This window comes from Eptesicus fuscus, chromosome 4, assembly GCF_027574615.1.
Source record: "Eptesicus fuscus isolate TK198812 chromosome 4, DD_ASM_mEF_20220401, whole genome shotgun sequence".
In the NCBI taxonomy this organism is placed as follows: Eukaryota; Metazoa; Chordata; class Mammalia; order Chiroptera; family Vespertilionidae; genus Eptesicus; species Eptesicus fuscus.
The window spans coordinates 108,529,361-108,633,968 of record NC_072476.1 but is presented as its reverse complement, the minus strand read 5'-3'; the positions used below and the strand labels follow the sequence as shown (position 1 = coordinate 108,633,968).

General features: G+C 46.1%; 4 protein-coding genes across 7 annotated transcripts; 2 read left to right on the top strand and 2 right to left on the bottom strand.

Moving 5' to 3' along the window:
- Positions 1 to 731: 731 nt before the first annotated feature.
- Positions 732 to 26,937, bottom strand: RAD1 (RAD1 checkpoint DNA exonuclease). Of its 3 annotated transcripts, XM_054715330.1 has the most exons (7): positions 26,715 to 26,937; positions 26,047 to 26,310; positions 24,740 to 24,848; positions 22,391 to 22,649; positions 21,601 to 21,699; positions 21,104 to 21,287; positions 732 to 796 (listed from the first exon to the last, which is right to left on the bottom strand). In XM_054715330.1, the coding sequence occupies exons 1-6, from the start codon at positions 26,859 to 26,861 to the stop codon at positions 21,104 to 21,106; spliced, it is 1,062 nt and encodes a 353-aa protein (XP_054571305.1). In that variant the 5' UTR covers positions 26,862 to 26,937; the 3' UTR covers positions 732 to 796. The 3 variants fall into 3 exon arrangements, with proteins under 3 accessions (XP_054571305.1, XP_008153040.2, XP_054571306.1); XM_008154818.3 differs by lacking the exon at positions 732 to 796 and having other exon boundaries at positions 20,838 to 21,287; XM_054715331.1 differs by lacking the exon at positions 732 to 796 and having other exon boundaries at positions 20,838 to 21,287; positions 26,095 to 26,310.
- Positions 26,938 to 26,964: 27 nt separating this feature from the next.
- On the top strand, positions 26,965 to 36,434 carry BRIX1 (biogenesis of ribosomes BRX1). The gene is made up of 10 exons (XM_008154820.3): positions 26,965 to 27,170; positions 29,655 to 29,766; positions 32,063 to 32,106; positions 33,610 to 33,680; positions 33,964 to 34,013; positions 34,115 to 34,188; positions 34,347 to 34,397; positions 34,532 to 34,633; positions 35,591 to 35,719; positions 35,990 to 36,434. The coding sequence occupies exons 1-10, from the start codon at positions 27,012 to 27,014 to the stop codon at positions 36,257 to 36,259; spliced, it is 1,062 nt and encodes a 353-aa protein (XP_008153042.2). The 5' UTR covers positions 26,965 to 27,011; the 3' UTR covers positions 36,260 to 36,434.
- Positions 36,435 to 39,442: 3,008 nt separating this feature from the next.
- On the top strand, positions 39,443 to 60,294 carry DNAJC21 (DnaJ heat shock protein family (Hsp40) member C21). The gene is made up of 12 exons (XM_008154821.3): positions 39,443 to 39,724; positions 46,382 to 46,475; positions 48,456 to 48,579; positions 48,881 to 49,003; positions 49,870 to 50,174; positions 50,989 to 51,140; positions 53,024 to 53,111; positions 55,497 to 55,655; positions 56,066 to 56,108; positions 56,836 to 57,008; positions 59,227 to 59,302; positions 59,808 to 60,294. Exons 1-12 carry the CDS (start codon positions 39,628 to 39,630, stop codon positions 59,973 to 59,975), a joined length of 1,602 nt encoding a protein of 533 aa, XP_008153043.2. The 5' UTR covers positions 39,443 to 39,627; the 3' UTR covers positions 59,976 to 60,294.
- A 12,369-nt stretch (positions 60,295 to 72,663) lies between these two features.
- AGXT2 (alanine--glyoxylate aminotransferase 2) lies at positions 72,664 to 102,472 on the bottom strand. Of its 2 annotated transcripts, XM_008154822.3 has the most exons (14): positions 102,385 to 102,472; positions 98,693 to 98,781; positions 97,241 to 97,422; positions 95,567 to 95,690; positions 94,162 to 94,256; positions 91,878 to 91,971; positions 90,975 to 91,068; positions 87,079 to 87,179; positions 86,105 to 86,197; positions 82,402 to 82,534; positions 80,915 to 81,006; positions 78,878 to 79,027; positions 76,702 to 76,800; positions 72,664 to 72,901 (listed from the first exon to the last, which is right to left on the bottom strand). In XM_008154822.3, the coding sequence occupies exons 1-14, from the start codon at positions 102,470 to 102,472 to the stop codon at positions 72,794 to 72,796; spliced, it is 1,542 nt and encodes a 513-aa protein (XP_008153044.2). In that variant the 3' UTR covers positions 72,664 to 72,793. The 2 variants fall into 2 exon arrangements, with proteins under 2 accessions (XP_008153044.2, XP_054570301.1); XM_054714326.1 differs by lacking the exons at positions 80,915 to 81,006; positions 82,402 to 82,534.
- Positions 102,473 to 104,608: the final 2,136 nt, after the last annotated feature.

Sequence of the window (104,608 nt, the reverse complement as noted above, 5' to 3'; positions counted from 1 at the left end):
CATCTATACACGTGTTTTAGCTCCTTAACTAGGGCCTCCTGTTAGATAGTGGGGTGGGCTGAGGACTGGGAGAATTAGCCAATGCACTGGCCACACCTTACTTAGTCCCTGAGAGCTGATTGCTGTGCCTGGATCCATCTTGCTCTCAGACCTGTAATAGCAATGTCAGACTTGAGCGGGAGACCATAGTTTTGATGACTCCGGGCTGTGAAGGGACTGGCTTTAAGGATGTGTAAAAAGGGGATGGTGGAGGTAACGTGGAGTAGCAATTAGGGGAACTGTATTAAATTAAGAGGTTTAATTTGTGCCGAAACCGGTTTGGCTCGGTGGATGGAGCATTGGCCTGCGGACTGAAGGGTCCCAGGTTCAATTCCGGTCAGGGGCATGTACCTTGGTTGCGGGCACATCCCCAGTAGGGGGTGTGCAGGAGGCAGCTGATCGATGTTTCTCTCTCATCGATGTTTCTAGCTCTCTCTCCCTCTCCCTTCCTCTCTGTAAAAATCAATTTAAAAAAAATAATAAATAAATAATTTGACAAATGTCTTTAATTTCTGCTTCCCAGGTTCTCCATACAGGAGTGTGAATGGTCTATCTGGGTTTGGTATGGGTTACCTATGTATTTGGGCAGTTTCAGCTTCATGTTGATAGCATCCCACACAGGGGACACAGGACTGACTTCTAAGCCTTTCTTCCAGAGCCGGCTTCACACGTGAGTCTCGGTCGGAAGAAGGTGTGAGCTGGCCCTGCTGGAATCCCCGCCGTCAGCAATGGTTCTAATTGGGACCTCTGCCTCCACCTGCAGGAACCACAGAACACTGATGTCACACGCTCTCACTCACCTGAGACACTGGGACCTCCCACTGGAGGCAAACCTGGTCACCTGGTTTTCCAGGATGCCTCTGGATGGGTTACAACAGGGCTCTGGACGGCTGGTAATATCATTTTTCAAACCTGGTATAAAAGATTACACTTGACATTTATTCCCCCGCCCCTTTTTTAACCATTAACATTCATGACTTATCTAATCAGTGGAAAAGGAAGTTAAAAAAATTTTAAACTATGCAGTGGTTGAACTTTTAAAAGCTATTATGAATACAAAGATGATTCCTTTGGGGGACTTAATTATAATTAATGAAAACCTTTGTTATTGCTCTTAAGTTCTCAGAATTCGATTTCTTCTGCATCACTTAATTGATTTTTCTGTTAATTTTAAGATATGGTTATCTCTTTTATTGTATAAAATTAACTCTTTTGACTTCTTAAAAAAAATTCTCACCCTACTTGAATGGGCCCCAAATGGGGATCGAACCCTCAACCTGGGATGTGCCCTGACTGGGAATCGAACCTGTGACCAGGACGACGCTCCAACCAACTGAGCCACATTGCCAGGGCTCTTTTGACTTTTATGTTTACCATTTCAATTACCATATTAATTATGTTTCGGATTGAAGTCAGAGATCTACGTTGTGTGTGGGCGCATGTGTTTGTGTGAGAGAGAAATGCGGGGGGAGAGAGGGAAGATTTTCAGCCCACTCAGCTCTTTCTCAACACCTGTGTTTCTAACACAGTTGAGGAGGCCATCTGCCCTTGACCCAGTGTGAGTTCCCTTCCCTCTCCTTGGTGGGACAACATTCTCTTTACTTAGTTGGCCACTACATGAGGAAGCTTTTAAGAAACAGGAAAGAGAACATGTGAAGTCTAGCTTCAAAATGTCAGTTCCCTTCACCTTATGTCATTATATCTGTTTTCTTGCCTGGTTTCGATCAGCATTTTATCACAGGAAGGATCTTCGAGATCGTCCAGTTCAACCACCCTCAAGTCATGGAGCTAATCAAACAATAATAGCCAGTGTTAAGAGAGCAGTTACTATAGCAGGTACCATGCTAAGTGGTTTATGAGAATTATCTGATTAATCCCATCACCTCATCAGGCAGGTATTCATACTGACCTCATTTTTAGAGAAGGCAATTAAGCCATAACTTGCGTAGGGTCATAAGCTTAGTAAACAGTGGATCTGTGAGCCGAAACCGGTTTGGCTCAGTGGATAGAGCATCGGCCTTCGGACTCAAGGGTCCCAGGTTCGATTCCGGTCAAGGGCATGTACCTTGGTTGGGGGCACATCCCCAGTGGGGGGTGTGCAGGAGGCAGCTGATCGGTGTTTCTAACTCTCTATCCCTCTCTCTCTTCCTCTCTGTAAAAAATCAATAAAATATAAATAAAAAAATAAATAAATAAAATAAAAGTATGTCCATGATTAGAGAAGCTCCGCCTTAATTGTTGATTGAAGGTGCTCCTACTTCTTTTTTTAATCCTCACCTGAGGATTTCTATTGATCTTTAGAGAGGGGGAGGCAGGAGATAGAGAGAGAGAGAGACAGAGAGAGAAAAATGTCAATGTGAGAGAGACACGTTGATTGGTTGCGTTCCGCATGTGCCCTGACCCAGGCCAAGGGATCAAACTTGCAACCCAGGTACGTGCCCTTGACTGGGAATCGGGAATCAAACCTGTGACCTTTCGGTGCTCAGGCTGATGCTCTCACGACTGAGCACCCCGGCCAGGACATCCCTTCATTTTTTTGAAAGCCTAAAATGGGCTGAAACAACTAACGCCTTGAAAAATTGCAAACCTTCAAGAGGGATGAAGTGCTTGCTGAGCGCCACTTAGTTTTGTTGTCATTAATCCTGCAACTGCTTTACGATGGGCAGAATTTATGAGCCGGCTCCCTGTGTAGGCGGGATGTGTGCGTCTGTGTGTGTTCATGCCCAGCTGCACATGTGTGTGTTTTACAGCCATCAGTCCTGCTCGCCCCATTTCCCAAGACTTTTCCAGCATTGGGGTCGAAGGGTCAAGCCAGAAGGCTGATTTCTCTCAATAAACAGTCTTCCAGCAAGTATTTAGCGAGAGACTTAAGTACAGGAAGTGCTGTGGAGAGCACTGGGAGACAGTATGAGGTCCAGAAGGCACCGTCTCTGCCGTCAGAACTTACAAGCTCCTGTGGAAGGTGCGCCGCACACACACAACGCCGACGGAGGCACCCACTCCTTTCACTCCTTTGTGCCAGGCGCCATCTCATCTCTTTCCGCTCAGAGCCCAGTTCACTGTTCTCCTTCCTGCAGACCCTTCATTAAATTAGTCCTTGCAACAACCATACAACGTAGAAGGTATTGTCATTACCATCTTATAGGCCAGAGATCGGCAAACTCATTAGTCCACAGAGCCAAATATCAACAGGACAGCGATTGAAATTTCTTTGGAGAGCCAAATTTTTTTAAACTTAAACTTCTTCTAACGCCACTTCTTCAAAATAGACTCGCCCAGGCCGTGGTATTTTGTGGAAGAGCCACACTCAAGGGGCCAAAGAGCCGCATGTGGCTCGCGAGCTGCAGTTTGCCGACCACTGTACTATAGGTGAATAAGGCACAGGTGGGTAGAGGGACTTGTCCAGGGCACACGGGTAGCAGTAAGTGGCTAAGCCAGGATCCGTCCCTGGGAAGTCTGGCTCTCCGCCCTGTTCTTTGTCACCCTGCCATGCTGGACATGATGGCCAAAGGCGACAGCAGGAATCTGCGAAGGCTGGGTGGCTTGGGCAGGTCCTGTCTGGCCTGAGTCAGAGCAAGAGGCATCGGTGGTGGAATCACATCCCAAACTAAAGCCAGATGCCTGCTTGGTGGACAGCCTCTTGGTGGACCTCTTTTCCAGCTCATCAACACTCCCTGCAGCCTAACCTCAGGCTGCAGAGGGGGTGTCGCTGCCCCCTGGTTTTCACCTCGGGAACTGCTGCACTGTTGGTGCCGGAGGAGGGGGTGTCCTTGGCCTGGGAGGGCAAGGAAAATTGCTTGGTCTTGGAGCAGACCGTGGAGCTGGGAGGCGACTAGGGAACCAGATCTCCAGTGTGTGAGCATCTTGCCTGCAGAGAGAAGAAAGTCTCATACATGTACATAGAGGCACTGGTATTGTTACATAAAAGAGCGTTTTCTTGAAATTAATACACAGCAAATTCATTTGACCTTTCTCATGTAGGAAGTGCCATGAAAATATTACTACGAGGTGAGGTTTTTGTAAGCGTGAAAAAGTGCTCTTGGCAAAGGTTGGAGAACATTTGTCTGCAGCAGGGGTCTCCAAACTCTTGAGAATTAGCTTCCTGGTCACTAGAAGAATCTGAGCAAACACGCTCTGTATAAGTATTCACTGTGTACAATGGCGCTGATACACTATGAATGTAAAATTCATAAAAGTCAAAAGCAAGGCTCAGCGAAGGAGGTGGCAGTGAAGTGTGACGTTCCCCTACACCTGTGGCACCTGGGACACCTGGAGCCGTAAATGCACCTCACACTGGAGACCAGGGGGGATGCTGGGAGCTGAAAGGACTCATTTCCCCCTTTGGGGCTGACTTTGAAGTTTAATGAGCTATTTTATATCAAGATCCTCATCCAGTTTGCTTAAGCCGCATTGGTCACCAGCCCCGCTTCATCTGAAGGACCCAAACGTGGGGCGTGGTCTGGTGGAGACAGGAACTACAGGACTCACCAGCTGCGAGCGCAGAGGAGGAGTGTTCCCCCTGGGCTCTCAGCGGGCACCGGGCACTGGGGGGCTAGAGGGGCCGGTGCGCAGAGCCGCAGAGCAGCCTTCGCCTGTTTCCGTTCAGAGCCCAGGCTCACTGTTCTCCTTCCCGCAGACCCAGGGAGGCAGCTCAGCTTGGTTCCCTCCCAAGGGCCCAGCTGGCTGTGGGAACAGAGGGGAGTAATGGTGCTCGTTAGCGCTTGTACTTACAGAGGGCCTTCTCAGCCAGCTCGGACACCGCGCTCTGGCCTAGCCCGGCTCCTTCCCGGACCGCCTCTGCGTTTGGTAAAGGGACAGCTTCTGTGAGTATTGTTGTCATTTCACAGCTGGAGGATGGGGAAGCTTTGTGGGTTGAAAAGGTCACGTGGCATCAGCGGCAGAATTGGGGGTGGGATACTCAGCTCCCACTCCTGTCTGTCAGAGATTTTCAAACAGAGGCCTCCGACCGTTGCTGGGGTGGTTGCAAAGAAGCACTTGGGGAGATTCCTGGAGCCCGTGCCTCTAGAGCAGGGGTGGGGAGCCTTTTTTCTGCCAAGGGCCATCTGGATATTTATAACATCACTAGAGGCCCGGTGCACAAATTCGTGCACAGGTGGGGTCCCTCTGGGTAGCCTGCAGGGATCGGGCCGAAACCCGCAGTCCAACGCCACCTGCAGCTCCTACCTGCCGCTCCCGCTCATCCCGGCCCCACTGTGCCTGCCACGGGCTCACACCCAAACAGTCCCAGGAGAGACTCGTGCTGCCACAGCAGCACTCACCAGCCATGAGCCCTGCGTCTGGCGCCCTCCCAAGGGGAGTGACATGTGGGATCAGCTGAAACTGGCTTTCCAATATCCCCTGAGGGGTTCTGGATTGTGAGAGGGCACAGGCCGGGCTGAGGGACCCCACCAGTGCACGATTGGGCCAGGGAGGGACCACGTGAGGGCTCCAGGGTGTGTACAGCCCATCTCGCTCAGTCCCGATATGCCAGACCCTAGCAGCAAGCTAACCTACTGGTTGGAGCATCTGCCCCCCTGGTGGTCAGTGCACGTCATAGCAAGCGGTTGAGCAGCCTTAGCATATCATTAGCATATTATGCTTTGATTGGTTGTTTGGTTGTTCTGCCATTCCATTTATTTGCATATTACCCTTTCATTATACAGTATAGGATTTGCAGGCCATACAAAATTATCAACTTAAAAAAATAGCATGCAATATTTGGACAAACATTTAATTAACTCACCCCTAATACCTTGGCAAGGCCAGACCCCATGATTTCTCGGGCCACTCAAAGCCTGTGATTTCTCAGGCCACTCGAAGCTCATGTTCACGGTTCACCCTGAGCCTCTGTGAGCCCCAGTCCCTCTCCTCTCTACACATCCCCCTGTCAATTTTTTTGGCCTGATGCTCAACTTGCAGAATCTGATATGTGGCCTTCCTCTGTGGTGCCCTTAGCCGGGGGCTGTTGAACATGTGGGAAATAGAAGGATGTTTGGGAATTAAGGGGATTTTCTTTCCTGCTATTTGCCTCGCGCCAAAAACCTGCTTTGCTTGGACTTTCTACATTACCCCGAAAGTCCCTTTCAGCAGAATTAGCTCCTCTCTGACCCTCATAGGATCCGACTTGGGAAGCGTGAGTAACTGCTGCCCTGCAGGAGACGCCTCCAGCGAAGATCTAGTGTAATGTCCAGTGTCCGTTCACTCTTCCCAGGCTCACCACCCTCCCCAGCCTGGCTTCACCCAACCTCCACCGGAAGCCCGAGGCCCTGGTCCTCTTCCAAGGAACTTGCCCTTCTTGACGATGAGCATAAATGGGAACCAGAGAACAGAGTGAAGTGCCATTTTCCAGTGCTGCTGTGTTTTCCCACGGGGCCCTTCTGTTTGCTTATCAACTGCTGACCCTGGGCATGGGGGCGTCTGTGGGCCTGGCATTTTCCTGGACTGTTTCACTGGCGGGGGGGCCTATTTCACCCTGCAGAAGGCAGAGAGAAGCAGGAAGCAGCTGGGAGAATTATATAAGGGAGGCCTTTGTGGATTGCACAGCTCAGGGAAAGACTAACAATTGCTTTGGGCGGTTAAGAGCGGGGCTTAGAGAAGCTTAGGCTTTTCTGAATGAGGCCTGGAATTGCATGGTTGTTCTGGGCTCTGTGTTTGGTGGGAAAATATTCAGAGAAAACCAACAAAAAAAGCAGACTAAAATGATAATAAAAGAGGTTTGTATTTACCAACTGCTTATACCCGGGCCTGAGCTTTATGTGCAAGACCCCATTTAACCCTCAGAACCACCGCTGAGGTCGTTGGTACGGCTGTTACTGCATTAGAGAGAAGGCAAGGAAACTGAAGCTGGGGTTGAACACACTGGGTGGGTGGGCTTCAGTGTTGGGTCCATGATCTGACCTCACGGACTCTTAGTCCTTCCGCACACTGTCTCTCACCTTTATTCTGAAAGGATGTGGTTGTTTTGTTTTTAATGAATTGCCACCTACTTTTGTCATTATGTGTGACACCTTAAAAGTTGAGGAGGGAGGCCCTGGCCCACGTGGCTCAGTTGGTTGGAGCATCGTCCCATACACCGAAAGGTCTCAGGTTTGATTCCTGGACAGGGCACATATAATCTCTCTCTCTCTCTCTCTCTCTCTCTCTCTCTCTCTCTCTCTCTTTCTCTCCCTCTCTCTTTCTCCCTTTCTCTCTCCCTCCCTCCCTCTCTAAAAATCAATAAACACCTCCTCAGGTGAGGATTAAAAAAAGAGATGAGGCAGGAACACTTAAGAAGACAATGTTTTGGCGGCCCCTGAAAGCTAGGCCCGGCATGTGCATTTTTAAGGAAGTTCTGTTCCTTATGGAAACAAAGTTCCTGGGAGTTGTTCACGCCAGAACAAGACTTAACTGTTTTGCATTTGAGTTAGGGTTAGGGATCCTCTGAGAATCAGAATATTTGGATGTGACAGTGGGCCCATCAGATTATCAGAAGAAAAAAAGAATAATGAAAGGTTTAGTGTTCCCTAGATTTTTCAAATATCTTCACATCCTAAAAAGTGATCTGTCTCCAAAACTAAGCACTTGGCATCTGCAGGGCAGATGACTGATGGTCAGTAAATGAAACACACGAGTCACGCCTGCCTTCTCTAAACAGCCGTGAGTCTGGAAATCAAATGGGAAGTGGCTGGGAGGTGATTAAATGTCCAGAGTTAAATCAAACCACCGACCTAAGTCCACGGCCATAAATGAGAGCCTAGTGAATGTCTACTACTGCCATACAGGGCACTGCCTACGCTTTCCGTGCCTAATGTGAAAGATAGCCTTGTTTCCTTTTTCAGAATAAATTCTAGTGTACATGTCATTCATTCATTCATTCATTCATTCATTCCACAGCATTTATTGAGTACCAGGTTTGTGCATACGCTGTTCTTAAGTGTTTGAATGTTAACCAAGTATAACTGCATCCTGGGCACTGTTGTAAGTGCTTTCCATAATTTGCTCTATAAAGTCCTCACCAGGAGCCTAGGAGGAGGTATGTTTAGTGTTTTCATTGTAACGGAACTAAAGGAGAGAAGAGCCAGGATTGGGTCATCTGAATCCGTAGCTCACCTTCTGTACCATAGCGTCGTGTTTAATAGTGACCAGCTATCTGGTGAGGGCGAATCTCATGTCCCATTTTGAAGGTGGGAAAATAGGCAGCATTGTGCAGGCCAGACAACTTGGCTGATGTCTCCCTACATGCTCTTGATGAGAGGCGTTATCATTCTCTACCTTCTGCTCTTATGGTCAAGGGGATGAGTGGTCTGATCGGTCAAAAAATTTTTTGTAAAGAATTACCAGATAACATGCTGGTATTCTTTTGATTGTTAAGTCTAATCTTCAGAAAAGGATAAACCTTTCCACTTAAAATAAATGTAACGATTGCAGAATGCCTTACGTAAGATAATTTTATACACATAAATGTTTAATTCAACTTGGGAATATAAAGATGGGGGCAAGGGGAGAAGGGGAAGCAATATTGATTGTGTATCTACTGCATGTTAGGCGATTTTACAAATGATTTTAATCTAATCTGCACAACAACCTTCACAGCAATGTAGGCCTCTTACCCTGGTTTGGAAGGAAATGCAGCCTCCTGGAGTTTGACCATAAAGCTAATCACCGTGGAAACCAGCTTTGAACTCCCCATGTTCTCACTGTGCCGTGCTATCTCTAGAAAGATAGGCCTTAATGAAATACTAGCTTATTCTCCTTTAAGATATTATATTCCCCATCTTGGGGGTGGGGGGAACACTTGAAAACTGGGCAGATATGAAAGAGAAAATAAAAATAAATTGTAATATCACCACCCATAAATAAATTATGTGCACATTACATACATATATATGTGTGTATGTGTAGAAAATGTTCACACCAGTTATGTAAATATGCATGCCAGTATCATATTTTAAGTACAGTTTTATGACTTTTTTAAACTTAGCGTATTTTGAATGTACCCCCTTATTGGTCCTAAAAGAATACATGGTGTTCAATGTCTGAAGTTCTTTCCTGGATGATGTACCATGATTTATTCAACCTCCCCTTTGGGGAGGATAGTTACAATGTTTTCTCTATCCGCTCTCATTTTAAACGAAGGAGGAATAAACTAAATCAAACAAAACAAAGCAAAAACTTTCTTAGGCCTGAAAGAGAGGGAGCCAGAGGTAATAAAATTTTATTTTGATTTTAGGAAATTTATGTTTATGGGTAAATTATCCCATCTTGTGGATTGCTGGAAGCCATTTTTCCCATTTGCTTTGTATAAAATTAGACTTAGCCGGACATATTAATGGGTTTGATGAATGGGAGGCAGTGGAATCCAGTGGGTAGAATGCAGGTTAATTGGAGTTTGTTTACAGCAAGGCCGGGTTTCGAGCCAACCACGGAGACGACTGGCCTATGAAGGCCAAATTGTTTAGTTCTTAGAATCAGCTTTGTGTCTGCAAAGCAAGTGGCCTCTCTCTGACTTTCCCTCTTCATTCCTTTTCTTTTTTAAAAAAAAAATGTTTTTATTGCATTTAGAAAGGGAGGGAGAGAGAAACATCAATGAATCAATGACTGGCTGCCTCCTGCACGCCCCCTTCTGGGGATTGAGCCCACAACCCAGGCATGTGCCCTGACCAGGAATCAAACCAGCAACCTCTCGGTGCGTGGCATGGGACAAAGCTCAACCAGCTGAGCCACGGGCCAGGGCGCTTCGTTCCTTTTCTAGGAGAGCCTCTTGGCTGCCCACAGGAGGAACCTAGCTCTGGCCTACTTCAAAAGAGCAACTAGCAAGGTTATTGCTGCAAAGGGTGACAGGACATCGCATCTGCTCACTCCGTCCACGGAAATGGCTCGATGGAGCAGCTGGGGAGGAGCCGCGACAGGCCACGCAGTACTCACCGCGGGTTGGGGGCTGGCTGCAGCCCCAGCCAGCTGGCTTGTTTGGCCCTGGCCTGGTTCCCAGGGCCGGGAGGCTTAGGCTTCTCCGAAGAACAAGGGGTGGGCTGGTGTCCACTGTAACCCGGACTTCCCTCCAGATTCACACAGGAGCCCCTCCTCAGCCCTCAGCGACCCGGGCAGAGGACGGGGCGCAGGGTGGGTGACCTGATGGGAGGCAGCGCTTCCCCTCCCAGCTCCCCCCTGTCCCTCCCCCCCCCCCCTTCCGTCGGTGCTGGGAGAGGGAGCCCACTGCATGGGCGCAGGGAAAAAGCCATGTGGCAATGAACTTAGATCTGCAGCAAGTATAAAGGGCTTTACAATGAAGAATCATGATATTTTGAAAAATAATACAGTTGGAGGAATCATACTACTTGATTTTAAGATTTACCAAAAAGCAATAATAATAGAATTTGGTATTGGTAAAGGGCTAGACAGAGATTGGAGTCATTGCAATACAATAGAGTCTAGAAATAACCCTGTATAAATATGGCCAGTTAATTAATATATATATATAATTGATTTCAGTGAGGAAGGGACAGGGAGAGAGAGAGAAACATCAATGATAAGAGAGAATCATTGATCGGCTGCCTCCTGCACACCCCACCCTGGGGATGGAGCCAGCAACCCGGGCATGTTCCTTGACCAGAATCGAACCCGGGGCCCTTCAGTCCACAGGCCAATGCTCTATCCACTGAGCCAAACCGGCTAGGGCCGGTTAATTTTTTGACAAAAGTGCAAAAGCAGCTTAATGTGAAAAAAAATGAGATTGGAACATTGGTGTCTACCAGGTGTACCGGTTAATAGTGCGTATTTTTTTCAACAGATGGAGTTACACATATGTTGATATATATGCGATTTAATATGTATGCTATTTTGTTGTATTGACAGCAAGCTTCAAAACTTCATATGCCAAATTTGCTGAAGGTGTTAACATCACAGATATTTTTACTCTTAAAAATGTCGAATTTTGTGCCAAAAAAAAAGAGCACTTGCAGCAAGTTTAAATTCATTACTTTATTTTGAAGAAAAGTGCTGCTGAATACTTCGGGAAGCTTATGGTGAACATGCTCCATCTCAAGATACTTGTGAACGCTGGTTTAAACGCTTTAAAAGTGATGATTTCGACGTGAAAGACAAAGAACGTCCAGGTCAACTGAAAAAGTTTGAAGACCAACAATTACAAGCATTATTGGATGAAGATGCGTGTCAAACTCAAAAACAACTTGCAGAAAGATTAAACGTTGCTCAGCAAACAATTTCCAATCGTTTACAAGCAATGGGAAAAATTTTAAAGGAAGGAAAATGGGTGTCACATCAACTGAATGAAAGACAAATGGAAAACCGAAAAGTCATCAGTAAAATGTTGCTCCAACGGCACGAAATAAAGTCTTTTTTTGCATCAAATTGTGACTGGCAATGAAAAGTGGACTTATTTTGAGAATCCCAAATGCGCAAAATCATGGGTTGATCCAGGTCAACCATCAACATCAACTGCAAGGCCAAATCGATTTGGAAAGAAGACCATGCTCTGCGTTTGGTGGGATCAGGAAGGTGTGGTGTATTATGAGCTTCTCAAACCAGGTGAAACTGTTAATACTGATCGCTACCGACAACAAATAATCAATTTGAACCACGCTTTGATGGTGAAACGACCAGAATGTGCCAGAAGACATGGTAAAGTAATTTTGCTTCATGATGACGCACCATCATATACTTCAAAACCAGTTAAAGACACGTTAAACGATCTTGCCTGGAAAGTGGTAACCCAGCCGCCATATTCACCAGACCTTGCTCCTTCAGATTACCACTTGTTCCCATCGATGGCACATGCACTTTCTGAGCAGCACTTCAAAACATACGAAGAAGTGGAAAATTGGGTCTCTGAATGGTTTGCCTCAAAACAAGAAAAGTTCTATTGGGATGGTATCCACAAATTACCTGAAAGATGGGGGAAATGTGCAGCTAGCGATGGGCATTACTTTGAATAAAGCACTTCTGATGTTTCTCTTGAAATTATCCTGTTTTCTTTGATTACAAAATCCGCGTTATTAACCGGTACACCTGGTAGTTAGGACCAAGATGTGTGAGGTTAGTTAGGACCCAAGTGGGTGAGGTTAGTTGGACCCAGGTGGGTGAGGTTACTTTGGACTCAGTTGGGTGAGGTTAGTTGGGACACAGGTGGGTGAGGTTAGTTGGGACACAGAGGGTTTAGTTCAAACCCATGTGGGTGAGGTTAGTTAGGACTTATGTGTGTGAGCTTAGTTAGGACACAGATGGGTGAGGTTAATTAGGGTCTTTGTGGGTGAGGTTAGTTGGGACCCAGGTGGGTGAGGTTAGTTGGGACCCACTTGGTGAGGTTAGTTCGGACCCAGGTGGGTGAGGTTAGTCAGACCCAGGTGGGTGAGGTTAGTTAGGACCCAGCTGGGTGAGGTTAGTTGGGACCTAGATGAGTGAGGTTAGTTAGTCGCAGGGGGTGTGACTTTAGTTCAGACCCAGGTGGGTGAGGTTAGTTAGGACTTATGTGTGTGAGCTTAGTTAGGACACAGATGGGTGAGGTTAATTAGGACCTTTGTGGGTGAGGTTAGTTGGGACCCAAGTGGGTGAGGTTAGATAGGACTTAGGTGGGTGAGGTTATGCTTTTTAAAAATTAAAAAATATATATTTCTTTTAGAAATAGAGATTTAAATTTTGTCAAATAAAACCTTACATTTTCTTTAGAACCAACGTAGAGAGCTACCTAAGGTTTGGTTTTATGTGAAGGGGCGTAGCCCATGCTTGCATTGAAGGTACAAGCATACTTTTGGAGCCCGGCTGGGTAGCTTCGTTGGTTAGAGCGTTGTCCAGATACACCAAGGTTGCGGGTTCGATCCCCAGTGAGGGCACATACAAGAATCAACTAATGAATGCATAAATAAGTGGAACAACAAATCGATATTTCTCTCTCTCTCTCTTTCTCCTTCCCTCCCTCTCTTCCTCACTCTCTATAAAACCAATAAATAACAACATTTAGGAAAAGGGGACTTTTGTAGTTTGGTAAAGAATTTGGGCCTCACTTCAGTGCATAACGAAGTCTTTATGACCAACGACTATCTCACCAGCAAACTGCTTTATCTGATCATACAAACGTGCCTTCCGCACACCCGTCTGCGCGCTTTTCTTTATGGCTCCTGGTGGGGAGGAGCTCTAGTTCTGGAGACAGACAAACCTGGGCCCAAACCCCAGCCCCAGCCCTTTGTAGCCGCCTGTAATCCTGGCTTCCTCATCCGTAGAATGGGGCTGGGAACATACTACCTCTTAGTGCTGTGAGAGCGACATAATGCATGTAGCCAGCACAGCGCCTGGCCCTGTAGTAGTCGTGTAACTCATAGCAGATAACAGCTATTTGTATTTTTCCTGAGACCCAGGCTTTGGTTTTTATTACCTTCGAGTGACACCACTGGTGTGTGAAGCGAAAGGAGACAGAGGCTAGGAAATGAAAAGCTACCACCACGCTGATGTGAAACATATCAAAAGCGAGCTTCTAGAAACATACATGGCGTCATAGGCGAGACCGTCTGGCACAGTTACTTGAATCCAAAGAAGAGAATACATTCGCTGTGGAAATGAGTGTCCGCCCAGGGACTGAAGGTCTTAGGCAAGGGGATCCTGCCATCTTGTGGTGGGAGAGGCCCGGCGCTCCTCTCCAGTTGCTGTCCCCGCCGGGGGCCACTCTGACCTTCCCCCGCCTCTGATTTGCTGAGAGCCCTGGGCAATTGATCTCACTTGTGCCCATTCTCCAAAATTGGAATCACCTGATCTTCTGGTTTGCCGAGAAGGAAGTTAAAGTGGCAGGTAATGTTCTGTATCGTAGTGGAGAATGAATCAGAGTCTTAGTGGGTTTTACATATGAAAAAACCTCAAGTTGTTCATGAAAATTGGTCTCTCACATTTCTGTGGAACACACCGTTTCCCCACATAGGGCCTCTGGAAACCGCACTGTGCCGGCCTGAGCTCCACATAGGAGGCGACTGGGGAACACTTAATGGAAACCGTATTTCTGGACCAGATTGCTTCAGCTCCAGTCCAACCCTCCGGTGTTGGGAGCCCAGAGCCCAGAAATCCTTCTGGCTGGAGACGGGGAAGGCGGATCCTCTTTTCAGCACTTAGAAGGCCCCCGGGCTGTAAATCTCTGTGCTCGGAAGAAACCACCTGAAAATCAGGAACTACATAAAAGGCCCTACATTAAATGTTTGTTTTGCAGCTGTGATTCCAAGTAATCGGGGCAGCTCGGATACCCTTGGCTTGCTATCTAAATCAAGGAAAGAGCTCCCTGCTCTCTAGGGAGAAAACGAAAGACTCTAGTACCAGTTCCGGAGGCCTTTTAGAAGAGCCGGTGTTTCAGAGGTGTGGTCTCCTGGTGAAAGCCGCCTCAGGCTGAATTCAGCCCTCCGGCTCTGTAAGGCAGCGATTAGGTGCTGGAAGGAGGAGGAGGAGGCCAGAACCAAATAGTGCACTAACGTCTTCCGCTCTCCTCCAGGTCTCCTCCCAGCAGTAAAGAGGAAACCTCCGTACAAGGCAGCCGCCAGTAAAGCCAGCCTCTCCGGTCACGCAAGTTCTGGGCCACAATGTGCATTTATCAACCTGCGAGCAGTGGCCGATCAAAGGCAGAACTAAGGACTCAGGGGGAGAAGAGGCCGATGCAGCAGCAGCGCTACAGGTAACATAACCAAGAGCTGCTGGGAACCGGGAACCGGGTCGGTAATTTGGGGGAAAGCGATCTTTTCTTAGACACACGCTGTCTTTGGGTTAGTTTCTTTTCACTGGGACTCCATTTCCTTTCATTCCCCTTTTTCTAACTCTAATTCCATTCCTTTCCGTTCTCTCTCTCTTAGACATTCTACAATAACTAAGTAGTTTATTGGTGAATATTTGAATATACTATTTGGAAGTATTTTTAACCAGAACCTGTTTGAGGTCAGCAAAACAGCTTTGTTTAATCTTAAACACCTGCCCTGATCTGATTTACTAAAGTCGTCCGATGTTAGTCATCCGGGGCTTTTCGAGTCTTAGACAGGAAGAAGCCAGGGATGGGAGAGATCGGCTTGTTCAACGTCAGCCTGGTGATTACAAAGCCGACTTCCTGGATCACACAGATGATTCCTCTTCCCATCCCACTGCACTGAGCCCACAAAACTGGGTTAAACAGGCTGTTTTAGGAAAGAAATGTTCATGGAGATTGTTTAAAAAACACACTCTTAGCCCCTGAACAAGTAAGTGTCTATCTAGAAGAAAAAAAATTGGCAATCTCGAATTATGGCCTTTACATTTTTTGTGTGTGTTCAGGGACAAAGGAGAAACCAGATTCTTTTGAGGTGGCACTATAAAGACTTTTATTTTTCCCGTTTCAGCCTTTCTCTCGGCCACCTGAGCTGACTTAATAGAGCTGAAAGTCCCTGTGTCTTTGGGGATCCAAGTGTCAATTTCTTTCACTCAGCGTTTATCAAACCACATTTTGGTACTTCATTTAAGAAATTCATTTCAGGCCCTAATTGGTTTGGCTCAGTGGGTAGAGCGTCGGCCTGCAGACTGAAAGGTCCCAGGTTCAATTCCGGTCAAGGGCATGTACTTTGGTTTCGGGCACATCCCCAGTAGGGGGTGTGCAGGAGGTAGCTGATCGATGTCTCTCTCTCATCGATGTTTCTAACTCTCTATCCTCTCTCTCTTCCTCTCTGTAAAAAAATCAATAAAATAATTTTTAAAAAAAGGAAAGAAAAAGATTCATTCCAGTCATTTGTTCAGTCTGTGAAACCTAATAGTCAGCACCCAAGGCATAGCACTGGGCAGTGTCCTGCTGTGGCGGAAGCACAGTATGCTAATTAACCCAATGGCTCTCCCTTAGCTACTTCCCAGAATGCTCTAGGCCTGGCACCCAGGACCAAGGTCTCGGTTGCAGGCTGGCTGAAGGGCGCTTATTCCATTGGCCTTCTGGCAGAGCCCAGTACGTCACGCTAATTTTAGTCCTGCCTGGAGATGGGGCTGCTCTTCTTACCCAGAACAGTCTGAGTTGTTTCCATTTCCACAGATCCAGCTGAAAATGAAGTTTCAACAATAACTGTGATTCAAAACAAAGTACCAGAGAAAGCGGCCATTCAGATTCCATTTTGGGTGACACTAAATTTAAAAAAAAATTTTACTATTTGTCAGATCCCAGAGTCTTAAGATCTCCCAACTGACAAGCCTATATCAGTAAAATAGCATAAAATATAACATTTAAAATATGATTTTATGGTGTAACCCTGTTGTTGCATTTGAACTTTGGTTTTACTATTTCTTGCTTTTCTTTACTGTCAGCTAGTTGCCAACTCTTCATTTTCTGAGATTTTGATGTTAAAATGCTTTGTGAAATGGTGGTGATAATGAATGGTACAGTTTTAATGTCCTCAGACCTTGACAAGGTGGCACCTATGTTGGTCCCAAAAGTTTTAAAATTCACTATTTTGTGAAGTCCCCCACTTTTTAAAAAAATATATATTTTTTTATTGATTTCAGAGAGGAAGGGAGAGGAAGAGAGAGATAGAAACATCAATGATGAGAGGGAATCATTGATTGGCTGCCTCCTGCATGCCCCCTTCTGGGGACTGAGCCGGCAACCCAGGCATGTGCCCTTGACCGGAATCGAACCTGGGACCCTTCAGTCCGCAGGCCAATGCTCTATCCACTGAGCCAAACCGGCTAAGGCATTAAGTCCCCACTTTTAAGAAACCACATTAGAATGCTCAGTACACTACAGCCTAATGTAAAGTTGCATTCTCACTGGGAAAACTAGATGGGAACCAAGTTACTTTCCATCCACTCAGTGGGAACGAGCAATCTGGATAATCCAGTCCACTCTCGGATGTTTCTAACTGGCTGAGTCAATGTCGTCACACACAACTCTTACATTCTTCTCCATCAGCTAATGGCACTGACATTTTTAAGGGCATGAGCGTTAGCTATTTTCCTACAATCTTGGTGCCAAGTTAGAAACAAAACAAAACAAAACCAAACCAAAACCCAAGCCCAGATCAGACTGTCCCACACACTGGTTTTAATAGACACTATTAGCAACCTGTCCTGTGTTTGGTGAAGCCTTCTGCTTCAGTTCACTCACCACAGTCCAGGAAAGGCCCACTTACAGTGAACTTGGTAATATTCCAGGGAGGGGACTCCTACCCAGTCAACAAGAAGCAACCAGAAATCCTTGGACAACATGGTAAGAAGCAAGACCTTTTAGGGGCAAGTGTCAGGCCGAGGCCCGAGAGTACAGGCAGGCTGCATGCCTCGTTTATTTGGCCCGTGTTAGCCTTTGAGTTTGTCAGGCTTGGGCTACAGGCTTCATTCACCACATCCGTATCTCCTTTTCCTGCAAGGATGGGGAACTACTCTGAATTAATTTACTAAGTTCACATACCCTGAATACTTGTAGTTTTACCAATGAGAGTCACTACTAATATCTACTAGATTGATCAACAAACTACTAATTTCAAAAGGAAAGCCTACTTCAGACGTTTGCTCTATCCAAACCTCTGGCGGTGACATACATGGCACCAGGAGCCTCTGGAGCAGCTGCCTGTGGCATTTCTGGTCAGAGCACAGCCGTCCAGTCCTGGAGCGGGAAGTCCACGGCAGAGCTGCCAACTGCTGCGGGGGCGCATGTAGCCGACATGGTATAAACACCGTCCCATACATAACTGGGAAAAGGAGAAGACTATGCCATTTCCCAATTTCTCAGGACCCCAAAGGTTTTGTTTCTGGGGAGGAGGCAGGCACAGGCAGTGTGGAGGTGGGACAGGGAAGGGACGTGCTGGGCAGTCACTGTGACTAACTCCTATTAGGACTACTTGATGACACCACAGAAATCCCAGGGCTTCTTATAAAATGATTGTGTTATAGACTTATTTTTATTATAAAAAGAATTTAACAAATGATTTTTATTATTTTGAATCATTTTACCTACCAGAGGCCCAGTGCATGAATTTGTGCACGGGTTGGGGATCCGGCCGGCCCGCTGGCCGGGGGGAGGAGCCGTGGGCGGCTAGCCTGTCGGCCCCGCTCCTTGGTCGAACTCCCGGTCGAGGGGACAATTTGCATATTAACCTTTTATTATATAGGATCTGGGTGGAAGTACATTATCAAATAGGGAATAAACATATTAAAAATGGAAAAACAGTACTGAGCCATTCATGATAAGCACAATTTTACTGAAATGGAAATGAAATAGACTTCAAAAAGGCAAAACTAAAGGTCTTCAAAGTACGATAATGTTCTTCTCTATCCGATGCGGATTTGCAGTCACAGAGCGTCCTGCTCGACTCAGGCAGTGCTCCCCTGGTGCTTTCATAGGGACCAGAACCAGGCTAACCTAACCAATTCCTAGGTCACACAGAACACACCTAAGTAGGAAATTCTTTATCACATCAGTAGTACCTCAATGTTAGCGATTTAAAAAAGAATCAAATTCATTAGCTTCCGAATTCTAAATAGCTAAAGATAGATGCAGCTAAAATAAGTCTTAAATGTGCAAAAATGCCAATCTCTTATTAAACCAGTTTATATTTTAAACTAGAGGCCTGGTGCTTGAAATTCATGCACGGGGGTGGGGTGGGGTGTGGTGTGTCCCTCAGCCCAGCCTGCACCCTCTCCAATCTGGGACCCCCTGAGGGATGTCCGACTGCCTATTTAGGCCGATCCTGGTGGGGATCGGGCCTAAATGGGCAGTCGGACATCCCTCTCACAATCCAGGACTGCTGGCTCTCAACTGCTCACCTGCCTGCCTGATTGCCCCTAACTGCTTCTGCCTGCCAGCCTGATCACCCCTAACCACTCCCCTGCCAGCCTAATCAACACCTAACTGCTCCCCTGCCGGCCCGATTGCCCCTAACTGCCCTCCCCTGCCAGCCTAGTCGCCCCTAACTCCCCTCCCCTGCTGGCCCGGTCGCCCCTAACTCCCCTCCCCTGCAGGCCTGGTCCCCCCTAACTGCCCTCCCCTGCAGGCCTGGTTCCACCACAACTGCCCTCCCCTGCCAGCCATCTTGTGTGTTGGAGTGATGGTCAATTTGCATATTACCTCTTTATTATATAGGATTCTTCATAGGTTCAACTTTAAAAAAACACACACATTAGATCAAAATAAATTCAGAGCTAAATAATGGGAATTAAATAGTGACTACCGTATTTTCCGGTGTATAAGACGACTGGGCGTATAGATTTTCCTGGGTTAAAAAGTCGTCTTATACGCCGGAAAATACGGTAATAAGATGCTAAACAATAATCTGAAAGTGGAGGTTCTTTCATCTTATATTTACTGAATGCCTGTTATATGCTGGGCACCTTTCTAGACATACCAGTGAACAAAAATAAAAAATAACTGTGGTTTTCAATTTAAAGGGAAGCTGTAGTCCTTGACATGTTGGCTGATGGAATAGTTTCATAATTATGTTTGTTTGTTTATTGATTTCAGAGAGGAAGGGAGAGAGAGAGGGAGAGAGAGGGAGAGAGAGAGAGAGAGAAACACCAATGATGAGTGTCATTGATTAGCTGCCTCCTGCACACCTGCAACCCAGGCATGTGAATTATGTTTTAATTTGTTGTTCTTGTTGCTTATCTAAACAAAAAATATTTGGCCATTTAGATTTATTCACTTCCTTCTTGAACACATACTGTACTTTACAAAACTCCAACTTCTTTTGTGCCTACCAGCCAGGCATCCTGAGGTTGCCTGGGAGACGTGTTAGCTGGCGGGTACTCACCCTGGGCTCAACACACAGGCTGGGAATGTGTTGGGGAGCAGTGCTTGCAGCTGTCCAGGGGGGCCTTTCTCTGAAGTGCTTGGCTCCAATTCTCTCCAAGCCAATCTCCCGGATGCCGTGTGGCCCATTTTACAGACGGCATTCCAAATATACCCTCCAGTTGTGGTGAATATTTAGCGGTTCTCAACCATCAACAGTAGGGGCCATTTTTACTTGGGGGGAGGGTGGTCACAATGATAGCCTTAGTAGGTCAGGACGAGGGAGGCTAGATGAATCCTGCAATGGGATGAGTTTTTCCCAATGAAGAACCATCCCACCCAAAAGGCCAATCAATGGTGCCTTCCCACCTACAGACAGGAAGCTGTTGTCGCCCGGTACAGAAACTTCATTTTAGATATGTGATTTTTCCTACTAGAAAACAGGTCCGATAATTTTAGTATTATTCTTTATTAAATATCTACGTCCACAAAATTATTTCATTGTGAATTACCCAAGAAATACAAAATCACTCCATGGCTTTCTCCACCTTGGTTTACTTGAGAAACTCTTAAAGGGAAATACAAGGAATTAATAAGCACTTACTGCAGGACTCACTACACTGGACAGTTTGGAGAACAAGAAAATCTATAACTCTGAAGACTTTTATATCTCTTTCATTTCTTCAAAATGAATACTTTAAAAATAAATCATATATTCAGACTTGTTTGGTGATGCCTAAGTTTCAGAACGTTTGTGAAGAAATCACATAGAAAAACATCCACTTCAATGATGCCTTTTTTTTTTTTTAAAGTGTCCTTTCACATAGTGGCTCTCAAACTTAGGCATACATCGGAATTTCCGGAGTTAGGGGCTGCTTTGCTGGCCCACTCGCAGAGCTTTTGACAAGTTTCTAGGTGATGCTGATGGTGCTGGTCTGGGCACAGCCCTTTAAGAACCACTGCTTTAAGATATATTCTCCAGAATTCCAACTAATAAGCAATACCCATATGCCTTTGCTTTTCTAATAGTAAAAGATTTCTAATAAATAAAAGAACATTTCACACATGGCTCCATCAAACCTTAAATTTTCAGCCTTTTGAAATGTCCTACTTAAATAGAATATATAATTTATTCATCATGGCTCATAAAAATTCCTGAGTTCAAAAAAACAGGACCACAGGATAGTCCAGTACTGGGTCATCTGTGACTACACGAAAACATCTACTTACACAGTGACTTAGGGCACAGGGATCTTGCTCCAGTCTCCTCCATGCCTCTTCCGTTTGGGAAATCTTATGATTCCATACGAAATCATAAGAATGAGAACAAGACCTATCATGAATATAGACATAAAATGTCACAGTGCATTGTCATACTTAAGATTCTGAATCAGGAACTTCTTCATCAGGGCAGCAGTAATACTCCACAAAACATATCTGTCCATCTTCATTCCTAATCATATACTGTAACGAGAGGAATCCTCGGTTATCTGTCCGAATAGACACCTTGCACGACAGGACCAATGCCTTTGTAGAGGGCTTCAGTAAAGAAATCTTGTATCTGTAGAAGAGAAAATAAATAGCTGTTATTTGGACACACGTCTAACAGTGCTCAGAACTCCAAGAACAAAAGTTAGCCAGCAACTACCACGTAACAAATCCAATAAAATCCAATACTTAGTCAATTTGCTAATATTTTCTCTTTGTTAAAAGAATTTCATCCACTATAACCCCAAATCCCCAAGTAAACCCAGAACCTACTGTTTGTTTTTTAAAAATGCTACTTTTTTCAACAGATTAAAAGTTTTAAGATTTTTAAAAAATTATTTAATAGAAACTTGGTATTTAACTGCATCTTCATCACCAGAACTGACCTGTTAACTTGGGTTTCATTACAATTAAAGGACTCCATCAAATCAGAATCTTTGGGATAGTCAAGGTGGGAGCTTCCTGCATTCCCAAAGGTAGATAACCTGCAGGAGAAAATGAGGAAGCCACTGATTCACTGGTCCAGCAGTAAGCACATCAGGATCCAAATAAAGAAGACGCTTTCTTAAGAGGCCATTCAGTTCCCCGCCATGGAATCATTTCCCACAGCGGCGACGAAAGACAACCAGGAGCCTTCCGGCACCCATGCCGAGAGGTCATACAGGTGGGGACCCTCTCAAATACTCTGCTTACATGCCTGGGATTTTAATTCTTATCACTGTTTAAGTAGGGCTCCACTGATTTCCATTTTGGGTAATATTTTAACAGACCTTGAGCCAAATATTTAACTGCCTAATGCCATGAGAGGGGCTTTCAGTTCTTCGAAAGTAGATATTTAAAACCCTTTACTCATTAATATTCTGACATTACTTCTACAACAGTTTAAGTAGTACAACAACGAAAAGACCACTAGTTTTTGAATTAGGAGACTGAGCTACTCATCTAGAAACCAACATTGCTTAACTATGCAGCTATGAAGATTAACTAGGGAGTTAATTTTCCTGATCTTAAGTATTCTGATCAATAAAAGTGTGAGAGAAGAGTAAAAGCTCGCTAAAGTTCTGAAAATTCTAGGACCCTGGATAACACTCTATGTAAGTCCTGCATCCTTAGCAAATGTGTCAATAGGAAGATGGAGTAAAGGACATTCGCTGTAAGTGCACTGCCTTTTAGTACCTGAAATACGGCTTGTCAGGAGACATGGTGATCTGCAGGACCTCACTCGTCATATCCAATTCGGAAAACGCTTCACGAAGCCCCTCTGACTGCAGAATAATTTTATTAATCACATTGGTGCTGCAGAAATCAAAATCCAGCGTTTCCTCAGGCTCCTGGGTATTGATCTTACAGACTGTCACCACTCCTCCTTCTTCCAGAAACAGCATCAAGGGGCAACCGTAACCTTGGTAACACATTCGGAGTGCAGTTAAAGTCCCTGCAATGGAAATGTAGCACACTTTGGACTCAGCTGTATACCTGTGGGTTCAGGTTTTCGTCAAATGTCACATAAAGCTCCTCCAGAACGCCTTATCCTGCCCCATTTCTAGCAGAAATGTATGTCTCTCTATAAGGGTCACATCTGCCCTGATGTACATACTGTCATCAGGGAATTCCAAATCTAACTGCAAGAAAACTGGGAACAAAAGGTAATGTAACTCTGAAATCCTTTTCCAGCTGGGCAAAACACCTCCGAAACACCTTACTGATTATATGTACACACAATTTCAGGACGGAGATACATGGTCTGATACCGCAAGTCATACTGTTGCAGAATAGACCATGCTGTTTCTTGAAGGCCCAATTTGTACACCAGTGGATTGCTTTGACATTATCTGTACTATAACGCCAGTGTATTCACTATAAGCAAGCATGTCAAACTCTCAGCTTGCGGGCCACGAGTTTGACATGCTTGACTTTAAGGATCCTTCCAATCTTTTCTTTCGGGAGACATTCTTTACATTTTCCCAAATTTTAAGATCAAACTGGGAGAAAAAGAGAGGATGGTTAATAGTGGTTAGGGTTTTCACACTGCAAACCGTTAGACAGAAGAGGAGTATGACAGGACATTCTAGCTCCTCTCCCTTCCTGAAAGATGGGAGGGCCACACTGAGGAAGGGGGGAAGGCAGATGCTTTTAGGAAAAACCAGCTGCATTAAAAATGTAATTAATGCCCTAGCCAGTTTGGGCCTTGGCCTGTGGACGAAAGAGTCCTGGGTTCAATTCCGGTCAAGGGCACATACCTAGGTTGCAGGCTCCTCTGCTGTCCCGGCCCTGGTCAGGGCTCATGTAGGGGGCAACCAATCGATGTGTTTCTCTCACATCGATATTTCTCTCTGTCTTTCCCTCTCTCTTCCACTCTCTCTAAAATTCAATGGAAAAATATCCTCGGGTGAGGATTAAAAAAAGAAAATGTATAACTAATAACAATGGAAGTGTCAGTATAAAATTAAAGTATATTTTCTAGAGAATCATAACTGAATTTTCCCTAGCTAATCTCAATTCCTTTCTTATGAAATAAAATCATTCTTCTGGGGATTCCTTGTAGTTTTACTAGTATATCCATAGCAATGAAATACCCTATTTATAAAAAATCACTAAACAAATAAAACATAAACATTTTAAAGGAAAGAATTTAGGAAAATAGACAATTTATAAACAGGAGTTAATGGGAGAAAAGGGAAAAATTTTTGCAGGCAGTAAACTGAGAGTCAGGAGAATTGATTTCTATTTTTCTCTACCACTAACTGTAATTCTGGAGAAGTTAGGGAAAAGAAGCAAATAAAACATATTTCACAAATGTTAAAGACAATTAAGAGAAGTTCAAGTCTTCTTTTGGTTAGTTCAAATTTAATATATGTGCTGCTGAAGCGAGCACCAGTTCAAATTTCAACTTTGTAAGTTGAAAAAAGATGAATGTAAATACTTTTGCAAATATGAAAAGAACCATAAGCACACTTTCTATTAATACTATAAAAAGTGAGGATCCATGATTGTGGCCATTGAAAAATGAATTGGCAATTCATTTTCTAAAGAAATGTTGATAGTACTTGAGCAGCGTCCAGCACGGCCAGGTTTGGTAAGCCTGAGGAGGGGCAGTGAAGAATTAAAGACAGACAAAGAGAATACAGCTGGGGCTCGGTGGATCTCTTGAGACTGGATGAGGACAGAGAGACCCAGCCTGCAAGTCCAAGCGATATTTCATAGTCAGAGCACACAAAGCAAAACACGGGAAGTGGTCAACATGTTTACAATGTTCTTGTGAGTTTCACCTTGTTTTGGCAGCACCTGCTGCACCTCCCACAGCCCATTAGCTACCTAGGAAGGAGCAAGGGAAGACTGTAAGGTCAAGCTTAATTATGCTAGGAGAGCTCTGCCCTCCAAGCTGGGACTTGTTTGTGGCCCTGCCACAGGTCAGTCCGAGGCTTGACCCTATAGCCGCTCACTACAAGTACTTATATTCTAATAACATTTCCTGTCTTTTTCTGGCCATAGAAAGTTAATTATAATAATAATTAAATGGTTCACCTGGCATAGGACTTGATCCAAAAATAGATAAGCAGTCTAAAAGGACAGTTAAATTAATTCGGAAAGTAACAGGCTCTTCCTGAACTTTAAATTCCTGAAATATTCCAGCCTATGAAAAAAAGTAAACATGAAAAAATAAGTATACTTAAGAATGAAACTTCACACATAAGGTTCTAGATTTCACTTTTATGTTTAAAAAAACCCCCCACAATATTATGCTAACCCCATGAAAATAATTTCTGATTATCAATCAACACATCTTAAGCTTTTTCCACTATCATCCATTAGAAAAACACTAGTCAAGCCCTCGCTGGTTTGGCTCAGTGGATAGAGCATTGGTCTGTGGACTGAAGGGTCCCAGGTTCGTTCCCCTCAAGGGCACATACCTGGGTTTCAGGCTGAATCCCCAGCAGGGGGCGTGCAGGAGGCAGCCGATCAATGATTCTCTCTCATCATTGATGTTTCTATCTCTCTCTCCATCTCCCTTCTTTTCTGAAATCAATAAAAATATATTTTTAAAAAAGAGAATAGCACTAGTCAATAGTTAACGGTATAATGGGGCTTTAGTTCCATGCAAAACTTCATGTAGGGCTCTTCATCTAGTTTCTTGGATCTAAACTATCCCCCACGTGATTCTCCAGTCTCCTTTTTGGAGCCATCAATACAGCTAAGGTCACCTGGAAAATTGCCAAACAATTTGATAATGCATGAGTGATAGCTTTCAAGAACCATGTCTCATTTATCCCTGAAGTCATACTATGCACTTAGGTGTTCAAAAACATGCTAAATTAAATCTGAAATTTGAACCATACAGCTGTAACTTTGTAAGAACAAATACATTACATTATAACCAATAAAGGGAAAACTATTTTTTAATAAGGGAGGTAGCGGTAAAGAGCACATACTCTGAAAACAAATGTTCTGGGTTCTCATCCCAACTCAGCCACTTGCAGGCTATGGGACTGTTGGCCAATCACTTAAACTGTGCCTCAGTTTCCACATACGTAAAATGGGAATAACAGCCTACCTCATAGGACTATTGTGAGGATTAGATGAGTTTAAATACATAAAACACTCACAAGGGTGCTTGGACTCTTAAGTCTTGGGACATTTTTAGTTTTAACCATTCTCTCTCTAAAACACGGGGAAAGAATTTGTTACGGAGAGAAAAAAAAAACACACACAAAAAACGAAAAACAAACGACCTGTTGTTTTCCAACTTAAATGACGTCCACTAAAGCCGTGGAACTCATTAAACTGGGTGCGGAATACCAATGTCACTGGCTTCGAGTGGCCTGCTGACCTACCTGGATAAAGGCATTTGCTTGCACACACTTTGCATTTTCCACCGTCACCTTGATTCCATTTTTAGTAGCGAAACAGGTGGCGTGATCCCGGAAGTGGATGGCCTTCAGGACGGTGGAGAGATTCCTCACGTTGTCGAGGCTGGCCACCAGGCTGTAGCCACTCTCGTCGGGGACCCGCTGGTTGACGAGGGGCATCGTCCGCCGAAGTGGGCGCCCGGCACGCTCAGGCGCCGCACCTGCTCCCGCGGGCCACGCAACGCACACCTGGGGAGAGCCCACAAAGACCGTCAGCGCCGGCGGGGCTCCCCGCTTGGCCGAGCAGGGGCTGCACCCCACCTCTGCCGCCCAACGGCCTCTGTGCCTTTGGGGACACGGCGGGCGGCTCCCTGGTCTTTGGTAAGAGGGCAGGAATACATGAAAAGTTGCGGATCAGGTAACAGTGCTGACGGCCAGCTTCGCCACGTCCGACGGGGGCCAAGGATCCCCACCGAGTTGGCCTGAGCAGTCGGGTGCCCGGCGACTCGGGGGGGCGGGCCCCGATTTCTCCGAAGACCCACTTGGAGTCCCAGACAACTCGACTGCCCAGCCCGCCGCGGGGGGTTAGAGGGGGAAGGGGGCATCTGTTTACTGGTCCCGGGATCCCCGGGGCCCAGGCGCGGAAACCGTACCTTCGCGGTGGGGTCCGGACGCCTGGGAGCCTCTCCCAGCCAGGTCCCCGGGTAGGCGGGGTGCAGCTCCCGGGGAAACGGGGAGGAAGCGGACCGGCTCCCGCCACGGCTTTCAGATCGCCGGGCCACCTCGGCCACCGTCACCATAGAGCTGGGCGAGGCCTAGAGCGGCGACCGGAAGGAGGCGCCAAAGGCCGGCGGAGGACCCAGAGCCGAGCGCGCGGGACCATAGAGACGGGAAGCGGGAGCGAGCGGCAGGGCCGGAAGGAAGACCCAGAGCGGAGGCGGCGCGGCAAGATGGCGGCCACCAAGAGGAAGCGGCGTGGAGGCCTGGCGGCCCCGGCGAAGAGGCCGAGAAAGAACGAAAAAGATGCCAGGCCTCCAGCTAAGCAGCGCGACAAGGCAGAGGAGGCGGAGGAAGAAGACAGAAATCGCATCCCAGGCCCCGTTTGCAAGGTAGAGGGCTCCTCCCGGGTTTCCCCCGCGGCGGCGCCCTGCACCTTCCCCGGGGTGACCTACCTAACCGCGGCCGTGCGGACTTCCGAGGGGCTCTGTGTCCAGCTCTCTCGGCCGGACTGGCCGCCGCGTTCACGTCTCACCCTCGGGCACGAGGCTGCTCCGCGGGAGGCGTCCGGCCGAGCGACTGTGCGGGCTCCGGAGCTCTTCCCGGGCTCGCGGGAAATGGACTCCGGGAGCACTCGGTTCCAGTTCTGTTTTCTCGTCCCCCCGCCCACCCCATAAAGTTATTTCTAGGTGTTGGCTACATCCCGAGCAGTCATTAGTCTTCCCATGTTCTGCCATAGCCAACTGCTGGGGTCCTCAAGCAAGTACTGTCCTTGGGACTGGGACTTCGATTTTTATTTTTTTAAATCCTCACCCGAGGATGTTTCTGTTGGTTTGTAGGGAGAGAGAGAAACATCGATGTGAGGGAAACACCCGTTGCCTCCCGTACGGGATCCCCATCAGGAATGGAACCGCCACCCCTTTGGGGTCGGGATGATGCTCCCCTGAGCGGAGCCACCGGGCCAGCGCTGACTCGTTTGGTTTCTAACTCCCGAGGGGCAACGAACGGGCGCGCGAGGAGAGGGTGTTTTACTTGCATTCAGCAGCCAACGTGCCAGGCACGGCACGGAGTCAGGATTTCCCTGCCTTGGGATTGCAAAACCCGAACGCGACCTCTTCCTTTTTCCTGAAATGTGGGAGTTTAGAAGGAAACCCAAGGAAGAATTCATTGACGTTGATGGTTTTTATTCAAAAGGAAGTGAACCGCTAGATCGAATACTGTGCAGACAGGAAGTGCTTTTGATTGATCAATTCCTGTGCCCCCAGCTTAGCGTATACTCCAGTACCTATAAATGATGGCCCTGTATGGTGTAGGGGCAAGCACTAGGAAGGGGATTAGCTCTGAGGAATGGAAGATGAGTTTAAATTCTAGCCTTGTTATTAGTGAAATTGCGGACTTTTTCTCATCTGCATATTCAGAGGAAGGAAATGTGATCACTTTTTGTGAAGAATGTAGTCTATTTTCAGTAAATGTTAGTGCTCTCATTCTTCCTTAAGGACCAAGAAAGAATATGATAGTAGCAGTGATCTCATACGAAATCTGATGCCAGCGAGTCTTGATATGAAAAATGCTATTGAAGGACAGAAGATAGAGATTACTTTTCCCCGAGGATAATAGGGTAAGGGATCTTAAAGGAATTATTTAGCCTTTGAGCTGGATCTCAAAGTAAGGGCAGAATTTTGATATTCAGAAATGAGAGGGAACTGTACAAGGGAGAGAGAAGAAACTGATCAGAGGTGTTGAAGTGTGGGAAATGCTGAGAATTAAGAAAACTAAACCAGGTGCTCTTTCTCCCAGGAGCACACATCTCCTGAACTGTAAGGGGCCCAGGGGACTTGAACCAGGGGCGCAGTGGGCAGCAACAGCTCATCCCGGGCTAACCCTGAACCTGTCTCAAGGCCCCTTTTCTCTGACTCTTGCTGTGAGCTCATAGCCCCACCTGGGCTCATATTTTCCCCATAATGTTTCTCCAGAGCCAAAGCGTTTCCACCTCTTCTCTCTCCCGTTGCTTCGTCTATCTTCCCTCTTTTCCTCCACAGCTTTAATCAACATACTCTCAAAAAATAAAAATAAAACAAGGCAGAACCTGATTGGCTAAAGTGTAGGTTTGATTTGGTTCGATATGAGGTGAAAATATAAATGTGTTTTAGAATCCATTGGTAAAGCTATGTCATTTTGGACTTTGTCTAGAAAAACCTAGGAGGTAGGATGTGGTTGGAACTGAGCTTGAAGGTTAAGCTGGTGCTAGTCAGCCATGTCTGTTGGAGGGGCTCCTGGCCAGGAAGGCTAGCCATTTAGGAGATTTGCAGTAGGAATAGGATTATGAGGATCTGAAGGAGTGCAGTGGGTGTAGGAAAGGATTAAGAGCTGTTGCAAATGAAATTGACAGCATTTAGTAGTGCTTGTGATATGAAAGAATAAGGGCAAGGAAGATTCAAAGCCTGGGGGACTGAAATGGTGGTGTCAGCATCAGAAAAAGAAAGAACATGGGAATTGACCAGATCTGCGATTTAGTATTCTAGAATTGAATTTGAGATTAGTAGGACTGGACAGAGTTCTTTACCGTTTTGAAGAGTTGACAGTTCATGCTATGGGAATGACTATGAGAACTCTCCTGGAGAGACGGAAGTAAAAGAGGCTAAGGAGGAATCTTTAGTCAGGAGGAAGAATTGGAGACACTGAAGAAAACCAAAAGGGAAGGCAGCCAAGGAGAGGATTTCTGGGTGGCAGATGAGGTCTGAATGCTGCTGAGAGATTGACTTAAAGTTTTGGTCAGGATTGTTTGGCTTGTACTTGGAAGCGTTATCTTTAAACAAACAAACAAGGTAGGTTCACTCTGAGATTTAAAAATCTTTTAACGTTTTATTTTTCTTTAGGGCAAGTGGAAGAATAAGGAACGGATTCTCATCTTTTCTTCCAGAGGAATAAATTTCAGAACAAGACATTTAATGCAAGACTTAAGAATGTTGATGCCTCATTCTAAAGCAGGTGCCTTTATGTCGTACTTATAATTTTATGTTTATAAACCGTGCAGCCTATCTAATAATAGACAAATATGCAAATTGACCATACCTCTGACACGCCCACAAGCCATGCCCACCATCCAATCAGAGCGAGTATGCAAATTAACCCAAACCAAGATGGCTACAGCCACAGAGAGCAAGGTTTCCTAGGTAACAGAGGAAGCCAAGCTTTCTGCCAGCCGTTGCAGGACTAAGCCTCCACTCAAGCTACAAAGTTTCAATTATAGAAGGTAAACAAATTCAAACAAATGGCGGCAGAATGCAGCTTGAGAGAGCAGGCCAGGGTTGCCGCCGGCAACAGGGGAAGCAAAGCTTTCCGCACACCCTGGCTGGGCCCACCCGCTTAAGGCAACAAAGTTTCAATTATAACACCAACACAAATGGCTGCGGGCCTCAGAGGGAACCCCAGGCTTGGCTCCGCTCCAGGCTACAAAGTTTCAATTGTAGAAGGAAAATAAATTCCAGATACCAGGGCCTCAGCTTGAGTTGCCAGGGGGCGTGGCCTGCCTGCAAACCACCACAGGCCCCTCGCTCAGGCCGCCCCACGCCCCAAAGAATCCGCGCCTGATCCTGGATGCCCTTCAGGGCAAACCAGCTGGCCCCCACCCCTGTACCAGGCCTCTATCCTATCTAATAAAAGAGTACTATGCAGATTGATCATCACTGCAACACACAATATAGCTGCCCCCATGTGGTCAAAGATCCTGCCCCCATGTGGACACAAGATGGCCACCACAAGATGGCCAGCAGGAGAGGGCAGTTGGGAGGCACCCGGCCTGCAAGGGAGGGCAGTTGAGAAGGACCAGGCCTGCAAGGGAGGGCAGTTGGAGGTGATCAACCCTGCAGGAGAGGGCAGTTAGGGATAACCAGGCTGGCAGAGGAGGGAAGTTGGGGGCAAACAGACTGGCAGGGATCGGGCCTAAACGGGCAGTCAGACATCCCTCTCACAATCCAGGACTGCTGGCTCCCAACTGCTTGCCTGCCTGCCTTCCTGATTGCCCCTAACCGCTTCTGCCTGCCAGCCTGATCACCCTCTAACCACTCTGCTGCCAGCCTGTTTGCCCCCAACTTTCCTCCTCTGCCGGCCTGGTCCCAGATTGGAGAGGGTACAGGCTGGGCTGAGGGACAACCCCCCTCCGTGCACGAATTTCGTGCACCGGGCCTCTAGTTGTTATAGATTCTCTTGACTTTCTTAAACAAATATCCTGATTCCTGGAACATTCTTGACGGTCCAGAAGAAATGCCTCCATAGTAATGTTCTCAGCCATCCTGGTTTGTCCTTTAAGTGACTCAGGACTGCTTTCTGCATTAAATTACAAACAACTGTCCTCATCTAAAGATTAATGGTCCTGGAGCAGGATTTCAGGCACCTTTAGGTGTCACTCAACCCCCTTCTTAGTGCCCAGCTAATCTTCTTAGCACTGAGGTATCTTACAGGCAGCAGAAGAACATGTAGTTTTAAGTTTGAAACTGTTGCCAGTGCCATCATTGAGCTGTTTCTGTGTCTGTGTTGATTCTAGATAATAACTTAGGTCTTTCTTTAAGTCACTGTTTCTTGAACTCGGGTCTGCTGCTACATCTTCAGATCTCTGAAACTAATAAGAGAAATTTTTAATTTCTATCAGTTTTCTTTTTTCCTGTGATAATAAGAAATAATTTGTTTTATTAGTTTCCTTTAGCAACTGTGATTCATATTTAAAAGAAATTTTCATTACTTCAAGTTTTAGTTTGAATGTTTCGTAAACTGAAGTCCTAGAACATGGTATTCAGTTGTGAGAATTTTTTTTACTTTTGAAAGGGATTCACAGAATACATAAAGTCAGAAAACACTGCTTAGATCATTGTTTATAATTCTCGAGGACTACTTTTAATTACTTTTTTTTAAAGAGAGAAATGAGGAGAGAGAGAGAGAGAGAGAGAGAGAGAGAGAGAGAGAGAGAGAGAGAGAGAGAAACATCAATTGGTTGCCTCCTGCATGGGCCCTGAGCCTGAGTCACACACATTACCTTCTGGTGCACAGGATGACATTCCAACCAATCCAGCCACCTGGCCAGGGCTCATTACTCATTTTCACGTTTAAAAAGAATCAAGATTTTCAAGAGGTCGTGTTTTCAGATCTAATCATTTTGAATATTGATAAGATTGCATTAAAGTGAAGATTACAAAAACACTTTAGAAATGATTTTCTAGAAAGCATGTGTGATTTGATTGAAGGTGCTTAGAAATCTTGTATTTACTTGCTTTTTCTTTTTTTCTTACAGATACTAAAATGGATCGTAAAGATAAGTTATTTGTGATTAATGAGGTAATTTTAGAAAGCAATTAAAGTATTCTGGGAATACTATATTTAGGAAGTCAATTATTCAATGTCTTTTACATTGCTTTATAAAAGATACTCAGATTTTATTAAATCTTCAGTAATCTACCTTCTACATTGTTGTAGTACTCACTGTCTATGTCTTATAGTTTAGTGCTTCTGTATGATTTCTTAATCGTTCTATTTATCTTGTTTCAACACCATGTTGATATTTCCTGAGGACAAGGACTCTAGCTCATTCTTTTTCCTCATGTGTAGTGTAGTGAGAAGTGCATACTTGGGAACACATACAGAATTATCATTCAACATGTATAAGATAAAATAAAAGTATTTTTAAAACCCCACATTGTAGAAAGTGTTAAGTAAAGTGAAGTATGTCGTACTTTCTCTTAAGATACTACAAAGTAGTAATGAGGTTAAATTTTCAAAGTTGTTGAAGAGACTAACCTTACATTTTAAAGCAGATTTTTAAAAACTTAGCATTTTTAAAAGATAATTTTCTTTAGCAGGTAGGCTTTTAAGCCATTCAGCACACATTTTTGAACCTGTGCTAGATCATGACATTAGGTGCTGTGCAAGCTGTTCTACAGAGCAGCCCCTTGTCACCGTGGAGCTTGCCTGGGGCGGGGGATGAGGGGGCGGCAGGCCAGCACAGCATTACAATAGTAGTGAGCACTGGAGAAGAAAGCAGGGCCTGGCTTTCCCGCAGCTGAGGTTGGACTGGAAAATGGTCAACGTAGTGTTTCCGTGTTCATTCCAAGCCAGAAAGAAAAGCATTGGACCTATGAACTTTTTCAGTTTAGAGTTTATGAATACTACACCAGGTAGTTTGTGAATCACTACAATACTACAGGACTTTATTCATGTATTGCTTTTGTATAATTCTCAAGTGTGACTTTGTAAACCTTCAAGATGTTGAAGTTTAATTCAACTTAAAAGAGGCTTTATTCACTTCTGTTTTCACCAATCCCTGAGTGATTTTACAGAACCGAACCACAAAAATGATAGTATAAATGAAGAAGAAAAAAACCTAAGTTTCTTCATCTTAAAATTAAAAAAATGAGTTAGAAATCAGGATAACCAGTATAAAGGATGTGTTTGGTTCTATCAGGACTGTATTTTCCTGAGTAGTGAGGCTCATTATAGTGTGCAGTATCCCTAGGGCATCTGTTTTCAGTCTTTGTAGCTTGTACATGAACTGGTCAGAAGAAGAGGTTCCCAGCAGTCAGAAGTGAGGCCAGTTTACTTAAAATGCTGGGCCAAGAAGAGATGTTTACACCAGAGGCAGGCAGAGAATCTAGTTTACCTTGGGCAGAATACCTAAGAGGAATTGGAAAGGGTTCTTTTTGTGAATAAATACAATTACTAGATTTAGACCTTTGTAGCTCATTAATTTGCTTAAGTTTTTTGCAGAATATTGGTATTAACTGCATAGAATTGCTTTAGATCTCATTTTATCTACTTCATTTCTTTATACTTTGCTCCATTTAGGTTTGTGAAATGAAAAACTGCAATAAGTGTATCTATTTTGAAGCTAAGAAGAAACAAGATCTCTATATGTGGTAAGAGAATGTATTAAGTAAGATTGGTGTGGAACTTGTTCTTTTAAATGATTTATTCTTTGTACCTCTTATAGACTCCTTTCAGTCTTTTTTTTTTTTTTTTGTAAAAGGACTGGGCCAGGGGATGAAGTGAACTCATTTGATTTCACAGAAGTTGTGAAACCTTAAAAAAAAAAAAAAAAAAAGAATGTTATGAGCACATTATAGTATCTTTTTAACTATAAATACAAAGTAAATATTTGCTACATTCTAAATTCTAATTAAAAGGTTTCATATTTTTCAGGCTTTCAAATTCACCTCATGGACCATCTGCTAAATTCCTAGTTCAAAATAGTAAGTTGACTCAGTTTAAAATTTTATGAGAACATTGAAAACCTTTTGGAATAATTGTGCCAAAATTATAACTATTTTTCTTGTTAATATAATTTTTCTAGTTCATACCCTCGCTGAACTAAAGATGACTGGAAACTGTTTGAAAGGTTCTCGGCCCCTTTTGTCCTTTGACCCTGTAAGTTTTGCAGTTAGTGTAAGAAGTGTAACTTTTCACTCTGCATGGTGGTTTCTCGAGGATATAGTTTGTTGTATTAGTCATTTTAGTGAACATCAAACAGTTTTAAACAAAGCACTTTGCTGTTGACAATTAATATGCTCACTTTATTTTTATAGGCTTTTGATGAATTACCACATTATGCTTTGTTAAAAGAACTCTTAATTCAGGTAAATAGAAAGTACTTTTGGTAATATTTTATAAATCGGTATCTTCCTTTGGACTTTTTCTTAACTCAGCGATCTAAAACTGAAACGGGTTGGATCGTAGAATAAGGAACTAACATACTCTTTTTCCCCACTAGATCTTTAGTACACCCCGCTACCATCCCAAAAGCCAACCATTTGTGGACCACGTGTTTACTTTCACTGTTTTGGACAATAGGATATGGTTTCGGAACTTTCAGGTTAGCTTTAATTAATTTTTATATTTTGAAATAAATTAGGACAAACAATACCACTACATATTGACCATATATTTCGTTTTTTTTAAAAAGGAGATAGTTTGAAGATCCACGAAGCAATTGAGTTCTAAATTTGTGCTAGGTACTGTAAAGGACACAGTAAAATGTAAGCAAAGTTAGAATCTCCCTGGTGTGGGTTAAGACTTAGAAAAACAGTCTCTATAGAAGGCATTTAATGAGAACTGTTAGGTGAGTCACACAGTGACTCATTCAGGAGAGGTGATTCTGAAAGTCTTGAGGCAGGAATTTGGCAGGATAATAATAAATCTGCGGAGAGGTGGAGCGGCGGAAAAACATCCAGGGGTTCAGGCAGCACGTGAAGCAGACCGGGCTCTTCATGGGTTGTTACATCGGGAGCTCAGCATACTCCCTTCTTAACCTCTGAGGGCAGACATATCTGAACAATATACAGTGTTAATATTTGTCGTTCAGAAGTGGCCTCAATCAGTAGCCATTCAAAAATAAATTTGACCCTGTACTATACTTTTATATACCTTTAACTTCATTTGATTAGGTTTACAAAAACAATTTAGAGATTGATTTACATTTTTAAGGGGTCCCCTGTAGTATGCTTCAATACATTTTGTTACAGTAGCCGCAGTTTTAAAAACATTGAACCAGAGGTTTTCAAGGATCCATGCATTGTGAGAAGCAGGTTATGAACCAAATTGAAGTTACTCAGTTTTAAAAGAATACTTAAAAGCCTTTGTATTTTCTCCTGATAACTACTTGTAACTAGCATATTTCAGGAAATGCTGATGATTTGGCACTTGCCAGGTTTAACCTCTACCTTATTTTTATTTTCAGTTTTTTAGGCACATTTGTAGTGAGGTTATAGCCAATATACCTTTTAGGAATAGTATACCCAAACCAAAATGAAATGTTTTCTTTTTATTAAAGATCATAGAAGAAGATGCTGCTCTTGTAGAAATAGGACCTCGCTTCGTCTTAAATCTCATCAAGATTTTCCAGGGAAGTTTTGGAGGACCAACTTTATATGAAAATCCTCACTACCAGTCACCAAACATGGTAAGCTGTTTTTGTTTAGTGGTCTTCCATGTTCCAAAACTCTGGCCAAAAGAATTTTTGTCAGGTAATTACTGTTCTGTTAACTGTGAAACTGACTTTGGGTTTTGGTGCATACAGTCTTGCAAATTACTTTTTTTTTTTTTTAATTGCCCCCAGGATTTAAGGGAAATAGGTTCCTAAGTTTATGTTCTTGCCACCATATGTAAAATGTTTATTCATATTTCGAAAACATCTAATGTGTGTGTTTTGTTTTGTTTTTTTGGTTTCTAGCATCGGCGTGTCATAAGATCCATCACAGCTGCAAAATATAAGGAGAAACAGCAAGTTAAAGAGGCACAAAAACTGAGAAAGAAAGAACCAAAGACTATTCTTCCACATGATCCCACAGCAGATGTTTTTGTTATACCAGCTGAGGAAAAACCTATAGAAATACAGTGGATAAAACCAGAGCCAAAAGTTGATTTGAAAGCAAGAAAGAAAAGGGTTTACAAAAGACAAAGAAAAATGAAACAGAAGGTGAACAGTGGAAATGCAAAATGAATCACTGGATAACTAATTTTTCAGTTATTTTATATTTATTTTGTATTCAATGTGTAAATACTTTTATTATTCAGGACTATCTTACATCTAATTAGTGTGGCATTTAAAAGAAAAAATTAAAATCTTGTGGCTTCAGTAGTATCTGTTTTTCTAAATAAAATATCCCTAGAACTCAGTTTCTGTTCAAAGCTTATTTGGTATTATTAAAAATTTAGAGCACTTAAGGGTTAGGCCTGCCCTCTTGGATTAAAACTTTTTTTTTTTTTTTTTTCGGTTTAGCAAAGCTGGGATTTAAACAAATTTATTGGGTCGTTACTAATAAAACAAAGCATTAGGCGCTTTGAAAGTAGTTTCCCATGGTGAAGTAGGGGTTGACTGGGAGGAAAGAAAGCATCTTACGAGGTTTGAGTCCCTGAGTCACCAATTAATGAGGCCTTGGACAAGCCAACCTGTGATCTTGTTTTCTCATCTCAAAAAGGTACAACAAAAATGCTTAGGTTTTGAGAATCAAATGGATTAATACTTGCATTGAAAGCATTTTGTAAATTAGATTTTAGAAGCAGTGGGTATAAATTACTTAGAGATAGTAAAAGGAAGAAATACAAGACAGTTGTTAGAAGGTACTAGAATATTTGAATTTCTCCCCTTATGAATTATTTGCAGCAAAAAGGATATATATGTATCCTCAGCAGTAGTATAGATACTACATAACTAATAAAATTGGGTCATGCATGTGGTGGTCTGTCATCCATTTTTATTTCACGTTTTCCCACATCTATGCTTTACAATATGGTTAGTAATTGTACAGTATTCCACTCTATCATGTCAGTTTTTTATTATTGTTATTAAGTATTTCAGTTACATATTCTTGTAGAGGTGCTTGCAGTAAACATTTCTATATACAAATTATTTTGTACAACATTTGTGGTTTCCTGTAAGTAGTAGGTTTCAGGTCAGAACACTAAAACGTTCTGATTGCTCCCCTAAATATTATACCTCACCAGAAGTTAGAGCATTCATTTCCTTGTACCTTTGCAATGGTGAAATAATCTTTGTCTATTGGATAGTTAAAAAATAATTTTTTTTTTTTTTTGGTTAGGTATTGGTTTTCTTTTATGACATCTTGTTTTGGGGTGTTGGTTATTACCATTATTTTTTTCCTAATTTGTAATAGCTCTTATATATTAAGTTCATTCTAGACGTCTTTCCTGGTTCATCACTTGTAGTTTAATTTTGATTTTTTAAATATATGGGCAGGATGATAAATTTTTCCTCCTCATTTCATTTTCTCTTAATTTTCTACTAAGAAACGCCTTCCTGAGTATTTAATTAGGCTACTTGATCTGAGAATAGTCTAAATGATGAGGCTACTTGAAGTCTTCTAAATTATGCAGGTAATTCAGGTCAGGTTATCTTGATAAATCTGGCCTTGTATAAAAATAACTTCAGGATTTTTTTTAAAACACCCACATCTCAAAAAGTTAATTACAGGTTATGAACATAATAAGATGTGAGTTTGAGTACTTAATACTTTTTGATGTGTGTGTGGCAGAGTTTCTATGGGCTTTCCAATTTAATAACTTCATCAGTTTCCATATCTTCCTTTCCCAAAATTCTCTTTCACAGTCATTTATATGAATACCTCATTTGGTTGAGAATTCCTCATTGCCCAAGTCCATGTTCATTTAGAAGCCAACCCATTTAATAAAGATGTTCCTTTTGACTGAAATTTATATCTAGTGTAATAGTTGAATTTTCTATGCAATGTTATAAGCAAAATTAGATCCCTTTTAGGAAAAAGGCAAGTGACTCAGGTTGTAAGCAAAATAAATGTAGCTGAAGGAAGAAAAAAGTCCTTTGTTTCTCCCTCCCCACCCGCCCCCAACACAATTCCATTCTCAGATGGGGGAATGTTCCAATTTTTCCCTGCATTCAAACGTCTCAACTCCTATGCACTAGCAATTTAAAAACCAAGGTCATATATATAGTACCTTCTTTCTTTGGAAAGCAGGCAAGTGCACAAGTCTAGAGGTTTGATTGGATAGTAGTGTGTGGATAAACTTGAAGTTTAGAGTTGGTTTTGATTGTGCAGGGAGCAGGATATATCTTCCTAAACTTTCAACACCCCGACTTTACAATAAGTGTTGGGGAGCCCACCCTTCTCTAACCATACGTGATTTACAAATAGAGCCTACTCCTAGTAGCTGATGTATGTGAACGTTCCATATTACAGTGAAATATGTTGCTGTGTTGGTGCATTTGAATGAGAATTAGGTTACTCTTTTGACACCTTATCAAATTGGAACAGTTGTACAGATCTTCCATCCTGTAATACAGTGTATCTGTTAGATCAGGAAGACCTAGTTAAATACTATGCTTTAACTGCGATTCTTAAACCAATCTTGGAAATGTAGGATCAGAGGCCAGAAAGTTAGGATTAAGGAGTGATTGATGGATGGGGGGTCGGTACAATTTCACCCATATTGGTGGTGAAACATTTAGTATGTTACTTTAAGTGTTGATGCTTCTCAAATTGTTTTAGTTCAAGTCATCTTAGTGGATGTTATTCCTGTGCATATTGGTCAAAATGGAAAATAATCTCATTAAATGGCAGCTGAAGAGAATTGAAGAGTTAAAAAACTGGTGTTTTTCTGTTGTTCGGTCCAACCGAATTCTGGCATTGGTTAGCTGTGAAGGCTTGAGCAAACTACTGGACTACTTCCGGCATGAGTCGCCTCATTGTAAAAACGGGGCTCAGTGAAGACATTAACCTGAGAACCACAACCGGATGTTTTCCTTCACCCATTTCACCCCAGGACGGCCGCCCAGTTAGCGCCGCTCCTGCTGACCGCCCTCTGTGCCCCTCACAATGACACCCACGTGGCCCCGCCTCCCTCCGGCCGTGGCCCCGCCCCCTCCTCGCCTCGGTCCCGCCTCCCCACCGCCTCCTCACCTAGGCCCCGCCTCCTCCTCGCCTCGGCCCCGCCTCCCCGCCGCTTCCTCACCTAGGCCCCGCCTCCTCCTCGCCTCGGCCCCGCCTCTCCTCACCTAGGCCCCACCTCCTCCCCCGAGGCCCCGCCTCCTTCCCGCCCAGCGTTTTCCGGCGCAGAGCCCGCCCTCCTCCCATGCGGAGCCGCGGCCGCCGGCGCCGCCCCCTCCGCGCCTCCGCGTGCCGCAGCCCGCGCCGCCCGACCCCGCCGCGCGCCTCCGCCGCCCCGCGCCGCCGCCGCGCTCGCTGGCTGGCCCGGTGCTGGCGTCCGGCTCCCGCCGCGAGAGAGGACAGTCAGGGCTGCCGCCACCCCTTCGGCCCGGGCCCGGGTCCCTGCCCCGCCCCGGGCCCCGGCCCCGGCCCCCCGCCCGCGCGGGCGATGAAGTGTCACTACGAGGCGCTGGGGGTGCGGCGCGACGCCAGCGAGGAGGAGCTCCGGAAGGCCTATCGGAAGCTGGCCCTGAAATGGCACCCGGGTAACTACTCCGCCACCGCCGCGTCCCGCCCTCCGCGCCCTGGAACTCCCCTCGCCCGGGAAGCCGTGCCCGAGACCCCGGTGCCCGGCACGGTGCCCGGCCCGGTGGCCCCGGCGCGGTCCTCCCCACCGCTCGGTGGACGCCGCCCTCCAGCCCAGGCTTCACTCCAGCCCCCGGCACCCCGTCCCTTGCCAGGCGCCACCCCACCAGTGCCCACAGCCCCCGCGTGGCCGCCTGATGGGGACAGACCACCTTCTGGGACTTCACCGGCTCCGCCCAGCGCCTCGCCGACCCCAGGGAGGCGGGAGGAGGGGTCGGGAGGTCCTCACCCGGTCCCGACCCTGCCGAGTCCCCTGCGGCCCAGGCTCCTCCCGGCCCTGAACTTGATCCCGGAGGCCCTGCTCCTTCCGTGTAACTCACGGCTCCTGCCCTATTGAAATCACGGCCGAGGCCCGGGGGTCGCTCTCCCCTCGTGAAGTTTGTATGTTGACTCGGAAGTGTGCTTCATTGGAATGTTTGTCACGGTTGTAGTCCAGGCCTGGGTGACTTTTGTGTAGTCCTGTGTGGTCTCCCAGACTGGGGAACGAAGGCAGGAGTTGAATCTCAGCATTGCCAGGTTGATCAGGGGCTTGCTTATTAGCACTGATCGATAAGCACGTTTCTGGTCTCCAGGATATGCAAGTCACCGCAGATTCTGAAACGCTAAGGCAGCGGCCTCAGTCTTGCTGGGAAAAGATGCCTTACACGCAGAAAAGAGTTAAGTTCGGGGGCAAACAGCATAGCAGGACGGATAGAATCGGTAATGGGACTAGTAGGGTAACTAACTGGTAACGCCCCAGGAACTCAGGAGGAGAGGGAGTTGGCCCTGGGTCCTGAGGGGCTGTGAGGCTTCCCCTGGGCAGAGGAGCCTGGGTCCCGGAGGGTGGGATTGGGAATGGTGGGGAGAGCACGTGGTGGACGAGAGTGGCCCAGTGGACAGCTTGACTGGAGTCTGAAGATAGGGGGTGGCTTAGCCCGTTTGGCTCAGTGGATAGAGGCAGGCGTGGCCCCCGCCGGCTGGCACATGCCGTCTGCGGGGTAACACTGAGAGGAGACGGGCGATGCCAGTCCGGTGAGATAAGGCCAGTATGAAGGCAAATACAGGTGCCGGTGAGCACGGGTACCCGACCTGGACTGGGTCTGTGAATTTGTGGGGTAGATGGGCCTCCCTAGAATGGACATCTTCGAGGAGACCTAAAGCGGGCGTGCAGAGAAGACAGGTGGAGGGGGCAAAGGAAAGCAAGCATGGCAGAGTCCAGGGAGGCCAGGGAGGGAGGGCCCGGGCTCGAAGGTGCGGTGGACGGGCCGGGGTTGGATTTTAGCCTAGGAGCATTGGGAAGCCAGGGAATGTTGGAAGCAGGGGCGAGGAGATAGGTTTGTGTCCTTCAAGGATCTCTCTGGCTGCAGTGGGGAGAGGAGGCTGGAGCAGGCAAGCCTGGAGGTCAAGGGGCATTGAAGTCCTCAGGATGGCCACCAGGACCTGGGGATGGAAACTGAGCCAAGCGCCAGGATTCTCCGTGCAGAAGCGCAGTGGTTGGGAGGAGCGTAGACGGGAGGGGAAGAAGCGGGGTGGCCAGTGGATCGCGAAGGAATACTGGTTTGTCTTCCGGTGAGTGAAGGAGCCGTGGCCAGGAGGACGCCAGCTCTCGCCCAGACCTGCCCTGTGAAGGCTGTGGCTGAAGGAGTCTGAGAGGGAAGCAGGCAGCCTTCTCAGGGAGCCTGGCTTAAGAGTCACGATCCATGGAATTTTCCAGAAGGCACTGTATGAAGGCTTGGAAGGGAGTGGAAAAGAGCATAGTGGGTGAAGAGAAAAGCACAAAGAATAATGTGAGAATGCCTTTTAAACTTGGATGGCTGGGTTTGCAATACCTGTGGCTTTTGTACTTGATGAGTAATACATCACGTGGGCTTTCCATTTTTTTTTTTTTTTTTTTTAAATATATTTTATTGATTTTTTACAGAGAGGAAGAGAAAGGGATAGAGAGTTAGAAACATCGATGAGAGAGAAACATCGATCAGCTGCCTCTTGCACACCCCCTACTGGGGATGTGCCCGCATCCAAGGTACATGCCCTTGACCGGAATCGAACCTGGGACCTTTCAGTCCGAAGGCCGATGCTCTATCCACTGAGCCAAACCGGTTTTGGCTCCATTTTTTAAATTAGGGCTTTTAAACTTCTTGCTCTCGTGCTTTTGGATCTCAGCTCAACCTTCTAGTCAGCCAGGTCAGGTATATTTAATGGAAATAAAAAGCCATATGACAGATTGAAAAAAATTATTTAAGAAAGACGCTTCAGTAAGAGATTAGATCTTATTTTCAGGTGGCACGTTAATGGGTTTTATGCATTCAAACGCTTTAGCTTTCTTGAAACTTTGGGGGAGGAGAGAAGGGAGTGGTAAGAAGCAGGACAGCCAAGTACAGTGCTGATTAAAAGGTGAAGGAGAGCCACCCACCTGCCACTCCCAAGCAGTCACCTGTTTTGTTTGCTGCCTCTTTCTGCCATTCAGCTTCCATCTCAACTCTGCTTTTTACTTATCTGACAAGATTTTTTTTTTTTAATTTAATGAATCTTTATTGTTCAGATTACAATTGTTTCTCCTTTTTCCCCACATATCTCCCCACCACCCAGTTCCTACCCCCCTTCTTCCCTTACCTCCCCCCCCGCTGTCCTTATTCATAGGTGTATGATTTTTGTCCAGTCTCTTCCCATACTCCCCACACAGACACCCCTTTCCCCCTGAGAATTATCAATCCACTCCCATTCTATGCCTCTGATTCTATTAAGTTCACCAGTTTATTCTGTTCCTCAGATTTTTAATTCACTTGACTTTTAGATTCACTTGTTGATATATATGTATTTGTTGTTCATAATTTTTATCTTTCTTCTTCTTTTTCCTCTTTTTAAAGAATACCTTTCAGCATTTCATATAATGCTGGTTTGGTGGTGATGAACTCCTTTAGCTTTTTCTTATCTGTGAAGCTCTTTATCTGCCCTTCAATTCTGAATGATAACTTTGCTGGGTAGAGTAGTCTTGGTTGTAGGTTCCTGCTATTCATCACTTTGAATATTTCTTGCCACTCCCGTCTGGCCTGCATGGTTTCTGTTGAGAAATTAGCTGATAATCGTATGGGAGCTCCCTTGTAGGTAACTAACTGTTTTTCTCTTGCTGCTCGTAAGATTCTCTCTGTCTTTTGCTCTTGGCATTTTAATTATGATGTGTCTTGGTGTGGTCCTCTTTGGATCCCTTTTGTTTGGGGTTCTGTGCGCTTCCTGGACTCGTAAGTCTATTTCTTTCATCAGGTGGGGAAAGTTTTCGTTCATTATTTCTTCAAATAGGTTTTCAGCATCTTGCTCTCTCTCTTCTTCTGGTACCCCCATAATTCTGATGTTGGTTCGCTTGAAGTTGTCCCAGAGACTTCTTACACTATCTTCAACTTTCTGAATTCTCTTCACTTCATGCTTCTCTGGAGGAGTGTCCTTGGCCTCTTTGTATTCCAAATCTTTGAGTTGATTCTTGCAATCCTCTAGTCTGCTTTTTGGTCTCTGTATAATATTTTTTATCTCAGTCAGTGTATGTTTAATTTCTAGTTGGTCCTTTTTCATATCCTCAAGGGTCTCATTGAATTTATCGGTCTTTTCCATGAAATTCTTGAAAAACCTTATAACCGTGGTTTTGAACTCTATGTCCAGTCGCTTATTCTCCTCCATTTCTTTGGTTTGTGATCTGTTTCCTTGCCTTCTCATATTCTCTGCTTCCCTGGGTTGGTAGGGTAGTTTTGTGTACTAGGTGTCCTATTGGTTCAACGGGTCAGCCTCCCAGTTACTTGAGGTGGACACTCTTGGTGTACCCTTGTGTACTGTGTGTTCCCCAGCAGGAGCTACAGCAAGGGCTAGTTTTCTCCTCCTTTGCTTGGGCGGTTTTGGAGCAGTCTGACTGGAGCTGCAGTTAATTTAGTTAAGCTGCCACAGAACAGGCCATTTATATGCAAAAGCCGCTGTGTGGAGCCTGGGCGGGTTTGTAGGATGTGCGGGGCGGGGCCTCAGGGCAGGGCGGGGTCTCAGGGCGTCACTAGGCTGGGGCGTGGCCAACGGCAATGGCTGCCGTCAGCCGTCTCTGCCTTTCCACGTTTCCAAGTCCCTGCGCCCCGCGCTCCAGCGCAGTAAACAATGATTGCTGGGCGCACCACTGCAAAAAAGTCACTCTCACTTTCCGACCCGATGGCCGAGAGTCCAGCTTCTCCCCGTAGGCGTCTGGGTCCCCGAGTGTCCCCAGAAACTGGATTTCAGAGTGATCGGGAGCTTGTCTCCCTGCGGGTTGAAGAAAAGCCGCGCACCCAGCCGCCCGCCGGCCCGATTCGCGTGCCTCCGTACCTCAGCTTTTCAGCGATTGTGCTTCTTTCTCTTCTTAGTTGTAAATCTTCCACTCAGCCAGCTTTCCCGTGGTTCTGGGTGGTAGACGTTTTTGTCTTTTAGTTGTGTTTTTGAAATTGTTGTGTGAGGCAGCAGATTAGTTGTTTAACTATGCCGCCATCTTGGTTCCGGACCAAGCTAATCTGACAAGATTTTTATTAGTGATTTGATGAAGACGTGGAAATCGTGACTGTTTTTAGCTGGACTCTCACCTTCAAGGCATATCAGGATTGTGTTTAACTGCAGGGGACAGGAAGCTGACTACAGTGGCTTTAATCTCACATATCAAGCAATCCAGAGGTGGCCCATCTTGGTAGCTCCAGCTGCTTGATGAAACGTTCAAAGACCTGCTCCATCCTCCTGACCATATAGCTTGCGTCCTTGCACCAGGTGTAAGCATTGTAGCCTCAAAGAGATGTTTATTGCTTCAGATGGGCTTGCACTGTGGACATGGATTCAGACTTGCATTGTATTCTCACAAACAAGTAGACTACAGGGATGGGGATTTTTGTCCTCCTTTCAGTTCTAAGGGACCGTGATCTATATATATAAAAGCCTAAGCGACCGTTAGGACCTGACGACTGGCCGGTAGCTATGACGTGTACTGACCACCAGAGGGCAGACGCTCAATGCAGGAGCTGCCCCCTGGTGGTCAGTGCGCTCCCACAGCCAACCTCCCATGGCTGGCCAACCTCCCGAGGTCCCTCCCCCTGGCTGGTTGGCCCCTCGGGGCCCCAATCGGAACTGGGCGATATGGCCCCGATTGGCCCCGATCACCAGCCAGGCTGAGGGACCCCACCTGTGCATGAGTTCGTGCACCGGGCCTCTAGTTTTAAAATAATATTGAAAGCTTTTTGTGTTAAAGCATCTTAGCAAAGAGACCCATGGCCAATTGCTGCCTTGAGAAAGTGTTGTCACTGTTAGTTGTTGAGCAGACGACCAACCACCTGAAGGACCTGAAGGACCTGAAGGACGTGGGATCCGTGCGATGGGACCCCAGAGGAGGAGGCAGGATGCCTTGCTCTAAGGCTGCCAGACCATTATAGGGAATACACATTTGTCATATTTTCCTCTAGCCTCTTAGACGGCAACTATGGAGCTGTAGCTTAAAGAACTGGTGTGCACTACAGTGGATTCAAATATTTTACTTTCTGAGTGTATTATTTATGTATTGCTGGGTAACAAACCACCAGAAACTTAGGGCTGAAAACAACAAACGCTGCAAACATTCATCATGTGGACTCACACAGCTTCTGAGGATCAGAGTCTGGGAACAGCTTAGCTGGGTGGTTTTGGCTCAGGGTTTCGTAAGAGGCTGTGTCTTCCCTGTCTGGGGACACCTGTTTGCAAGCTCACTCACGTGGTGTTGGCAGGCCTCAGTCGCTTGCTGGCCATGGCCAGAGGCCTCCGTTCTCACCATGTGGCTTCTCCATCGGCCACCTGGGTGTCTTCATGCCATGGCAGCTGGCTGCTCCCGGAGTGAGCCCAGAGGGAGTGAGAGCCCACAGCTGAAACTGCTGTCTTTCATCAAAACAGCTCAGAGTCACCATACCGTGCCATCCACCATGTCACTGCTCACGCCTGCTGCCTGCTGTTGGTCAGACACACCACCCCTGGGGACCGCACAGGGCGTGATGCCAGGAGGTCGGGCGTCTTGGGGGTCGTCTTGGAAGGTGGCTGCCATCTTGAGGCTAAGATGCTTTCTGAATTCCATGGTTAAGGAAACACAGCTAAGAGAAGAATAATTAGTATAGCTAAATAAAACTTTATTTTGGTATATGTTAATAAGGAAGAAAACCTTACAGGTTGTGAACAGAAAGTATAACCTAGCACTAAATAACAGTTCTTCCTAACCAACTTTATACACACACACACACACACACACACACACACATACATATATATATTTCGTTCCTCCTAAAAAGAAGGTGCTCACTGCTCAGGGTTTTCCATTTGTGGACCCCAGCGTGGGTGCTCAGGGTGAGTGCTGGGGAGGCGCCCAGGCTTAGGGAAGCAGGCACTTTCTACTCGGGTAGACACTTGGATTCTGATGATTAACCGTTGTCCAGTATTTCTTTGCTTTTCCCTAGTTTTCCATTGTTTTGCACACTCCTCATGTGGTTTCTGGCGTTGGTGATGGGTGAGGTCCCTTTTAGATGTTGTCCTCCTTTTTTGATGACTGAATTCCTGTGACTTTGTTTTCACAGATAAAAACCTGGATAATGCCGCAGAAGCAGCTGAGCAGTTTAAGTTAATCCAAGCAGCATATGACGTGCTGAGTGACCCTCAGGAGAGAGCGTGGTGAGCAGCACTCTGTCCCCCTTGTCCTGTGCACTTGGCTGGGAAGATGTCAGTAGAGGGTTTTTAAAAAGAATTTAAATCATTAATGGTTTTTGGTGTGTTCTGAGACTTCCGTCACCCACTCATATAAAATGCAATATTTGAGTAGGAGGGAACTTCCTACTCCAACTGTGGTTTTATAGCTCATGATGCAGAAAGCTTGGCAATTAGATAGTTTTAACTTTGATACTTAGGAAGTGACTTCACATTACACGGGGTCTCTGGTGTATGACAATTAATTTTCTGATGTCAGACAAGGAAGCATGCTGACTTGTCTTTAAAAAACAGATACAGCCCTAACCGGTTTGGCTCAGTGGATAGAGCGTCGGCCTGCGGACTGAAGGGTCCCAGGTTCGATTCCGGTCAAGGGCATGTGCCTTGGTTGCGGGCACATCCCCGGTAGGGGGTGTGCAGGAGGCAGCTGATCGATGTTTCTCTCTCATCGATGTTTCTAACTCTCTATCCCTCTCCCTTCCTCTCTGTAAAAAATCAATAAAATATATATTTTTAAAAAAATCTTTAAAAAGCAGATACATCCCTGGCCAGGGTGGTCAGTAGGAAGCATCATCCTGATACACCAAGGTTGTGGGTTCGATCCCCGGTCAGGGCACATGCAGAAATAAACCAGTGAGTGCATCAATATGTGGGACAACAACTCTCTCTCTCTCTCTTTCTCTCTCTCTCTCTCTCTCTCTCTCAAATCATTTAAGATAAATAAAATCAGAGTGTTTTGTTTTTTTAACACACACATACAGTGTTTTAATACAAGAATTGTAATATTTCCCCTACAACTACACTCTATGAAGAATCGAGTTAAGCTTCTGCATCTATGACAGACACTTTTATTAACGAGGACCTGGTCATTGCATATCATTTCCGAACAGTTTCTGTGTTGGGCCTTTTTGCTGCAGCGGGATGGGTGTTGAGCCCTGTTACACCTGCAGGACCTGCTGCTCATGCACAGCGCGGGTGGTGCGCATGCTGTGTGCCTGTCCTCGGTGTCAGTGTGCCCACGGCTGGCCTCCAGAGAGAAAGGCTGTAAAGGAGGTTCTTACAAAATTACCTTTTGTATGGAAATCACAGAGAGAGGCCTACATTTTTCTCCTCCCCTGCCTGTTCCCTCTGGTGCTGTGTGCAGGCGGGACTGCACTCTGAGTCCTTCCGGTGCTTGGACCTGGCTTTGAAGTCTAGCTTTGCTGCTTACAGGCTTTATGATTGTGGACAACACGCTGTTTAATGTCACTGAGCCTCAGCTTCCTGTTGTAGCAAACTTGACAGAGTCCTCCTGTGGGTCATTGCATTGTTTACAGAGACATAGCAGAGTGACTTTGGTTCATGCTGCTCAATTCTCAGATCCCACACGTGGAAGTAGTCTGTGGACGAGATTATGTCCACCCGCCCTGCCCAGTAATGTTCTTTCCTGGGACCGTGCAGCCACCTGCGGGGAGTGGCGTGGAAATTCCCTGACACGTGAAAGTCCCTTGTTCCCATGGGCTAGTGCTGTATATGCCGATGGTGGGCTAGTCAGAGTTTTTTGTTTTGTTTTTTTAATATATTTTTTATTGATTTTTTTACAGAGAGGACGGGATAGAGAGTTAGAAACATCAATGAGAGAGAAACATTAATCAGCTGCCTCCTGCACACTCCCCACTGGTGATGTGCCCGCAACCAAGGTACAGGCCCTTGACCGGAATAGAACCTGGGACCCTTCAGTCTGCAGGCCGATGCTCTGTCCACTGAGCCAAACCGGTTAGGGCCTAATCAGAGTTTTAATCAGCAGTTTTACGATAGATTGTCTTCTCATGTTGAAATTTTTTGGTTGTGGGTTGGACACATTAAAATGGACTGCAATAGTGTTCTGGCTGTTTCCGAGCAAGAAGTCCTTTTGAATTGTTAGGTATTTCGCCTTCCCTGACACTGCTCATTTCTTCGTCTGCTCAGGTATGATAATCACAGAGAGGCTCTGCTCAAAGGTGGGCTTGATGGGGAATATCAAGATGACAGCTTAGACTTGCTTCACTTTTTCACCGTTACCTGTTACTCTGGCTATGGAGATGATGAAAAGGTAAGGCGTGGACTCCCTTATCATTTCCTACCAAGCACTTAAGTAAGACCCTCAAATACAGAGAATTCTGTAATAGAAAGTGAAACTGTTCATTCTGAAAACGCAAAAAAACCACCATTGCCTTCTTATTTAAAGTATCCGCATATTAAAAACCTCCAATTGGAAGGTAAATGTACTTACATGGACAGAGTTTGGGGTTGTAATTCTTCAACAGGAAAGTTTTTCATGTTGCATTTTAAAATCTCATTCTGTGATTAGACTATAAAGAGTTAGGGATTGGCGTTTCTGTTGCCTGTCTCAGGGCTTTTACGCGGTGTATCGGAACGTGTTTGAAATGATTGCGAAGGAAGAGCTGGAATCCATGCTGGAAGAGGATGCTGAGGACTTCCCGACCTTTGGAGACTCCCAGAGCGACTATGACACGGTGAGGATCGTGCACGGCTGTTGTACACTTAGCGTGGATCAGTGTGTCTCGCTATCCTGGTTCTTTATTTTTAAAAATGGATTATAGTTCTCGCTCCTCTCCTGTGACTTTCTTCCTTTCTCTTCCCGCTAGCCTTCCCTTTTTTTACTTTTCCCTCCTAATTGACTGTGGGCTCATTGCTGGGGTGATACCCAGCATCTAGAAGGGTTCAGGAATCTGGAGAAAGGCTGCAAGTAAATTAATAAAGGCTAGACATGAAATATAAATTTGGAAGGCATTTTGGGGAGCCAGAGGAGAGCTTAGCTTCAGTAACCAAGTTCTCTCTTTCTCCGGACCCAGGGCTCTTTTTATTCCCTCATTTTGCCCTATAACAAAGTAGATATACATATCAAAGGCAAGGTTTAGTATACAGTAGGCATGGTCAGGTTGGGGAAATGCCCTGGCTGTTCAGCTGTTTGGCCATCAGGAGGCAATAACATGTAGATTAAAATGCCCTCAGCAGTAATACATGCAGATCTTCAGGGTTGGGGAAATCTTTCAGCCATTCCAGTAGGCAGCAGTATGTATTTGGGGAAATCTTTCAGCCCTGCTGGAGCTTCAGGGCTCACCAACCTTTTGATGAACTTCTTGCATTTATTAAGACAGGCTGGAATTAGCCTCCAGCACCCCATCCCGTCCATTTCCTCATTAAATTCACACTGACTAGTGATTCATTTTGTTAAAGCCTTAAGAGGATTGTCTTCTTCGATTAATAGTAATGTTTTAAATACGAGGGACCAAAGATGTTTTGCATCCTAACATTGCTGCCTTACTAAAACAAGTGTAGTCAATAGAAACGAGCATTTTGCCTGTTTTCTTATCGCCAGGTAGTCCACCCTTTCTACGCTTACTGGCAGAGTTTCTGCACCCAGAAGAACTTCGCTTGGAAAGAGGAATATGACACCCGACAGGCTTCCAACCGCTGGGAGAAGCGCGCCATGGAGAAAGAAAACAAAAAGACTCGCGATAAGGCAAGGAAGGAGAAGAACGAGCTTGTCCGGCAGCTGGTGGCTTTCATCCGGAAAAGGGACAAAAGGGTGCAGGCGCATCGCCGGCTGGTGGAGGAGCAGAACGCCCAGAAGGCCCGGAAAGCGGAGGAGATGCGGCGGCAGCAGAAGCTGAGGCAGGCCAGGTCCGTGGCGGGGACTGGGTCCGGGGAACAGCAGAGATACCTGCCAGGTGCCTCCACGTCGGGTTGAGTCATCTTGGCTTCACCTGTTAAAAATCCTGACGTACAGAGGTTTTTCATCCGTGGAAAAGTTTTTGGATTGGATGTGTCCTTCCGAGGCCCTTGACACCTGAGGTCCTTTAGGACGCTCGGGAAAGTTAATAGTGCCTGAGGCCCCGCGCTCAGGGCTCTTCTCCCCGCAGTTCTGGAAGCAAGAGCTGGTTGGTGTCCTCGTTCCTTTGCGGGTGCGAGCAGACAGGCCCCGGTCACGGCCGTGAATCGCACAGGCGGGGATTGGACCCGGGGGTCAGCCCAGGCCCTTGCTTTTAACCGCCACCAGGACAGCTCTCGGTCAGTGTGCTCGCAGCTGTCTAGGTCACGCTAGTGCCTTTAGTGTGTCGTTGTCTTTGAGTTACCGTAAAAGCATTGTGTCCAGAGCATTCCAGCATTCTTTAAAACACGACTTCTTAAAAGTTCTTCCTGCCCCACCCCTCATCTTTTGAAAATTAGCACTTTACTTAACACGTACAACTTAACATCACTTCAAACCATTTAGTAAGTTGCTAAGAGTTACATGTTTCAAAACCCATTCTCTAGTCAAGCAATGAAAATCAGCCAGGGCAGCTAACAGAGTGACAGTGACTTTGCCCTCTAACTCAGCGCAGGTGTGAAGTCGGTGAGCGCTGGCAGCGTAGGGGGGGGGGGGGTGCTCTCTGGGGGGGACTCGGAGCCTGAGGAGTGGGGAGCGCAGTGCGGAGACGGTGCTGTTTGTGTCTAGACTGGCCGAGCAGTACAAGGAGCAGAGCTGGATGACGATGGCCGACCTGGAGAAGGAGCTCCGGGAGATGGAGGCGCGGTACGAGAAGGAGTTTGGAGACGGCTCAGAGGAAGACGAAGGGGAGGAGCAAGAGCTCAGAGACGGACAGGATGGTAACTGCACTCAGTAGGACTCGGGGAGATGGCTTTTCTGCACAGGGCGCGCTCAGGTGCTCACGGGCCAGGGGAGGGTAAGACAGCGGATGGGAGCGTGGAGGGAGGAGAACCTGGGACCACCCGTGCCCGCGGCCGTTGCCCGAGTTCCCACGTCTGTTTGGTTTAAGTGAAGCTGGGACTCTGGGTTTTTATGTGACATCTCCCAGTTTCTCAGTGGGACAGATCGTTAACGTGAGAAACAATCCTGTATGGACCAAGGAAAGGCCGTCTATTGAAGCAGGCTAATTCTGGTAATTGGATTAACAAACTCTTTTCTGACCACGTTTTAAACAGTGTGTGCTTCTGGCCGTATACATCTATAATAATAAAAGCGTAATATGCTAATTAGACCGGACATCCTTCTGGACGACCTTCCGGATAAAGCTGGGGCTGTGAGGGAAGCCCGGGTTCCCGGTGCCAGGGGGAAGCCCAGGTGCCAGAGGGAAGCTGGTGCCGGCAGCGGGGGAAGGAAGGCCTACTCTTGCACGAATTTCGTGCATCAGGCCTCTAGTATGTTGATAAATAAGTGGACATACTGACAGGTGTGCCGTGACCGCTGACTGGTTATTTTAAAAAATGCAGTTAAGTAGTAGGTCACGTCTTCATAGCAGCTCTTTGCAGAAAAGCGGATGTTGTGTGGGAGCCTGTGTGGTGCGTATAGATCCTTCCTCTCGTTTCTGACTTCGTAGAAGGCGCTCGGTGCACTGAAATACCTACCGATGTGCTTTTCAGACTAATAAACCAAGTGATAAAATGACAGACTTTCAATTATTTAAAATGACTAGGAATGGAATGTTTTATTAATGAATAAGACGTAAATGTGAAAATGTTTGGAAAATTATAAAGCACTCTACAAATGTGAAGTGGTGTAATTATGTAGCGTTAAGTAATTTATAACATGCTTTCACATACATGATTTTGCTGCTTGATCCTCCCACAATAGCCCTTAAATGTAGGTTTTGCTCATAGAATTGACTTCATTTTCCTGATGAAGAAACTAAGACTCTGAGAAGCTACGGCATATGCCTGGGAGCATATGATCATTTTAAATCCAGATTTTGGCTTCATATCCAGCATTTTTTTATTAACTATTTGATTAATCAAAGTTTATTTCATGTATATGATATATTGAAAGTGTACACATAATTAGACAGTAATACCGTATACTGAACTTTGGATGTATTCTGATCATTTATGATTTTAATGAGACTGTCCTTCAAAACCATATTAACATCACTTTTAATATTATTTCCTATAAAGATAGAACAATAGTTTTGTGCAAAGACTTCATTGCACTTTTTAATTGCTTAGATTTTTGGACTGTATTGATAGTAATTATTCCAGTGTAATAAATCTTCAAGCTTATAAAAAATAGTCTGTAAAGACAATGTTAAACTTTACATGTAATATGCTATTTTATGACTTGTCTAATAATGACAGAATGTTGTAAGCTAAGTTTATTTAAGCATTTAAGAATAGATTACAGTTATATAAATGTGTTTGTACCAAATCTTGCTCAAGAGGTAAATTAAAAACACCTCATTGAAAAAATTGCTTTGTGGTAGAACTATGGACATTTGATTTTCTGAACCTTTGCTCACTCCCAGGGATGTGAGAATTTTTTGTCTTTTGAGTAGACTTATAAAAAGAAATAGAAAGTTAAAGGGATTTTTTCATCTCTTATAATTTAGTGTTGCTTTTAAAGGGTCAGCTCGAATCCTGCAACATCATTGTTTGTCTTGGTAAGGAAGTAAACATTTTGTTAGCATGTTCTAGTGGGACAGGCTTTTGTTAGCGTGTTCTAGTGGGACAGGCTTCTCACTGCGGCCTCCTTCCTGCAGGGAAGGACAGCGACGAGGCCGATGGCGTGGAGCTTTATGAGGGACTGTACTGCCCAGCGTGTGACAAATCTTTTAAGACGGAAAAGGCGTAAGTTTAAGGTCTTTGAACCCACCCTTTCTTTTGAGGCAAGTGTAACGCTTTGCAAGTCCTGAAAGGAAAGAAAATGCTGCTGGTAGTAGCTCCCTAGTCCACACGGCCGTCCTGGGAGAAGATGGTTTGTGCCAGCGGGTCAGCCTGTGGACTGATCTGTCATGCCAGCATTCCTGTGGGCAGCTGCTTGTAAGCATGTACGCGGTCTTCAGAAAGAAATGTTGCTCTTTTTGGCAAAGAAGGTGTAGTCATATGGGCAAAGAGGCTACACCAGAGCTCGCCATCTCTCTCTCTTGGTAGCAGACTCCCTTCCAGCCATCGCTCCCATCCAGGCCATCGCGGCCACCGGGAGCTTCACCGGGTCCTGCTGGGGGACATTGCTGAGGGCTGGGGCGGGGGGGGGGGGGGGGGGGGGGGAGAAGGCTTTATTATTTGTTTTTTTTGGTTCCTTGATCTCTTTTTTATTATTATTTATTATTATGTCTAAAGTTTTACATATGTCTCCTTTTCCCCCAATTGACCCCCCTCCTCCCAGCCATTCTCACCCCGGGCAAGCCCCCACCGCCCCAGTGTCTGTGTCCATTGGTTATGCTAATGTGCATGCAGACAAGTCCTTTGGTTGCTCTCTAACCACCCCCCCCCCCACCATTTGTCTCTAGATCGATCTATTCTTGTTCATCAAATGATGTTGATCATTATAGCCCACATATGCATGAGATCATGTGATATTTATCTTTCTCCGCCTGGCTTATTTCGCTTAGCATAATATAGGTACTACACCTGAGGGAAAAAGAGCGAGGGGGCGGGGAAAGGCACAGGCCTGCTCCCAGGAGGGAGGGCACGGAGGCCTTGATCTTACAGGAGCGATGGGGACAGAAGTATTAAAATGGGCACTGGTGTAAAGAGAGTAAAGGATGCGGGGGAAATGTAGAATCGGCAAGGGAAAAAGCAGCAAACTACGTGCAGAAAAGGAAAAGCGGACCGAAGGATGAAAATGGGGATGTGGGAGTCAGAAGGGTCTTTCCGGATGAGCCTGCGGGAAGTCATGGAGCAGAGAGGAGTGGGCGAGGTAGAGACGTTAGAAGCAAGCAGGAACCGGCAGCAGGGAAGGCGGTCTTAAAAAGCCTTGTTTCTTTGGAAGGAACAGCAAACTTACAGACCAGTTGCCAGGACAAGGGCCCTCCGCTCACCCGTTGCTCAGGCTTCCCCATCGGCGTGTGCTTGCTCGCTGCGCACAGTTCTGAGTACGTGCCGTGTGCAGTGCTCCTGAGCCCGTCTCTCACAGTCAGTGCAGTGACCAGCTGGGGGAAGTGGAGGCCACTGACGGCTCTTTGCCATTTCCTGCCGTGTTCCACCTTTGTCCGGTGGCCCTCAGTGTCCTGTGTGGCATCGTGCTCACTTCGACCTGGGATCTGGTCGAGGGCATGTACTGCGTTCCATAGGTCACATCATCGTCGCCGTGTGGCTTTCTGCTGTAAGCCAGAGCCTCACTCCCCCGTGGACCTGCCTGCTGTGAGTCTGCGTTCAGGGGTTTTTCCGGGTTTTAAGATTCCAGTTTCCCCAGCAGCCGTCAGTGAGCGTCCCTCCAACCTGCTCCCGTGTCCTTGCCGTGCCCCAGTCATTTTGGAGCACTTCCTTCTGGCACGAAATGTTGCAATTTCTCCGAGGAACCTTGATCTGCAGGAGATATTAGTGGGAAGGAGAGCAGCAACCGAAACAAGCAGACGAAAATTTGAACAGAGGACAGGACGTTGACAGAGACACAAGTTTCCCGCTTTCTGGTGTATCTGCTCTCACGGCCTAAGTGCTGTCAGCTCTCTGTTGGGTAGTGTTACTTAGTGGTCCTGGGCACAGGGTTTTACAGGGGTACATGTGTCTGAACTCACTTTTAGGGGTGGGAGTGAGGAGTGGGGCGCCTCTAGAGAAGGTGAAAGGCAGCTGCTGAAAAAAGCAGGAGGAGGTCACCTCTTCTACGTCAAGGCCTCACACCACCATCTCTCCAATCCAGGTGCCTCCTTTTAAAGTTACAGTCGGTTTTGTAATTTCCCAGTCATCGCTCCAGGCCCGTAGCAAATAGTGATTAAGAGGAAATAGAGGAGAAGGCTTGAATTTTAAGAATTAGAAAATAAAAATAATAGAGAATTTGAGGGAAAAAAGGGAGAACATACGAAGGGACAGAAGGAGGGGGATTCTGGGTGCGGGAAAGAGGACGGGGCTGGTTCCCAGGGCCCGGAGGTCTAGGAAGACAGTGCTCTCTCTCCATGGTCACTGGGCTCTGCCTGGCTGATCAGAAAGGAGTACGTTAACCGGGTCGCACCCCAGCCACACGGGGCACATCTGGCATAGGCCTGTCGCAGTTACTCAGTCGCGTTGTCCTTGCAGCATGCGGAATCACGAAAGATCCAAGCGGCATCGGGAGATGGTGGCCTTGCTGAAACAGCAGCTGGAGAAGGAGGAAGAAAGCTTTTCAGGGTCTCAGACGGATGAAAATCTGTGGAATGCCAATTCTGAGGAAGAAGCGGAGGACGCGCCCAAACAAAAGTACTTGCAGGGATTTCATAGGCACACTGTCACCCTGCGCTTCCTGTGGGCTCTGCACCCCAGACGTCACTGTTCTGCTCGTATTTGCTGCATGTCTTCTGGGGAAGGGAACTTTATAGTATTGAGTGGGTAAAGACCGGATGTCAATATAATTTTACACACTATATCATGACTACATTTAAAAGCAGCCTTATACCTACGTCATTGATAGGCTAATTACTGTCAGTTGAGCCACTTACAGTATTCTAAAATAATGTGAACATTTTCTTTTCCTTTTAATGCTTTATGATATTTATAATTTTAATTTTTTTACTTCTCTCTGTATCACTAGTATTTCATTGTTTTTCTTTTTATTTTGTAAGTCTTTATAGAATCAAGTATTTGACATTTTGATTTATATTTGCTCTTAGGCTTTCTAAGAAACAGAAGAAAAAGAAACAGAAACCAGCACAGGTATGTTAAAAAGTCTCGTTAACATTAAATAGCAAATAGAGAGCTGGCATGCTCTTGTTCAGTATCATCTGTATTAAGGAGAGGGACTTTTGCTCTAATTTCATGTCAGTTGTAAAACGATTAAAAGGAGTTGAAGATGTTTTCTTTTTTAAGCTGCCGTTATGTGTATGCAGCTAATTGTTTAGTGACTGTTGTCAGGGTGTGTTAAACTTTTGCATGTGGAATTCTCCTAATACTTATTAGCTGAGTGACCATATTTAAAAAATATCTGGACATGTGACACCTGGGATTTCTCATGTTGTTCTGTTGACAACATAATGAAAATCTTACAGAGGAAACATTTGGTTAGAAACTTGCAATGGTTGTGGTTATTGAAAGAATGTTGACTTACTCAGAAATTTAAGTAATTTAAATACTGGAGTCCAAATTCAAAAATTGCAGTTCTCTCTTGGGATCTGTGGGGGATTGGTTCCAGGACTCCCCAGATACCAAAATCCATGGATGCTCAAGCCCCTTAAATAGAATGGCATAAAGAGAACGGTGAAATATCAGAGAGGGAGAGATTCATGTTTTAAGATTATCTGCCTCTTTTTATTGCCTGAAGATATACTCTAACTAGGGGGCATGGGACATTATCATTATTTATTATAACTATTTGGCCGCATAACATAAGAAGCCAGTATTATTATAGTATTTATCTTATAATGCACATGTGTTTATAACCTAGAATTACGACGATAATTTCAATGAAAATGGAACAGGAGAAGGAGTAAAAGTTGACCCAGGAGATACCAACTTAAATCAAGACAGTGCCAAAGAATTAGAAGTTGGTCCCCAGGAGAGTGTCAGTGTCACAGAGGCTGGTCAGCTGTGTGAGGACCCGAAAAGTGAAGCCAGCAGGTAGGCCGAAGTGCATGTGGTTGTCTACATCCTTAGCACTGGCGGAGAGGGTATCTTTTCATACGTCAAATAGAAGCTTCTTCCCCATGACGGTGGGCTGGAGTGGATGTATCGGTCAGTGTGTATATATCCAGACACTGGATACAGAGGAAGGGCGTTGGAGAGAATGCCAGAGGACGCACTCACAGACATTTCCGCCATGGCCGAAAGCAGGAAGCGGCCACTTTGATCCAGTTTTGTTCCCTTATCCCGCTGAGGTTCGTATTTATCCCTGGGTCAGTCATCCCCGACCTACAAGCTACTGACGAGGCTGTGCCCCACTCAGCTGGCGCATCTCCCCCGGAATCCGCGGCTGTGACAGCTGCTCTCTGTTCAGGACTTGGTACACCTGACTTCACTGCTGAGGAGTGTCAGGGTCAGGGTGTGAATACACACTCACTCACACACACACACACACAGAGTCTCCCACTCTTACACACACACACACACACACACACACTCACACACTCTTAGTCCCTTACACACACAGTCTCACACTCACACACACTCACATACTCTCACACTCTCTCACACAAACATACATACACATTCTCATACACACACTCTCACATACCCACACACTCTCTCACACACACACTCTCACACAGTCTTACAGTCTCACACACACACACACACATCTCACACACACACACTCACACACTCTTAGTCCCTTACACACACAGTCTCACACTCACACACTCACATACTCTCACACTTTCTCACACAAACATACACACACACTCATACACACACCCACACACACACACACACACACACTCTCACACAGTCTTACAGTCTCACACACACACACACAGTCACACATACGCAGAGTCCTTACACACAGTCACATACACACACTCCTGGGTGTCCATTGCCTTTCTGGGGGCTCCTCTGATGCTGGTAACCTAGTGAGAAGTTCATTAAAAAACCTGCATGCAAATAAAGTACTTTTTAAAGAAATAAAACTCTGTGATTTGAGCTTCAGGGATCAGCTGCCGTCTTTCATAACATGATAAATTGTTCTCTAGGAATGTTGTCCGAAGTGCTCCTGGATATATTTGTGGCATATCTATGATGATACTTAGTAAATTACTAACTTTTAATCTGTAGCCTTTGTGCCATTATGTCCTTTCTTGATGCTTTCCAAGCTGGCCGAGTCCTGCAGAATGTTGTGTCACACCCTAACCAGCATCTTCCACTTGTGCAGTATCCTCAGCGCCATTGCGGGCTTGGTTCCTGGCCACCACAGTAAAGCCCGTTGTAGCCTTTTTGCTGGTGGAGGGTCTTAACTTCAGTTTGTAAAAACACAGCACCTGTGAAGCGCAGTAAACGGGTGTGTGCCTGTATAGGCCTTTTAACCTAGTACAGACTCCTCATTTCTGCTTGAAGAAGGCAGGGCAGCATTGTCATAGCTCATCCCTTGTAACCCAGGCTGTCTCTTCGGTGTAGTTGCTCTCGGATTTTACCCTGAGAATGTGGTTAGCACACATGAGGGGGCTCTGAGTGACTGGGGAAAGCTACCATTCATCTGGAAGACGGGGAAGAGGACAGCCGCGGGGTTAAGTGGACCAGGAGTGGACGGGCGGGCGGCCTGGCTGGCAGCTTCTGGGTGAAAGAGTCCAGCGGGAACCCACCAGCCGGCAGAAAGGACATGGTCTTTTAGTGAAAGGGAATTCTCTCCCTTGAACAAATGTAATTTTACGAAAAGTGCATGACAGTGCCTCTGTTTTTCTCGTTTCACTTCATTGAGACACTTGGGATGTTTGTCCCAGACGGGATCGGGTCCGAGAAGGAGTGCCTGTGGGAACCGCACTTAGTTCCGACCATCTGTGAGGAGTACGGGCGGGCTGTGATGGTGGTTTGCTTCAACAAATGGAGTATTAAGTGCTTTGCTTTTTAACGAAAACACAGTATGAAAATTTAGAGAATTTGACAGGTCTCGTTTTAGCTTATATTTCAACCATTTTAGGTAAATTTCTTAATTTTTGTGACAAATCTGATCTAAAATGTGATCTCTAAAGATGCTCTTTAAAGCTGTTTATTTGAACTGTGAAAATTAATTTACATGATCATTAAAATGAATGAATTAGCCATTAAAGTGCATGTCGTTCATTTGAATCTTCTTGGGAGCAAAATGACAATTATTGGATTATGCTGAATTCTTTCATTTATTTGCCAGTGTTCCTAAACCCAGAGGAAAGAAAGCCAAAGATACGAAGAAATCTGTCAGAGCGCCTGCTGAGCCGCAGACCCTGGTAGGCCACAGTCTGTCTGTGTCTAAGCCTGTACGGAGTTGAAGCACCGTAGTCCACATTCTTAGTTCCGTTTCCCAAGGTGTGAGTGTGTTCGGTGAGCCTTCTGCACCTGCTCGTGGGTGTGGATCTGTCAGCACTTCTCCTGGACAAAAGTAGAATTTATACATGTGCCCCTCTCATCGCTTCCTTTAAAGTGGTAAGCAGCGGATGGGCAATACCAGCTGGTGTGACCAGGTCCTGTTCTGTTTCCGCTACTCTGGACTCTAACGCCTTGGTCTAGTCCGAGGGGGCACGCTATTGCATGTCTCAGGACCCGTGAGGTTGAGGATGGTGTTGGTTAATGGGCCTTAACTTTCAGGAACAGCTGCCCCTGTTGAGCCTGTCTTGGTAGCTGTCCGTTTTGTTAAAAGATCTTTATTTTGCGATGGTTTGATATTTAATCTGGACATGGAAACATACTGCTCTCAGATAACACTTGCTTTTATTTTTGGTTTTTCCCTCTCAGAGTGACGTTCTGATCAGCTGTACCACCTGCCACAGCGAGTTTCCATCCCGGAATAAACTGTTTGACCATCTAAAGGCCACGGGGCACGCAAGAGCGCCCTCGTCGTCGTCTTCTTTAAATGGCGTAACAAGTAGTCGAAGCAAGAAAGACAAACGCAAAAACAGATAGGCATTCTGCCAACGCCTTTTCTTTTTGATTGTCTCTAGATTTTGAAACCAAAAACTGAACTGAAATCACCTAAAGAGTTAAAGTTTCAGTGATCTGCAATTTATTGCATTGTGAAGATTATTTTTTATCTTGTAAAAACATTTTTCTGTTTAATATATATATTTTTAAACATTTCATTAGTGATTGAATTCTACTTTGCCATCTGAATGGACTTGAATATTTCAAAACAGGTAAATATTGTAAAGTGCGTATTCTTGGTTTCTGCTGGCTCGTGGACAGAAATGTACAGGGAGAATTAAATTATTTTAACACATACAAATGCACCGCTGTTTTATTTTGTGAATTTCTCATTAAGTGTTTTTATGTGATTTAATGCTTTTGTCAGTGATTCCAGATTGTTTTAAAATTGCCATAGATTTATTTTTCCACCTGATACCATGACTCTGGTTCTAATTTTGAAATTATTTCTAAAGAACCTATTGTTGATTACTATGTATTTTCCCCCTCAAGGACAATGAAAGATAGAGACTATGTGAACATATATGGTTGTGTTTCAAGAATAATGTCTCTCTAAGGTATGACCATGTTGATTCGATTTGAGATTTTACTGGTAATTATCAACATGCAGGCTGGCTTCTCGCTTTGATTTGAATTGCGGAGGTGGAAGCTAGTTAATTCATACGGCGCTTTCTCCTCAGGCGCAGTGACAGCTGGAAAGTGTGTTGGGTCAGCGTAGCAGATGGTGCAGAATTTATACTGATACATTAACAAGGGATATTCTGCCTTGAGCTTTTTCATCACTATTTTCAGAAATGTTTTATTTTGTTTTTTTACTTCATTCGATGGAGAAAAACGTTTTTAATGAAAGATTTTTGAAGAAAGTTGATATTTATGCCTTCTATTCTATAGCTAAGATGGATATTAAATTTAAAGAGATAGTGGAGAGTCATAACAAGTGAGTGTGGTCAAACATGTCGAGTGATGAGTCGGTTTTAGGATGGATTAAACAGGCAGCTCTTTTCATTGGTCTTGAAAGAATCTTCCAACTCCTCACCAGCTTGAAAGAATGTTCCCCGGTCAGTGGAGAGCGAGCCCCTGATGCCGAGGTTTTCTGAAAGCCTCGGGGCTGGGGGGGGGGGGGGGGCGGTGCTGATGTGGCGCATCTGTGCTGGACTTGGATCCCTGCTTCATTCCTTAACCTTTCATTTTTGTCTCTTTCACTTAGAGGGAGAGATATTTCTTTACCTTCCTCCCCTTCTGTGTCTGTCTAACGTCTATCACTACTTCCTCCTAGTTGTTTTTCCCCCTCTTTCTTGCTCCCTTCATGGGAAACACTGGTCATTTTTCTATCTTTGGTCTCTTTCTCCCAGGCTCCATCTGAACACTCCACCTTCCTCTAACTTGAACTCGATGAATTGCCTGTAGTTACAAAATAGGAATATTAATGCACAGGTAGGCATGTTAGTCACATGTTATTATGCAGTAAGAAGTAGGACATCATCTTGAAAGGCATTGAATGTCCCGCAAATGCTGCCCTCTAGACCTCCCTTGCTTGCCCTCTGCCGGCCATGCAGGCATTTAATTGTTTCCGCCCCATGTAGTTGTCACTTTTATTCTGATTGACAAAAGTCAGCCATAATTTCTAAGGGATCTTCATCAGTTGTGATTGGACGTTAGATCTCATTGCTGATCCTGGGTGCATGACACCGCAAAATCAGTTCACTTCCCAGCTCTTCATTCTCCTCGTTTCTGACACAGTTCTCACCGTAACTGTTGTCCCCATTGACCATGCAGGATTATTCTGAAGGTCACATCACACACAGAAGTGCTTTTTAAATACAAAAGCTTTCCACAAAATGGTGATTTGAAATGAGTTAAATCTTTTTCAGTTAAAATATTTGTAGACAGAAGTGAACATGTTGAATTAAATGTGCATTACGTTTTATAGGAATTTCCTTCCTAATACTCTTTTGAAAAGGAAAAACAAACATATTATGTCAAGGGTAAAATATTATTTTTGGTGAATCATAGACATTTGATTTCATTTGAGGCAAAACAGAATATTCTAAAATACATAAGCGCATGTTTTATATTGAGCTCATTAAAGGGGAAATCCCATTTTCTCTCCATAATCCATTAAGGGTGCCACAACTGGGGTTCTCTAAAGCCCAGTGAGACACTCTATTTCAACATAGAAGCAATATCATTAGAAAAGTACAACACCACAGGAAAAACAGACTCAATCAAAATGAAGAGTCCTGTAGAGCAATAGGCTCCGTAAGTAAAAGGACGGGCCGGGACGGGGAGAAATGTTTGCAGTACATGTAGCTGACGAAGGATTAGGGTCCAGGATACATGAAAACACAGGCACCTCCTACAAACCAGCCACCGAATGACGGCACGCGTTCATGCAGCACTTCACAGACCTGGTCTCAAGACCCATCTATGCTCTTAGGTTTGAGCACCCCAAAGGGTTCCTGTGTGGTAGGTTATTGGTATCCTATTGGTATTTACTCATTAAAACTAAAGCACTCAATTTAAAGGATGTATTTAAAAATGCATGTTAAATAACAATTATGGAAAACGGCTTCATGTTACATGTTTGAAAACCTCGGTAATGTCTAGCTTAACAGGAGACAGCCGGATCCGCCTGTCTGCTTCTGCAGCCAGTCACTCTGTTCAAGAAGATGAAGGAAATGGAACGTCACACGATGGGAAGTTGGAAAAGGAAGGACTTTGTGGAACCCCTTCCCCACTGGGCCCTCAGGGTCCTCAGACAACAGTTAGAACGACTGCATTTGAAAAACGGATAAAATATACGAACAGAAAAAGCTTGATTGGCCAAACAACTTGGAATGGTGAGCATCGTCACTAATAATGAGGGAAACGTGATTGACTCGTCGCTTCCTGCTTTCAGATTGACAAAAGGCAGAAGGTCTGAGAAGATGGAGTGTTGGTGGGGGTGGAGGGAGGAGAGCACATTCGTTTCTCTGGGAGTAAAACTGGCGCCATTGGATGGTTTTTGAAAGCTGACCCAGCAACCCTGGGCCATGCCTGTGGTCACCTCTCTCTGCGCACAGCATGGGCTCCCGGGGCCCTGTGAGAGTGCGGCTCTGTGGTTGCCAGGTCCTCAGGAGACTCGGGCTCCTTCAGGCTCGAGAAGCAGGGCTGGCGAGGACCGTGTCCACGTGTGCAAGGAGCCTGACGTGGATGTTCACAGCTGAACTGTCTGCATCCAGGAAAAGATGGAAACTCCCGAAATGTCTGAGCAAGAAAGTGGATAAATCGTGGCCTATTTGTCAAATGCCAAGCAGTCAAGCAGTTAAAATGGGTGAACGTGGGCTGTAGTGTCCGTGGCTAGCCCTTGGAGAAATACTGAGTGAGCTGCCAGAAGATGAAATATATGCCATGTGTGCAATTAAAAATAGTTATTTATAAAGAGAAAATATGCAGACATCAATGGAAAACATGTCATTCAGAAAAGTAATTCAGAAAGGAAGGGAGAGGAAGAGAGTGGGGGTGTCAACAAAAGGGACCTCGTCTGAGTCAATTTTATTTTTTCTTAAAGATTTGAAAGAAAATTTTAGCAGGTGTTAATTCTGGGTGGTGGGTAATGAGGTTGACTGCCATGGTTTTCATGAAATACTTCAAATATCCAGAAAAGTACAAATCAGTGTTCTAATTCTTGCTAACCAAATACACCCACGTGAAAGGGGAGATAGGAGGTTTAAGATCTCCATTTTGTTCCTGGCATGTTCCATAACACATAAAGGCTATCACTTGTCTTCCTCAATATCCACTCTCCCCTTCTTCAAATTCTGATTTTCAGTTGGGCACAGAGCCACCTAGAATATTACCGTCCCGGCCGATGGACCCTGTCTTGAAGGTCAGTGACCCTAATTATGCTCCAGGCGCAGTGCATTTGTACGGATAATCACTTTACTGTGAAAAACCAGTCAGGGCTCCAGCATCATTCATGTCCTTCCGGTCACCGCGTGCCTTAGGAAAATAGAAGAGGCTCCAATTATCCTTTGCCCTACAAGTCGTTTGAATGTCACTTAGAGTTCCTAACAATTTCAAACACTGGAAAGGTCATAGTCTCTTAGCATTTCGATAAAATGGTATATAGTTTATATATCTTTTGGGGCACTTTTCTTCTTTTCAAATTGAGTAAGAACTCAGACTTTTGTGGCCCAAAGGTAACAGCAGTCTCAGCATATTATGAAGCAGAATTTCCAATCCTTTCTTCCAGCAGAGGAGTCAGTCTCTAAGGACACAGGGAGCTCCCTGTTCCTGGGACTGCAGTCCATCAGGAGGGCCGCAGAGGATGCTGGACCAGGGGAGATGCCCTGAGGGCAGGCGGGCCTGGGCTGGGCTGGGCTGGGCTGGGCTGGGCTGGGCTGCCCGCAGTTCTGGAGGAGCCAAAGGCTTGATGACAGGCCTCCTGGTAGGCCCATGCCAGCGTCCACCTGTCACAGCGACCCGGATGCAGTTTGCAGCTCCATTTATTTTACTGGCAGCCTTGTTTTTAGGGCGCCTGTGTGTGCACTGATTTAATTGTTCTTAATTCCCACAGTGATGCTTTTGTTCTAATCTGCCAGATTGACAATTTGAGAAATACTTTTTAAAAAAATTATTGTTGAAAGTAATACAGATGTCCCCTTGTCCTCCCCTATTGACATCCCCCCACCCTGCTCCCGCCCCTCTGTTCATGGACTATGCACATATGCATGTACATTCTTTGGTCGATCTCTTCCCTCCCCTCTTGAGTGTCTCCAAGTCATGCTCTTGTATTGCCGGCAAGATTGCCAGGGACAGTTTGTCCTGTTTCTACTTTGGAGTTTAATCTTCATGGTTGAGAAAGGAGCTATAGTTTTTCAACACCTGATTTCATTTTAGTTAGAAATTAGAAAACATTCAGAAAAATATAAAGAAGACCAGGCCCCGGAGTGTCATCCTGATGGGCCATGGTCGTGGATTTGATCTCTGGTCAGGGCACGTACAAGAAGCAACCAATGGATGCAACAACACATCGATGTCTCCCTCTCTCCCTCCCCCTCCCCCACCCCTCCCCCCTTCCATTCTCTAAGATCAAATTTAAAAAAAGGCAAACCTCGCCTGGAATCACACACAGACCCACACCGTAATGTGTACTTCCAGGACTATTTCTAGGCAGAGATACTTTTAAAACACAACCTGTCCTCTGGATACTGTTTTATAACTTGCTTTTCCACTGTGGTTAGAATGCAAGCAGACACGCTTTGTGGGCAGGCAACATAGCAGTGCGGATTAGCACTTTAAATGGGGAATCCGTTTGATTCAACCCTTCCCCTCCTAGGAACTTATCCTAAGGGGGAAATAAAATGCAAGCAGCGTAAAGGCCAGTACAAGGATAGCCATTAAAATGCCATGGTGGCCCCGGCCGGTCTGACTCGGCTGGTTGGCCATCATCCCATGCACCAGTGCTGCCGGTTCAATTCCTGGTCCGGGCACATGCCCCGGTTGCAGACTCAATCCCCAATAGGGGACATGCAGGAGGCAGCCCATCGATGTTTCACCCTCACATCGATGTAACACCCCCCCCTCTCAAAAAATCAATAAAAATATATTTAAAATGGGTAATTCCAGAAATGTGTTCTGGGGCTATAGTCGCACATACACAAAAAGGTTTTAATTGCAGCCCCCCCCCCCTTTTTTTTTTGGTAAAAACAAAATATTCGAAATAACCTAACTATCCATTCAGAACTAATAAACTACAAAATGAGCTGTAAGATACAATGTTAAGTAAAACAAAACAAAAGAAAAAAACAGCCCAGTGGTAGAGTGTTGACCTATGAACCAGGAGGCCAGGGTTCGATTCCCGTTCAGAGCACATGCCTGGGTTGTGAACTTGATCCCCAGTGAGGGCTGTGCAGGAGGCAGCTAATTGATGATTCTTTCTCATTCCGATGTTTCTATCTCTCCCTCTCCCTCTCTGAAATCAATAAAAATATATTAAAAATAATTAAACAAACAAACCAATGCATTTGTGATCTATAATGGTTGAAGGAAGGTGAGCCAGGTAAATAGGGCTGTTTTGTTGTTAAGTTGTAGGGGTTCTTTATATATTCTGGATATTGGACCCTTATCAGGAAGGCTGGAGACTTCACTGTCTACCTTTTTATAGTTTTGGGATTTCATACCAGCTGTACGTATTGTTCTACTTTGACCCCATGATCCATCTTCAAGTGGAAACTTCCGCTTACCAGATCCAGGTCTCATTTTACTTAAAATTTAGTTATCTCAAGTTTAATTCCTTGTCATCCTATCAGGATTAGCACAGCCACACCTTGGCAGAGAATCTTGCAGTAATGCCCTCCCCCAACATTCTTCCCCGCCTTTGCAGCGCTGGAAGGATTGAATGAAAACGCTTCTTGCTTCCTTGTACCAAAGCCCACCACCTCCTGCCACAGCCCGTCTGGAAGAGCTGGGGGAGTGAGGGAGGAGCTGGTTTGGGGTGGAAAGATTCTATTCAAAGGAATATGCGAAGAGGTGGGCAGGTAGAAGCAGGCAGTGCTCCAGGGAAGGGAAGGAGACCCCGCTAAAGAAGAGGGCTGAGGGTGGTATTGCTTTAGGAAAGGAAGCAGGGGGTTCGCTGGAGCTGGTTCCCAGCGTCCAGGAGTTGATTCTAGGGATGTTACCGAGAATAAAGGGCCCTCCTGCCCAGGTTGGTGGAACTGGCGCAGCACCCCCCGAAGAGTGAGGACCAGGCCCCGGCACCCGGTCCTGGTGGGTGGTGGTGCCGCATGGAACTAGCTGGAGACCAACTCAGCTGGGACACTGGTATCTATTTATCTATTTATTATTCTTTTTAAAATTCTTTATTGTTTAAAGTATTACATATGTCTCCTTTTTCCCCCATTGACCTCTTCCCGGCTGCCCCCACCCCCCCACTGCCTGTGTCCATTGGTTATGCTCATATGCAGGCATACAAGTCCTTCGGTTGATCTCTTACCCCCTCACCCCCGCCTTCCCTCAGAGTGGGACACTGGTTTTAATGCCGCCTCTGCTAGAGTTCACACACTATATTGACCTTCCTCACCCCCAGTACCATCACATCCTAAAGCTATTTTATTTCCGGCACAATTTCTACTCTTCCCTTCTACCCCTTGCTTTTTCAAGTTTGCTTCATGTAGCAAGCAATGATGCCTGTGAGCAGGGCTTCTAGCTAGAGCAGAGGGTTTAATAACAGGGATGGGCTCACTCGCACATGGATGAGGATCTTGACCGTCGGTCTGGGCAGCGGGACAAGGTAGGGAACAGGGCAATGAGCAGGACAAAGGAGTCTCAAAGTGTGCCGAGAGCCAGCAACAGAACTGCCCATCAGCCCTGACAGCCAGGGCTGGGGCAGTGAGAGCAGACAGAAAGCTGTGACCAGCAGGTGATGGGGCAGCTCACAGGGAGGGCAGGGAGGCAAGCAAGAACCAGACGTTTGGTTAGGACTGGCTGGGGTGGGTGAGGAATTACTGGCACGAGGTACTTGCAGCAGGAAGGCAGTTTGTTCACATATTACTCCCCGCGCCCAGGAGGGCATATGCCCGCCTGGAAGGAGGAAGAGCATGCAGTGGGTGCCCAGGGGAAGATGTCGCAGGCGGTGCTGCCAGCCGAGTCTGCAGGCCAGGAGGAGGTTGCCCTGGAGATGTGTTTGGGAATCCTCAGCGTCTAGACGCTGTAGCCTTCCTAGATAATGGATGGAACCACCCAGGTAAAGTATACAGAGAGGGAAACAAAAGATTCAAGGTAAAAATCTCTGTGGGACTCCAGCATCGGGAAGCAAACTACATAAAAACCAACCCATGAGATGGCTGAATCTCTATTTCTAAATACATATCTTTTTATATTACATGTTTCTGGTTACATACTGTGTTTCTAAATATATAGTCTCTGTTGTAAATATGTGTTTCTGAATAGACACACATGTACTCACATAGAAAAGGCATATCAGATGGGTCATGGTTTATTTCAGATGCGCTCATTGCGGCCTTCAGCTCTTGGTGACGTTGTGCAGCTCCGGGTAGAACGCACACAGCACCCTGAGGAGTTAGCTCTTGCCTTTCTGAGAGGAGCCCAGCGTTAGGCCCTCAGCATGTGAGGATGGAGAAGACAGGGTCGCCCTGCCAGTAGTGCAGGGTCTGGTTAGGGAGATGAGGTGTAGGCAGGAGAAGAAACATTAGCCCAAGATGGTGCGAACCAAGAGCCACCTAAGGACGTCCCATGTCAAAGGCAGAGGGACGCTAAGGAAAGAGTTCAGATGAACTGCGCAGCTGCCCGTGTGTTTTCTCAGGGACATCCTCACCAGGTTTCCGTGGGGTTATATTGTCTCTTTTTGGGCCCCAGGCAGCTTCAGCTCAGAGAGGTCGATGTGCCCAAAACACATCAACTGGAGAGCGCGTGCGGCTCCCTCCATCCGTGCTGTGGTCCCTTCTAACGACAAGTCCATGTTTTCATTAGCGCTCTCTGCGGTGACCCTCCAACCAGTCTGATCAAACCGTGTTCCTGACGTCGCTTCAGGGCTGTTCTCCAGCGCGGATGACTGGCACGCCTTCCGTCCCACCAGGCGCTCTGCCACCTGCCCCGCAGGCCCAGCTGGCCTGCTTAGCTAAACCCAAAGGGACGGGCAGAATGAAGCTTGTTTCTGCCTCCACTCCTAACCTGGGTGGAGCTTTGTGCTGGAGAGGTACTTCCCGGTGTGGTGTTCTCCCATGCCCGTCTTCAATGAGGCGAAGCTGTGCCGCTCTTACTGTTCGCACCCCGGTGGGAAGTGAGGCTCCAGCTGTAATGAACCCGAAGCCATCTGCTTGCAGGGCCAGCAGCCATGAAACCCGCTTCTGAACTATGATGATGATGATCCCTGCGGGGGCGATGGTGTTTAATCGTCTTTTATTGTTCTTTGCAGGAAAGGCGAGATTTAAGTAGGACTTAAAGGTGGAAGAAGAATGAAGTCCTCCCACACTTTTTGAGGTTATCTTGACTTCCTGGAGAGTTAAAAACTACACTGATGTAGTGTTTGTCAAGGTGGAGTTTTTATTTAAAAATATATTTTTATTGATTTCAGAGAGGAAGGGAGAAGGAGAGAGAGAGAGATAGAAATATCAATGATGAGAGAGAATCATCTATCGGCTGCCTCCTGCACGCCCCCTACTGGGGATCCAGCTTGAAACCTGGTCATGTGCCCTGACTGGGAATCAAACGTGACCTCCTGGTTCATAGGTCAATGCTCAACCACTGCCACACTGTCCAGGCAAGATGGAGTTTTATAACCAAATAAGAAAATAACATAGTTTATTACTGTATTAACAATTATAAGTGTTATTTTAAATCTTTTTATAATAGTAATTGCTAATGGTATCACCAAGCTAGATGTGATTAAAAAAATTAGCTCCTCCTGAGTGGATTGCCAGTCCAAGGGTTTTAAATAGTTGCCAATATTTTAATGTTGTATTCTAACCACATGATTAACTGTCAATATGTTCCTTGGGTGGAAAAAAGTTTACTTGAGCTGAGTGTTCCTTATCTTTACTTTAGACAAGAAAGGAAATAAAACGAAGCTTGGCAAGAATGTGGGCTCCTTGCCTTATGCAAGCTGGCTTACCTCCCACCTCCTGTGGGGAGCGCAGAAAGAGGAAGGGAGAGAAATGGCGATGCTAAACTCCTGCCCACGGTTCCACATGGAAAGCCATAGGAAACCATCATGTTTATTAACCAGTGAGTGGAGGAGATAAATACATGGTCTGAGGCCGCCATTTTTGTCCTTCCTGCTCCATGCCTCTGGTGGCTTACGCATCTTAAATCCCCAACTGCTGGTCAAGAACGAGGAGCACTTTGGCTTGATCAACAGGCACAGGACAGAGCCATGCAACCTTCATGGTCAAGGAATGAGACCCAGGGCTGGGCTGCCTTTCGGAATCCCACTGCTGAGTTTCACTCTACAATGCCCCCCGGAGGTGAGAGACTACCAGCGTACACTGTTCGGTACACACAGATCCCATAGGACCGGGGAAGCCGCAAGGAATACGTTCTATGAATTCATTTGGACAGGGAAATTCTTCAGCCCCTTCCTCCAAGGGTGGGTGTCCTGGTAGTGGCAGGGACCTTGGCCTCAGCATGAAAACGTAATTTAAGTTTGTGTTTTATTGCTTCCTCTTCATATTTTCCTAAATTTCTAAATGCTTATCATAAATTTATTTTTAATATATTTTTTCTTTATCTTAAAAAAAAAAAGGCGGGGGGGGGAGAACGTTCCAGGTACGGTGGCTTATGAGAACAAAGAACCGTTGTGCATGATGTGGAAAGAATGGTGGGAGTAAAGCTGGAAGAATGGCGTGGGAGCAATTGTGAAGGCTCCTGGATACCATAATAGTTGGAGTTTGGACTTTGTTCCACAGGCAATAGGGAGCCCCCAGAGGCCTCAAGAGATAAGAGATGTGAGCATATCTAACCTTGTAGTAAGTGACTTTGCTATCAGTGTAGAGGCTGACTGGGAAGGAGTCCAGGATACCAGTTAGGAGGCAGTTTAGATACTTAGGAGAGATGACGATGGTCCAAATTAAGGCAGTGTTGGTATAAATGAGTCATATTGGAAAAAGTATGTTGTAGAAAGTATTCATGAGACTTAGTCATATGAAAAAGATAATGTGGAGAAAAAGAATGACCCAGGGTGAGCCTGAGACACAATGGGTACCATTAATCAAGAAGGGATTCGTTTGGGGTTGGGCTCAGAAAAAGGTTGAGACTGAAGATGATTAGTTGGAAGGCAATCACCATCCACAGGATGGGTGAAATTCCCGAGGTGAAGGAGGTCCTACAGGGAGAGACTGTAGCATGGAAGAGGAGAGGGCCCAGGACGGAGCCTTGTAGAGGAGGAGTTGCCAGGAGAGAGACTGAGAAGGAGCCGTCTGAGATAGAAGGACCACACTGCAGAAGCCAAGGGAATCATATTCAAGAAGGAGCAGAAGTTTAGAAAAAAATGTTGCAAGGAAACTAAGTTTTGGCCAAAACAAAGTCCCTGGTGGTCTTTCGAGAAGGCAGTTTCCAAGGAATGAGAGGCAGGAATGAGGTTCTAGTGGCTGAGGCATGGACGGGAGGCAAGGAAGTATAAATGAAGCCCAAAACTGCTCGGGGGAGATTTTGTAGTGAAGGAAAGAAGAGATATGTAGGCGGAAGTGAAGAAATTTCTATTTGCATAGTTCATTAGTTTGCAAAAACACTTTTACATCCATGACCTCAGTCAACTCCCAAGACAACTCAGCAGGTAGGAAGGGCAAGTACTGATATGCCTGGGAACAAAGTGAGGTTAAGAAGAGATTCAAGGCTTGCCCAGGGTCATTTATAGCAAATCAGTGGAAGAACTGAATTTAGAATTCGGGTCATTTGGCTCTTAATTCAATGATCTTTCCACTGAACTTGCTTTATTTGGATATTGGACACTGGGGGACTTGTTAAAGGGGTTTTGATCTTATCCAGGGGACAGTGGGGAGCAACTGGAAGGTTCTGTGCAAAGTAATAGTATGTGTAAGTCAATGCTCGAGGGAGGCAATCTCACAGTGAGTGCAGGATGTGTTGATGGAACAGACACCTTTGAGGGTAGACCATTAGGACACGCTGCAAACCAGGCACAGCTTAAATAAATATCGCATTGCACACTGAAAAGTTATTTCCTGTTCAGTTCTGTGGATCCTCTTCTGTTTGTGTTAAGGAGAGGAGAGGATCACACTTTGCCAGTATCCTTTCATACCCCTCAAATACTTTCTAATCTCCCTTTTGAACAAAGAGAGAGTTAGTCACGGGCTGAGAACAACTGTACTCAATGGGCTCTGGCCAGAATGAATTACATTGCTGTGTGTTCACTCTGGTTTTATGATTATTCTCCAGTTACAACAAGCACTACTGATTTTTCATTTATTGTAGTTATATAAGGTTGCTTTCAGAAACACCTAAGTGAAAAAAGTCAAAGAAAAATATTAAGTCAATTCTAAGCCAGATGGTAAACACATATGGGAACAAACTTGATGAATGTGCATTCTAATGACTAGAGTTTGGGAAATTCTTATATTGGAGACCATTGTAATAGGATTGATGAGGGTTTAGCCCAGGGTGGGATGCTGGCAGTGAAAATGGAGAAGAAGTCTCTGGTAGACATTTTAAAGAAGTTAAAAAATTGGGGTATTTTCTGCATCATTTCTCAGGATGCTTATGGCTGCAATAAGAGGAAACTTAAATAAAAAAGACTTGTGCAATAGCGTGAATTTATCATCTCATATAACAAGAAGCCTCAAGGTAAGGTTGGTCCAGATTGGGTAAGTTAGTGGCTCAGTGACATCACTAAGGACTCAGCTTCCCAACACCTGCCAGCCTCAGCACATAAGCTTTGGCCTCGTGGCCCCAAAGTGGCTGACGTGGTTTGAGGAGTCCCATCACAATAAGTGATGTGGAGATGAAGAGTGAAGGACGAAGAAACCTTCCCCTGAAGGCACCTGCACCAAGCATCGCCTTTCAGGATTCATTGTCCCCAAATAGGCCACGTATCAGGCACCAACCAATCATTGCAAAGGGGACTCCAATGAGCACAGCTAACCTAGAGAAGAAGGATTTATTCTCCGAGCGAGGGAGAGAGATCCTTTGCTGAAGGATTTCTCAGCATAACAGGGGCTCTGTTAACCAATATGGCTGGTAGGCAGTCAACTTTTACAACTTATGCCGGTGCTTCTGAAATTCCTCGAATTAGCTCTTGAACATCAGCGGGAAGGTCTTGAGGCTTGTGGGTTTTTATGCTTTAGATTTCATTTAGCTCTTCTTTCCATGTGCTGGCTCACCGCAGCGCGAAATACGTCCACTGCAAAATCGACCTCTGGCTTCGTGATGCAGAGCGAGGGCGCGATGCGGAACGTCTGCGGAGACGGGAAAACAGGGTCGTCAGAGAATCAAATGTGACTGTGAGCAGATGCACTAGACTACGAATCTAAGCCTCTGCTGTTGTGGCATTTCCCACGTTTCCTTGGTGGGGTGGTCTCCTTTCCAACGCTGTGCCCAGGCCATTCACCCCCAGTCTGGTAAAAGTTCTGGTACCATCTGGCTGCGCTCCTTTTCCTTCTTGTCATCTGCTCACCTCCTCGCCCTTCCGCCTCCTTCGCTGAGATCTTAGGTTCCTATCTACACCCCATTTCTGCCACCACTGAGGGTGACCTCCATGTCCATGTGTGTACAACCCAACAAACTAGCTCCTTACTTTCTTGATTACCCCAACTCCCAGAACCATCATCTCTGCTTCTCCGAATCCATTCACACCCAAGCCAGTGCCAGGAGCCTCCTCTTCACTAGGAATAATTCGATTTCTGATTCCCACTGTGTCTGCCCTTAAAATGAAAGCTTCTGTCTCTTCGTCCCACCATGCTCTTCAGGTCTATCGCCCCACTCAGGTCTCTTCTTTTTCTGACCAGCTTGGAGCGCATGGTTGACCGTGTGAACTGCTCTCTCACCTGCCCCCTCACTGTGCTTGCGTTTCCTTCCACCTTCTGCAGCTGCACCCACGCCCACCCACGAAGTCCCAGCCCTGATCAAAGCTATAACTGAACTGCTTTGCGCCAACATAGGTAGCTAATGAGTGTTAAAGAACATCACGCTGCTTGGCAGCCAGAGAGCATTTGCAGGCAGGCCCTCCAAGCTCTGCTGGTCCCCTACATATTTCTTGTTCTTTGTCAGATTCCCCTTTTCATTCTACACCTTTTTCATTCTTCTCAATTTCCTCGCTCAACTCCTACACCTCTGGCTCTGTTTCACAGACGATCTTGCCTCGTGTTTCTCAGAACCTGTCAGGCAAGATCTTTCCAGAGAGTTGTTCGCTCCCACATCCGTTCTTATACCCTAACCTGCACATCACCCCAACCTGAACATTCAGAGAATGAGGTGTCTGCTCTTCAGCTCCGCATTTTCCACCTGTGCCGTTGGCCCTGCGGACTCCCGCCACCGTCACTCCAGGAAACATCCGTGTTCTCTTGCATCTTCAACTTCTTTTCAACTTTCCCCCAGGCCATAAACAAGCAGGTTTACGGCTCTCAGAACCCACATCAAAACCACACTGAGTAAAAATCTGTTGGTCCCCTGGTCCCTCTAGCTGTCAGACAAACCTTATTCTCTCCTTTGATGCAAATTTACCAAAAAGACGGGTTGATGCCTGTTGGCCACCATTTTCCTCTCCCCTCTGTTCACATCTCAACCCACTGCCAGGTGGTGGTGCCCCGTCACCTCCCACCAGCACCCTGACTCGAGCTGCCAGGGCTGCTAAGCGCGGAACTCGAAGCCACGCTAGTGCCCTCGCCTTCCTGGCCTTCTCTGCTGCGGTGGCACGTGGGTCCCTCCTCCTGAACGTGTCCACTTCCTGCTGCTCCACACTCTCCAGCTTTGCTCTCACCTCTCCGCCCTTTGTCTGGTCACCACTCAGGCGCGCTGTCCTCCACCCGCCCTTTCCATGTTGGTGGACAGCTTTCGAGCCTCGTCTCCCTGCATTTTTGACGCAGACACACTTCCCAGGAGATGTCCCCATCTCACCACTCACACAGATGAGTCCCAAACTGTGATATTTACTTTCCTCTGAGCTACAGACTTATCTACGGACCCGGATGTCCATAAATCCCTCGAATGGAGCACGGTCGAAGCTGAAGTCATCTTTATCCTGAACCAACTTAGACATGAGGGCTCCATCCTTGACTCTCATTCCCCACATGCAGTCCCGTGCATGTCACGTCCAGAGTTGTTCTCTGGGGTCTCCCTCATCACATCCACTACTGCTCAAGCCCAAGCAGCGTCGTCAACCCCCACCTGGACTCCCTGCCTCCCGGCCAGTCCCCTCAGCTTCACCCTCCTCCGAGGACAGATTCGGAAACCAGACGGCCTGAGTTTGGATCCTGGTTCTGCCACTGACTGGCTGTGCGACTTGGGCAGTTTAACTAACTTCTCTGTGTCTCTCTTTCTTCACCTGTAAAATATGGATGGTAATAGTACTTATTTCATAGGCTTGTTGAGAGCATTGAACGAGTCATGCAAAGCATTTAGAACAGAGCCTGACAAATAGGCCTTCTTATCAGTGACTGCCTCCTGCCCTAGGCTCCTGCCACACCGCGTGCGTGTGCGTGTGCATGTGCGTGTGTGCGTGTGCATGTGTGTGCGTGTGTGTGCATGTGCGTGTGCGTGCCGCTCTTTGCACGTTGCCACGGTTCCACCTGCCCTTCGAGTGTTTATCTCATTGTTTAAGGATGAACGTAGCCAGAAAGGCTGGCCTCAGGGGTCCCTTCTCTTTCCTCCTTTTTCTGGCTGCTGCTGAGCTGCTATTCTATTGTGCTGTTCTGTTCATGTCTTTCCCTCCTGCCAGCGCCATAAAGGGAGGGGCCAGATCTCATTTATCATCGCAGCGTTAGTGCACGGCACAGAGACAGCTGCTGTGCACGTGTTTGCCAGGTGACTAAGGAATAACGGAGCAAGTAGGCCATGAATTGGGTTATGTCTTCATGAGTTGCACATCTTAGGATTTTCCATCGTTACCCTGTCTGATTTGTGCAGAAAAGTATTTGTGACCGGGATCAGAAACAACCCGCCGAGCATGTCCTAGCAGAAGTGCTCGCTCTGGCTCTCTGGGGCCCGGGTTGGACTGGGCTGGGACAGCTCTAAGCCTATTCGTTTGCAGGCTGAGAAGCCGCGGGGAAGGAAAGCTGCAGGTGCAGGTGGGGCGGGACGAGAGCACGGGGGTCTGAGCAGGAGTGCCACCTTCCTCGCTGGGCCTTCGGGAGAGGCGGTAAGAAATGGCTGTGGGACAGATGAGTGTACACAGAGATCTCCCATTTCCTCAGAGAAGTGTTCACTGAAGTAGAGTGAGAGGCAGGAATGGAGCAGGGAGGCTGGGAAGAATGACTGACGTCTAAAATGAGAAAGATGGCAAAGGACAAGAACAAATTAGGGGAGGGACAGAGGTTGCCCTAGACCTTCGATCTCTGCCCCCAGCCAGTCCTGTGAGCGTCCTGCTGTGTGAGGGACTAGGGGCGGATTGCTGTACTCAGCAGCAGCCCGCACGCACGGCCGGGGCCACACCAGTCCTCCCCGGGGAGCTGTGCCCGGCTTTCCCAGGGAGCACGCGGAGCTTGGTGTCTGCTCCTCTCAGCCTGAGGGTGAAGGGCACTGGGAGAGGCTGACTTTGAGTTCTGCCTGAGGGACCAGGCCCGGTGGTCCCCCATCCCTCCTGCGGGGTCACCTGGCCTGCCAGCACTCTTAGGTTGCTCCTGGCCCCAGGGGCCACTATGTCTTAGGAGGTTTAGGGTTTACAAAGTCAGAGCCCAGGGCTCAGTGAAAAACAACCAGGATCGCTCTTACAGGTTCCCGGGAACTCACACCTGAGGCACGTCGTTTACTGCATGACGGTTATGACTTTCCTATGACCCACGCTGTAAATCCTCTGGTTTGCTGGTTCATGTTGCTTATGCCTCATTAGACTATCTATTCCTCACAGAATGGTGACAACCAAAACCATTGGGCACCGCGCCCCCTAGTGGCCCTCAGGCGCCACTGCCACTTCATTTTGAAAATTCCTGAGCGCGGTGCCTGGAGAGGGGCTGGTCCCCAGCACAGGCCTTTGGAAAAGTGACCCAGCAGCCTGGGCCGTCGGGGAGGTGCCCACCTACAGCGCCAGGTGCCGTTCTCTCACCTGGGAGAAGAGGCCGCCCCTGCCGATGATCAGGCCCATTCGTCTGCAGTCCTCGTGGATCTGGTTGACTTCTTCCCGGGGGAGCGGCTGGCGACTCGTCTGTGAAGGAAACATATTTCCACTTGGTGTTGGCGTGGTGAGGGACATTGTTCCCAGGAGGAAGGGCAGCAGCTCAAGCAATCCGTGTTCTTGGCTCCCTCTTAGTCCCTCTCTCCCCCTGCTATGGGACAAAGCTGTTCATTGCCAGACTGGATTTTTTGGGGTGTTATTAGATATTAATTTTATTTGGTGTTTGTCTTTATCCTGATCCGTTCCCCAGTTCCTAAAGACCAGCGCAGCTGCATGCAGGAGCCCCGGAGCTCGGCTCTGGCGCCTGCTGCGAGCTGTTCCCCACCAGCTGGAGGGGGAGTCTGCCCTGTGGGTGCGGGGGCTCCCCGCTTGCTCTCCACCAGCTGGAGGGGGAGTCTGCCCTGTGGGTGCTGGAGCTCCCCGCTTGCTCTTCAGCAGCTGGAGGGGGATCTGCCCTGTGGGTGAGGGGGCTCCCCGCTCGCTCCTCCCCAGCTGGAGTGGGGGTCTGCCCTGTGGGTGCGGGGGCTCCCCGCTTGCTCTTCAGCAGCTGGAGGGGTAGTCTGCCCTGTGGGTGTGGGGGCTCCCCGCTCGCTCCTCCCCAGCTGGAGTGGGGGTCTGCCCTGTGGGTGCGGGGGCTCCCCGCGCCTCTTCTCTCCGTCTGGCCCACGTGGAAGCTCATGTCCAGGCCAGGAAGTGGCCCAGAATCCGCACGAGGACATGGCCCGCACGCTCTCCCGGGCAGCACGGCCTGGGCCGCAGGGTGACCGCTCGCCCCCTCTTCCCTGCGAGTGAAATCTGCTCTTTCCCGGGGGGGGGGGGGGGGGGGGGGGCGCTGCGGGAGCCACAGGCGGTCTCAGGTCCCGAGGATCCGAGGTTGGGCCTCCCTGTGGGTCCAGGTTTAAACATGCCAGCTTCGGACTGGCTCTGCTGTGTGGCTTTAACGGAAGAGTCCGATATCCGTGGTCTGGTCTAAAGACCGAAAGGATGGAGCATCGCTTCTTCTAAACCAGATCAAACAGCAGGAAGTCACAGGGGAGAACTGAGTGCCCGTGGACAGGAGTTGGGGAAGGGATCGGTCTGAGTATTCCTCCCTGGGCCAGGCCTCTCCTGCTGTCGCGCTCCGCAGAGGCCCGAGGCGCTGCTTTCTGGGGGGGAGGGACACTTCCCCACGCACAGGGGCTGCCGGGGGTGGAGACAAAGGGAGGCTTTGCGAGACGGCAAACTCGAGGTTAGAAATGTGGGGAGAGAAGGAGCCCAGGTTACTTGGTGATATTGAGGCTGGGAAATGGGGAGGGTCAGACACAGAAACATGGGAGGAATAACTGGTTTGGGGAAAATGCTAAGTGCGATTGCTGTCATGTTGAGTTTGTCACCGTGGGGAATGCCATCAGACAGTCACATCATTCCTCCCTGGTTACTTGGGGGATTGAAATCTACACACACACACACACACACACAACACACACACACACACACACACACACCTACAGATCTTTAACATCCTTACCCTAACCAGTGGTCGGCAAACCGCGGCTCGCGAGCCACATGTGGCTCTTTGGCCCCTTGAGTGTGGCTCTTCCACAAAATACCACGGCCTTGGGTGAGTCTATTTTGAAGCAGTGGCGTTAGAAGAAGTTTAAGTTTAAAAAATGTGGCTCTCAAAAGAAATTTCAATCGTTGTACTGTTGATATTTGGCTCTGTGGACTAATGAGTTTGCCGACCACTGCCCTAAACCATTACCACAACCTTCTCCCAGCCCTTCCCCCTTACTTCCACTAGCTCTCTGGACCACCTGCTGCTCCCCGCCCCCCCCCCCCCCAAATAATTTCCTGCCTTGCCCACATTTGTGGTTCTAAATATTCAGTCATCAGCGATGCTCTTTGCCTAGTGTGGCAAGAAGACCAGCTCCCTTTTCCCAATCCCCACCCTCACCCTCTAGCACTCTGAGAGCCTGCCGGCGGGTTGTGTGCACACTCAGCGCAGCTGCCGCCCTGCCCTGCGGGCCCCCTCCTGAGGATGAATGAAGTCAGCTTTTGGCCGATGCTTGCTATTGGACTGTTGCCGCCCCCGGAAGCCACAGAGAGAGAGCAGCCGGTCAGAACCTACCTTGTCCTTCACCATTTCTATTCCCACCAGGAGGCCTTTGCCTCGGACGTCTCCGATAATCTCAAATTCATCCCGCAGCTTAGCCAGCTTCAGCAACAGGTAGGTGCCCACTTCGTGACTGTTCTCCTGCAGCTTTTCCTCTTTAATCACCTGTGGAGAGAAAGCCCCAAACGCCCTTGCATTAAAGCAAAGTTCTAAAATGGAGAAGCCAGGAGAGGTTAAGTGTAGGCGGCCCTCTTCACAGAAACCTGGCCAGGCGAATGGAACCCAGGTCCAGTGTGGCCATAGCCGGTGCCACAGAAAGATTTCGGTAAGGAGAAAGTCAGGGTTGGGAGCGGGGCTATTCCCCCATCCTTCCTCATCTTCAGGGTGGCTGAGAACTCAGGAGAGCGTGCAAGCACGTCTCATGCAGTCTGTAACAGGTCCGTAACCCTGGGCTCTGTGCTGCCTGGCTTTGCTGAACACTGGGCGACCGTGGCGGGGAGACAAGTGCTCCGAGGGCAGAAAGGCCACAGAGGCCTGCCCGCCTGGCAGCTTGTTGGCCTTCGCCCGGCCGCCCCCAGCAGACAGGCTGCCGGTGCCCAGGGGCCTCCCGGCAGGGCCCTGGCCTCTTGAGCTGAGCTGGGCAGAGCCCTGTGTGGCCCAGAGTCAGGGCACCTGGACAGACCACAGGATTCTCACCTTCTTGTGCGCACAGTGAGACTGTGATCTGTGACTCGGTACATGCAACATGTACTGTGTTCATATTGCACTGACAGCCACTGCGCGACTCCGGGCAAACCCTGACGTTTTTAAGACCTCTCTGTTCACCTAAGTCCTCTCTACTTTCTAAGTTGGTTGAGGTGACACAGCACTTTTTTAAAAAAGTTGGCGGTGTCTACAAAATGAAATAAATGACACATCCGACCCACACTTGCTCATTTCACCCTTGAATCATATTTGAAGGTACTTTTTAATTAGCAAGGACAGCTCTTACTTACTTGTCTTTTGTTTAAAAATACTTTTAACTTAAGTTTTTGAACAGGGGAACCATGGAACTAGTTAAAAAAATCAGAAAGTATAACAGCCTGGATAGTAGAAACCTCCTTGCTGATCCCTGTCCCCAACCCCCAAGTCTCCCTCCCCACAAACAACTGCTGCTACCAACTTCTTGAGCATTCTTTCAGAAATGCATTAAACCTATTTATGCCAGTGCTTTCAAGCATATTAGCTAAGGCATTTAAGATGTCTTTTCCTACAGATGTGACCGCAGGCAAAATCAATGGAGTGGGGCTAAACAGTAGCTAAAATACCTGGTAATCACACAGCACTCAGATCCTCTGTAGTCTTTTAATTTATGACAATACAAAAAAAAAAAAAAAAAAAAGCAAGAAGCCAGGCCGGTGTGGCTTAGTGGTTGAGCATCAACCCAGGAACCAGGAGGTCACAGCTGGATTCCTGTTGGTGCCCAGGTTGCAGGCTCCATCCCTAGTAGGGGGCTTGTAGGAGGCAGCCGATCAATGATTCTCTCTCATCATTGATATTTCTAACTCTGTCTTTCTCTCTCTGATATCAATAAAAAAATTTTAAAAAAGCAAGAAAGAATATATAAAAAAGAGCCAAAATTAAACTATTACAAGGAAAAAGAGCTTGTTTACTTAAAGATATTAAAGGAATGACATTAAAGATAGCGATTGCTAGCTGTCCATAAAATACCACTCAAATAACAAAGACATTTCAGTGCTACCAGGAGCTAGGGGAAAGCTTACATTTCCCATGCATGTGAGGTTTCTTACATATTTCCTATTCAATACTTTGAGCACCAAAACTAGATCGTTAAGAAAAGAAGGTCAGGTGTCAGAATAATAACTGGGAATCGAACTTTAATTCATAAACTAGTAATTATAATAAAAACTGGGAATCTGACTTTAATTCATGAACTAATAGTTAGCCCTCCTCTCCAGTACTGTGATGTGATAAAGTTATGAGAATGTGTGTGTGGCTTTGAAGTTGTTGTTTTGTGACACGAAGGACGTTCACGTGGCTGCTGGCACGTACCTCAAGCACGGCCGATCCGATGGCACAGGCCATGGGGTTCCCTCCGAAGGTGTTGAAGTGCAGGACGCATTTAGCCAAAGACTTGGCAATCTCTAGGAGGAGAAGGTAAAGGTGGGTAAAGGGGACACCTTCCCATCTATAACCTCCCATCACAACATTTGGGGAACGTTGTAAGCGACATCGTATCCAATTCATTCTTCACTCACCAGATAGCGGATGCCTGGATGGAATTGCGGCCCCACCTAAGTCCCTATGTCGAATCCCTAACTACGTGGCTGCATTTGTAGGTAGGGCCTTTAGGGAGGTCATTAAGGTCAAATGAGGTCATAAGAGTAGGTCCTAATTCCACAGGACTGGTGTCCTCAAAAGAAGAGATAACAGAGCTCTCTCGCTCTCTGTCAGGAAGGACATGTGAGGACAGAGCAAGAAGGCGGCCATCTGCGAGAGAGGTCTCACCAGAAACTAGTTCTGCTGGCGCCTTGATCTGGGACCACCAGTCTTAGAACTGGGAGAGATAAACATCTGCTGGTTAAGCCACTCCCCATGGTATCTTGTTCTGGTATCCCTGGCTGACCAATACGGCGCACAAGGAAACAGCTTGTCTGCTCAATGGGGAGCTGGCTAACAAAGCCTTGAACGTGCCGTGTGAACTGAGAAGCACCTTAAATCTTGATTTGTGAAATTTAACTTGGAACCTTCATTAATAAAACACTTTTTTTTTCCTTCTGTCTTTCACTTTTGGGATTAAGAAGGAAAAAAAAAATTCCTCACATCAAGGAATTAGTAATAGAATTTTTGGATTGTTTCAGGGTGAGTATATATTCATCTCATTATACTTGACCTTCTACATCCATATTTTTGTACCTTAAGTCATTTAATAAAAACACTGAACTGTCACCAGGCACCTAAGTAGCCTTCAGTGCCTCATGTGGGGAAGACAAACGAAATAATTTTGGGAATTCCATAAAAATTATTTTCTGTCAGACCTCTCTAAAATGAAGAATTCAGTTAAGTTTCATGTTCTGGCTAAGTGAGGTTGTGCTATAGTGAGCTGTTTTGTAGAGGAGACAGCCACAGACACATCTAGTACTCTGGACCTGGAGTCTGTAGCTTCTTAATGTGGCGAGACCAAGTTAGCGTTTCCTTCCAGAATATGAGCCCTTGGAAATGTCAGGGTTGGTTTCAGGCTGGTTAACTAGGATCTCTTGGGCTGGTGGCTCATTTTCCTATTCCTTGGCAGTGTGTCTGGACCCTGCATTTCCTGGTGGAGGCGGGAGAATTAGTCCCCCCTACAGCAAGGGCAAGAGGGGCCGCTTGCTTCCATCCGGGCCACCCTCTGGCAGACAGCCTGCTCCTGTTTCATGGCTTGGGAAGTGCAGGTGAGTTCCCATCACCGTCTCCCACCCAAACACGTTCCAATGCGCGTGCTTTCTCCCATCGCTGGTGCCGGAGGCCGGCAGCAACCACGCACTGCCCGGAGGTCCTACCTGGCGTGGTCACAACCGCTGCCATGGGAAAGCCATTCCCGATCCCTTTGGCCATGGTGACGATGTCTGGCAGGACGCCGTGGGTTTGGAAGCCCCAGAAGTGAGAGCCCAACCTTCCGAACCCCGTCTGCACCTGGAGGAAGCAAATCCCAAATCACTGGGAAACTTTCAGGAAACGCTGGATTTTGTGACTCTGAGGTCTTCACTCTCCTCCCCTCCCCCCTCCCCCTCTGCTTGGCTCTCCTCCTGCTCAGGATCCTCATTGCCAGCCACTGTCATCACCACCTTTGTACTATCACTGACAAAACGCTTCATCTGTGACTGAGCTTCTAGGCCGCCAAAGCCCTTGACTAGCTTTGTGTGCCTGGCTGTTTCTCAGGTCACTCTGGACGTGTGTTGACTCCGGTGAGCAGGAATGCTGATAGCAACGCGTCACAGGCCTGCTGGGAGGGCCGTACAAACGGGGCATGTGGAAAGGATCATCATGATTTAGCAAGACTTAGCGACTCCTGTGGGCAAGGCGGCGGGGAGGAGCCTGGAGGCGCAGCCCCTGCCCCCGGCTGGGTGAGGCAGCAGTTACAGGAAGCAGGTGGGGGCCGGGGCACCTGCCGCCGGCCCAGATAGGACAGCCTTCCTCTTCCTGGCGACCTCCTTTTCTTCCCGAGGATTCCATCAGCAGGAGGACCCAGCTGAGCCATGGAACTCAGGACCGAAAGTTGATCTTCGTTGTCTTGTTCATGTTGTTCCTTCTTTCTAGAAGACTCCCTGTTTTCATCCCACTGATTCCTCTTGTCTTCAAAGCACAGCTTCCTCATCATCATGTGGTCTAGGCGGATTTTCCTGAGCCCAGTAGGGCCCCCAGTCAAGGCATCTGGGCATGCTGCCATCGGAACCTGCCGTCTCTGCCATTGGAACCTCCCGCCTTAGACTGTCAGCACCAGGGTACCTGTCTGATGCCAGGGACTGGATCTTACCCCTCCCTTGGTCCAGAACACCGCAGAGTGCCTGGCAAAAGCAGACACTCAGGGTCTGTAGGGTGAACGGCGTGGCCGAGTGCCTCACTGCATAAAGCCACACCAGCATGCCAACGCCATGCGGACTTGGCCAGGGCCTTTCTGGCCAAGTTCCTGGATCTCTCCCGGCTCTCAGTCTCTCGGCCTGTCTGTCAGACTCAGTCTCTCTAATACACACATTGCAGGTCGGGACCAAGGTGTGGAGCTGCTGACTCTGAAATGGGCTTGACAGAGCTTCCTTCCAGGCGTCCTTCTTACGGCTCCCGCTCTCTCCAGGGTGCGCTGCCCAGGCGGACTCCACGGGTTAGAATTACACGACGGCAAACAACGGAGCCGAGCGTAGACCCAGGAGTCGGACAGACCTGGGCCCCAGCCCGGGGGTCTCCCATTTCCTAGCTCTGGGCTGCTGGGCAAGCTGTCGGATTTGCCCAAATGAGATCATGTAGGAAGAGCTTATGGAAAATCCATTCGTGTTGTCTTCCATCTGTCTAAGGATCATAAATAAATGGTGAAAAACCAGATTGCGTGGACATTGCGTGAAATGATGTAGGACAACACGCCATGTGCAGTCACGGAGGAAGTGCCAGTTTCATGGAATCTTTCACGGGAACAGGGATGACTCATGCTGAGGCCCACACACGCCAGTGATTGGGGATGGGGAGCATGAGTAGTGGGAGAGCCGGCTGGGAGGGGACTGTGGGTGGGCACGCCTTGTCTAAAAGCTGTCAATTTCAAATGTAAACCGAATTCATGCAGTACAGAGGGAGGCCAGTACAGAGGGAGGCCAGTTTTCTCTCTGGTTCCAAATTCCTCATTTTAAAGAAGAGAAGAGCAGGGCTCGCTACTCAAGGTGATCTGTGTGTTTCCCGTCCAGCTCCCTCTTTTCCTGCCCCCCCTCTGCCTTCTGCGCCACGGTCCCTGCAGGAGCGGCAGCCTGGCCCCATGGTTACTGTGGCCTTGGAGCCCGGGTTTGAGTTCTGGCTCCGGCCCTACTAACTGCGTGACCCTGGCAGGTGGTTTAACCGGGTTGGAGTTCAAGTCAGTTTTCTAGAAAGCGGGAAGGATGACAATGGGCCGGACCTTACGGACCTGCTAGGAGCATTAGCTGGCGAAGCGTGACCAACGGCGCCTGGCTCGCAGGGAGTGCCCAGAAAGTTCCAGCCAGCCTTCGCGTTGCCTGGTCATTCCGACTGCCCTTCTAAAGGTCACCTTGAGTTAGTTTCCAATCATGTTCTCGCGAGTGACAAAACCAGGTCTCTTAGAAAACCCTGCAAAATCCTTTGAATCTAGTCTGCCTTCCCTCTGCTTAGGGCAAGTGCAGCAGCTTCGGGCTGTGCTGACTCCAAAGGTGAAAGCTCATTCTTTTCACTGATGGAGCGAGTTGCAAACGCATTGAGTAGCTTTTTCTTCTTTTTAATAACAGATTAGCTTTCTTCAGCTGGGACTTTGATTAGCTGACGTTCCCTAAACCTGAGCCAGCAGGTTGCGGAGGGGCGGTGGGGGTGGGGGAGGCTGTCCAGTCCCCCTGAGGCTAACAGAGACCCAGCTGCACATGTAGAAACTGCAGAAAAAAATTTGAGAGCGGCCCTAGCCAGTTTGGCTCAGTGGATAGAGCGTTGGTCTGCAGACTGAAGGGTCCAGATGGTTCTATTCCAGTCAAGGATATGTACCTCAGTTGCAGGCTCAATTCCTACTGCCCCCTCGTCAGGGTGTATGTGGGAAACAATCAATTGATATGTCTCTCTCTCCCTTCTACTCTCTCTAAAAATCATTGGATCAATGGAAAAATATCCTCGGCTGAGGATTAACAAAACAAAACAAAAATTTGAGCGGGAGCCTGAAGTCTGCCTTGGGTTGATTAGTTGAGGAAAATGGTTCAGGCAAAGATGGCGGGTCTGAAACCCACATGAAGCACAGGAGTTCTCCACCTGCTCTTGGTGGGGCCACCATTGCTGGAGGAATCAGGACGAGTGAGCCGGGAGCACCTCTGGGGGCCTGGCCGCCATTCTCTGGCCATTGATCCCCATTGCTATTCTCAGGAGGCAAAACATTACTTTCTTAACAGACTCTAATATGAGGTGTGATTATAAGTAAACTGGTCTCTTTTGAAAACACACAGGCCAGAGCTCACAGAAGCAATGAATTCTATTATTCAAAGTCGTCCCCTTAGACAGTATGCTGTTCCAAGAAGGCCTTCTTAACTCAAGCTATTTTAGAATTTTTTGGGGAACTATTTTTTGAATATCCCCAGTGCTGGCCCTCTTCTAACTTAGAGGCTGTTTTTTTTTTTTTCTTTTTTAATATCATTTCCGAACAAGTTTTGTTACTAAGGTAAGGCGGATTCGGCCAGGCTGGTTAATACTCTTTTGGCAACAAGTACTTGATGAAGATTTGGTTACGAGATTAAATTTCCCCTGTGGTTTTTAAGTGGCCCCTGATGTAACCCCAAATAGGAATTGAAAGATATTTTCAGTGATGGCAATATGTGCTAGACTTCAAGTTGCTGTCTGTACTTGTTCAAAAGATCGACTAATCCACGAATAAACCAGCCGGCCAACGAGCAGAAGCTCCGCTAACTTGTACCCACCCTGGCCGATCTCTGCCTGGAACACAGAGGGGCATTAAGAGAGGCTTCTCCCCGCGCCTTGCTGCCCCTGTGCCCCACGTTGTGCTCTCCCAGGGCCACTCACTTCGTCCGCGATGCACACGCCTCCTCGCTCCCGCACCAGCTGGAAGGCCTCCTTCAGAAACCCCGTGGGGTACTGAACGGCCCCGTTCACCCCCTGCAAGAGTCCAAGCACAGGAGGCCTATCACAGCAGCACAGCCTTTGAAAGTATTAAAAAACGAAGGAAGATAGCTTATCATCATTAGTAATTCTAGCCACTTTTTTATACTCAAAATAAAAGTTTTTTTTCAGTCTCGCTTTGGCATCTTCTACCCTTAGTCACAGCACTTCCGCCAGCTCGTCTTCAGGCAATGGTCTCCAGGCGACCGTTCTGCAGTTTAGTGGTAACTTGGCTGTGGTCATGGGAGGAGGCCATCGCCTACTCTGCCATTTTGACCGGAATTGCAATTCCAGCAATTTTTAAAACAGTCTCTAGAATTGCTTCAACCATGGGTGAAAAGAGAGGCCATTATTCCTATGCCATGCCTTCTGGGAAAAAAAAAAGCAAATGTCTGCTTTCCTGAGATTAGCATAAGAGTAAATTAAGGGGATTTAGTGAGGTCATACAGGGTGGGGCAAAAGGAGGTTTACAGTTGTGAGAACATGAAACACAGGGGTTATTCTTGTAGTATGACTTACTAATTATTGCATTATTTCCGTACAAACAACTGCACATCTACTTTTGTCCTACTGTGTAGAAAAGCCTCTCCTCATGCTGTGGGTATTAAGCAGCTAAATATTGCTGGGGTTTTCTGTTTTTCAGAATATTAGGAATTTAATAGTTTTATCTATCTGTTCAGCCCAGGAATTCAGAAGATGGTATATTTATAAGTCAATTAAAAATCATGGGCTCTCTTTTTAACAAGGGGACCAAGAGAAGAAATTGACTTTGGGGAGGGACACAGCAATGGTTAAATAAGTTCACAATTCTCTAGAATCTATGATTTAAGACTCTGATAACTGTAAACTCAGTTAATATCTCAGGCTAATATACTCACTTGGATTGGTTCTGCAAAAAATCCAGCAATTGATTTGCCCACACAAGTGCTCAGAGTATCTTTGAACTGCTCGATATACTGGTCTTTAGCTTGGCAGCAGTCTGTGGATAACAAACCAACAAGGAAACAAAACCCCCACGTATTTAAGGGGGTGCAAGTGGCATCCAAAGGAGTGGGGGGAAACACAGACGAAAGAAAACAGGAAGCATAAATGGACTAGAGCCCCCCGGAATACAGAAAACCAGGGTGGGAGGGTATTGATTTCTGAAGGGGGAACCTTCTGTCAGAATGGCTTGTACTTTGGCTCCAGCAGCACGGCGAAGGCAACCACAAAGGCATAAACAAACCACTCCATTCTTTCCGTCTGGGGAAGAAATGCCCGGAAGTGCCATTGAGTTTGGTATAGATGACCCATCCTCTCAGCTGCATAGATTTCATTCAAATGTAATGGGGGAGTGGGAGGGAGGGAGGAGATTTAATCTATGTGAAAATAACTCTACGTACCTTTTATTGATACTTAAGTTGCTATACAATTTTAAAGTTATGAAGTACCTCAGTCTTCAGTTAGTAAGTGTGTTTATAGAACAATTAGAATTCAGGCTACACAGGAATATACTAGAGCCGGATGACTTCCATCCCTCAGCGAGGGAGAGAGAGGAAGCGTTTCCCTCTGGAATAGCAAAAGGTCCCTGATGGACACATCCATACATGACTGAACCTTCAGCATTGTTACCTGCACCTGTAACTTGGATCTAAACGGCACCATGGGTTCTTTGAACGTAAAAACTCATATCCGTGGACAGTAGAGGGATCTCCAGGGCAATGCGGATGCGATGGAAGTGACAGTGAAAGTCTGGAAGACGAGTCACCAGCTACCATCCTAACACTCGCTTAGAGGCATGGCTGCAGCCTGTGTCCTGAAGGCTAGAGATGAGGAACAGAGACCTTCAGGCATCACCCTCAAGACTGAAGCATACATCTACTTTATACTCCAGCTCTTCACTGAAAAATGAGAAAATCACTCCCTGGCCCCAACATATGTTTTAGGCTGTAAGTGATGTTTGGGAAAACTTGCTTGACAGAGGTACCTGATATCTTGGGGTTAGTTAGAGTTGGGGGTTGGGGTGTGAAGAAGGAAGTAATGGAAAGGATATCAAACTCAGAAAGCACATGGTTAGCATCGGTTACATTGTTGGACGGGCAGGATATAGTAGATAAATAAATCTATGCCTCTAGAGATGGGAATTTCTTATTTTTAAGAAAGGAAGAGAAAACAGTCTAGGATGACCTTAAAGGATGGATGGACATATGTCCAAAAGATATAATTTGGATGTTTATCAAGCCAATTTATAATGAGAGAAATCAAAGGGTAGAGAAAAATCAACCCAATGTCTTAATTGTGGACAAAACCAAACTTATCATATTTTGCTTGGCTCTGCGCTAGACCTTTCCTGATGCCACCCCCACTGCCCACAAGCTCAGCGATGAGAGGGGCCACCCACTGTCATCAGGGTTTTTCTTCGCTTCACATTTATTTCACTGGCTCATTGCTGTCACTCCAGGTCAGGCTGGCCCTGGAGAGAGGCTTGATGCAGTGGTGTCACCATGACAACGTCAAGGCGGTGGAGAGTGGATGCTCTGCTGGATACCAGCCAAGCAACAGCGTGGAGAAGGAAGAGTTCTGTTTTTAGCTGATGATGTAGAAAGAGTTGAGCAGAATGGGGAGCCGAGAAAGAAAAAAAAAATTAAGAAAAAGAAAACTTGTCTTGCAAAAGGTGAAGAAGAGTGACATGAACAGTAACAGGTTGAGGACATTGTGGGGATCAGTGGGTATGGACCGGTGAATTTCATCACAGGTTACATCTGAAATTCAGGGCCTGGAATGAACACTTGGAAATAAAAGTTCCTCAGGAGGGGGTGAAGGAGGATAATGAAATCTACCACATGACCACCTACCAGTATATTAAACTCACAAAATGGACCACTGCTTAGGTCAAGGTGGGGAGTGATGGCATAATTCTGAGGTGAAAATTCTTCTATCAAGATTGGCATCTGAGTAAATCCTAAGAGGAGTCTGACAACGGGAACTTTCTGCCCAAAGTACTTTGCACGTTGGAATGTTTTTGTAAACATATTTGAGTAAACCTCTTTATAGCAAACACCAACTTCTCAGGCCCTAAAAGCACTAGCAGAGGCTAAAGTCTCTCTTTGCATCGCAATTCCATTTAAAGATATGGTGTCAGCCTTGTCTCTTGAAAACATGAGTTAGGAAAATCAGCTGACTTCAGAATGCTAAAGACAACAAATTCAGGGAAGCAGGAATAAGTGTCTGTCATTATCAATTAGCCTCCAGTTGCCAATAGAGAGATCACCACTAGAGACGTTCTGGTATTTTCTATCTAGTGGGCCTACATCTGAGGAAAAGACCTCAAAGAGGGAGGAGGCAGAGAGAATGGAGAGAGAGGGGACACAGGGTAGGGAGGGGAGGAAATGACCATCTCTGAGTGCTTCTGTCTGCTAGGCTCTCTGCTGGTGGTTTTGCAGTCACATGGAGATCTGTGAGGTGCACCCAAGTGCGTTTGGTTCTTGATGCCATATAGATAAGATATACAGGTCTGATTGCACTTGGCCTTGCTACTGTCTGCCTTCCTCTACAAAAATTCTCTTGCCTTGATCTCATGAAGTCCTGGGATTAAAGGTCAGGGAGGCAGGTATTCTTATCTCCATCTTACAAATGAGAAAGCTTAAGCAAATGATGGGGCTTTCTCTCGTAGCTGCACCATGGTCAGGCAGGGAGTGGGATCCAGGTCTCCTGACTTCATGTGTCTCTTCAATCCCGGCCAGCAGGACAGGAGTTATTTTCAAGCCTGGCTTTATCCTGCTGGGATATTAGTGTGAGCCAGGGTGCTCAGAGGTTGGGAGCACTGGCTTTGGAGTCAGGGACTTGGGTTCAAGTCCTAGCTGTCCTGCTTCCTAGGTGTGGACTTTGGTTTCTTCATCTGTACAGAGTTTGAATGACAGCTGGAAAACTCCTATGGTTTTAAGTTCTGTGCCCATGACATCTGGACCCAATGCTCATTCTTTCATCTTTCTATCTCCATCTGCCTTATCCCATCTGAATTTTAAGATGCCTGTGACTGTTCTTCCTTTCAAAGCTGCCTTTAAAGACTTCCATTTGTACTCTCCCTCTCAACAAAGTGACGCTTACTATTCTATTCAAGCTCATTCAGCTGGAACATCTAGTTCTTCCCTTCAGCCCTACTGAGGAGCAGCTACTGAAACGGTTCTGAACTATGGTGACAGATAGGAGGTGGGACTTGGTGATTAGCAAAGAACAGATGCCATGCCCATGCCTCCTCCCTCATGTAAAGAATGCAAAAACAATGCGTTTGGTAAATAGAAGCTTTCCTGGCGAGAAGGCCTTCAAAACATTTGCGAGAGATGTCAGCAGCTTTCAAGAATGGCCTTACGTGTTGACAGATGCTCTCATTTTGGCTGGCATTCTGAGTCCCTGGGGAGCTTCTTGACTGGAGTTTTGAGATTTCTAAAAGTATTCTTTGTCCTCTCTCCTCCTCCCTTTGGAAATGGGTAAATGATCCCACCAACCGTATTCTCTTTTAAGATCAGTAGCAGAGCTATTGCTAACAGAGTTAACAGAGCTTCTTTAAATCACTACCAGGTGACAGTCTGGGTTTAGCTTGGCTGTGGGAGCAGCAGGTGCCTTTCCTAACAGCCAGATAGGACAGGGGCAGGAGGCATGAGAAGTGATTCAATGAGGGGTTGCTTTCTAGTTTGGTTTCCTTCCCCACTTTCCCCCAGAAATGTATCAGCCTTTCTCCAAGCGACTTAGCGCTCCTGATCTTCCACCAGGTACCGCCCTCCCTGCCCAGTGGGACCTGGTGCACAGCTGCATTTCCTAATTGTTTGCACTGGAGAATCTCGACAGTGGCTTCCTCCCCAAGGACCACGGAAAACATCTGGGCACATTGTCTGCAAATGACAAAAGAAGAAGTTTGGCAAAACATGAGCAGGAGACAGCCAATTTGGGGGATCACATGGTACCAATCAAGGCAAGAGGGTTTCAAGATTCCTCTCCCACTTAGGAGGAAAACCTAATTTTCTGCTCTGCAGAGATAATTGTTTTCTTAGAAAAAGTTATGTGGGCACTCTACAGAGGAAACGGGTTTCAACGTCAGCCTGGAAACAACTGGCTCGAGGGTTTGGTGGGTGAGGGCATCGGAAAGAATAAGAATAATTAGGTGTCTGATGCTGAAAGTGTGGGGACAGGGGTGACTTTATAGACATTTTATGCATTTAAAGCTTTGAGATCTAATTTCAATGCATTTATTGAAATTTACCTGATTTTACTTAAGAGCAAAACTCGTTTTACAAGTCCTATTATTCATTATTCTCCAGACTTGGAAGGCCTTTCTAAGGAACACTTCCCGACAATGGTCTTCAGACAATGAAGTTAAACTGAGCCCCTGGTGAATGATGGGCTTTACATTGGTTTCTAAGGCTCGTACCTGGAAAATCTGATCAATTGTTCCACATACCCAGCAGCCTTTAGAGCAGGCGTCCTCAAACTATGGCCCGCGGGCCACATGCGGGTGTTTATGCCGTTTCGTTCTTTTACTTCAAAATAAGATATGTGCAGTGTGCATAGGAATTTGTTCATAGTTTTTTTTAAGCTATAGTCTGGCCCTCCAATGGTCTGAGGGACAGTGAACTGGCCCCCTGTTTAAAGAGTTTGAGGACCCCTGCTTTAGAGAAATAAGACAAAAAGTCTCAAAACTCACTGATTGGCAGCCCACCCCACTGGGGAGTGTCATCTTGAATTGCCCTACGTTTGACAAGCCAAGTGTGTAAGGACTGCATCCGTGGTAGGCTCCTCTGCAGAGAAAAAACAGTCAGAGGACAGAGTTAAGTTCATTATTCTTTATCTCTGACCTGTGAAGCACGGAGTAGGACAACAGAGAAAACCTCGGAAGGCCATGGAGATGCAATGGAACACCATTTCATGCAACTCCAGTAGTTTCTAAGAAATCTTCTAAGCCTATGTCAGGCAAACTAACGTATTTATCCTTCCTGCTGGTATCATAGATTTGAAATGGTAGGAGAAATTTTGGAGACCATCTAGCCACAAACTCTGACCTTACCACCTGCCTTACTCTGTTACTCTAAAGTAGTGAGACTCCTAGCAACAAGACAAAATTATACAGGTGGAGCAAAAATAGGCTTACAGTTGTTCATATGGAAAATAAACAATAATTAATAAATAATCTATCCTATATAATAAAGAGCTAATATGCTAATTAGACTGAACAGCTGAAGGACCATCCGGACAACATTCCAGACAAAGCCGAGGCTGAGCCCCTTGCACGAATTTCATACATCAGGCTCTAGTATATATATAAAAGCCTAAGTGACCAATCTACCATTCGACCGGTAGCTGACACACACTGACCACCAGGGGGCAGACGCTCAATGCACAGGCATGGAAACATGGAACAGACTGATGAATCTCAGAGGGTAGAGGGGTGGGGGGAGGGCAGGAAGAGATTAACCAAAGAACTTATATGCACACTAGAGGCCTGGTGCACCGATTCATGCACCAGTGGGGTCCCTCAGCCTGGCCTGCGGGGACTGGGCTGAAACCGGCAGTCCGACATCCCCCGAGGGGTCCCGGATTGTGAGAAAATGCAGGCCAGGCTAAGGGATCCCACAGGTGGCACCGGGCCTCTAGTATAAGAATTAATTATGTTTCGCATACTACAACTGTACACCTACTTTTGCCTCACCCCGTATGTTCAATGAGTATTTGTCTTTGAAATAGTCACCTTGAGAAGCCAAATGTTTCTTCCTGTGATGCAGCTATTGCTCAACACTGTGGGGGACTCCTTTTTAAGTGCCTTAAAAGCTACCTGATTTGCCATAGAAGAAACACAGGTGTTGCTTCTTCTTGAACCCGAAACAATCCTATTCAGTATAAATCATCCTAGTCATCGATTTGGCTTCAAATGAGTTTGGGCAATTTCCCAAATCAAAATCACTCAAAATGCAGATTTAGGACTCTGAATGAAGACATGCAAATAGATGGTCATCTATTTTGAAGGAGGAGACACAACCATCTGATGAACTCTAGTGGCACCGTTACTGCTTTGAATAGGTTAATACTTGCCTGGACATACATCTTCTGGAATGTTCCTTTAGGTAAAATATCCATCACAACTCTTTATAGTCATATTTCTTTGATAGCAAATGTTTTCTCATGCCTGCTATCCCTGCATGTGCTTTTTATATGGAATCTAAATAACTATTGGGTGTGCTTTGGTAATAAAATTGTGCTGAAATGAAATCTTCCTTCAGATCTAGATAGAAATTATGGCCATACAGCGGAAAGAATGGGACTATTTCTTCATTCCATCAACTTTTGCTATATCTCACTCCTGTCTTTTGCATAAACCTTACTATAATAGTGTTTAAATGTGCTATATAAAATCACCCGAGGGAGTAAACTGTAAGCAAAATTCTTAGTGTTCTATTATTTTTAACGCTAGTAATTTAGTCATCAAGGGTTAATAATTAACCTATTAAATGACTAATTCTCAAAAGTCACCCAAAGGAACACAAGTATGAACTGAAAAAGAAGAAAACATGGAAACCTGGTGCAGCTGGCACTATGAATGCCCGACTGGCTCATTAACATAAGCAGAGATTAAGTGGGCCCTGGTCCTATGGTAGAGTCATGAGTTTCTATGAGTGGAGACCAGTAATTCTCCACTTGGCATATGTCGTCATCAAAGTACATCTTCCAAGTAAAAAGAGCTGAGATGTGACCTTCACTTCCACAGGAGATCTGTGACATTACTAGACTTCACACTGTTGGTTACGCAGTCAGGGACCCCTACTTTGGATCAGGCCAATTTGGATGGGGTCATCCAGTCATAAAATTCATTTGACTGATCTTGCCTTAAAACCTAAAATTAGAAACATACCCCTCCATGCTATATTTTACAGCTAGACATTTAGTGTTGGGGTAAGTCAATGCCATTCAAGTTGGATATTCCGAGGTGTGGTTACCTGAACGAAATGATGTCTGTGTTCTTTGTGTGTGCCCTGGCCATCAGCATGGCTAGGTCGTTGGCTTCTGAGCCACTGTTCATCAAGAAAATGACCTGGAGGGAAAGAAAGACACGTGGCCTCACACTTCAGTTTATTTTCTTGTTATCCATTAATTCAAAATTGCTGAAGACTGTGTCCCAGCCCGGGTTATTAAGGAGAGTTTCCTTCAGACTAGCAGTTCTGTCATTTGACTACTCTATTAATTCTAGAGCTTTCCATTGAGCAGCTGCTAAGTGCTAGAGATGCGAAAATGGCTCAGGGATTTTCCCAGTTGGGAAACGTTTTGGATTTTCATCGGCTTTGTTTGACGCTCTGCAAAATGCTAAGAAGGGGAGACGTGCTGAGTGATACACAGTGATTAGTGGCTGAGTGGATCCGAGCACCAGGTCTCTTGATTTCTGAACCTAACTAACCCGAACCTGAACCCCAACCCTAACCTGATCTGAGGGCTTGGGACTAGGAGGCTCCCTGATCCTGCAGCCCGAAGGGTATCGAAGCCTGAGCTGTGTGTGAATGTTGAAAAAACAAGCAAATGAACAAAAATGCAGTTCATCTTGGCCAAAAGAAAGGAGCGAACGGAAGGGTATGCATCCTCCTGGCTTGGGGACCGGGAGCATGTGGGCGTGTGCTATGCCCTTGTTGACTTCCTGGCTTCTGCTCTCCCATAAACATGACTGGGCTGAACTTTGGTTACAATTATTCCAACTTTCATGTCTTCCAGGTACTATAGTAAATAGAGTATCCAGGTAACAGAGTGAAATAATAATAGTTAACACAGGCACTGTCCTAGGTACTACATATGTATTAACTCATGGAATCCTTAATTGCAAATCTTAGTCAACATTTTAACATCTCAATTCAGTTAAAAAATCCAATCATTTCAGATACAGAAGAATCTCATTTAGTAAAATTATCTAAGTGCATCTTAGACTAAATAAACTGAACGGTGGCCAGACTATTATGCGTTCAGAGATCATAATAATCTGGCCACTCAGGGTATATTTTTTATTTGAAAATGGCTCCACTCTTTGTAAAAGAAAAAAAAATGCAAATGACTTTGCAGAGGGGCTATGAATCAAAGAGATGAAAACCTCCTGGGGTACGTAAAGGAGAGAGTGGGGGGAGGAGGAGGGACTCCTGCTAAGGGATGAGGAAGCGACCAGAAGCTGGAGCAGAGGAGTGAACCCTGGCTGGTTTCACCAGCAATTCGTCAACTCCTTTCTTCTCGATTGCTTCCAGATACAGCTATCAGCTCACTATCAGGGCAAGGCACACACCAAATTCCCTGCCCATTCCCCTGCGGCCCAGGGCAGCTCCTCTGGGATCCCCAGGCTCCCCTCCCTGGGAGCTGGGAGCATCATACCTTTAGAGGTTCGGGGAGAAGCGCCGAGAGCTGCTCTGCGTACTCATGGATCGGTGGGTGGAAGAAGAGGGCGCTGGTGTGCCACAGGCGGCCCAGCTGCTTCTGCGCCACGGCGTTCACCTTCCTGGGTAAACCGGGAGCAGAGTTACCCACGCTGCAGGCTGGTAGGTCCCTCACACACTGGCCACTGAGCGCAAACATTCCATCCGAGCACGTGAGAAAGAACTCGAACCGTCAGAGGTGACGGGCAATGTGGCCTCAAAAGGTAATGAAGGAGCCTAAATGGTAATCTTTTAAAAAAGAAATTCGTAGCGTAGGAGGGAGTTTGGACTTACAGTCTCTTCCAACGAGGCGTTCTTATGAATTACACTTTCAATAGTTTGGAAGCTAGAGACTCTAGATGCAAGCCTGGGTGTCTTCCTTTTTATTTTTTTCAAGAATTACAGATCCATCAAGCACATGCATACAAGATCAGTATTCCTTTCCTTCAAAGAAGATTCCGATATCTGGGTCTTAGTAGTGGTGGAAGTTGAACATTTTGTAACTGTGAAACCACATTCTATGAAAGAAAGGTCATGTTGACGGGCAGTAGGAACTAAGGGCAGATAGACAGGTAGGACTTGGCTTGGAATGCCTGGAAAAGCCAGATGCAGATGTTTGATCTTGATTTAAAGAACAGCAATGGCTGAATTTTGTTACACACCAATCTGTTATTAATAACTGTCCCACCCCGAAAATCAGTTAGTAGTTAACCAGTTTTGAGAAATGCAAGATCAAACAGATTCCTTGACTGCAGGACTTTTCAGTACCTTTAACAGTCTCATGTGCACAATTTCTCCCTAGGAGGGAGATATAATTTATAGTGTTTCCTGAGCTTATTTCCTCCAAAGATCTCTTGGTCAGTGTTCCATGGAACCCCCTTTAGAAAAGTGTGGAGCGCCAATAAACTCTCAGACAGAAGAGACACTTGGCCAAAGCATTGCTCAACAAAATAAATCTGAGAGCCACGTGCAGGTAGAATGGAAGGCAGGGAGGTGGGGGTAGGGGGAGGGAGACTGGTACTGGTAGTCCTGCTGGGAGGGTACGGTGGCCTTCTAGGTGTGGGCGGAGGAGACTCCTAGGAGATGGTGTTAGTTGAGCTCATGACTAAGGTAGCAGAGAACCTCATGATTAATGGGCCCATATATTCCTAATGTAAATTTCCAGCCATGTCACACCCTTCTCCTGTCGTCCTTCCTTTCCTTGTCCATGGCTCAGAGTAGCTGATGAAGGTCCTTAGGCTGGAACTGCTCTCTCATCTCTCATTCCCTCCCCTCCACACGTGTGCCGTGAGAACTGCCTCCCTTACTCTTCTTTCTGCCTCTCCAAGTGCACTTCTTCTCTCGGGAAGCAGTTACTAGTGAGTAGACTCCCCCCCGCAGCCACACACGCACAGCAGTCCAATCACACGGTACCTTCCCCATGGCCCGGGCCATGAGGATGACTAAAGCTTGCATGGTCAAGAAAAAAGTGCAGTGTTCAGATTTTTTTGTTACCCAGGAAACAGCAGGGAGCGTGTCAGCCATAAACTGGGATGGGAATTTTTAATCAGGGCCCCACATCACTAACGTGGCCGTTCACCTGTTCTCCATATATTCTCCTGGAGTGGAAACCCAGACTTCTAAGGCTACTCACGGGTGGCAGTGGCCGACACTGACAGTGACGATCCCAGAGAAGAAGTCCAGGTATCTGTTTCCCTCGTGATCGAAGAGCCACTGCATGTGGCCCTGGTGGAGCAGCAGAGGGTCCGGGAAGTACACCACCTCGGGGGAGAGATGCTCCTTGTAGACCTCCAGGACGCGGCTGTAGGGCATGGACTGTGGACAGACAGCGCTCAGTAGGAAAAGTCTTCCTCTTCCTCTCCCCACAGCTCTTCCCACAGCAGCCACTGCAGCAGTGCCTCGCCTCTCTCCTAACCCCAGGGGGAATCTGCCCGCGCTCCCCTCCCCTCCTCACAGGACATCAAGGCCCTTCTTTGCAAGTAGGGGAAGTCAGGAAGGTGGTCCTTCCACCCATTTTTAGATCAAACGTGAAGGAGGGGACAGGGCATTTCTACCTCTCAGTGGAAAGCCTTGGCTTTGAGTTGATTTTAGCTGCGGGGGAAAAAGACTTAGGAAGAAAATATCTGAAGCAATAAGTCGGCTTTAAGATTTTTAAATTTTGCCATATATATATTTTTTAAATAAAGAAATGAAGTGCTGATGATGTTCATGCTCATAATTACCAAACCTGTCTCCTCTGCTTCTCTTCTTGTGGGTCCCTCCTGACTGTCTATTATTTATGCAGTTTCTAACCTATGAATATTATGTAGAATAAAAAGTTTGGGGAAAGAGAGAGAGAAGGGAGGGGAGGGGAAAGAAGAGGATTGGAAAAGAGAGAAGAACAGAAAAGCGGGGGGGAGAGGTTTATTAACTTGGGAGCAAAATGATAACTTTATATTTTTTGGTGGAGAACTCAGGAAGGCCAGATCATGCATTGCCATATGAGACAATCAAAATCAGAACAAGATTTTTTAAAGTTAATGTGCCAAACCATTTTGTGATATATGTACTTATGTACGTATTTATATCTCTGTCCCTGTGATATATCGTCACGGATGCACTCTGTCTCTCTCTGCCTTCCACCTCTGTCTCTGTCTCTGTCTCTGTCTCTGTCTTTCTCTCACAAACATGCACAGCCATTCATACCATGGCGTTGAATAGAGCCAGGGGGTTCAGACGCTCTCAGTGGTTTAAAGGAGAGACTATCTGGGTGGGACGGCCAGGCCATTTATGGGTCCTTCTTTTTTTTAAAAGTATTTTTATTGATTTCAGAAAGGAAGGGAAAAGGAGAGAGAGATAGGAACATCAATGAGGAGAGAGAATAATTGATCAGCTGCCTCCTGCACACCCCACACTGGGGATCGATCCCACAACCTGGGCATGTGCCCTGACCAGGAATCAAACTGGCAACCTCCTGGTTCATAGGTCTATGCTCAACCACTGAGCCACACCGGCTGGGCTGTGGGTCCTTGTTGAGAAAACAGTCAACTTAGCCTTCTCAAGAAGAACCACCTCTTTTGGGTTTCCCTAAAGCTCGAGCTCTTACCTGGTACCTCTCGGGTGTGAAGTCACATGGAGGCATTCTGGGTTTCGTATGAAGACCGAGCTTGGTTACAGATCTCCAGAAAGCACCTACTAAAAGCGAAGTGAGTTAGGATCCTCAACTAACCAGCACACAGGCCCATTTGTATAAATCTCCTATAGCTCGTTACCTGAATCAAGGTCCTTAGGATATTTTATTTCTTAGTTTAAAAAATCATTTAAATCAGTCTTTAGATGGGATTTAAAAACTGAGGCATCTCAATAATGAATTTTCCGGAGAAAGAAAAGATAGTTTCTCTCAAATGGAGTCAGGGAAGGTGTGGGAGATATTGGGAGAAGTCACGGTTTCTCCCATCAGGGTCTTCACAAGCTTGGAAAGCTCCTCCCCTACCCCCATGTCATCAACATTTCTCTCTTCAGTTGACCAAACTTCTTGCAGTGCTGTGTGTTGCTGGAATATGTCCCCTTTGTTAACAGAGGTACTTTCTAAGTGTTGGGTTGCCCAGTGTCTGAATCCCAGGACCCACCCCAGTGTCAATAATCAAGGAATGAATGGTTATTGACTTTTCTTATAGGGAATAAAGACAGAGAGATGCTGGGCAATGTACTATATTAATAAATACTATGTGCAAATAGGTCAGAAAGACAAAACCTTCCTCCAAACACAACACAAAGACCATAGCAACACAAGACCTGAAAAAAGCAAAGATAAGCTGAGCCAGAGGAATCGTGAAATATTTGGAGCTAGAAGGGACCTTCGACTTTATCTTTTGATTAAAATGCTCACTTCACAGATAATTAAACCAGCCTATAGTGGTGAATTAATTTGTTGAAGGTAACCGAGCTAGTTCGCTGCAGCACAAGAATGAAACGCCACATCGCTGACTCCCAGCCCTGTACTTTTCCCCTCACTCACTGGCCACCTTCACCCTCCCCTCCAGCACAGATTTAAAAAACAAAACAAAACAAAACCAAACCAAACCCTACTGGGGATGGAGCCCACAACCTGGGCACGTGCCCTTGACCGGAATCGAACCATGACCTCCTGATTCATAGGTAAACGCTCAACCACTGAGCCATGCCAGCTGGGCCCAACACAGATTTTGATGAAATAATGGACCAGAGAAGATAAGAGCTGGAAGAGACATCTAGAGACTTTATGAGTACTCTTGGAAAAGAATGCTGCTAATTGAAGATTCAAGGTCAGTATCAGAAGATAATTGGGGAATGCTGAGGCAATGAGGTCTCTTGTTCAGTCCACAGATGAAGTGTTGGTATTTTGTGTGGCTATGAGGTCACAGTCCTGAGAAACACAATGGACAATTGCATTTTTAAAGGAAGATGAAATGTAACAGCATTGGATATGTTTTCTTTCAAAGAGCTCTCATTCACTTTTTTGCTCTAAAGAATCACAAATGTCATTAATTTGCTCTTACTTTAAAAGCAAGTGGCTTTTGGCTAGTCATAAAAATAGTTTAAGTTTTCTGAGAATTTCACCTTTAAAAAGGTTTTCATTGTGTCTCTCTACATTAGTTACTTTTCTGAGATGAAAGAACAATTCTGAGTGTTTCTAAGAATTCAAATTTCCTTCACGCCTTCAGTCTCATTTTCCTACCTGCAAAGTTGGAGTTGCCCATTGAGAAAGATCAAAGCACTCTTGACTTCATGGTTATAGGAATTATGAAATTAGGCTGAAAGAAGAGAATTGAAAAGAAAGATTTGATAAAGGAAAGCCTGAGTTTTAAACAGTCAAAGCAGATTCATCCATTCATTCATTCAACTGATAGGAATACAATGGTGGGATGAGGGCTCCAAATGCAATATATAAAATCCTGTTCTTAGAAAGGAAGGAAAGAAGGAAGGAAGACAGATAGCAAGCAAATGGGAAAAATGATTAGTCAATAAGTGAAATAAGTCTAGATAACATCCCAAGTCTAGATACATCAAGTGGGTGTATATTTTGCACACAGCAAATTCTTAAGAAGAGTGTGTTCAATGAGTGTGTTTGAATGAACTAACACAAGCAGGAATACATCTAGATACAGTAGGTAAGAAAGAAGACATCAAACTCCAAATGATTTTATTTATTAATTTTTTAAATTTTAGAGAGAGAGAGGAAGGAAGAGAGATAGAGATATTTGTTGTTCTACTTATGCATTCATTGGTTTATTTGGTTTATTCTTGTATATGTCTTGACCGGGCATCAAACCCAAAACCTTGGCATATTGGGACAACACTCTAACCAAATGAACCACCTGGCCAGGGCCAAACTCTGAAGGATTTTAAAAGGCCAGGTAAAAAGTATGACAGTCATGTCTACATGGTGTGGGTTTGCAAGCTTGCTTCTCTGCAGTGGAGCTCCGTTAAGGAGTTCCCAATGAGCTGATCAGGACCTCCAGGCAACAAGCCTCACCTGCCATTTCTAAGACACCTGCTGCTACCCAGCCCAGCTCCACAACCAGCAGGGGTGAGGGGAGGATGGAGGAGGGGGTCACAGAGAGGGCTTTTCCTCTTGCTTTGTCAGCAACTGGTATTTTCAGCAGAGTGTCCTCCTTATCAAGCATAAAACTCTGGGTATTATTCTAGCTCCTTCTTAGAAAATGTTGGGGTTAATTGATGTTCTGGCAAAAGACCCATGGCTAAAGGAAAAGAGAAATCCAAACAGGATTGGAAGAAGGGTGGGTAAGAAAGGGTCCGGTGGAATCACTCTAACTTTGGAGTCAGACAGAGCTGGCTTTGAATCCCATGTTGTCACTGCTATGTTTCTGCCTTTGACCAAATTTCTTAATCATTCTTTATCCTTCTTTCTCCTCATCAGTGAAATTGGATAATGGTACTCACCTACAAGTCTGGTTGAAGATGAAAGGAGATGATAATATAAAACATCAGGCGTATTAAGTTTCTGGGGTGGAATGAGAAGCAAATAGTGGAGGAAGAAAGGATGAAGAACAAGGAGAGATGAGGAGAAAATGAAGATAAAATTGATCGTAATAGGGAACGGAAAGGGTTCCTATGCCCCATTAGAGCTTGTGAGGCCAGGTCCCACAGTGGCACATAAATGTGCCGATAGCTACTGATGCTCATGTTTGCATGAGGGAAATTGTTGGGGGCGTGGTGGTGTTCTAGTGGAAGAAGAGATGTGAAAATTCACAAACACATAGGAGGACATAATATATGAAGCCACAATGGCTGGTTCCCCCAGGTCCCCTCCGATTTTCTGTTGCTGCTGGGAAGAGAAGAGTCTGAGCAGGACAGGGGGATTCAGGGCCGAGTCCCGTTTTTTTGTGTGTCCCTGGGCTAATGACTGCACTTTTCTGATCTCAGTCTCTGTGTTGTAATTGAGGGGATGGTGGAAATTTGTGAGGATGCCCTATGTCTTTTAAAGGGGTTGTCTTTGAGCACCTATCTATTGCAGTTAATACTTTATGTTGCATTCCTTTCCTTTTTACATTACAGCTATGGTATCATGTTTTTATTTTTGAAAGTGTATATAGCCAGGTTTTATTATCCATAAATTTCATTGGAAAATACTGGACAAGGGAGAGGGCTTTGGATCCAACAGGGCGAAAACCGCTGTGTTGGTGCCCCGTCTCTAAGACCCCATCCAGGGCTAACATTTCATAATTCCAGACACAGGCTCTGTCCTTCCCTCTCCCTTACCCTCTGCTGATCCACGTCCCCCTGGGTTCCACTCACGGCTCAGGGAAGGGCATGTCTTGGGGGTCCTGGGTGAGGAAGTCTCCAGGCGCAAAGTTCTTAGCAAATGTCTCCAGGCTGGAGTCATCTCTCCTGGTGAGGAAGCCAATTCCCATGGAAGCAGGTCGGAGGAAGGATTCCACCTGCTCACCCACCGGCTGGACTTTGAGATCAGGAGGGCAGGGGAGGAGCTTGGGAGAGGAGTCCTGGAGTGGTTACTGACAAGCCCAGAGGTTTTAGGGCGGCAGCAGTGCCTAGAGACAGGGAAGGATAAAAGGAGTGGGGGAAAGGAAGGGGAGAGAGGAGAGAGAGAAGGCAGGCAGGCAAAGGGAAGGAGTTCTGGATTAGTTTTGTGTTTCGTCAGGGTCTCATGGGATGTGCTTCTCGCTGAGGGAGGGTGGTAATGGGTTGGGGTAAGGGTCAGAGGTTGAGAAGGAGGGTGTGAATAAGAGAGTTAAGGAGAATATGCATGAAGTGAATGGGTAAGGAAATAGGTATTGGTATGGGGGGGGGCTGTAGAGGAAGAGGACAGGGATTAATGGGCCAAGGGACACTCCAAGAGGAAGGAGAGGGGCACCAATGGGCTAGGGAAGGCCGTGGGCAGCGGGGTATCCCCGTAGGTGTCTGTATGAGGCAAGAAGACAGAGCTGAGAAGTTAGGGTGCTTTATTTTTAATACATTTTACTTTCTTAAATTCCCATTTGTCACTCTTGCCTCCCCCTTCCCCAATCTGCATAGGCAGGTATTTGATGTGTTTAATATATATCTTTTTGTTGGTATGTATGCTTGTAAAATGTGTATTGTTTGTGGTAAATGCATTTTTTTTTCAAATTACTTCATTTTAGTAATATTGGTAAGCACTGGTAAGCTTTTGGATATTTTGATCTCCCTAGTACCTACCTGACAATGTCCTCAACTTAAGAAGTTAAAAGATGGGTTTTGGCTGTTTAAGAAAAAATGTGAAACTAGACATTGAAATAAACCAGGTCTTCCTTTTAATAGTTACCAGGATTTAGATGTAATTATCCAAAGGGAAAATGTCCATGAGTTTTTCTGGAGAAGTTAAACACATAGATAGTGAAACTTCTAGAGTTCAATGTGAAATAACAGTGGCAAATATTTTAAAATAAACATTACAAGTTCATGGAAGTTCCTGACTGGTTTAAAGAAATTGGGTTCCATTTGGGGTGATGTATCTGAACCACAGAGTTTCACCCAAGAATAATCATTAAGGGCAGACAGACTTTTAAAGGGAGGGACAGGTCTTGCCCTTGTAGAAGGCATTATTAAACAGTGCGAGTGATATCATTGTATTCAACCTAGTTATTAATAACAGGAAAGGACAAAGGGAAGGCCAAGTTTTATAGGCATGTCATTTGGACAGCTTCACCAGGGTCATGCGGACCCCACACTCAATGGACTAATGTACTGCAGCCAACCTGATGCTGAACTGAACCTGGCTGCAACATGGAACGGAAGCCGTGGACACTGGCTTTGCTTTTAGCTCTACTGAAACCCTAGCTACACTTCTTCTATGACTGGAACGGGACTTTGGAAAATCAGGGATGTATTTCCCTGCAAATAAAAATCACTCACCCTCCCGTGCAAGTCTCAGAAAATCCTTGTTTTCGAGATATCATAAGGACCCCACCCCCAACACCCAGTGGGAAAGGGGTCACCTCAATTTCTCCGATAATAAGAGTATACTCAAATGCATGTGTTAGGAACCAAACCCCATGGAGAAAGGATGACAGAAAACTAGTCACTCTCAGGCCACTAAGAAAGCCACCCATACAACCAAACTGAGTAAACCAAGGTCAACAAGACAATAAAACGTCTCACTTACAACCATTTCAGATACATCAACTTCTCTAATGGAATCTAAATCTTCCTGAGGACACACCCACCCATTTCAAACCAGAACAGCTGCTGTTCTGCTAGTCCAGGCTCCCCAGGGCCCCCATGGTGCCATCGACCACCAGGCCCAGCATCCTGAAGCCTTCCTCCTAGGAACACATTGCCTATAGTTCATAATGGAGCTTTTAGTGCAAAACTATAGCTTTTCATGCAAAAATAGAAACCTGAGTCACCTTTCTTAATTATTTTTCATAATATTTCTTTATGTATTTAATTTTGAAAATTTCTTGGGCATTAGTACTTCACCTATTTTTTCTCTGTTTTTTCTTCTCCTTCTGGTATTACCATTACACATATATTATATTTT

Bases quoted from the DNA above. Each gene is read 5' to 3' on its own strand.
- RAD1 (XM_054715330.1), bottom strand. From the start codon at position 26,861: ATGGTGACGGTGGCCGAGGTGGCCCGGCGATCTGAAAGCCGTGGCGGG. The intron at 22,650-24,739 runs GTGAACCATTTA...TTTCCATTGCAG, and splicing joins TGGATCAAGTCCTATGCCAG to GGACTTTAACTGCACTCCGA. The intron at 21,700-22,390 runs GTACTAAAAGGC...TTTCTCCTGCAG, and splicing joins CCTGACAAGCCGTATTTCAG to GTTATCTACCTTTGGGAATG.
- BRIX1 (XM_008154820.3), top strand. From the start codon at position 27,012: ATGGCGGCCACCAAGAGGAAGCGGCGTGGAGGCCTGGCGGCCCCGGCG. The intron at 29,767-32,062 runs GTGCCTTTATGT...TTTTTCTTACAG, and splicing joins GATGCCTCATTCTAAAGCAG to ATACTAAAATGGATCGTAAA. The intron at 33,681-33,963 runs GTAAGAGAATGT...CATATTTTTCAG, and splicing joins AAACAAGATCTCTATATGTG to GCTTTCAAATTCACCTCATG.
- DNAJC21 (XM_008154821.3), top strand. From the start codon at position 39,628: ATGAAGTGTCACTACGAGGCGCTGGGGGTGCGGCGCGACGCCAGCGAG. The intron at 49,004-49,869 runs GTGAGGATCGTG...TCTTATCGCCAG, and splicing joins CCCAGAGCGACTATGACACG to GTAGTCCACCCTTTCTACGC. The intron at 57,009-59,226 runs GTAGGCCGAAGT...TTTATTTGCCAG, and splicing joins CCGAAAAGTGAAGCCAGCAG to TGTTCCTAAACCCAGAGGAA.
- AGXT2 (XM_008154822.3), bottom strand. From the start codon at position 102,472: ATGACTCCAGCCTGGAGACATTTGCTAAGAACTTTGCGCCTGGAGACT. The intron at 98,782-102,384 runs GTGAGTGGAACC...CTTCGCTTTTAG, and splicing joins GACATGCCCTTCCCTGAGCC to TAGGTGCTTTCTGGAGATCT. The intron at 79,028-80,914 runs GTACGTGCCAGC...TTCTCTCCACAG, and splicing joins TCGGATCGGCCGTGCTTGAG to GTGATTAAAGAGGAAAAGCT.